Source organism: Psammomys obesus, unplaced genomic scaffold, assembly GCF_907164565.1.
Source record: "Psammomys obesus unplaced genomic scaffold, mPsaObe1.curated_primary_1811, whole genome shotgun sequence".
Classification (NCBI taxonomy): Eukaryota; Metazoa; Chordata; class Mammalia; order Rodentia; family Muridae; genus Psammomys; species Psammomys obesus.
Window position 1 is genome coordinate 2,046,811 of NW_026585690.1, and position 144,179 is coordinate 2,190,989.

The 144,179-nt window shown below is 40.4% G+C and overlaps 4 protein-coding genes and 1 long non-coding RNA gene across 10 annotated transcripts; all 5 read right to left on the reverse strand.

Moving 5' to 3' along the window:
- Positions 1-2,299: 2,299 nt before the first annotated feature.
- Epgn (epithelial mitogen) lies at positions 2,300-8,290 on the reverse strand. 5 transcript variants are annotated; one of them, XM_055596415.1, is made up of 5 exons: positions 8,161-8,290; positions 7,581-7,673; positions 4,799-4,919; positions 3,661-3,813; positions 2,300-2,354 (listed from the first exon to the last, which is right to left on the reverse strand). In XM_055596415.1, exons 1-5 carry the CDS (start codon positions 8,288-8,290, stop codon positions 2,300-2,302), a joined length of 552 nt encoding a protein of 183 aa, XP_055452390.1. The 5 variants fall into 5 exon arrangements, with proteins under 5 accessions (XP_055452390.1, XP_055452408.1, XP_055452398.1 ...); XM_055596433.1 differs by having other exon boundaries at positions 3,787-3,813; positions 7,608-7,673; positions 8,161-8,203; XM_055596423.1 differs by having other exon boundaries at positions 3,787-3,813; positions 8,161-8,203.
- A 4,779-nt stretch (positions 8,291-13,069) lies between these two features.
- Mthfd2l (methylenetetrahydrofolate dehydrogenase (NADP+ dependent) 2 like) lies at positions 13,070-78,148 on the reverse strand. The gene is made up of 7 exons (XM_055595325.1): positions 77,964-78,148; positions 77,273-77,395; positions 69,968-70,120; positions 68,799-68,906; positions 54,525-54,617; positions 33,008-33,133; positions 13,070-13,441 (listed from the first exon to the last, which is right to left on the reverse strand). Exons 1-7 carry the CDS (start codon positions 78,115-78,117, stop codon positions 13,329-13,331), a joined length of 870 nt encoding a protein of 289 aa, XP_055451300.1. The 5' UTR covers positions 78,118-78,148; the 3' UTR covers positions 13,070-13,328.
- Positions 78,149-103,090: 24,942 nt separating this feature from the next.
- LOC129667905 (C-X-C motif chemokine 2-like) lies at positions 103,091-105,129 on the reverse strand. Its single transcript, XM_055595627.1, has 4 exons — positions 104,983-105,129; positions 104,772-104,895; positions 104,571-104,654; positions 103,091-103,818 (listed from the first exon to the last, which is right to left on the reverse strand). The coding sequence occupies exons 1-4, from the start codon at positions 105,065-105,067 to the stop codon at positions 103,803-103,805; spliced, it is 309 nt and encodes a 102-aa protein (XP_055451602.1). The 5' UTR covers positions 105,068-105,129; the 3' UTR covers positions 103,091-103,802.
- Positions 105,130-114,770: 9,641 nt separating this feature from the next.
- On the reverse strand, positions 114,771-116,505 carry LOC129668377 (growth-regulated alpha protein). The gene is made up of 4 exons (XM_055596373.1): positions 116,276-116,505; positions 116,065-116,188; positions 115,872-115,955; positions 114,771-115,372 (listed from the first exon to the last, which is right to left on the reverse strand). The coding sequence occupies exons 1-4, from the start codon at positions 116,355-116,357 to the stop codon at positions 115,357-115,359; spliced, it is 306 nt and encodes a 101-aa protein (XP_055452348.1). The 5' UTR covers positions 116,358-116,505; the 3' UTR covers positions 114,771-115,356.
- A 392-nt stretch (positions 116,506-116,897) lies between these two features.
- Positions 116,898-122,013, reverse strand: LOC129668386 (uncharacterized). 2 transcript variants are annotated; one of them, XR_008718908.1, is made up of 4 exons: positions 120,834-122,013; positions 120,259-120,331; positions 119,592-119,710; positions 116,898-118,738 (listed from the first exon to the last, which is right to left on the reverse strand). It is a non-coding gene; the product is annotated as an uncharacterized LOC129668386 (long non-coding RNA). The 2 variants fall into 2 exon arrangements; XR_008718907.1 differs by having other exon boundaries at positions 120,259-122,013.
- Positions 122,014-144,179: the final 22,166 nt, after the last annotated feature.

Genomic DNA, 144,179 nt, shown 5'->3' on the forward strand with positions numbered 1-144,179 from the left:
TGTGGCTGACCTAAGAATGCACTCTCAAAGAACGGACGGGCAGACACAGAAGAAGCTAAAAGGGAATGAAAGAAGATGAACTTCTTGCACTGTTTGGTTTTGTCATGGACGCCAGAAACATGTCATCATACCTTCCATCTCCATAGCGAAAAATCTAGTTCTGAGGCCAAGTCTTGGCTATTTTGTGCTCAGAATCTTTTTGTATATGTGTTTCAGTTTCCCCATGTGTACAGATGCTGCCAGATGGCTCCTTAGGCAGGCCAGAGAGCCTCTTCTGCCAGAGCAACCCCAGCAGGTGGAAGATCACAAGACCATTTTATACAATAGCCCCTAAACAGGTAGGTTTCATCAACTGTGGTCGAGATTTCTGTGTCGTTCTGCTGGGCGTGTTTTATATTGCTAATGAATAGCACTGTGTGAGTGAAGAAGACTGAACATGCATTACTGGTTTTTCACTTGGTTTTGGTTTGGTTTGGATTAACATTTCGATTTGGCTGTCTGAAAGTCATAGGTCTCTGATGGTCTAATTTTGGGTTGCTGTGTCTGAATCGGGTAAGCAAGTGTGTGTGACCATGTCTGGCATCACTCCCCCAGAGGTTCAGGGGAAGTGAATCTCCTCATGAGGTAGGTTAATTGAAAGTAGACCTCCTGTATTTCTTCCTGGACTCTCCTTGCTCTGTTACAGCTTTTTAAAATGCCCAGGAAGAGGTAGCTTCTTTCTAGGTGTGGTTGCCAGGGTCACTGGGTGGAACCACACTCCCCACCCCTTGGTGTGATGTAACCTTGCACATTTGGAAAGTGCTGACATGCAAAGCAGCCACATTACATACCTTCTGGAAGAAAAACAAAGCCAAGGAAATACCTTCTCTCAAAGGAAAGCAGGATGTACTACACTTAAGGAGTGAATGAAAAGCTATAATACGTCCATAGGGCTTAAGACTAGTTGCTACTGTAATGATAGTCAGGTCTGGTTTTCTTTTACTTAATCTCAAGTTCAAATTGTCCTGCTTATGAAAAAAAGAAATAAGCCCAGAGTTCTAGATTAAATCCATAAAGAAAAGACAGCAGCTGTTATTACTTTGTTATTTCATTTTGTATTTCCTTTCAAAATAAATTATTATGCTACAAACTGAACATTACAATATAAACTAAGGATAATATTCAGAGGTATTTTGCGGTTAGAGACGGGGGTTGATAATGGCAGCATTGAGATAATCTCACCTGTCATACAGGTAGAGGCTTTTTTTTCCTTCTCCTATACTTCAAATTTAGAGCTACAAGGGCCTTGTAGAAAGTGGAACCAAAGCCCAAAGAAAGTTAGAGACTTTCCCAAGATTGAATTATGTAGCAGAAACACAATTCAAGAGAGGGATCATGATTTCTAAATAAGTATTTCTACCATTATTCCATTTTTACATATGTGCATATATATTAATCAATCAATCAATCAATCAAAAATAATAAACATTCCACATGCTGTTGCTCTTATGTATTGTTTTCAGTTTCCATTTGGGGATCAATTTGTAGGCTTTTAGTCACTAGGTGAATTCTAGGACTTGAAATGATGGGCACCAAATGAGCATTCCAGCAAAAGGAAGATGATGAGCAAAAGCAGCAGGGTACAGATGAGCCCAACACAGGTTTTAGAATCCACTCAGAAACAGCTGCTTTGTCTCCTTTGGGCTGGTTGTCCAGGTGACTTTCATTTCTCAGGAATTGACTTGCTGATTCCCAACTCCACAGATAAAATTTGCAAAGTGTTGTCATAAGCAGGATATGATTTATGCTTGCCTTAAATACTCTGCTTTCTCTCAGTGGTTTAGGTTCAATGCATTTTTTGGTTCACTCAAGGAGCCATTCATTGGTTTCATCTAAAAGTTGATACCAAATTCCCTGAAATACCATGAGGACAGAAGGAATTAGGTGCGTTGAAACAGCTGACCCAAAATGTTGAGTGCATGAGGAACCCAGGAGTGGAATTACTTTGACAATGAAGATGAAAACTCACATCTGAGATGGTCAGAAGCATGAGACAAGTTTCCCTACAGTGACAAGAACCACCCGACAACAAACCCAAGGTAGGGTTGTGAACTTGGCTTCTGTTACTGTAGCTCAGTCACGTAGCTTCCATGGCACCCAAAGATGGCCAAAGCTAAGAGCCAGTGTTGAATTATTGCATTGCGATCCAAACCTCCATTATTTTCAAGTTAGCTTCATCACATTTTGAATCAGCTGAAGATCTCCATTGGAGTCGCCATTGCTTTTGACAAATGACTTGACGAATGTGCCCTGTGAGGTCTCACAATGGTCTCCCTGCGGAGCAGATGGTGTAAGGTGATTTCAGACTTAGACACCTAAAACAGAGAGAACAATGAGAGTGATGTCTGTGCTGATCGTTATGGATTACCCGTATGAGTGTGCTGCAGTAGCAGTTGCTTTCAGTGCTCTGCCTAGATGCCAGTTTTCTACTGGTGGATGTCTTTCTCAGTAGCAGGAAGTAACCCATGCACAGGAGCATCCTTCTCTAGAGGATTATCCACAGCCAACAATGTGCCTTGCCAACAGGTTACTAAGATTGTAAGACCCCCGATTCCTACCCTGCTGTGATCATCATGACCCATGGTGGACTGATACAGGATATTAAAGCCCAGATTGACTCCTCTTTGTGATGGGTCTATGATGTTATCCACATTCTCTCTCTTCCTGTGGGATCAGGCCAAGACTTCAGTGGAGCTGTAACCAGCTTTGGACTGTGTTGTTTGCTTTCCTTAGCTTACTACAGGTTTTCTCTTAGATGCCATCACACCACCACCATACTCAGAATCATCTCCATTTCAGACTTTTCTTCTAGAGAACCTGACTTTCCACACCCAGATCTTCTACGGATCTTCCCCACTCCTCCTCCTTCTCATTATTCTTCTTCATCCCTTTGACAAACACAAAGCTAATATAACACATATTTAATTCTTCCATAAGCATTTATTAAGCAAAACAAACTTGTCTAATTTTGGTCACAGAATTGTAGTCATTTTTGTTGAAATGAGAATAGTAAAAGTACCACCAGAGACATATATTTGTTCCTAATGTGCCTCTCATTAAATCTTGACTTTTTTATGTGTGGGTTTAAGGAACAAAAACTAGTGTGGGGAAACTAGAAATAATATGACATATACATAACTAATGTTAAGTTGTCCATAGATTAATTTCTTAATATTGGGATTTTAGCAGTAAAGAGTTTTGCTGGAAAAGAATTCTCTCTGATGTCTAGGGAGAAAGCCCATCCTTGTCACACATTTTTTTTTCATGGAATACTCATTTCTTAACGTTCTTTTTTACTCAACAGTATTTGTGCATCGTTGACACTAAATGTATAATCATCAGTAAAAATAGATTTAATCTCTGCCTCCTAGAGGTTTTCTCCACTTCCCACTTACAACATTGACTTAAAAAAACATAGATAACAAGAAAGGAAACTTTAAATTCACACTGTTCTATTGCAACAGATGTTTTTTTTTTTTTTCAACCACTTGCCTGGGTTTATGAAAAGGCACCAAAAATGTTACAAAGGGTCTTTTCAGACACATATAGCAGTAGCAGGGACTCAGTAAATATTTGTCAAGTGAACACTCGCAACCAATTTAATGCTTGTCTTTCCCATACCTTTTTCTTACGTAGCAATAGAAGACAGCAAGAAAAGCACTCATCAACAATCCGACTCCAATCCCAATCGCAATGTATTTTTCATAAGAATCCACAGCATATGAGGTTAGGGTCAAATGCTCACACCTTTCTCCCGTATAACCAGTGAAGCATCTTTAAAGAGAGAAGAGCATACACACCTGTAAAGCCTACAGTGACAGAAGTACAAACAGATGATGCATTTCAAAGAGTGAGAAAAGAGAGAAATTTGCAGAGGTGCATGGGAGCCAGTCCATTAACAGAACAGCCTGAGGTTGGCCACAGTCACTCCAGTGAGGCTTCACATACTCATTCATTGCTAGGAGGGAAGGCAGAGTGCTGGTCAAGAAGTTGAGCAAGTCAGTGGCCAATGAAATTAAATTAAAAATGCAGTCATGGCAGCTCCGGGACTTCATCTTCCTGAACAGATGTTCTTGGGGCAGTCTGTCTCATCATGGAAACCTGAGAAAGTTCAGGGCCACCTTTGCATCTTGTTAGAGCTGCAGCTACTGATTCAAGAGTTGTAGAACATTAAAGGCAGCATTGCTTACAAGCTCCAGGCTCTGTGCATGCTACGGCCTGGGAACGACAGTTTTGAGTAATATGGATAAGCAGTTTAAGAAGAAGACTTCTTCATATTCAAACACAATGGCCGGTTACATTTAGATCAAGCACTATTTGCCCCCATTCTCTTGGCATTTCATCATCCTATTCTTTTTTAATTATTTTTGAGATTATGACATAATTACATCATTTCTCTCATTCCTCTCCTCCCTCTGCCTTCCCATCTACTGAAGAGGAACTTGGAATTTGCTGTGAGACTAAGCCTCCTAGAAATGGAAGAAGCAGCACCCATGAGGTCTCACCAACATGACCACTTAAACATGACATGAACAAGAACATCAACAGACAAGCTACTGTGGACTAGGGCTGAGGAAGGTGTCAGGATGTCTCAAGCTTACACAAAGAGCTACAGATAACTAAGGAATGCTGAGAGAAGGAGAAGTAGTCTTCACCACGGAAATGCAAATCGAATGGCTAACAAGCACTATTTTTCCTGGACAAGACAGAGCTTTCATCTTCTTCTGTCTCTAAGACTTGCTAAATTCTTTTCAGTTACCTGCAAATGGCTTTCTTCAGCTCATGGTGGAATGCACACACTCCGTTAATGCAGTAACTATTATGGTCTTCCAGACAAGGGTGGGAGAACTTCAAAGCTACAGGTCCTTCTATGTAGTCAGCTAGAAAAAAAGGAGATACATTAATTAACAGTTCAGTGTGTCCTGCTTTCATATTACACGTTCAGCATATCTGTAAAGAGACGTTTTATTTTAAGAATATTTTAGGCACTTTGACCTTTGAAATGTGGATTTGGGGGGTGGAGGTGGAAGGTGTTTTATCCTTCATGTCTCTACATACACTGTTAATTAATTATAGGGTGGAGGTGGATTAATGATGGTCCCATTCTTGAGAAGCTACATAATAAGACATGGCAATGAGTTGGTCAAAAGGTGGCAGCATTGGTTCTAGCTTAGGAGGTAATTTTGAACAATGTTTCCCAGACTTGTACCCAATGCTAATTAGAACAAAAGGCAGCATATCACTTTGCATCTCTCCTGCCCTGACAGGGTGGCACCTGGGGAGACTTGGATGAAACTTTGCTCTATAATGAGACAGCTGTTTATTCCCTCTCTAGAGGAAAGAAAGAGAACTCCTTCTTTCACTCTTCTACAAACTGCCAGGAGCTGCTAATTAAAGCGAGGACATTTCCATTGACTGACCAGAGAGGGACTGCTCTGATGGATAGAAGAAGAGGGAACCAGTGGGGGGCTCAGGTGGGCACAACTAATGGGAACACCAGATCTTCGTGGTTAAATGGTATTGTGGAGAGGTGGCTTTAAAGCTATGAAGGGTTGGGAGAGGAAACATACTTTTCTTTCTTTTGTTCCAACACTGCAAAAATGACTACAGAAACCTCCTCAGGGGACACCCATGTCAGGACTGGGTGCTCTAGAAAATTGTCTGAATTTCAGGATGCTACTGGTTCTGGCATGCCAGACATAACATCTATTGGTACCATCTTTGGTGCTTACGCAATGGGAAAGATTCTTAGGGGAAACCTCATAATTGAATCCTTGTCATTTTTAAACCTTTTAAAAGCAGAATTAGTGGCATATTGTGGTGTATTGCGTGAATAAGGACGCCTCCTCATTATTAGTCATCTCTCATGGTACACTGTATGTACATTCCTACAGAGGCTTAGGGAATCCTACGTAAGTGTCTTTAGAGAAAAAACAGACCTCAAAACATTCCCTTTGATGTGAAAATATATAAATATATATAAATATATAAATCTTTAGATACTAAGGTACCAGCAAGACACCATATCACTTTGATTTGAGAACACACACCAGAACTTAAAAAATGACATTCAATTTGCTAACTGTGATATCTCAAACATAATTTATCCCTTTAGGAATTATTTTGGAGACTGAGAATTTCTCATTCAAGCTGTGTTAAGTTCCTCTTACTTCAAGATTAACCAAGGTCATGTAACCAAATCTAAAGAAGGATTTTCTAGAAAGCATGAGAATTTGAAGGAAACCGTTTGCAAAGAAAAGGCACTCCAGAGAGACTCATTCTTCTCTTTCTATAATGTTATAACTCATTCTATAAGGTTAGTTATAACTTCACTAAAACATTTATAAGATAGAAGATGCATATTTTAGGTTAAAACGCAAAAGGCCAGGTACAGCACAGTGACAGATGCTTAGCATGCAGAGGCCCTGGGGTCCATCCTAGCACTGCAACAAAACCAGAGAAAAATACAAAATTTTTCCATGGAGAAAGCAAAGGAAAAATAGAGCATAGCTGCTCCTTTCTTTTCTCATTTTTTGTTGTTACATCAGTCGAAGATTTCATTTGCAGCTCAGCAATATGAGAGAGAAAAAGGTAAAAAGTGAAGGTGCTAGAAACATGACTATGACATCACTGAGCTGAAACCATGTCTTTAAATTTTCTGCACATTCTGTTTTACAAATTGATGTTCAAAAACCAAAGTACAGCATAGTTGTCAGGTGTTTAAAATTATTGGCAAAATGAATAAAAGTTAGATATTGCTCTCTTTCGTATTTGAAACAAACTACTTGGCTTCATCTGCCTTTATTGGCTAGATCTTGAAATCAAGATAAGGACTTTCTATGTCCTGGTCACAAACTATAGCTTTTACATCAGGGGATGCCTGTGAGAGAGCCATAGTCTTTCAGACACAGATCTTGACAGACAAGGCACTTTCCAAGTTCCTCTCTAGTTCAAATAAATTTGAAAGCTATGCAACAAAACCATGCTAAAGGAGCCAGAAGCCTCTGTGATATGCACAGGCTTCTGTACAGGAAATAAATAGATGACCACCATCATAACAAGGCTGGTGGTAAGAAAATTCAGCATATGCTAAAGAGACAGTAAACAACAAGAAAAGACCTTTCCAAAGATGAGGGAAAGCACTGCTTCTTGTAGCTGTAATTTCTGTGACTGCTAAGCTTACTGTCACGGATCAAAATGCAATGTCTCTCCTGGAGCATGTCAGTCATATGCAATTATGCCGGGTGCAAATGGGTCACTGGGAGTCAAGCAGAACCCCAGCGGAACCCATGGCTTCTCTCATTCATGAGAGTAACCGAAGACACAGAGTTTTTTTCTCACCCTTGTTTCACCTCTTCCTTTTCAAAAAGGCAACCCTTGGCTGGCAAAGCTCCCTGTCACTTCAACTTAGTGTCATCTTTCTGAAATAGCTGATAATCTAATAAACGGTTGAAATCTTTCCAGTTGTTGTCTCTACCACAATGCAGTTTTCTGTCAGAGGTTTCAAAGAAGTCCCTTGAAATAGAGTGGAAGGGAGCTACCTTCCGTGTCGTTAGCTGTCCAGTTGCTCTGCTGTGCTGTGCTTGCGGGGATCGTGGGCACCTCTGCTTCTTCGGTCAGTGCCGCTGTCATTGCTGTGGAAGGGTAAAAACATCTTTCACACGTGAGCCTCCTTCTCCTTTGTGCACAAACAACAGATTCAAAGTGGTTCTTATTCTGAGGCTCCCATTTTCTGTTCTGGCTTGATGAAATCCAGAACCTGACAAGGGCAATTCCAGACTGGTTTTTAGCTGTCCCCAGGACAATATTACAATTACAGGACACTGAAATACATTCATTCTTAGGAGAAAGTTTTCTTACATACTAATCCGATCACCACACACAGCTTACTGTAGGACAGTAGCTGCTATCAAGCACACCTCAGTTGCTAAAAGCAAGCACTCAAGACTTTTTAAAAGAAATTCAAAAGAGAAAAAAGAAGAGCATGTGTTCCATGAAAAGCCAGTTGATCCACACATTGCTCTTTCTGTTCATTGCTGGGAACAACCTCAAATTCAGGGAACTAAATCTTTACACTTTATGGTGGTTCAAAGTTAACAAAACAAAAAGGCAATCACGTACCTTTGAACAGGAGGCAGACTCCAATTGGAAGCTCCAGGGCCATATCTTGTAGCTGGTGAACTTCTTTCTCTGCTCCTCCTAGGCTGCTAGGTGGAGGGTTTTTATTGCACACTCTGAGCCTTTCTTCCATTTATATTTCATGAAGCGTCATTTGGCAGTTCTTACCAATCCAAAAACTATGTGCTCCTGGCAGCAGCATGAAGCCTGCAGGCACTCACACACTTGATTAGAATACCTGCATTATCTAGAGATGTGATCAAGTTTCCTCTCGAAACACTGGTTTCCTGTCACCTGTGGGCACAATCCTGCGTGTAAAAGTTCTTAAAACAACAAGAATTAATGCAAATGCAGAAAAGTCCCGGCTGCTGTGAGCCGAACCACAGTTTTCCTAGCGGGCTGTGCTCTGAAAGATCACTGCCAATATACCTGCAAACAACCAGCAGGCAAGGTAACCTGTTAGGATCTGTAAAAGTCCCCCATTACCTTTCGTTACAGTCTCTGAATGAAGTACTAAGCATGTTTATTAAAAAAAAAATTGGTAATATGGTTATAAAGAAGCATGCAATTTGTGTAAAAAGAATGTATAGTATTCCATTTTTGTTTTTGTTACTTAGCTCTACTTATGATAAAATTTGATAAGTAAAATTGCTTCTAATACTGTAACATTTAACTTTCTGTCATTCTGGCATTTCATGCTTTATGAAGAAATGGGATGGACTGCCAAGTTCTAGGATCAACAGTGTTTAAATCTGGCCTCATGATAAGTGGCAGAGAATCAGTATACTAATAATATTGAAGCTATGTATGGTGGTAATAGTCATCCTAGATTCTTCATTGAGGTAGCCTCTAGTTTGGATATATCTAATGGACAGCTAGTCATAATTTCATACAGCACTCAAGTTTTTTCACTGTTGACCCAATCAGTAATGATTAAAAATAAGATTATAAAAGTCAAAATACATAATTATGCCCATGCCTTTTTTGTATAAACTTCAGGGGTCACTGGCAAATTTTCACCTGCCCCAAATAACTTTGAATATTTATGAATATGGTTTGCTGAAGCGGCTTGCCTTTCTACCTGGAATTTCATTTGCTTATATTTTCTGGACCTTGAAAACTTGTTCAAGCTTAGTTATCATCAAGGGAGCAGGGTACAATCAGGATATAAAGTAAATAAATTATATATATATATACATACATACATATATAAAGCTTGGTTAGTGTGTGAATCATGTCCACCAAGCAAATTATATTTATCAGAAAGGATCCCAATCTGTATTCAAATAAGAATTTGGCTTTAGAAATTGCACAAGCACGAGCTTGTTACCCTCATTACAGCTTGGGCAATCACTTACCGCAAGAGTCATCACTTAGAAGCTAAAAGAATATGTACCACTCGGCTTCCTTGTGTCCACACACTGGCTCTAGTTTTATGATCTTAAAGAACTGTCTGGTACATCAATTTCTGAGCAGTACTTTTCACAAGAAAATAATTGTTCAATTATAAATCAGAGAATTCTCTTAGGGCCCTGTAGAGAATTTAAGAAATAATTAACTAAGGATTAAAATACTATCACAAGTTTTTTGAAGTTTTTGGAAAGAAATGTTAGTATCCTCTATCTACCATTTATCTAGCTATCATCTAATATCATCTACCATCTATCTCTTTCTGTATGTGTCTGTTTCTGTGTGTGAGGGAGAGAGAGAGATTCAAACTTAGAACTTTATCACATATTAAGCATGTTCTCTACTACTGTCAAATACACCTGGCCCAAACATCTTTCTTCTTAAGACTTAGTTATAGATATACAATGATCTTCTCTGTGATAACAATTAACTGGAGGGGATGAAGAAATGTCTCAGTTGGTAAAATGCCTGCCATGAAAATTTGGGCACCTGAGCTTGGATTCCCAGCACCGCTGTACTAGCCAGAAATGGTGGGACACACCTGAAATATCAGTGCAGGGAAGGAGGAAGCAGGAAGATCCTCGGGGTTTGCTGCTTGAACTGGTAAGCTCCAGGTTCATTGAGGTACCAGGTTGGTGTTGGTTGGATGTTTACAACTTGACACGAATGTGGACATATTTGGGAAGAGAAAATCTCAATTGAGAATCACCTCCACCAGATTGTTTCGTGGACATGTCTGTGTTTGTAATAATTCAATCACAAGAAAGAGGAAGAAATAAACATCTGATCTTGTTCTATTTTGGTTTGTGAACTATGTCCAATGGTAGAACACAATTTACCACTTATGTGGTATATGTGGCATTGGGACAATTATGTAAAAAATTCTGCACTCTAGTTTATTCACATTTTAAAAAAAAGAAAATTAAGAGGAAATCTTTAGCTTTTGGTAGCTACACAATTAAGGAGCATCTGTAAGTATTGAATGGGGCAAAAGAATACAAGGTGGACAGTGGCCTCCAAGTCTAGGTACCCAGTTGCCTTATGTGCTGTTGAATCTTGTATTTTCCCCATCAGTCACCAGCATCCATCCCTTTCCAGGATGTGGGTTACTTCATGACTGTTGCTTACGTGTTATGTCATTGCCTCACACTCAACATGTCTTAAATTGAAGTTGTTATCTCTTCTCCCAAGTCACCTCTTTATAACTTCCTTATGCTAACGGCTGATGATGTCCTCTAGCCTTGACTGCAATCCTTTCTATTCACTTGCTAAATATGGTCTTCATTCCTGCTTCGTGCAGTTTTTTCTGACCTCCACTGCTTTCCAACTCACTCTTTTCTGACTGCATTTTTCAAATTGTACTTATGTTTCCTTGTGTTGCAGTACAACTTCCATCATTCTTTAAGGTTCCCTGAAGACAGTGTAGGGGAAAAAAAGTGAATCTTCACATTTCTCCTCCAGGCCATCATATAGACTCCAAAAACAACTCTGAATAGATTCATATCCATTTGTCCGATTTTGTCTTTTATGTATGAGAAAAGATTCCTGCCTTCACTTGGCACTTATTCATACCCATCTGAGCCCTCTTGTTGACAAACCTGTACCTCAATCAAGTGAGCTCAGTTTTAGCAGAGAGTCTTGCTAACTCAGCTCATCCCACACCTTATATATCCATGGTGTGGCCCCTGTCCCCATGCATCAATGACAAAGTCTCTGGTCTGCTGTTACCAAGAAAACTGACAAGTCATGTCAGCAAGTACTCCCTCCTCCTTGATCTCAAAACATTCTAACCCACTGATTTCCCCATCTTGGTGACTCGGTTATAAAGGTTGTAGATCCCATTTGCCTTTGCCTTGTGTGAAGATAGGCTCAATCTATCTTTTAAACTGTTGACTCCTCTGTACTTGTTTTGATGAATCTCCCTTTTCAATTTAAATATCAGATGCTTCCATTTAAAGCATCAGAATTTTTTTTTCCTTAGTCTCTAGGGAGACTGACCCTCAAATAAATACTGTACCGAAATAATCCCTTTCACCTGTTGGGCAGGGAAACACTCATAACTATATCCTCGTATTTTTAATATTCATACATCTTTGGGTATTATTTATTTTTTAGTCCATTATTTATTTTTAGTCCTTTAAAATTTATTTAAATCATGCACTTTCTAAAATGCTTGCATGCAAACTTTGAATTTATAGTTCTGTCAGGACTACTTAACTGTCTGATCTGGATTCACAGTAGAAAGCTTCCTAGTGTCTTTTTTTCTCATGTTTAGGAAACCTGATACATTTTTCCCCAGCATGTAAAGAATGAACAGCTAATAGGGACAGTGAGACAGCTCAAGCATTAGAGCTGCTTGCTGTCGAGCCTGATTTCTCTCTGTGTGTGTCTTTCTCTCTCATAACCGCAACACACACATAAACAAACAGACACATGCAAATTAATAAAAAACAAAACAAAACAAAACAGAAAAAACAGATAACAATATGTGAACCCAAAATTTTAAAGCTATTTTAATAAAATAATGTAGCTATAATTCTTTCTCAAATTGCATTTATTGGAGTTGAAATATCAGTTATAAACAGCTGGTCAAGAGACACACGGATAGAGACATGCATTGAACAAGGATCATTGTTGGCGCATAAACATACTGGGGTTTGGGTATGAAACCATAGTACCAATTATAAGGCTCTAGTCATTAAATAGCCTTCAATTAATAGTCACACAGATTAACCAATTTGAATTGTGTTAGACACACAGCATCTGAGTTAGGAACCAAATGCTATCCTAGAAAAGAGAAGAAATGTGTGCACAAGGTTAGCTTTTAGTTATATCCTGGGATTCAGGTTTCACAAAATGAAAGCATTATAATCCTATCATATTTCTTCTCTCATGAATAATTATACCACTTACAGTTCTTTAATGACAGACACACATTGTATTTGGTTGATACTTGTGGGAGAAACACTTTAGTTTGACTTTGTACATTCAATTGTTTTCAGATTTTGCTATTACCATCAATGAAGTGAAATGAATGGTGTAGAAACCTAACAGGCATCTTTACACTAAACCAATGACATGAATGGTGTGGAAAGCCAACGTGCATGATCTTACACTACACCACGTAATCATTTTTAGTTTTCCAAGAATTATTGCAGCTTTTATTTTCCTTGAATAGTTTTCATTTCTTAACTAAAATGTCAGTTTTATCATAGGATTGACCTGTGGAAGGTTGGGAGATAGCTGAGATTAAGACTTCATTTTCAGTATTCCATCTTCCTCTAAATGGGTGAGCTCCTTTCCAGAGATAACCTACACGATAGACTACAGAGAAAATCATAATAACCTAGAAAATAGACTACATTAAAAATCATGGTGATAACAAAACTTAAGTTACAGTTTCATGGCATCCATTTGGATGACAAAACAGTTTTTGAAAACACACTGTGTGACATTTAGGTTATGTCAAAAATATATTTATTAAGTATGAATTCTCCTTTTTTAACATTATGATCAAATATCCATAAAATAAAGAATTGTTACCAAAGTTGTCATTGGGATTGTTGTTTTTGTTTTTTTAAACTCAAAATCTATTAGCAAGAAATCCAGAAAGTTGTGAAAATAATCAGTTCCACAATGATTCCACTCATGAAAAAATAAATACAATGTAGAAATAAATAACTTTGTAGTAAAATAGAAAGGATTTTGCCTGTTGACAAATAAATAATCAGCAGCATTCGTTTTATGTGCTCCCGTATGATCTAGTAGACAGTGTTCTTCGCAGCCAGAAGTGTGTTCTTCAGAAGCATGGCCACCGTCATGGGCCCCACCCCTCCCGGGACAGGAGTGATAAAGCTGGCTTTCTTCTTCACAGCTGCAGAGACAGAGCATGTCTTCATTTGAAATGTATCTAAAACAACATCTTTTCAACACACAGCTTATTGTATTTCCCCATTATACACATAACTTTACCAAACTCCAGTCATTTAAAAAATGAAGCAAGCTACAGTGAAGAGACACACACACACACACACACACACACACACACACACACTTCATTCTAGGATATCTTAGGTAGACACGAAAGGATATGCTCTATCTCCTTGCAACTCAGTTGCGTTCAGCTTTATATGAACAAGAGCAATAAGCTATGGTTGCTGTGATTACCAGCCATTCTTATTATAACAAGAAGGAAAATGTAGACAGATAGCTTATGAGCCAGGAGTCACGGGGCAGGAAGACCTCAGACATATTTCACGGTTGTCTCGAGTCTAGGCATCAGGGGCTGCTGGGCTTGCTCTCAGCTGAGAGGTGGGCACAGAGAAAGAAAGAGAGGGAGGGAGGGAAGAGAGAGAGACAGAGAAACAGAGAGCTAGTGTGTGAGTGAGGAGGGCAGACTGCAAGTTTAAGTCATAGCATCTTTCTGTAGCTGGCCTCTAGGGAGTGAGCCTGAGAGCCTTCAGGAGGATGTGGCCTCATTTGGGGAGAAGGAGACAGCTAGAGGATCTGTGATCTAACAATTCCACTAAAGATACGGAATTGGTTACAACAGGAAGGCAGGATACAGGCAGTCATCCCTCTCCTCTGACAAAAGCACTCCCAACTAAGTTTGAAATTTTCTGTATTTCCATAATTACACTTTGTCCCTCTATAGTTGCATTTCATGGAAAAGTCCCAAGTGGAGGAAGGGTCAGTAATGAACAGTAGAATGATCTGAAAATAAATGCAGTAGAAACAGCTACAATGTATCCATTTTCCTGCTTTTTTACTCTGAGCAGTCACAGTATAAATTACACATTACACTTAAATCACACAGCTGCTAAGCGGACAGTATCGGTCATTTTCTTCCTTGAGTGTTAGATCCAAAAAACCAGTGGTTTGCCTGGGTCTCGTGATCTTTTTCTTCTTGCAAATTGTTTTTTTTTAACTACATACTCACCCACTACATTTATGCTCAAAAAGTAAGAACTGGACAGAGGGATAGGAATGGGAATTGTCATGAAATGCCTACTTGACAGTTTAGCTCAGAATCTGCATTTTTTTGTACGAGTTGCTAATGGAAAACACACACACATACACCCTGTCCTGCCTGATGTTCTCCATAGCGATCTTCACCTGTCTTGAGTTAGGGCTTCTCTGCATGCTAACAAGTCTTCCTTAGCACCCGTGGGTTTTTCCACATTATTTAGTGGGCAGAAGATTAAGCATTGCTATGAACACAGTTGAGCATCCAAGTACTTTTTCCAATTTTCTTTCTTTCTTTCTTTCTTTCTTTCTTTCTTTCTTTCTTTCTTTCTTTCTTTCTTTCTTTCTTTTAGGTTTGAAATAAAGCATATACACATAGAGATAAGGTCTGCACACAGTAATGAAAGGGGGCAATAATGAATTTTAAACCTACTTAGGTTTAAAAATTAGGTCTCTCTGTCACTTTCTTGTTTCATTTTGTCTGAGAAGAAATCGCTTATATGTCACTGGATAGGGTTAATGTGGTTTATTGTCTATACTTCTCTCAGGACAGGAATCATTAGCAGGTGGGTATTAGTGTCAATGGAAAAGCGGTCACCTGGGAGGACGAGGACACCTATAGTCCCAGGACGCAGGAGGCTGTCAGAGGAGAGTTCCTTGTACTCAGAAGCTTAAAGCCAGCCTGGACAATAAATAATAAATACGTAAGTAAATAATGAATATTCTCTAATATTCATAACCATCTCAAGGCTATCATAAACCATGTGTTTGTGAAGTGCCACAGATGTTTTGAGATGAAATGAGCCATTGAGAAAATACGAGTTCAGTTCATGCCTGCTACTGTGAACTGCACCTTCCCTGAGCAAGTCTAGAAGAAGGGAAGTTAATGAGAACTGAATCAGCACAACAACCTCTTGTTGGCTGTTTCCCTAAGGGCAGGCGGGCTTTGCACCTGCTTACAGGGAGACGCTTTCAACGATGTGTGTGTGTGTGTGTGTGTGTGTGTGTGTGTGTGTGTGTGTGTGTGTTTTCTCTATGCCTCATTGCAGGAAACACAAAAATTATTAAGGGCCAATAATTCCATTCAGAGATGACTTTCTGTGACTCCAGAATTTGGGTAATATGTGTGCATGCATTTAAGACAAATACCAAAGTTTCTGCTGCATGAGAATTAGAGATAGCAGCAATTTTATGATTCTCTAAAGAATATTCAGAAAAAGATCAAGAGTTGGATTCAATTCTATGAAATCATCAACATTTTAGAGTTATTGAAACTGACAATTAAGGCAAATGAAATACCTGCTAAGCTCTGTTGTCTGTGTGGAATGTGCCCTGGGGATGAAGCTTAGACAGAAATGACAATTATGTTTTAAAGCAAATTCTTAAAAATAAGACTATTTTTAGGAAAGGCAATAATTACCACAAAATTTTATTTGAATGACCTCTCTACAGAACTTTAGAGGCTGCAAAGTAGCTTCTAGAGACTTCCTTGAATATGATGCAGACACCCAGAGACTCTATGCCTTGTACACCCTACCTGCTTGGCCTAACACGCCCTGCTCTCGTTTTCATCTATGGAACATTTGTTCTTCCTTCTCAATCTAATGCAAATGTCACTGGAGTTAACTCCCGGGCTGAGTTAACTGTTTACTCATTGGCCCATGGAATTTACAGAACAGTTTTTCAAGGTGAAGTTCTGAGTGTATTAGACTATCTTGTCAAAAGAAGTCAAACTACAGGTTTTCCTCCCCCCACTCTCGAGATTCTACCGTAAGCCCCTTGGTGTCAGAGTCTGAAGTGTATGATGGCTGTCCAGGAGAAAAGCAGCATTTCCCATCTGAACAAGAAAGTGGGAGCTTAAAGCCTGGCTGAGGTTGTGCCTCACTGCTCTGGAGTTACACAGCAGTCTGTTGCTAGGCAAACCCCAGTGGACAGACACTTTTGAAACCTCTGCAGTATCACAGTTGATAATGTCCCATTGGCCAAATCAAGGCTCACCACCACATTTAAGCCCTAGAATATGGGATAACAATAGTAGCGGAGTCACTTTGCGAAAAGGATGAGTACGGAAACAAGCAATACATGACCACTTTTTATAGTCTACGATATAATTGCTCGTTCCCATCTGCCATTTCAGCCACGCTATCAGCAGCCAGATTTATTCTTTCAAACGGATCTGATCACCTCAGCTGTAGACATGTGCGGAATTGCCAGTAAGACTAGAATAAAATAAAAAGAATTCTTCGTGGCGGCGGGATCTATTGTCCTCTGGTCTTATTCCCAAACCTGATTACTACTGTTCCCACATACATTACAAACTGGCCCAGACAGAGTCTCAGAAAATTCCCCTCGTATAAGACATAGTTACTAACCCTTGGAACTCACAGTCTTACTGTAGAGATGCAGGTTTTAAAAATGCAATTACTGAAGCAATAATTGAGTGAGGGCTGTGGTGTGTGCCAGAGTGAAGTGTTTGTGGCATTGGAAGTGTGTTTCGAGGACCCACCTAAGCCTGAGCACTGTGTATAGATATGACACAGGTAGGCTAGGCTTTCCAGGTAAGAAATGTAAAGATCAGGCACTGCTTTTGGTGTGTGTGGGGGGGGGGGGCTTTGTGGGTTTGCATCCAGAGGGGAAAGAGACTTCTGTTGGGTGGAACCTGGCTTGAGTCTGAGAAAATGTCACAGATAGACTGGCATTGCTGATCTGTAAGTAAAAGAAAGCTACAGAGAAGGATTTGGAGAAGAGAGGTGATTTGTAAAGAACTGAATTTATAATATAATATAATATGATATGATATGATATGATATGATATGATATGATATGATATGATATGATACGATACGATACGATATAATATAATATAATAATCAATGATTAAAGTATTCCTGAAAGGAAGCATGAAGACAGGCTTGGCTTCACAATCATTTCCATTATTCTTACTTGAAGAGAACTGTCTTTTAACATCAGGATGAGAACAATAGGTATGGAGCAAAGGTTACTTCATGTTTAAATGGAGGTGATGACAGGGGTGATGAAAGATACTAGGTGTTCAGTCTGTGCATGTGCCTCAAAAAAAAAAGCAAGGGTGACATGTGGTCACGGGGTGTGGAGAGATTACTCATGAGGGATACGTCTGGAGACATCCGGAAGGTTAGAACGCTCTTTAACAACTGCGTTGGAACAAAAGAAAAAGGATGTGATCGTTAACCTCTGGCAGCAGCAGCCATGCTTCACAAGAGGGTGTCTCCAGCTTGTGTCTTCTGTGTCATTACTTCCTCTGGAAACTTTATAGTCCCGGTTCCCAGGGCTGACACTTAAGAATCGAAATTAGGATCAAAAATACGGCTTCTGGAACATTCTCCAGTTCCTTGGCAGGTGGTGTTTAACCTCAGGGCTGCTGTGTAGTCTTCCATGGTCCCTCGAAAAGAGAGTAGATGTAGCTAAACAGAACTGACCCTGCTAATATTTTATGAAAACTACGTTCTGAAAAGAAAGAATATGTTTGTGCTCTAAAAATCTGTTTCTGGGTGGAGCAAAAGAATCTAATGCCATGAGTTTCTCTTGTATTGTTGTTTCTCTTTCTAGTTTGCTTGTTTTGGTATCTTTAAAGAAGCACTCTGTAGCCCATGATAGATTCCTAACACTGCAACAGCAAGCTTTTAGAAGCAACTTGAATTTCAGAGCAGCAACACACACAAAAAAGTCTCACTTCTCTTGCGTGAATTTCAGCCTCCTAGTATACACATATAATTGAGTAAATTAAATGGTTGGAGAAGTTTCCCATGCTTCTAAATGCAAACTACTTAGGCATGGCTTCTCAGACACATCCACTATAATGAAGGGGAGACATGCTTCAGGAAAACGAAGGACAGGAGTCGCAACCAGAAAAACCTGAATGGCATAGCACTGGAGAAATAGTATGACTCAGGAGGTAACATAAAACCACTCCACTTTCTTGTGTGAGTGTTATAAAATGATGCTAAGTGCATGTGAGCCAGAGAGCAAAAGGCTCTTTAGCACGTGGCTCATCACTGAACTTTAGCATGGCAACAGGATCAGGTATAACCAAGGTAATGTACTTTGTATCTGGGTCGAAAATTACATTTTCTTGATTAGTCAATGATTCATGTACTCTTTATGTGTTTCTTCTTCTTCTTCTTCTTTCTTCTTTCTTCTTCTTCTTCTTCTTCTTCTTCTTCTTCTTCTTCTTCTTCTCCCTCTTTCTCTTCTTCTTCTCCCTCTTCCTCTTCTTTTTCTCCCCCCACCTCTCTCTCTGTCTTCCTGCCTTTCCTCCATTCCCTTTTTATAGTAAATCAAACCTTTATATATCTGGCTAGCCATTTCATAGATGTGAATGCCTAAAACAATGCCAGCCAAACCACTCAGAAAACACTAAATGGAGCCATAAAGCAACCTAGTTGCCTGGCTAAACCAAAAGTTACTGTCTGTGAATTTGTTCATCACCAGTGAAGCCTCATTGCATCTTTACTCTGGTAGGCAAGAGTTTAAATACTACTGTGTCGTTTCTATTGACAGCTTGGGAACTAAAAGTATCTTCCTTTCATTGTGTCTTTTTAAAAACTAGCAAGAGTATCTTGTGCCATCTTTTACAATCCTTTCTCACTCCTACTCTAATCCCCTTTTCTTCAGACATTAAACACTTCCATCAATGGTGAGCTGAGAAACTACCAGAATGATGGAGTCTTCCAGATCTCTTGATAGGTCCTTGATCTCAGTAGTTTACCATAAGCAACCTAAAATAGGACATAAACATCTTTCCTATAGGAAATTGTATCTTAGGATGCTGAAAATAACTACAAATAATCTCATTATAGTATAAGACAATGTCATGAAAGCATCAGACATTCCCTTTGTTCCCGTGGATGTGTACCTTTAACTGACACAGAAACTGCTAGTCAAAAGAGGGACACTTTCCTGCATTTCAACCACATGTAAACTGCATGTCACTGCTAAGTCTCACCCCAGTTACCAAGCTCCTTTTCAGTGCAGTGACACCCTGTACCGTGTTTTGTCAGCTTCTTGAAAATTATTCAATGTATTAATAATACTTTCAACTCTAATTTTATGATACTAAAAACAACCCTCCTTCATATGCATTCCTGTAAAGCTAAAAGAAAAATGGTCTTTAGAAAATATAAAAGTTATTTTGGGGAAATTATTGATGGTAATAAAATTAAAGTAAGTTTTATAGGGTTGGTAATTGCTGGCATCTTAATGCTCATTGAAATCATAACTGCTACTATGGCAGGAGTACAAATAGCTGAGTTTACCAATGAGCTAGCTAAAGATGTTTTAAAAATAAGAAAGACACTAAGAAAAATTAGGCATTTTTTTTCATATAGGCTGGAAATTAATGGTTCCATTGATTGGATTGGGCAACAAATACAAGCTATTAACTATTGACTGTTAAATTTACGTATCTGTTTTATCTTATAGGGATAACATAAATATGCATGGGAATTGGTTAAGAAGCATCTATATGGAATATGGTCTCAATACATCATTATTGATCTTGAATAGTTACATCAAGAAATATATTCATTGCAGTATTGCAAAATGTCAGTAGTCTCCAACTAACAGTTTGCAATTAAATTACGGGGTACATTTACATTTCCCATCCTTTGAATATTTTACATGATCAATCTTCTAAAACCTTGCTAAATTTAATACTAATTGCCATTATTCTTTTATTGCTTCTATTAGGCTGCCTCTGCATCCTGAGAATCCAGAGATTATTGATAGCCCAAGAAAAAGCTGATTATGTCACCATGGTGCCACAAAATGAGAAGTGGAGAGGTCTTGGTGTCCAGCTGGTCAGTAATTCCTTTCTCCAGCACAACTCCTGACCCAGATGTAGTAGTATGCCTTTGAAAGACTCTAGGCATAAGGGAAAGCCTAGGAAGACTGTCCTCCAGGACAAAAGAAGGCCCCAAGGGCAAAGAAAACTCAGATAAGGGGTCAAAAACACTGTTTGTCAAGCGCTGCTTACAACTATCTCTACTACTATCTAAACAACATATAAAGAGCAGTGAGAAAAATAAAAGTGGCTCTTGAAGTGAACCTAGAGTCTTGAGTCTTTTTACCACCTCATTCCTATCAGGTCCTTCTGATGCTCAAGTTTGCATTGTTTGAGGCACAAGAACATGAATAGGAAGGCTAAAGCTTGGTATGGGGTAGAAATATGAAGCATACAAGACAGGAAGCTCACACTAGAAAGAAACAGTCTAGTTGTGGCCAGCTAAATAAAATGCATGACAGTGTAAAGGATATTGTCAGCTAAGCATGCTAAGGAAGCCTGACAAAGATAAGAATAATTATGAATGCATTCAAATTGACTCCTTTAACAGTTGAATAAAGAACAGACCAAAACCAAAAAACACCGGAGGGCAGAAAATCAGCAAAGAATGAGATGGTACCTGAAGTGAAAAGACTTCTTTTTTTAATTTATTTTTTTATTTAAATTTTTTTAATTTATTACAATTTATTCACATTGTATCCCAGCTGTAGCCCCCTCTCTCATCTCTTCCCAATCCAGCCCTCCCTTCCTCTTCTCCTCCCATGCCCCTTCTCCAGTCCATTGATAGGGGAGGTCCTCCTCCCCTATCCCTAGCCTATCAGGTCTCATCAGGACTGTCTGTATTGTCTTCCTCTATGGCCTGGTAGGTCTGCTCTGCCCCCACAGAGAGAGGTGATCAAAGATCCACCTACTGAGTTTATGTCAGAGACAGTTCCTGTTCCCATTACTAGGGTACCCCTTGGGCACTGAGTTGCCATGGGCTACATCTGTGCAGTGGTTCTAAGTTATTGCCATGCATGGTCCTTGGTTGGAGTGTCAGTCTCAGAAAAGACCCCTGAGCCCAGATTTTTTGGTTCTTTTGCTCTTCTTGTAGAGCCCCAGTCCCCTCCAGGTCTTTCTATCTCCCCCTTCTTTCATAAGATTTCCTACACTCTGCCCAAAGTTTGGCTATGAGTCTCAGCATCTGTTTTGATGCCCTGTTGGGTAGAGTATTCCAGAGGCCCTCTGTGGTAGGCTCCTGTCCTGTCCACTCTTTTCTCACTCTTCCAATGTCTCTCCTGTTTGCTTTTCTGAGTGAGGACTGATCATCTTACTCACGGCCCTCCTTCTTGCTTAAGCTTCTTTAAGTGTACAGATTTTAGTGTGATTATCCTATACTATATATCTAATATCTACTTATAAGTGAGTATATACTATATGTATCTTTCTGCTTGAAAAAACTTTTTAATTTTTTTAAAATTTCAGTTTATTTATTTTACATCCAAAGGATCCTCCCCTTTTCTCCAAGTTCCCCCTTTTTCTCCTCCTTCCCCCTTTCCCTCTCCCTTTCCTCCTAATAAGGGGAGTCTCCCTCCCCCATATCAACCCTCCCCAGCATATCAAGTCACATCAGGACTGAGCATATCCTCATTCCCTAAGGCCAAGCAAGTCAGCCCTGTTAGGGGAAAGTGATCCCAAAGCAGGAAATAGAGTCCATGTTAGGAACAACACTCCCCCAACTTGTCAAGAGCCCCACATGAAGACCAAGCCACCCATCGGCCACATATGTGCTGGGAGCCTAGGCCCAGACCATGCATGCTCCTTAGTTGATGTCTCAGTCTCTGTAAGGCCCTATGGGACTCCGTTAGTTGTCTCTGTTGGTCTTGTGAGGTTCCTGTCCCCTCTAAGAAGTGCAGGGATAAAGAGGGAACAAAGAGTGAGGGAAAGTCTAACCAATAACTGGCCAAACTTGAGACCCACCCCATGGTAGAAAGACAGCTCCTGACACTATTAATGATGCTCTGCTCTGCTTGCAGACAGGAGCCTAACTTGACTGCCATTTGGGAGGTTTCAACAAGCAGGTGATGGAGACAGATATTGGGACTTGAAGCCAAGCATGGGGCAGAGCTCCTGGGGTCCTATGGAAGTGTTCGGGGAAAGATGGAAGTTACAGACTTCTACATCAGTAGTGCAGTGGAAAGGAAAAGGTGAATAAATCATGTACACAGGTACACTGCCTGCTGCTAGGAGTGTGCTCAGCAATTCACATGCATTAGTTAGCTCATGTATGGTGATTATTTCATTTAATCTTCATGACAGCTTTCTAAGGTAGGTATTATTATCTCCATTTTTCAATGATAAAATCAAGTATCATAGGCAAAATGATTTACCTAAGATCATAATTGTTTTAAGCAATAGAGCCAGGATTCAAACCCAAGTCAGCTTGGCTCCAGAGTGTAGTCATCTATGAAAAGTTAGACACGATATAAAAAGGGTTGGAGTGAAAGGTGACTCTAAAGTTTCAAATGTAGAACATTCTAAAAGACGAGAAACTAGAGGAAGGTTTTGGTGCCACCTCTAGTAGTTTCTGAAGAGAAAAAATAAGTGGCTTTTCTGCCCTGTGTCATCTTAGATTTACATTTTGAGGAATCATTTTCACTGGAGGGAGTTCCAAGATTTGTCCTCTCTTTGTGGGAGTCATTTCCTGTTCAATAAAAATTCTTTTGAAAACTTTAGGTGTAGACTCCAGCAGGGCAAATTTGTAAGTTTTTACATCATACTTCTGTTCTTGAATAAACTGCATTGCATCATTGTTTTATCCCTAAAATAGACTGCATTGGGAATGCTATAGAGTATGAATGCTCTATTCCTCCCCCCACCCCCGCTTTTTTGCTGTCTCTAGTGTTGATTCCATTTGGAAACAAACCTCTCCTTCCCATACCCACTCCCCACACAGCTACACATCCTGGGTCATCTCCCTCCTTCTGTTGCCCACTCTCTATACCAGCTACACACCCTCGGTCAAATTCTCTGGCCTGGTAAAAATTGTTTCAAGAGGATTATGAAGCTGGAATCTCCACTCATGCTCATTCTAAGATCTTTGAAGTCATACACGATTCTTTCTATTTTTTTCATACCTAATCATTTGACCAATCATCCCAACTCTCCTTTTAAATTATATCTACCATCTAACCACCTCATAATACTTAAACCCATTACTACCCTTGTCCACACCCCATCATTTCTTACTTGGATAATTATAATGGCCTCTTAACATGTACCCCTGTTTACACCCTATTCTTTACAGTCCAGAGAATGATCCTGTTGAAAACAAGTCAAATACCATGTCTTTGCTAACCATTCTTTAAAGAATAAAATCCAAATTTCTTTCTGTGGTCTTTAAAGCCCAGTATGATATATAACCCCTATTGCTGCCTCTTTTCAAATTTTCCCATACATCATTTCCTTTATTTATGTGCTAGTTACAAGGGTCCCCTTGTAGCTCATCAAAACTACCAGGCAGAGTGGAACCTGGTGGCACACACCTATAATTCCGATACTAGAGAAGCTAAGGTAGAAGAGTCATGAGTTCAAGGACAACATTGGGAACATAGTGAGTTCAAGGCAAGCCTGAACATAGAGAGACTCAGTCTCAAAGATTACAAAACAAAAACTAAGCCACCAAACATGATCTCCTGAAGATACTCATGATGACTCCTCTAGTTGTCTGGAATTCCTCCTTCATTCCCTCTTGGTGCTTTCTCCCAAGCTGCAGGTTAGCTGGGAGCTTTCTCTGACTACCCCTTCAAAGCAACTCTACCCATCAATTCATAAGTTAGTTATTTTGTTTTTGTTTTGCCTTAAAGCTTGTTTTTTATTTCATGTTGCTGATGTATAAAGCATAGCTCTCACTTTAAAGGGAATAAGACATAGTTTATTCTGGAGCCATTGTGGTGACTATGACATGAAAAATATAGGTTTAGATGACCCCAAATTCCATGTTTCAGTTTAGAACCAGTTTCATAAAATTTTATAATTTCACAAAAAAAAGTCATAAATCAAGGCAAGCTTAAAATATATCAATGGCTACCTCAGAGAGGTGGTTAAAGCTAGATGGGGAAGCTTTTCTATAGCAAGATGCTATCTGAACTTGGTGGAAGCTAATGTGCCGAGTCAATAGATTCTAAAGGCTTTCTATCTATTGGTCACAAGATGTTAGTTCTAAGACAGAGGTGAACAGAGAATGGTTATTCCAGAGGGCTGGAGCCAGCCGTAGATGAGGTAATTAATCTCTGGACCCTCTACATCACAATCACTCTCCACAGTAGTGAAATTCTAATCAGTCAGTGAGTCTCTGCAGACTTACCTTCTTTTCATGAGTTTGTGTTCAATATATATTTGTGTGTATGTCTCTCAGTGTGTGTGTGTGTGTGTGTGTGTGTGTGTGTGTGTGTGCTGTCTGCCTTTAAGTTACAGCTGTACACCATGTGTATAATACCCTCAGAGGCAAGAAAAGGGTGTTGTGTTTCCCAAAGCTGGACCAGCATGTTCATGGCTGTGAACTGCCATGTACATGCTAGTAATTCAATCCAGTTGTCTAGAAGAGCAGCCAGTGCTCTTAACTGCTAAGACAGCTCTCCAGTCCAACTGATTTTGTTTTATTTTGTAACACTAAACACTATTTCATATGCTATAAGATGTGTTTATTTGCTTATTATTGTGGATAAAACTTTGTCTATTTAGGCCACAGTTGTGTCTCATAGGATGGATTCATAGCAAATGCTCAATAAATAATTGAAAACCAAATGAATCTAAAGTGAGGCTCCCAAGAAAGAGTTGGATATTCACATTCTTAGGTATAAGGGGGATTTGTACTTATTCAAAAGGGGCCACACGTGTCCAAATTATAGATTCCACATCCCTTCTACTCCCACATGTATCTATGTCCAGGTAGAGAGGATTATGGTGGAAATGACAAAGAAACTTCCAGATTTGTGTTCTCAAAGGTGAAGAAGCTCTGTTGCCCACTCCTTCCTCACCTTGCCATGAAAGAGCACAAGAATAAGCAAAGACAATATGCCTGCCATGGTGTGATGTGCAAAATTGTGCTCTCCCCATCTCTATGTTCGGATGCTAACCCCAGCAGCTGAGAATGTGGCTGTACTCGGAGATAAGGTCTTTGAATACAATGTGTGCTTCACGAGGTCATTACGCTACAGCCCAATACAATGGGACTGATGCCATCACAAAGCGGTGGGGCTAGTACGTGGACATTTCCAGAAGAAGGGTATTGTGGAGCTAATGAAGAGAAGATGAATGCCTTCATGTTAAGGAGAAAGAATACAGTAGGAACCCTCATGAATCTCCGCTTGGGCACTGGGCCTCCAGAAGTGTAAGTGTACAGAATCCACTGCTGCTATGCAAGGAAACTTTATCTGTTGCTGACGGCTTTAGCAGCTCAAGTAAAGTGCTATAGACATCAGGATGGATGAAAACAGCATCCCTGAGTGAAAAACTGCTTAATGTCCTTGACTGCCTGCTTAACTCCAGACTTCAGTGGGAGAGGGCTATGACTTAAGGTAATGTATTTTGATATACCTTTCTTTCAACAACTTATAATAGTTTATAATTTACATTTGAATAGAATGCTATTCAAGCATAATTCCTTATATGGAAAAAACAAATAAAACAAAACAAGCAAACAAACAAACAAACAAAAGCAGAAGCCAGCACATTGCTGTAGAGGAAAGGAAAAAGCAAACCTTGACATAGTCTTTGAATATGTCTGCACACTTGAGCCTTAATATGAAAAACACTGCTCAGAGTTTACACATGCAAGCCATACTTCCCCAAACTATAATAAAAGCAGACATAAGGCATCTGGAAGGATGTGGATATTCTGTGGACATACAGAATACGAGTACAAAATTTTCAAAGAACAAAGAAAAATTTAAAAATACTGGTAGTTTTGAGGGGTAAAATGTAACCTCTTTATACATCTAAGTTAGTCTCACTGGCAGTTTTTATAGTTATCACTATCGTTTTTATTTACTGTCTGTAACACATTGAGACAACACATTAAGGCAACCCCACTGACACTGAACCCACCTATTTTGTTTATGAGGGGGAAAAAGCCACCATTGCCATTTCTGCTCCTTCTCTCTCCCTCCTCTTACAGGTCCTTCCCTGCAGTGTTTCTCTGTTTAGTGTAAACCTGCAGAGAGGTGTGGTCAGGATTTTAAGAGGAGGAGGAGGAGGGAGGGGCAGGCAATAAGGAACTGACATTCCAGTTCTTTCCATTCCATCTCAGCCCCTGTGATATCATGCTCCATAAAACTGAAACAAAGCCATTAAAGCTTCAGACTTTTGTAGAAACGCCTGTGTGTCGGCATGAGGTGTGGATGGGGCCCGAGAGGTAGCCAACAGGAGCAGGGCTAACTGAGTTAGCAGTTAGCAGTATGGGAAGTCCTTAATGACATGTTCCCCTGACCACATCCATTCGGTGAATTGCGGCCATAAAAGCGGTGTAATTATGAGTGTCTGGGACTGGAGACTGCTTTCCAGCCTGGAACTCAGAAGGTGCTACTCGCCCATACTCTGTAATCTCTGGTTTGTATCTTTGGAATATACACTGCTCTGTCAAGAATGTATGGTGTGGACTTCAAAGCCTCAACAGAAAACAGTTGAAAGAAATTGTAGGAGAAAGTCTGTATGACCCATCATAAAACAACAATCTACAAAAGAAATCTATATTTCTCAAAAACATTATTCAATTGCATGATTATTGATAGTGAAAAAAATTGCTAGACATGAAAACAGTTTTGTCATATAGATGCTTTTAAATACTGCCTTGGGGGTGAGAGAAATGCCTCAACAGTTAAGACCATGCAGTGTTCTTGCAGAAGACCCTAGCTCAATTCCCAGTCCCCACATTGGGTGACTCACAACCAAGTCTGTTTCCGGCTCCAGAGAATCCAACATCTCTGGTCCTCTACGGCACCTGTGCTAGCATGTACATACCTTCACGCAGGCACAAACCTATAATTAAAACTAATAAAAATGGATCTTAAAGAAATTAAGTTGTCTTAAGTTGGATGAATGAGGTATGTTCAGAAAGCTGCAGGAGGCTGGTAACTAGGGGTCAGAGGCTAGAGGCATCCATGAGTCCTATAGTCCAGGATTGGTGCACAGTAAAACACCAGTCCAATGTTACGCTAACTTTAAGACTCTGTTTATTCTTCAAAGCACCTGAGAAGAGGTGAGGCCCACTGGGACTCCATAGGATCTTAACAGGGGTTCTAGGAAAGCAAGGTTTCCAACACTGGGCAGTCTACAAGGACAGTACTGCAGGGAGAAGGATGAGACATTGGAATCAAGCAAACTGAACAACCATGAGAGGTGCTTATGGTACTGAATAGGAATCTGAACTACACAGCCTCTACCGCCACGATGTTGTATTGCATGTTCATGTAGCTACGGCAGCAGAGATCTTGCAGGAGTGTCATGCTCTGATCGTTGAAGCTGGGTAAGCAGTCTCCACAATCAGTTCAAGGAATTACATTTGTTCAGTAGCAGCCTTTTAAGCTTGTTTGTCAAAGTACAGAACAGTATCTTTCTATAATGTGTGAGTGAATGGAGAATTGAAAACAGTAGTAAGGCTCACACTTATTAGAATCTGTTTAAAGCAGAAACATTGAGATTTAATTTTTTTTTTTTTTCCTTTATGGAACTCTATGGAGGAAAATCTGGCCCCTGTTTTCTGGTCCACCATTTCCTACATGGAGAAAGCAACTACCCAGCACCTCATCAGATTTCCCCTCCTTCTGCAGTTTCCACTGGCTTTCAACAGTTTACCCTTTGCCCTTTTGATGTCATGACATCATGGGAGTTCTTTTAGTGCCATAGTTGTCAAACAGCATGACTCCCTTCAGGACGCTGCTACCCTGTCCCTTAGAACTACTGTGTTCATTTACATTGAAAATTCATTCCCACCAGCGCAATCTACTCTCCATGCATGGCCTGAGTTCCTGCATTAATGAGCCAGGCTTCTTTGCAAGACAAATTTTCTCCTACATTTGAATCTACCCACATCTGCTTTGTTCATCTTCGCAGAAGTTGTAATGAAACTTTCACAGATACTCACAAAGCAGTCACGCTTTCCCTGTGGCAAATTGCAGACAAATGCTACCTGTGAGATTGTGGTATGACCCATGGTAAGGTCCCTCCCCCTCAATGGGGGTGGGGGAGGCAGGGAGCCATGCCTCACCTCAGGTTAAGCCCTGAGGAACAACCTGAAGAGCAACATGTCACAGCCTATTGTCTGGGTGGATGAGTCTCCGCCCAACTGAAAAGGCCTTCCTTACAGTCTAGCTCACGCTTAGTGCTCCAGATCAGTGAACCAGCAGAGTGGCAGGGAAAAATGTAAAAAAACCTCATACATGTATTTTAAGACAGAATCAGAGTATTCTGATCTTTGAGCCTTCTTCTAAAAGTTTCTGTGTTTTTACAGGGTCATTTAGCAGTACTCTGCTGAATGTCCAAGACCCTAAATGTAGTTCCCACTGCCCATGGAGGGCTTATTCAAAGGCCTCTAGTGGGTGTTCAGAACTGTGGATAGCACACAAGGCTCGCGCCTTTACATATGTACTTGTGATAAATTGGGCACAGAAAATAAGAGATAAGATAATTAAAACACCATACTATTAATTTCGTGAATATATATCCTCTTTCAAAATATCTTACTGAGCCAAGCATGGTGGGACATGCCTTTAACCCCTCGTGAGGCAGAGGCAGGCAGATCTCTGAGAATTTAAAGGTCCTGCCTGTCTATATAAGGAGTTCCAGGCAAGCCAAGGCTATATAGTAAGATACAACCTCATGAAAGCAAGTGAACAAAAAACCCCAAACCACAGTATTTGTGTTAAGCTCATGCTTTTTGTTTGAAATGAGATAATACCATGGTGTTTTCCTGATTGACCCTGCTACTGAAGCAGACTTCTGGGAAAGGGGGTTGGGTGGGGCGGGAGGGAGGACTGCTGTAATCATTGTGGAACTAAAATACAAAGAGGGTGCAGACTCTTAGGTGATAGCACTAGATTTAAAGCAGCCTCGCCAGTTCTCAGCCCAACGCTCTTGCTTTCCTCTTGCATTTGTATTTAACAATGTCCTTTATGCCATCATCTACTTAAACACACAGACCTACAACTTGATTCTACCATGTCATGTAAAGCATAAACAGGTCCCACAAATGTTAAGTTTTAAAGTTTTCAGACTGTCTCCTTCTCCCTCTCTCTTTAAATATATATATATATGGATATATGGATCCTTGCTGCTTCAATTGCTTTTGCAATGGTTGAGTCAACCTATTTGTTCATCAGCTGATGAACAGATAATTGAATGGTGTATATTTGCTGACGGCCACCCTGATGGAGGTGAGATGGTAGTTCAAAATAGTTTTAAGATGTATTTCCTCGATGGCTAAGGATATTTTAAAAAAGGGTTACTGCCTATTTGTATTTCTTTTTTAGAAACTGTCTATTTAGTTCCCGTGCCTAATTTTTAATTGGCAGTTTTATTCACGTGGTAATTGACTTCCACAATATTTTGTAAATTCTGGATATTAGCACTTTGTCTGAAGTGTAGCTGGCAAAGATTTCTCTCCCATTCTGTGGACTGTTTGTTCACTGTGCTGTCTTCTTCGCTGTACAGAAAATTATTGTCATGTAGCTCTATCTGTTGATACTGGGAGTTAATTCCTAGGCTGCTAGTATTCTGTATGTCTTTTTATAAGCATTTCAGCATGTACACTCAGCACACACATATGCAGACACGCAGGCACATTTATGTAGAGAATCAGTGCTGACATACTAGATTTAAGCTGTTCTGTGGTTCCTAGCAATTAGAGCCATGTGGATGGTGGTATATTCTTTCACAAGCTACATCTCTGCTTGTTCCCATTTAACATTCTGCCCCTAGACCATATTACTGCACACATTTGGCCGTCTGTTTTTCTTTCCCTAAGCATCAGGCTTAAATTGCTTAATCTAGATCTAGTCCCTGATGATCAAGCTCCAAATAAAAGTTTAAAATATATATTTTTAGGAGCTAGACAGCTGGCTCGGTGGTTAAGAGCCTGGGTATTCTTTCAGAAAGTCCGGGTTCAGTTTCTAACATTCATCTAGACAACTGTCTATAACTCTAGTTCCAGGGGATCAGACTCCCTCTCTGGCCTTCCTGGGCTCCAGACATGCATGTAATGCATAGACAAAACATATATGCAGGCAAAACATCCATAAACATAAAAAAATCCAAATCTTAAAGTCACATTGTGTAACTGATAAGTGCTTCAAGAAGTTCTGCTGCATTGATCATAATGACCAGGCATTTATTTTTAGTGTTTTGTTACATTTATTGTTTGTGTGTATTCACACATATATGCATGTGTATACATGCACACACACATGCACACACGAGTAAGCCAGAGGACAATTGTGGGAGTCAGTTCTCTTTCCACTGTACGGATCCTAGAGATTGAACTTTGGCTGGGCCATCGTGGAAGCTTAGAAGATCAGTATCATTCCTAAAATATTTTCAATGTGATAGCACCTCCCCTCGTTAGGGTGTTCATGCATCTAACACGACCACTGATCTGGAGACATCAGTGTAGGAAGGAACAGGACAAAGAGCTGGAAGGGAGTTTGGAGTCAGACTGCTTGAAACGCATGTGTCTAGGGCTCAGCTGTCTCCTGTAGAGCGGAGCTGTGAGGCGGGAGCTTATCACTGCCCCGTGCTGGCTGCCTTAAATCTTTCACTGATGCAAACTTAGCCAGCTTCTCTTCTTCATCCTCTTTCAAACAAGAAGGAAGAACACTAACTTGAATTATCCAGACAATCGCCTAGATCTAAAACTGAGTTCGAGTTGGCAAAGGTACTGTAAGATGACTCTCACTCTAAGAGTGAACTAGGACGCAAGTACTATGCAGAAGAAAGGAAAATGCAAGGGGCTACTCAAGCTGGGGAGAAGGGAGGGAAGGTAATTTAGAGGGAGAGATAAATGACAATAAAGATGTTTGAAAAAGGCCATAGGAAGACATTATTTTATAAGATTCCATGAAATAATATATGTATATAATATATGAATGTGCATATATATTTATAGTGTAAGTGGAATTGCAGCACATATGGTGATAATGTCCCCCCACCCCCCGAAAAAGACAGAGAAATAGCTAACAAAAGCTCCACTACCAGGCATGACAAACCTCCCTTTGAGTTGTTGGTCAGGGAGGCCCAAGAGACTCCAAAAACATAAGAGCTATTTCCATTAGCCTTGGTTGCCTCTAAGAACTAGAAAGTGGGCTCCTGCTGCTTAAGATACCACACTTCAGACACAGGACTTAGAGGAATAGACCTGGAACAGTTGTGGAAGCCTGCTCCCTGAAGATTAACTCTGATAGTATCCAAAGGTGTTATGCAAGGTATCAAGGGAAAGAAAAGAAAATAGTCCTGCCCACCTGTAAAGCTTAGGAACCACAATGATCTGTCCACCATTAACTAACCTCAATAGTGCAATAGCGGCACTCCTATCTTGAGGACAACCAACAGCTGTATGGACTTAGGGTCTATTCACTAGGATGAAGTTCATGTCTGAGACTATACATCTAGTCACCTATATGTAGCTGGAGTGGTCATAGACCCTAGAAGAGAAGCTACTACTGCCATTTTCCTAAAGCAATATACTTTCTAATTGTATTCTAAACACTTACCTTCAGGCCCTCAGAAACACATAATTCTCACCCCTCATTAAAGAAACAGTTTTTGCAGCTGACAGAGGTTACTACAGAGATCTACAAGTGATTGACATATGGAGAATAAGTAACTGTAGGGGTTACAGCCCCGGTTGGAACACCTACAATACAACACCTATACCTAAGGTGCAGGTGACATCTTAGAAAGGGGAGAGGAGTGGAAAGGTCATAAGGGCCAGAGGACCAGGATCCCTGCTGTTTGACAATGTTTTGTCCCCATTAAATCTCAACAACACGATTGCCTGAACAGGATCTACCTATCTACGCCAATCAACATGTCACTTTGGATATGGGAAATTTTATAAGCCTCCACCCAGCAATGAAGAGCTATAGGCCTCCTGTCTCTACATGAATACATGTAATAAAAAAATGATATATAAGTCTACAATCAGCTAGATAAATTGTTTCATTAAAAATATTCAAGAAATTGAATCTTAATAGCAAATATTGCCAAGCCTAGCACAACAGTTCTGCAGTCTCAACTACCTGGCAGGCAGGAGAAAATTCAAGGCCAGCCTGGGAAACCTAGTGAACATCTCCCCCGCTCCCCCCCCCTCTTTAAAAACAGAGCCTAGGGTACAGCTCATTGGTAGAGGGCTTGCCCCTTGCCTGGCATGTTCAAAGCCTTAGGTTCAATCTCAGAAAACAAATATACAGAAAAACGAATGGCACAGCTGGAAGGGTGAGAGCATAAAAGGGAAGAGGATGAGGGAGGGAGGAAGTAGAGAGGGTTATGGAAATGTGGTTGTCTTCCCTCAGAGGGAACGGTGATGAGTAATAATACTGTCCTCTGCACAGGGAAAGTTTCTTTCTCAAAGCACAAAGGTTGGAATTGGGCTTCCCCTTCACTCCTCAAGAGGTTTGCTCTTACCTTCAAAGTCCACATCTCCTACTAGTTTTGTCTTTCCTGTCATAGCATCTTGGATATAGTTGATACCCACATCAATTACTGCTGCGCCTTCTCTAACCATGTCAGCCGTAATCAGCCTGGGGATTCCTGTGAACAAAACAGTTGTAACACACTTAAATCCTTACACTTTTTTCCGTGTTTTTAGAGTATATAAGTATACCCTTTGCAAGTAAGAGACCATCTTCAGTCTGATTATTGATCATCCGGCGGAAGGACAAGACAACTGAGGAAGTACATCGGGCTTTTGAGGAGCAACTGGCCTGGAGCTGTCCTCTCTCCTCAGAGATTGCTTACCTGGAGCACCGGTCTGAGTACCATCCTTGTGTTTACCACAAAGTCACAGAAGTGACATAGGCTCCCACTGTTTCAGAGTCGGAGGAAAGAAACTTGGAAATTGGAAAGAGGGAAATCGAAGGAGCAAGGAAAACGGTGATCACCACACCTCTCCCGTGTGGCAGAAGCAACACTGTGATGCCATGTCACCATCTCCAAACAGAAACATCACCTGGTGTTGTGTTCTTGTTTCCCTTAGTTCCCCCGTCTGCATAGGCTCTGAAACAAGCAAGCTACAGTAGTTGTCCTCACTCTTACTCCATTCTGGTTAAAAAGAAAGATCTGTAGAGATAATAAGCCACTGTCTGTGATCTCAAACTATTTTCAAATTTTGTTGTAGCAGTACTGGCTAACGCTCGAAGACATTATGGGTTTTGTTGTTGTTGTTTTGTTTTGCTTTGCCTTGTGAGCAGTTACTGAGATAGCTCTAAACATTACATTAACATAGCAATCTATTATTATGTCTTACTTTGTGTGTTGACTGAATTCAGCTGGATGCTCCAGACTTAGATGTTTATGTAACCAGAGTCAGGTAAATTCTGACCAGGTCATCTGAAGACATGACAAGTGTGGGTCCAGAGCGGCTCACTCATGGCTGCAGCTGATGCTTGGGGTGAGACTAGGACCTAGGGTGGCTGCCACTGCATCACAGCTAACGTGACGTTCATTTAAGAGTCCGACCTTTGTGTCCAAAGGAAGTCTGACTAGGGATTACGAAGGCATGCCAGAGAGCTTTTAAAACTGCGGTGGGGGGGGGCACTACATGCATAGGCATTCTTATTAACCTCTTTAATCCTCTATCTTGGATTTAGGGTACTCATTTAACCCAAAAGCTGAACAGACAGACTGATTCTTAAACCATCTACCTTTCCTGTTAGATGCCCACTGTGTAGGGATCTTAGAGCCATGGATAGACAGGTTAGCCCATTTCCTTATAGTAACAAACCTAAATTTTATCATTTGCTCCCTGGAGCTATGCAGTCAAAGATCTGCCTTTTGTTATCTTGACAGTAAAAGAATTCCTAATGATCTTCTGCAGATAACAATACGCGATGCTACGCCCAGGAATCTATTAAGGTGTGCTCCCATACATGCTCTACCAGTCAGAAGTCAGTATCTAAAGACTGGAGTTCCCCGGCAATGTCTTTCTTATCATGCTGATGAAGATTCAAAAGAACACCCACTTCAGAAAACAAGAAGCCATCCAAGTATGGTGCAGCAGCTGGATTTCACAGAAACACTTGCGGCTGACAATTCCCACCTTGATATTCTGGAGTTTTCAGAATTCTCTTATTAGTTGTCTACATTTCCAATAAAACAGTTAACTAGGCTTCCAGTGACCAAAATTCTGAGTCATTTATTCAAATGGGAAATTGAGTTGCTATATACCTACAATCTTATCAGAGTGTGTGGGGGGGAGGGGATGTTTCTAATATGGACTCTATTGCCTGCTTTTAGATCACTTCCCCCTGGCAGGGCTGCCTTGTCCTGGCCTTAGGGGATGAAGATATGCTGAAGTGATTTGATGTACTGGGGAAGGCTAATACAGGGGGGAAAGGGAAAGAGTAATGGGAAAGGAGGGAAGAGGTCAGGACTGGGAGGAGAGGAGGAAGGCAGCACCTCTGGGAAGTAAAGTAAATAAACTGAAATTTAAAAAAGAAACAAATAAAGGGGGCTGGAGAGACGGCTCAGCAGTTAAGAGCACTGGCTGCTCTTCCAGAGGCCCTGAGCTCAATTCCCAGCACCAGCATGGTGGCTCACAACCATCTACAGTGAGACCTGGTGTGCTCTTCTGGCCTGCAGGGTGAAAACTGGATACATAATAAATAAATAAATCTTAAAAAATAAAAACGCTCATAGCAGGCTATGGAAGCAATCCATTGTTTATCCCACAAGCTAAAATCCCTCTATGAATTTATTTCTGGCAGAAGAAAAGATTTATTATTACTTTAGAATTTTTAATTTAACTTAGATAATCATATTAAAATGGAATAGTTTCATAATAAAGTATAGGGTTTCCTATTCACATAATATGTTCGGAATGATGACTTCTGATTGACCATTGGTGGATGGTTACACAGAATAATACTAATTTGAGAACGATAGCTGTCTAAGCAGGTGCTATAATTTGCCACTGTATAATTCTTCACATGAAAAATAAAACAATTCACCACAATTGTTTAAGCAAACTGTATTTAATAAGGTAGGGTAACAATATCTAAAGCTGAAGGCATCACTCCACACTTTAGGAGCTAAGTTCCTTAGTATAAAGCATAGACTTTTCCACTGGTTAAGTGCAAATGTGCCTTTGTCTAAAGCATAGATAAAGCATAAAGTTAGATCTTATTAAACACAGTTCTAACTGGGTAGTTTTAGAACCCAATATGACAGGGTCAGAGCTGTGTTCACACACACACACACACACACACACACACACACACACACACACACACTAAACTCCCTTCCATATAGGTCCTCCTATCAGAGCCATCTTCAAACCTTTATGAAACGGCTCAGTCCAGGCACTCTGATAAAAGGAAGCTGTTTACACACTGCTTTAATTAGTAGAGTTCAAAGAGTTCTGCAAACATTACCCAATTACACCTCACAACACGTCAGTGAGGCAGGAGAGCTTTGCCCATTATCCTCTTTCACAGAAGCTAGATTCTGAGGTCCTAAGAAGCTAAATGATTTCTTAGTTTCACAATGTTGAGTCAGAGGTGAGGCTGGGAACAAGACCAGAACTCCAGTTCAGGTATAAAACTAGCACCGTGGAAATGCTTATTCAGGTGGATCACTCCTTCCGCTGGAAGTTATCCTCCTCCTTAAGTAGTAAGAGTAAGTGCAATGGAATTTGTATGAATGCATGGTTCCTTCTGGATCAAGGAAACTTTCTAAAGCATTTCTTTATCTGGAGGCAGCCAGATCATGGATAAAGACAGCCTGCCTAGCTGTCTTAGTTATGTTGGCACATCTGAGACTACAATACCGCAGGAAAAAAAAAGTGTAAAATTAAGGAATTATCCTTTATTTGCAATTTCAGAGGCTTCACTCCTTCGGGGAAGCCAAGGCAGAAAACAGCTGATTCCAGGGTAGGCAGAAAGCAGAGAAAGGGGAAGAAGAGGGAAGTAACAAGTTATCAATAAGGACTGACTTCCTTCAGCTACACTGCATGTCCTAAAGTTTCCAGACCCTCCCAGACTAGAACCATCAGCTTGGGACTCCATGTTCAACACCCAGGCCATGAAGAGTCATTCAGACTGAAACCATAACACTAGCTGAATAGAACCCCCATTATCTGTAAGAGTTTTCACTCACAAGGATCTTCCGATTCTTCCTGGGAAGTCTCAAGAAGTGCTGCCAAATCATGACTTAGAGGACAGCCACACGGCCCATCCTGTTCTTTCTGTTGTTTTTTTCCTCCATGCTCTTTGTTTCCTATTGATACATGCATGGCTATGACGTGTCAGAATAGTCATGTTCGCAATAAACATCTAGGGATCCCAGGATAGTGACAGGTTCGTTACAGAGCTAACTAAGGCTCTTTTTTTTCACTAGATTATCTCAGCTTGTAGCATAGAATTTTGGTGGGGTTTAGAAATTTGTAGGGTAACTATGATGTAATTCCACTAGCTTCTGCCTCAACTAATTTTCCTGCAAAGCTAATGAGTTGCATGCTTCTCTTTTCTTCCTATAAGCGAATCTTCCTCTCTACAAAAGGTACTGCTGTATTTGTGGATCTGGATGTGGCCGTAGCTTGCAGGCTGGTGAGTTAAATATCCAAAGATCTATATTGTCAAATGCCATGTTCTATGTGGGACACAGAAGTCAAATGGGATGGTTTCAAACTTTCCAAGCTCTCCTCAGTGCTTGTGTGTTTGTGTTTCATGTGTGGGTGCACAGAATCATACAAATAGGAGGCAGAGAACAATCTCAGGTCATTCTTCAGTTGCTGACCACAATCAGTTTGTTTATTTGTTTGTTTGCTGAAACAGGGTCTCTTACTGGCCTGGAATTGGCCAAGTGGGATCTGCCCATTTCCACCTTCACAGTGTAGAATTACATGGGTTCTGCAGAAGGTGCCAGAGCCTCAAGGCTCAGGTTCAAGGCAAATATTTTTCTAACTGAGATAATTTCTCATTTTCTGAGGTGATTTCTGATTTTTTTTCTTTAGTTGTTTTGAAAATTTATTTATCTTTATTTTATGTGCATTGGTGTTCTGTCTGAATGTATGTTTGTGCACCCATGCATGCACTGATTGTGGACGCCAGAAGAGGGCATCAGATACCTTGAAATTGGAGTTACAGATGGTTGTGAACCACCATGTGGGTGCTGGTCCAGGGCAAGAGCAGCCAGTGATCTTTATCGTGGAGCCACCTCTCCAGCCCCTGAAAATTTTTATTAAACAAAAAAGTCCTTATTGGGTTAATAATATAAAACAGTTAAAGGAGCAAGATTCGTGAACTGAAAAGAGAAGACTGGGCTAGAATAGGACAACAACTACCCCAAAGCTACTCCCTACCACATATCACAGCCCAACGTGAAGGCTGAGCAGTTGCATCTCTTAATTTTAGAGACATAACCCTGAAAACCAGGAAATCTAATTAATACATTCAGATAAAGTGGATATTTAGGAGCAAAGTAGTTTTATAATTCCAGTCACCTCCTTTATATGCAGCCCTAAACATACCCTTGTTCTTCAATCTTTAAGCATTTAAACAGCAGTTATGAATTTCATGTTCTGTGGCTCATACAAGCAATATAAACAGGAAGGGGGGAGGAGAAGGAAGAAGAAGAAGAAGAAGAAGAAGAAGAAGAAGAAGAAGAAGAAGAAGAAGAAGAAGAAGAAAAAGAAAGGAAACTTATTTCCTAGATGCAGAATTTCAAAAGCCAAGGATCGAAGTACTCAGTTCAAACCAGAAAACATAAAGGGTAAATAGGAAAAAGTTACAAGGGAAGAGGTGAAGTGTCAAACTTCAGAGGCTCCTAGGAAAAGCTCGGTGAAACTGGCATGTCTTGATTATAGCAAAGGCCACAGGTGACTTACAACAGAAAAGCAAGGCAATCAACTCATAAATATATGAATGGATCAATCTGAGATAAACTCAGGCCAGCCAACAGTGTCAATCTCCTGCCAAACTACAGACCCGAGCATTATAATAATATTTATGGCTGTTCTTTTAATATACTGAGGTTTTGCATGGTTAATCCCACAACAATAGTAACAAGAGACTATAAATGTCTTACTATTGGCCATAGCTAAAATACTTGTGAACATTTTGACACATACTCCATAAGTTAAAATGCATTATATATTGCAGTAAATTAGCTTTTCCACTGGTATCCAACATCTCCAGAGGCAGCAATGTGGAAAGTTTGTTATTATCTCTTCAAAGCACTGCAAGTTGTGCAGTGTGCTCCAGACTGTAGCTTTTGGGAGTCATCACTCATGCTGGATGGGCTCTTGGTCATATAGTTGTCTGAGTCATTCCTGTTTCGGTAAGTAACTCTTCCCTATTCTCCTTTAAGTAACCTCAATAACACTCACTGGGATACAAAGTTGGATTTAGTGCATCCTTCTGTGGGTCTGTTGAAAGCTTAGAGGTATACACACATTCATGAAGCCATCAGCAAAATCAATAGTATAAAAATATACTTCATCTACCAAGTTCTTCCTCCCATCTTTTAGATTTCATTTCATATTGTTTATTTTACAAGAACACTTAACATAAAAGCTACCTTCTTAGCAAGATTTTTAACTGTCCAACAGAGTACTGTTAATTACAGACACTGTGATAAACATGTCCTCGGGGTATTTAGATAGCTTTTCACATCTCCCCAGGAACAGAGTTATAAGAAGGAACACTCACACTTTTATCATTAAGTGCAATGTTGCTTGTAAGACTTTTAGAAATACTTTTCATCATGCAGAGAAGTCCCTTTATACTCCCAGTTTGCTGAAAATATTTATCAGGAACTTGTGATATATAGTTTCTAAGATTATGAAGACTTGGTAAAATTTGTATTTTGGTTTTCGTTGCGAACATAGAAAATTACATAAACTGATTTTACATAAATTACATAAATTGTTAGACTGATAATTACATAAACTGTTAGTCATGATGTTTTGTCCTTTAATATATTGCGTTAATTTGGATTAAGTTTTTAAACTACTTTACTGAGGTGGGACTGACATACGGAGACTCTGTATGGTTAATGTAAGCAACTTAGTGGCTTTAAAGGTAAGCATATATTCATGAACCCAGCAGCAGAACCAGTGCTATAAATGTATTGTCATCTACAAAGTTCTGCCTCCCATCTTTTAGATTCAATTTCATGTGGTTTGTTTTACAGGGATAAGAACACTTAACAGAAAACCTACCTTCTTAGCAAGATTTTAACTATGCAACAGAGTCCATTAGCAATGGACACTGTGATAAACATGTCTCTGGGGATTTGTTCAACAGATGTAACTGAAACTTTAAAACACGCAAAAAGACTGTCCCTTTTGCCCTCCTCTCAGCCCTGGAAATATTCATTCTAGAGTCTGTCTCTATGAGTTTGGGTACTTTAGATTTCTCTTATGATCATGCTCTATTTGTCATTCTATGTTTGATTTATTCCACTAACCATACTGTCTTCTAGGATTCTATGGTCACAAACTGTTGGATTTTCTCTGCATGTATGAGAGATTTATAGTTGTGTGTATGTGATTACGTGCACACATGAATACAGAGGACAAAGGGGATGTGGGTTACCTTCCCCGGTCGCTTTCCACCTTAGTTTCAGTGAATTGGGGCCTCTTGAGTTGCCTAGTGTGGCTTCACAGGGAACTAGAGTTGCTCCTGTTTCTGCCCAGATCTGGGGTTACGTATTTGTGCATTGCACTCTTCTTATGTGTGTGTGCTGGGAAGCTGAACTCATGTCACTATGCTTACATAGCAAATACTTTCCCAACTGAGCCATCTCCTCAATATTGATTTTCTTTCTCTTTATGGATGAATATTACTATATTTTTATATCACATTTAATTTATCCTTGAATTCTAAAATTACCTGTCATGACTATTGTGACTGATGCTCAAATGAACAAGTGAACACAATAGTTCAAGGTACTTATACCTGTTCCTTTGGATGCACACCTACCGAGCGTTCTCCATAGTGCCTGTATCAGTTCTCATCCCGGCAGTGCAAGGACGCTTTTGGTTGTACCAGCAAGCATGGTCTTTCTGTCAAAACATCCTTCCTAACAGGTACAATGTGGCAGTGTAGCTTTGATGTGTAGTAAGTGATGGGAGCTTCTCGTGTGTCTGCTGTTGGTCATTTTTTCTTCATTGGAGTAATGATCTGTTCAGTTCCGTTGCCAAGTTTTAAATCACGTTACCTTTCCTTGGCTTGGTTTGTTCCATTTCTCGCTATTAGTTGTTGTTTATATAGTTTGGCCACTGGCACTTTCTCAGATGGATGATTTGCACATCATTCTCCCATTCTGTAAGCTGCTTCCAGGGTATGTTAAGGTTTTCTAGCAGCTAACCATTTGTCTATGTTTTCTTCTGTTGCCTTTGTTTGTTTTGGACAATAAATCATAAAGAAGAAATTTGTTCAAAGATAATTACTTGGTAAGCTTTACTTTACCATTTACAAAATGGAAAATTTTTGATGGGATAGATGTGATTATTTGTTTTTCAATGAAGAATTAAACCCTGGATAAGCCTTTGGTATCTCAGCACTTAGAAAATCTTCAATTTGATTTATAACCATTTGATTTTATAACATTTGATTTTATAACCATCATTTCACATTAACACACACTATAAGATACAGGCCTATGTGCGACACGTGTGGAGACTAGCTGTAATCCACCTGCCCTCTGCACACTCAGAGAACTATGTGTAGCACACTTGACTGCCTTCCACACACAGGCGTAAAGCTTACAATCGGGGTTTCCTGTAGTTCTCAGGCATTGTAATAAAGGTTCTTGTAAGCAGAAGCAACTGTTATAAATCGGAGCAAACACCCTCATTCAAAATGTGAACTGTCTCTTTACTGGCTCTGCAGATAGGTGCTGATTGTCTGCCTGTTTTTTGAAAAAGAACTGTGCACAAAGTTAACGGAAAAGGTGCAGTACATGAACACTTCCTTTTTGTGGCTCTCCTTTTGAACCAAAACCAAACCTAAAGCAGGTAGCCAGGTACACCGTTGGACTCTGCAGCCCACTGCAAACACTGCCTCCATGCCAGCAAGCTCTGGTGTGTAGCATTTCAGTCACTGGTTTGTTGCCTTTCTGGATTTAATTATGTCCGTGAGCTGCTCCTGCAAGGCCATAGTTGAGAAGAACTTACGGCAAACCCAGTGAAACCGTTTGCTCTCTGCCAGTCAGCACATGTCCGGAAGGAACACTCAGCAATGCTACGTACCGCTGGCCCACAGGAATGATGAGCTCACCCGCAGAAGGGCTCACGTTCCTGCCCACACTGGAAAGGAAACTGGTCATGTTTTCTACTGCTTCCACCGAAGACAGTCATCATTCTCTCAGTTGTCTCTCCTCCTTCCCTCGCCTTGAACTCTGCAGGTGCAAGTTCTGAGTCAACTGTGCTGATGTAATCCCATATTCACTCTTCAAACTGCGGGGCATCCCCAAACAAGGAATGTACAAGAACCCAAGGCTAAAATGGTTCCAAAAAGACTATCTTCGTCTACAAAGAGATCCTCATCTCCTAGAAAAGAAGCTTGAACCAAGAAGCCCCTGGCTTCTGAAGCACTCATCTGTGAGTGTTCTACTGCTGAGAGCAAGGTTCTTGATCAGGTTCAAGAAGCACAGTGATGGACAAGGCATTCTCCTGGCGGCTGAGCTCTCAGTACAGCGGAAGTCACCTCAATCAAGTTCTACTGTAATTCTCAGTATTCCCAACTCCTCAAAGGGCTTCTTTATAGTTCTAGTCTCCTCTTTTATTTTGGCTCTCTTTTTTTTTTTTAACCACAGAATGTTTATTAGTTCTTTGATAATTTTATGTGATATGTTTTACTCCTATTCACTCCTTTCTCCAACTATCCTCTTTTCTATAATTTTTCTTCTTTTATTGTTTTGTCGTGTATAAAACACGGACCGATAAAATAGAAGATCCAGAAATTGATCCATACTGCTACAACCATCTGATTTTTGACAAAGAATCCTATCAGAAAAGAGACAACATCTTTTTTAAAGATGGTGCTAGCTGGGGAAAATGTTATCTGCATGTAGCAGAATGAAACTAGATCCTTGTGGCACAGCTTATCAATCCACTCAGGGGTTGGTGAGGTGGCTCAGTGGGTAAAATGCTGGGTGGTCACTGCAAACAAGCCTAATGGCTTGAGTTTGACCCTTGTAGCCTCATACGTTTGAAGAAACCAAGCTCTACAGGTTGCCTATGACATAAAGCACAAAACCTTTGTCTTAGTAACTGTGTTACCCAACCCTCAGCTAAACACTCAGCTTCCTAGTTTTAAAAGTTAATGCTTTTGATACAGTCATAGCATATTGACAGTTCTAAGGGGCTCTATTCTATCTAAAGAATTATGGTTCATACTATCGGGCATGATTAATCATTTAGTTTTCACACTCAGTAGATAACTGTCATTCCTTCTCTGGTACTGCTTTCTCATCCATCTGTCTTTTCTTCTCAATAGACAGATATAATAACTATGGAACAGCATACTTATACACAGTAACAATGCTCACAAAAACTACATCATTCTTCCTGGTTAATGCTTCTCTCTCTGTTAGTGTTTATGACTCTTATCCTTGACTATTTATGTCTTTGTTTTTCTAGTATATGATGTAGAGTTTGATATGCATGTGCCAGCAGTCAAATTGATAAACACTGAATAAGTAATTAGGCCCAGAAAACATAGATAAACTTACACCGTTAAGGTCTGCACTTCCTTTCTCAAGCACAAACCCTAACCTAGATATGTCCTGGTGATTGCAGAAACCTGCAGGCCTGAGTCACCAGCTAGAAGGAATGTCCTCAGAGACAAAGCAAGGGCACAAGGGCAAAGAAGTGTGGAAAGAAGAACTCAGGTATGAGGGTCAAAGATACCCAAGCTCTGCTCACAAAGCTGTATCTAGTTCCTAGCTAAATTAATATAAAGAGCAATGGGAAAACCAAATATCGTTCATTCTTGAGGGGAACACAGAGTCTTCTGTCTCTGCTTACCATTATCCTCCTTTCCAGGTTCCAGTGACACCCACAGCTGTGCTGCCTAAAACAAGGGACACCTAGTGTGAGGCCTGAGTGATGCTCTGTACTCATGAGACAGGGGAGTTTCCATATAGTCAAGGGCTGTGCAGGCTGTGGAGTACATGGAGAATTCCTAAAGTGTTCAGAAACATGGACCCATTATGAATGTTACTTAATCATATGTTGAAGTTGAGAGCAGTTAAAGTTAATAAGGACTATTTAGATAGATATTTAGACGGTATTATTGAGCATAACCCATGGTTTCCAGAAGAGGGAATGTTAAATCCTAAGAATTGGCAGAAAATAGGAAGGACTGCAAAATGAAAACATGAGCAGAGAGAACCAACTCTTGTAAAACTGTTTAGTATCTGGAGTGCTGCTGTTGTTGCTGTTGTTTTTGAGAAGAAGACAAACAGAGAAACCAGCAAACTTCTGGGAAAACTCCTCGTCCTCCTGCAGCATCCTAAATGAAGCCTTAAGTTCAGACTGAAGCAGCCAATGTGAAGAAGTATTGTTCATAGGTCCAGAGAATGGACAACAGAGATCACTCCAAGCAAAGACTTAAACAGACTCACAGTCTTGCCTAGAAATTCCAAGCTACTCGTTTACAACAAGCTTGTAAAGTTTCATCTCTGGACACACCATGCATGCACATTTCCTGTGCGGCACCCTGTTGACTGCCCTATCTTCATCAGACAATTCAGCAGCCCTGCCACCTGCTGCTACAAGCAGCAAGCAGGACTCTGCTAGCTACTCCACCAAGGCCGCCTGCATGCTCCACCCCTATCCAAAAAGTCTGCTTTCACCTTAAAAACATTCTGACTTTGAAATGTCTCCAACTACCAAGGATTTAAGTGTTGCTTGGTGTTGATACAAACTCCTGACAGCCCTAAATTACTTAACAAACCAACAGGTTCAGACGATCTGCCATGAGAACTTAAAGTAAGCAAATAAATAAACATGTGGTCTTAAAATACACTTAGAATCTTCTACTAGTAGCGTAGAGCCTATGAAGACATTTATAGACTTAATATTCTACAACAAGATATAAAAAGACATAACATAAAAATACAAATTCTGACTAGGCCTCTAAGCATGTCAAATCTGAAAATCAGGCCTTGTCCTTTTGTAGATCTAACCGACTCCCTATTGTGACAGGTAGACTCCCAAACAGCTTTCAATGAAAAACAAGTTCAAAATTACCGTGTGGTTGCTAATAACTTAAAAATTGCTTTCTACTACTCCTTTATGTGCCAGTGATGATTAAGAAAATTACTTTTTCAGTAAGTACTTTCAGTAATCAAGCACCTACGACTTATGATATTAAGAAGAAAAATGAAAGGTTCAATGAATATAAAAATGGAAAGACTTTTCTAGTACCATCCTTTTGCCTACAAATTTCACGATTTCCTTGTTTTTAATTGCTGAGTAGTATTCCATTGTGTAAATGTACCACAATTTCTGTATCCATTTCTCAACTGAGGGACATTTGGGTTGCTTCCAGATTCTAGTTATTAAGAATAGAGCTGCTACAAACATGGTTGAGCAAATGTCTTTGTTGTGTACTTGAGCATCTTTAGATATATGCTTAGGAGTGGTGTATAGCTGGATCTTGAGGAAGCACTATTCCTAATTGTCTGAGGAAGTGCCAGATTGATTTCCAAAGTGGTTGTACAAGGTTACATTCCCACCAGCAGTAGAGGAGGGATCCCCTTTCTCCACATCCTCTCCAGCATGTATTGTCACTTGAGTTTTTCTTCTTAGCCATTCTGATGAGTGTGAGGTGAAATCTCAGGGTCGCTTTGATTTGCATTTCCCTGATGACTAAGGAAGTTGAACATTTCTTTAAGTGTTTTTCTGCCATTCTATATTCCTCTGTTGAGAATTCTCTTTTTAGCTCTGTACTCTATTTTTTAAATTGGATTACTTGATTTGTGGCTGTTTAACTTCTTGAGTCCTTTATATATTCTGGATATTAGCCCTCTGTCAGATATAGGGTTGGTGAAAATCCTTTCCCAGTCTGTAGGTTGTCATTTTGTTCTGATGACAGTATCCTTTGCTTTACAGAAGCTTTTCAGTTTCACAAGGTCCCTGAGTGAGGTATCCCAGAAGCAGAAAGACACACATGGTATATGCTCACTTATAAGTGGATATTAGACATTTAATATAGGATAAACATACTAAAATCTGTACACTAAAGAAACTAAGCAAGAAGGAGGACACTGGGTTAAATACGCAATCCCCATTTAGAAAGGCAAACAGGATAGACATTGGAAGAGGGAGAAAACAGGGAACAGGACAGGAGCCTACCACAGAGGGCCTCTGAAAGACTCTATCTAGCAGGGTATTAAAGCAGATACTGAGATTCATAGCCAAACTTTGGTCAGAGTGCAGGAAATCTTATGTAAGAAGTGGTAGAGAGAAAGACCTGGAGGGAGCTCCACAAGGAGAGCAACAGAACCAAAATATCTGGGCCCAGGGTTCTTTTCTGAGACTGATACTCCAATCAAGGACCATGCATGGTGATAACCTAGAACCCCTGTACAGATGTAGCCCATGGCAGCTCAGTCTCCAAGTGGGTTCCTAATAAGGGGAACAAGGGCTGTCTCTGACATGAACTCACTGGCTTGCTCTTTGATCACCTCCCCCTGAAGGGGGAGCAGCCTTGCCAGGCCTCAGAGGAAGACAATGCAACCACTCCTGATGAGACCTGATAGGTTAGGGTTAAATGGAAGGGGAGGAGGACCTCCCCTATCAATGGAATGGGGGAAGGCCATGGGAGGAGAAAAGGAAGGGAGGGGAGGATTGGGAGGGTTGAGGGAGGGGGCTACAGCTGGGATACAAAGTGAATAAACTCAGCATCTGTTTTGATAGTCTGCAGGGTAGAGCCTTTCAGAGGCCCTCTGTGGCAGGTTCCTAGGTTGTTTCCTGTTTTCTTCTTCTTCTGTTGTCCATCCTCTTTGCTTTTCAGGATGGGGATTGAGGATTTTAGTCAGGGTCCTCTCTCTTGCTTAATTTCTTTAGATGTACAGGTTTTAGTAGGTTTATCCTATGTTGTATGTCTATATGAGTGAGTATATACCATGTGTTTCTTTTTGCTCCTGGGACAGCTCACTCAGGATGATCCTTTCCAGGTCCCACCATTTTTCCACTGATAGAGGAGGTCCTCCTCTCCTTCCTTCTGATCTTAGTCTATCACTTCTCATCAGAAGTGGCTGCATTGTCATCATCTGTGGCCTGGTAAGGTTGGTCCCCCCTCAGGGGGAGGTGATCAAAGAGCAGGCCAATCAGATTATGTCAGAGGGAGTCCCTCTTCCAATTACTATGTTACCCACTTGGACACTAAACTGCCATGGGCTATATCTGTGCAGGGGTTCTAGGTTATCTCCATGAATAGTCCTTGGTTGGAGTATGAGTCTCTGGGAAGTTCCCTGTGTTCAAATTTTCTCGTTCTGTTGCTCTCCTTGTGGGGTTCCTGTCCTCTCCAGCTCTTACTATTTCCCACTTCTTACATAAAATTCCAGGCACTCTGCCCAGCAGTTGGTAATGAGGCTCAGCATGAAGAAGGGGGAGGGAGGGTGGGGTTGGGAGGGGAGAAGGGAGGGGCTTATGGGAGGATACAAAATGTATAAAGTGTAATTAATAAAAAAAGAAAAAAAAACAAAGTGAATAAACTGTAATAAAAAATAAATAAACAAAAAGGAAAAAAGAAGACTGGAAAAAATGAAAAGACTTTTAATTACAAAAGCACATATTTCTGTATGGAAAAGAAAATATAGAAGTTTTATGCAAGTTGTAATGAAGATTAGAAGGATTGCATGTTTCCAGATGGAAATGAAAGGTTAAAAGCTTACACAATTATAATAAAGATAAAGCTGAATTCCTCCAAAAAGAAAGGTAAAATAAGTTTATGATGGGTTAAAGACCTAAAAGCCTCAGGTGTACTGAGAAACTGACGGAAAAGCTGATTTTGATCAATAACACCTGTGGAAACCACTGCTCTACTCTACTCAAGATACCAACCTCTTTGGGTATCGACCACTTTAAGACTTCAGAGGCATTGATCTGTAGATGGAATCTTCCACACCAATCCATACCCATTCCCCAAGCCCCCGTATGCACCACACTCAGATAGTCTCTCTTCATGTTTAAAAGTTGCCATTCTTCATTATTCTGATTAAAGCCCATCAACTTGAGGTCAGTTAGTTCTTTCTTTTATTTCCACATTGCTTTGATCCATCCCAAACTGACATGTGGCACCCAAACCTGGGAGAGGTTTTGGGGTACTATACCCCAGCCATACTCTCTAGACAATTTTTCCTGTCTCCCTTTGGCTGTCTCCTTCCCTTTACTGATACCCATCCCATCCAGAGCATGGCAACTCCCTGGAAGCAACTGATGGCCATTCAGCCTTTACCCCAAGCCTTTTTCCAGCTTTTCTCTATATGAGTAGAGCAAGTCTCATTGTGAGGTTGTATTGGTATGCTACATAATCCCAGTTTAAGTTTTTTCCTCTTCTGTTCTTTCTCTGTGTCTCTGTCTATCTCTCTCTGTCTATCTCTCTGTGTGTGTGTCTCTGTCTGTCTCTGTCTATCTGTCTCTGTCTCTGTCTTTCTTTCTCTCCATCTATTTTCTGACCTCCATAGCAAAGGCCTTTTGCCATTTGCTGTTTGCCACACAGGAGCACACCCAACATTCAATTCAAGAGTATCTGTACAGAGAAGGGAGCAACAAGATAAATTTTGCCAGTTATTCATCTGATAGGGGATTAATACTTAAAGTATACATTGACCTCAAAAATCAAGCATCCAAAGAGAAAATCAGCCAACCAATAAATGCACAAATGAGCTCTCAAAGAAGAAGAATAAATGAACATTAAATACACAAAATAGAGTTACATCTTTTCCCATCACTAAAATGCAGATTGCAACTTACACTGAGATTCTTAACAAACAATAAATGCTGATGGGGATGGAACGCAGGGGAAAAGGAGACGCACGAGATGGACATAGTGAGCAGACTACATCCATGCCCTGCCCCCTGGAATTTCAGTGTTCAGCATCCTGAAAATTACTAACCCTATTCCAAGGAGTGAGAAACACACCAGAGACAAAAATCCTTTGAGATTCTAGAATGGTGACTGATGGCCATGTGCCTAGGAGTTGATTTGATGGGCGAGGTGCTGGGAGGAAGTTAGTTGGTCACCTGGCATTATCCAAGTGTATAAATATTCCAAATCGCTGCACTGACCTGCCATTTGTCCTACTTTTTTTTTTTTTTTTTTTTTACGATGGTGTCTGTCATGAAAAGTGTTGCAATGAGATGCTAGAGTCAAGGCTGTGGTGGTTCAATACCTTGCTGGAGAGGATGGCCTAGAGGACAAGGTGCTATTTTCAGCTCTGCAGCTGCTGAACCCAGAAGTGAGCATGCCGGTGACTCAGGGCTCATCTGGAAACCAAAGTCACTCTGAGTTTGCTTGGATGGGTGGAGGGACTTCGGGAAGTTCCATAAAAAAAATTATTGTCCTGTCTAAATGAAAAGTTCTTGAAGAACTTTTATAGACTTAGTATATCCCCCAGTTTGCTTGGAGCATGACAGAGAAGAGCAGCCAAGGACCCCTGCTACCATCTTATAATGTCCTGTATTCTAAGTAGCTGTTTCCTTTTCCACAGCTTCATACAACACTGATTTTGTCTTGCCCTCAGTTGTTCCTTTCCATCCAAGTGCATACTTTAGACAGATATACTGGTCTATTTTGTCTTCAACCTCAAACTTCCTTAATCTTAACATTTGTATTCAAATCGATGCATTCATCACCTAACACTGAGTGATTCTTTATAAACAATGTATTTCATTCACATGACCTTTTTAACTGTAATAAAATGATAACCTAGAAATATTAGCAGTTCCTCGAAACAATGTTATACTATATAAAATTACCCAATAATTAGAATAAATATTTCATATTTAAAAAGTGTAATCCTAAGGCATATCAATTAAATTTAAAGCAATTGGAAGAAGGCATTGTTTTAGATATTACCTCAAGATCAATGCATCACGCTTTAATTTGGCAAATGCTTTGTATCAGATGTTGTGTTGGGGTGTGGCAGAGGGATACACATTTATGTGCCTGAGTAGAGAGAATAGATTTCCTTCAGAGTCATTCCCCAGGTACCATTTACCACTTCCTTTTTGACACAGGGTTTTTATTTTTACTATTATTACTGTTCTAAAACTCACCCCGTAGTCTAACCTGGGTGGACACTGGACAATCTCCTTTGTCAGCAGTGGGATTACAAGCATATTCTATGGTGCCTGGACTTTTTCCACATGGGTTTGGGTTGCGAACTCAGATTTCAATGTTTATAAGGCAAACACTTGACTGACCGAACTCTCTTTCCAGTTCTGCACCTGATACTATTCTAAGTGCACACGTGCCAAGCTTTAAAAGAGAAAGAGAAGAAGAAATAATAATAATCAGGCCTAGTCCTGCCATACGAGAATGAAGATGGCAGACAACTACAAACAAGTATTCGGTGCCCTGGGAACTGATTGTCTCTGTGAGCCCAGAGACTCAAAGCCTCTTCCTTCTAATTGCAGAGTTTAACCGGGCCTGATTTTTAGATTTGAGATTCAACTAATCCCAAATCTCAGTTCTGGGGTGTGAGTTCAAGAGTTAGCTGATGTACAGTTAGATCTATAAAATGAATTCTATGGGAAACTGGAGATTATGAGACTAGCATTAATATAAGCTAATATTACTCATGCCTCGGGATTGTCAGGCAGGATTTCTTCTTTTACTCTTCTTCTGCAAGCCCGTTTCCAGATTTCATCACCAAATTCTTCACTGTCATCTCTGGGAGATTATCACTCTTTCTGACACATCACACTCCTCCCCTCCTCTTTCTGCCTTCTAGATGGGCCTGCTTCCATATATGCTGACATTCCAGTTGTGACACGGGCCCAGCCCTCCCAGTTCCAGCTACCTCTGCCATTAGATCACTCTCTACCTATTTAATACCCACTGCTAATTGTATTTGTTGATTTCCCACACAGGATGCATGGCGTGGTTGTTTTAGTAACACTTTATTGCCAGTGTGAAATTATATAGATCTTTATAGTATATAGATCTTTTTAGTTTTCTGTTATTAGTGTAATTACCAAGTTCTTCTGGTGACTATTAATGAATAAAATGGAGATGTGATAATCTTTATTTGTCTCTCATAAAGTCTCAATATTCTTCCCAGAAAATTTCCCATAACTAAGTATTTCTTTGTTAGGGATGATTGCAGGGCTACGTGAGTGTCCTCCCACCCTCGGCGTGTCTTTGTAACTAGTGAGGGACACAGCAGGTGGGAGACAAGGCAAGGAATGTGGTTTCTTCCTGCTCTCTTCCCTCAAAAGGTTTTCATGCCATCAAAAGGTTTTCTTGCCATGATGGTGGATGGCCAAACTACTGCACATATAAAAGGACTGGAGCCCTCTGGTGGTAAGAGCATCCTCCCCGGGAGAAGGCTGTAAGGGAGGAAGTAATCAACAAGACCCTTGCGCATGCGCCTCTCTATGTCCTGGCCCTTAGTTGTTAACCTTGGATAAGCTCAATTCTTCCCTTCTCTGCCCCTCTTTATTTGCCTTCCCTGACTTTTGTAACACCTTAGGCACGATTTTGAGCTAGGCTTTTAAAAAGGAACCCATGGGAGAAACTCCAGGATGATGACAGGATTGGACATCGTGACTTGTGACATAATTTGAGCCCGTCCCAAGAGGATCTTGCAAGAGGATTTGTCATTTGTCATGATGACAAGACAAAACACGAGCACAAAGAGATGCTGAGAAAATGTTCTCTACCATAGCAAAATATCCATTTAACATTAGAATTGAGAGATGAAAGCTTTGAGGCATGGTTCACTATTTAGAAGTCACTAACACTAAAAACTTTCAAAACATAAATGTGACCCTGCCTAATGCTGAGTGGAAAAGGTGACCACTCAAAACCTCTGCTCACCCAATTCTAAGTCTTGTGTGTGGACCTAAGTGTTTTGAAGATGGTAGCACGCTACTTGTTGCGCAGGAATCCATTGTTGCTGCATCTGTGTTGCATTGACTGTTGGACTGTGGCCTGCAACAGTTAACTGCATCTGCAAATACATCTTACTTCTGTCCATCTTACTCAAAACTTTGTATCCGAATATAACCCCTCAGGCATAATTAAGTGTAGCAGCTTACTAATATCGTCCAAAAAGGGGAATATTTCCAATTTCTTTATATGAGGAACAAATTGTTGCCCCTTGAGTTACCATTTTAAGAAAAATGCCTACATAAGAATGAGAAATTTAACTTTGGGTGAAACTAATTTAAGATGCCTTATTGTTTTCATCAAACTTCATTTCACGCGGAACTTTCATTCTCCCATTATGTTTTATAAGTACCTGTGAAGTTTAGAGCCTGAGAATTACCAGTAACATGTGACTAAACAGGAAAATGACAGAGGCTACCACTCAAGGTTTGGATATGGCAAGGGATGCAGCAATTGACTACAAATAAGAAATAAACACTATAGGCCCAGACAGAAAATAGAAAAAAATTTGAATCCATTAAATGAACTCATAATAGCTTTTCTTTTTGCTTTTGCTCTTGGCTCTACAGAAACAGTTCTTGATGGTCAGATGGGGCTTTAGAGTCTGAGCTTATCTTCTGCTCTCCAAACTTGGCTCATACCAAAGTTCACACCTTTATGATCACATACAAGGTGACCTTGGCTACCTTCCCCACAGTATTTCTTACACTATTGCTCATAGCAAATTAGCATACAGTCAAAGCTAGAAAAGTCTATGCAGTAAATACCCAATGTCTCCAGTTTGGACCTTACTACACACACCCTCTTGTAAGGACTTTCTGGTTCTCTCTGATTGATGTTCTCTCAACTGTTTCCTTGAATTTTCCTTCCACTCTACATGAGCTACAGGATCCGCCTCAGACCGTCACATGGAGAGATGTTATTGAGGAACTTTTACAGAGCTCTGTTTAGGGCTGTTGAGAGCACAGGGTGCTAGAGACTGCAGAAAAACATGTGCATCCCCAGTTCAGAAGGGCAAGTTGGAGGATGGCGTTACTACAGTCCAGTGAGAGCACAAGCTGTGAGAAGAGGACTGCCAACAAAAGCCAAAGACATCGCAGAAAGTAGCAGAAGGGGGGTAGGAGAGAGAAGAAACAACCTGCCCTGAGCTTTCCTTCCTTGCCCTTCAGATTTCCCCAGAAGCCAGGTCAGACTGTCTACAGGTCAGGCTGTTCACAGCCCATATGGTCCTCACTCATCAACCTCCCTGGACCAAAGCAGGACAAGGTAGAGTAGATCCAGAGAACAGATGGATGACCAGGAATGAGGCTCTAATCAATGGCCATTTCTTTAAAATTATTTTTATTGATTGATATCTAAAATGGTTTCATTCTTCTTCTTTTCCTTCACTAAACTTCACTGTAGCACTTATCTTTACCTGATATTATTTTAGATTGATTGGGTTTTATTTATGCTGTTTCCCACAAAAACATAAGCTCATCAATGAGTGGGTGCAGTCATTTTGTGAAGTATTATATTCTTACGACTTGGAGCATCTCCAGCAGTACAGCAGGGGTTCAGCGATTGTTCAGTGGACAAATCCTCGCTTTGCTATCTGAACGTATTCACATTTGCTAAAAATCAGAGACATGCAGCAGACCCTCAATATCTGTAAGTAAATTAGTCACACATATGAACTGCACTCTTGCCTCTTCTAGGATCTAAAATATTGAAATTACCTTATTTACCCTGTTGATTAAACCAGGTAAATTTGAATATGTTATAACAAACATATACATATTCATGGATTTTTACATACCTTTCTTTATTCAAATACAAAATGACCTAATCTAAAAACTGGAGGAGATGCTGGTGTTGAGTGAGCACAGTTCTGCGCACTGCACTGGGTGCACAGACATTCGTTACAATGTCTAAAAGGTGGATGTACGGAGGGAATGTAACACATGCTATGGACAATGTGTTGAAAACACTTCTGCTCCCTTGTGCTTATTCAGCACGACACTTGATTTGTTAAAACATTTTAACAAAGTTAAATAAAATGGATATGAAGTATTTATGTCATTCAAAATACAGAAAGAATTAATTCTTAAGATTAGCAAAGATTCCTCTGCAGTACTTTTTTTTTCACTTTTCTTCCTAATGATTTCAGTGACAGAGGGCTCACCAGCTTTAAGTGGCTTCAAGTAGCTCTGTTTATGATCAAGTTATGGTTGGTTCTTCTTTTTCCATTTTCTTTAATTTGTATATTATTATATTTATTATATTATATTATATTTATTATAATATTATATATGCCTTCTTTCATACAAATCAGAGCGCCTCATATTGTTGCACCATGCTTTGGGGACATGCCACTCTCATGCCAGAAGCTCCCACTGGGACATGCTCTAGTTGACTCCAAAACCTATGCTTCAAGCATGGGTGTGGCCCCAGTCACATGGTGATGATCTCTCTCCCTCACCTAGACATCGTATTTTCACCAATTTTCACAGTTTTAAAGATCACAGTCACTTTCATCCCACCCTCCCTGCACCACGAGGTATTACCACCTGGCGTGGATGCCTTTCTGACATGCTGCTCAGTCATGCCTGTCAGCACAACTGCAAAACTGTGCCCGTGCACCAGCCATCACCGCAAAGCTCATCTTTGTTTCACATATGCTGAGACAGGTGCTAACCGAGGGACGCTAGACCGGCGTGATGAGCACACCGAGCCAAAACTCGGTCCACAGAGGTTCGACACGCATTTACCTAGATGTGCCTCCGATGCGTTCTCCCAGGGCCTCAGAAATGAGGGCGGGAATGACTCTACCGTGTCGTTCCAGCGAATAACAGTCATTACGGACTCACCTGCAGCCACTATGATAATATCCGCCAGCTGAGTGTGGACCTTCAGTTGTTCTCTGGGAGTGTACCTGTGAGCTATTGTCACAGTTGCGTCACCTGCAATGCAGAACAGTCTCCATTAATGGCCATCACGCTTTCCAGAATTTTACACAGGTTCTAAAGCTATGGTAGTTTTGGTTGCTGCTCATGAGTAGGAGAGTTGCTTTGATATGATTAAATCATGTTAAAAAGAAAAACCTCTAGATAAACCAAAATTTAAAAAAAATCTACCTTTTAGTTGGATACATGGAAAATCAAATGAGGCTAAATGAGGGTAAGAGCTGCCAGGCCTTGGACAGTTATTCTATTAAACCTTCTATTGACTGGTTATAAATCAGTATTAGAGTTGTACCCTTGTGTATTAATGACAGGGGAATAAGTACATAAAGCAACAAATAAATGTTCTACAAATGGATAATGTATTACAAAAAATAGGGGAGAGATTAATTCTACCAAAAAGACGATGTCAGGAAAGGGCTTCTAAGGGAGGCAAAGCATCTGTTAATGTTTCCAAGAATGAGTATAACAATTTTGGAAAAGAAGAAAATGACAGTTCAAGCAAAACTGTAAAGGAGGACAAAGCAGATTAGCTTGGGGGCTGTGTTTAGGAAAAGTAAAGAGGATTAGACTAGAGCAGGAAGCTTTTGTATGAAAACTTGAGTGCATTACAGGTTAATGAAGAAGGGTCACAGCTGTGCCATCTCTAGGTATAAACATGGGCCAGGAGAGAAGAATGAGACAAATAAGCTGAGAAGAAGAAGCCTGGGGAGGGACTGCCTGGAAGAGTGACTTTGAGAGATTCAATTTCTCATCTCTCCCTCCTGGAGATACCAAATCCTACACTACAATCTCGGGCTTTAGAAAAATGAAAAGCCACATTTCTCACAGAATTGTGTATGTAAAAGTCACCCACCAAAGCTGTAGCTAGTATATACCACACAAGACACAAGTGCTCAAGTACTGCCCAGCAGCAGTAAACCTTTGCAAATGGCCATCTACACACTTCCTAAAGGTAATGGGCTCAGCTCCAACACAGCACACTCCCCTGTGCTATAGCCGAGAGAGATGCTGGCAGAGGAGCCTGCTGGGACACACTGTGGATGACGGCATGCTAGCACGCAGGATGACACCGAGGAATCATTCCAGCAGGAAACACTGGGGAAACCGTAAGGGGAGTGGAAGGCCAGGCAGCATCTCCACCCTGCCAACCAGCAGAAATGTCGTGCCAATAGCAGGTCTACAAAAATCTGTCCATTTAATGATGATTAATACGTAAGCGAGGACGATCTGGTGAGGCATCAATAAACAGCTCCACAAAGGACAAGTCTGGGGTAATTTGGGGAGGTGACGAAGCTGTCAGGATTCTGGTGATGACTAGTCTGTTTAGTCATAATGGTTTTGTATTTATCCAAATCAATGGAGCTGTGCACTAAAGCAGTAAACTTTTCAGCATGCAAAGCTTTAAAGCCTATCTTTCAAAAGAGGCAGATAAAAAAATAGACAAAAATGAAATCAAAATGTGTTTTAACTAATTTTTATCGGTGTATCAACATTCAACAAAAATTCCTTGTGGAAAGCTGAACACTGTACACAAACATTACAACATTTTTTTTTTCTAGTTAGAACTTACAATAAAAGCCGGGGAGAGGCAGCTTGAATCCAACCACAGTGACCTATAATTGTCAAAACTGACATTAAAAATAGTGATTCTCAATTTTAAAGACAAAGAGAAGAATCCTATAAACAAGCAGGCAAAAATTCAAAATTCTATATTCAATCTCCCCCACATCCCCTCCCCCAAAAGATAGAGATCTCAGAACGACTCGTGTAAAGAAACTGGAACGTAAGAAATTACCAGCCAGTCAAATTAAGATTGAGAATTTCAAATGATTTTGAAAATTCAGGACCTCTGTGAATATTGTTCATAACGAAAGAAACTCGCTATTACGGGTGCTTCGATTTACCAAAACCTATTTGAGACAACGCCCAAAGGACTATTGGAGAGATGTGATGTGTTTTATTACAGAAATAAGCCTTTTGAAACATGTGAAGATTGAACTGACAGACAACCACGGCTGGATTACCCTTTCCTAAATCATGTTGAAACTTAACTTATAAGTGAGTATTAGCCATATAATATAGATAACCATACTACAATCTGCAGACCTAAAGAAGCTAAACAACAAAAAGTACCTTAGGGAGGATGCTTAATTTTCATTCAGAATGGCAAAAAGGATAGATACCAGAAGCAGTGGAAGAGAGGGAAGAGGACAGGAGCCTACCATAGATGTCCTCTGAAAGGCTCCAACCAACAGGGTATGAAAGCAGATGCAGAGATTCACAGGCAAACTTTGGGCAGAGCACAGGAAGTCTTATGGAAAAAGAGAGGAATAGAAGGACCTGGAGGGGACAGGAGCCCCACAAGGAGAATAACAAAGCCAAAGAATCTGGGCCCAGTGAGGCCTGCAGAGACTGATGCACCAACCAAGGACCATGCATAGAGAGGACCTAGACCCCCTACTCAGATGTAGCCCATAGGAAGCTCAATCTCCATGTGGGTTCCCAAGTAAGGGAAGCAGGGGCTGCCTCTGTCATGAACTCAGTTGCCTGCTCTTTGAACACTTCTGCCTGGTGATGCGGCCTTTCCGGGCCACAGAGGAAGAGGATCCAGACAGTCCTGATTAAGACTTGATAGGTAGGGGCAGAAGGCAACAAGCGGGGAAGACTCCCTCTTTCAGTGGACTAGGGAATGGGGATGGGGAAGAGGAAGAGTGAGGAAGGGACCAGGACGAGACAAGGGAGGAAGCTACAACTGGTTATAAAGTGAATAAATTGTAAAAAATTAAAAAATAATAAAATAAAAACCTTAACTGCCATGGCAACAATATTAAGAGGTGGGACCTGAAATGCTTGTTTAACCTATGAGAGCCCTTGTGATTAATGTTGGTGTTGGAGTGAATCCCTTATGAAAGATGATTTCAGCAGCATTGCCTCTCAACACTTGCTGCCCTTCAGAGCTGGTGAAGACGCGACCTCTGCCCTTCAGATTACCCACCTGTGGTATTTTGCTTTAGCAGCAAACAGCTGACTCAGACACTGACAAATGTGAAAGCTACCTGCTTAGATGATGTAGAAAGATTGCACCACACAAAGGTAGAACGAGGAGGGAAGGGAAAGTCCATTGGTTGCTCATACATAATAATGGGAATCAACAAGTTGTTTTAAAAGTTATTAGCCAGTAACACAGGCATATATTTCAAAATATAAATATTCTGGAATAATATGAGTTTTATAAACAAAAACTGAAATCAGAAACAGAGTAGGAACATTTTATTAATTCTTTTATAGCACCAATAGATACTGCATACATATAGAGAATTAAATCTAGTATATGTTATATTATTGAGATAATGAAAATCTTAAATATTAAAATACATAGACAGAAGAGATTAAAAGTACAACAAAGAACAAATAGAATAGGCAGTACATTGATAATTCTGACCACATATTTACCATAAAAATGAAAGAAAACCTTTCAGTCATCTATAAGGGATAATGGAAGGAGAAATTCGATATTAAATACAAAAAGATGAACATATCAGAAAGCGAAGGGTGGCAGAGTGAGGTGGCACAAGCCTTCAAGTCCAATATTTGGGAGGCAGAGGCAGGAGGTTCTTTGAGTTCAAGGTCAGCCTCTCACATATGTTCCAGGACAGGACAGTGAGAGCTACATAAAGAGACCCTGTCTCGAAAAACAGTAAACAATAAACAAACAAACAAAAATAGGTGTGGATAAGGTAGATGGGATTTTTATGGCTGTTAATTCCAGCACTCAGGAGACAAAGGCAGGGAATTTCCAAACTGAGGCCACCCTAGGTTACATAAAGAGTTTGAGGCCAGCTATATAAGGAGGTTAGGGCTAGCTTGAGAGACACATCAAAACCTTCTCTCAAAAATTATTTTAAAAGGGAAGAAAAAAAAGAAGGAAAGAGAAGGAGAAGGAAGGGGACAGAAGCAGCAGCTCAAATGAATGTAACCATGTAAGTTATAAATAAAATAGACATACTGAATTAAATTGCATCTTGTGAACATAAATGTGTTACTAACAAGGGGGAAATGCAGTTATAAAACAGAAGTTACAAATGACAGAAATAAAAACACATTGCAGTTGCTGAATTTAATCCATCTTCTTCAGTTCATAACAGCTCAGGTATAGAAAATACAAAAAACATTATACAATTTTATTAAACTCTAAAAATAAATAATGTATTTTATGTGCCCAAACAACACTTTTAAATGGTTTTATTTGGGGAAACGTTTTTTCCATTAATACCAAAGAAGATAATAATATAATTTACAAATAATTATCCTTGATCACAACTCAGTAAAGGTATTATTATTGACAAGATCAGACATAAAAAGATCCTTTTACTGGAAAGTTTATGGATCAAAAAGGAAACACAAAAAATTACTGTAGAGTTTCTAGAAACCTTTATAATAAAAACAGATAGTATTAAATTTAACAAAATAAACATAAAGCAATTCTTAGGAGATAATAAATAGACCTAAGTTACTATATTAATAAAACCCAAACCAGAAAAATTAATCAAGCATTTATGTAACCTGTTAAAAGTTACATAAAGAAAAAAGTAAAATAATACAAAAGATTAATGAACATAAAGCTTACATGCATTTGATAAATAAATACAATTGGAATACTGTCAAAATATTGAAAGAGTTTATTGAATGAGCCACAAAAATGAATATGCAAAAATAAATACGCTATATATAACCACATATTAGAAATCACATTAGAAGACCTCATTGCACTAACAGATCAAAGGTACTATGAACAAGAGATGTGTAAAGTCTATGTGATATGAAATTCCCTAAAACAGCGCCAAAACACATAAATTAGACAGGGGAACTAGATAGACAACCACAGTCCTGGGCAGAAAGTTTCACAATAATGAGGATTATTCCCCTATGTCTGTTGTGAAAACAGTACAACTCTTATCTGTTTTGTTTTGTTTTGGATGGAAGTATCTAATTGGTTCTAAAACTATTATGGAAAACATGAAATTAGAAACTATTGAAAAATTCTAAAAAGAAAAAAAAAAAACCAAAACAACTAAAAGTATCTAGTCAGCCTGTGGTCTTATTTTAGTAAACGGTGCCACCTTATTCTCAGGTACTTGCCATAAAAGCCCGAGCCCCTCCCCCTTTATTTTCCACTAATAGTTCAACATTCGTGTGTGAGTGTGTGTGTGTGTGTGTGTGTGTGTGCGCGCGCGCGCACGCGTGTTTATCTCCATCCCAAAGAGCTAATTACGAAGCGTTCACTCGCTTCTTAGCTCAGTTTTTATTTCAGAAGGACTACCTTGTACCTAGGCTACCCACCAGCGTTCTCTTATTCCAAAGAAGAGTCTCTCATATTCCTGCAGAAAACTAAAACAGGATAAAAACTAAAGCCCAAATTTCTCGTTCTACTAGTACTGATGATTCAGCAAGGAACTGAGAGATACATAGCACTGCAGTGAGCTACACACACACACACACACACACACACACACGCTTGCTGTGAGCTCCTACGTCCTCATCTCCATTTTTTGAGCACTGGAATTGGGGAAACTATATATATATATATATATATATATATATACACATACATATTTTGGCCCAAACATTTATTTATTTTTTTTTGTATACCTAGATCTACCCCAATCTTCCTTCCCTTTTTTTTTTTTTTAAAGGCATCTTGATGATGCTGAAGTCAGACGGGGTGAAAACACTGGGTGAGAAGTTGAAAGGGGGAATAGCCTAAAATCAGAGTGAGCAGAAATGTATAACAGGCATTAAAAACCATGACCGTAGTGGTAGCGTTGATCTGCACTTAAATGATTACAGAAACAGTCCTATTACCGGCAGGCATTGCCTTAACTTGAAAAGCATGTCTTACATTACCGAATCCATTACATAGTTTTCCATTTATAAGAACCCTCGAGAGAAGTTAAGTGTTCTTGGATTAGGAAAATATTTTACTGTTTTCTAGACTGTGTTTCTTTTTAATCTTACAGATACCTATTTGGGTAACAATTCCTGTTTTCCTGCTAACAAGTTTTAAAGATGAAACTAATGAAATAGCCGTAAGTATTTAGAGTCAATGAAGTAAATGCAGCAAATATACATTCAGCTCCATCAAATAAAAAGTAGTTTGCTTGACAGTGAGAATATATCCATAAAAATTTAATGACATCCTTATTTTTAGTAGAAGTCTTATTTTGGCTCCATTTTTAAAATTCCACCCCTTCTTTTTTTCTTTTACCTCACCATCTCTCATTTCTGTTATGTCTAATATATTGCCATAGTTCTATTCATTATGTAAATAGTAAAAGTGACCTTAGGGGTAAGGAGATGTTCACTCCGTCAGGAAAGTACTGGCCGTGTAGGCATGAGGACATGAGCTTGGATCCCAGAATCCGTGCAAAAGCCAATCATGATGACAAACGGCCGTAATCCTAGAGTTTGGGATGCCAGGGGCAGATGGGCGGATGGCTGCAGCTCATTGGAGCAGCCCGTCCAGCTAATCGGTGAGCTCCAGTTTCAGTGAGAGATGACATCTCAAAAGATAACACTGAGAGAAGACTGCTGATGTTGGCCTCCGGTCTACACACACACACGGACATACATGGACAAATGGACACACACCTACACTAGACACACAGTTTTTTTAAAGTTTCATTGTAAAATTAATTGGAGTAGGTCTCCCAAAAGACACAGTGTTTATGTATAATTATATCTGGAAATCATTCGTTCTGTCCTACGCCAAGCTCTTTCCATAAAGCTGTACTGTTACTTTGAAGCATTTTGCATAGTTATAATTAGAATCATTTGTTTCATGTGGTTTAATGATTCTCTTTCCTACCACTCTGCAGTCTCAGGAGGCCAGAGCCATGTCTGGTTTATTCACTGCTGTATTTTACATAGTTACCAATAAAGAAACCAGCTCCTCTGTAAAAAGACAGAATCATGATGATTCTTTGTAGAAATTTGTCTTCTTTCAATGAATGACATCAGCATCAACTTCCCCTCCTTTACACAGTGGCCTGAGGATTCCTCTTTCCTTCCAGATATTGACATGACCTGTTCCTCCCCTACTGAACACAAGGTGACTCTTGAGGGCAAGGGAGCTTTCGATCATCCTTTTATATAAGGACTTATAATTTTAAGTATGAAAAGTTAATCTGTGGAGGAGGGGGCATCTAGCTACTTCTCTCCTTCTTTCCTCTCTTCTTTCTCTGCAAAAGTTTTCTTTCAACAAATGACAAATTCATATTTTAAATTTCTATCTGTGACCTTATTTTGTACAATGTTGGCCCAGTGTTTGATACATAAAATATCTTATAGACTTATTGGTTGAATGAATTATTCTGTTATTACCTATTGATGATTATGCTAATTTTTACAATACAATGCCTAAAATATTGCCACTAAGAAGCTTATATTTGTGAAGGCACGGTGGCACACACCTGTAATCCCAGTACTCAGGGAGGCAAAGGCAGGTGGATCTCTGTAAGTTGGAGACCAGCCTGGTCTACAAAATGAGTCCAGGACAGCCAAAGCTACACAGAGAAACCCTGTCTTGAAAAACCAAAAGAAGAAGGAGGAGGAGAAGGAGGAATAGGAGGAGGAGGAGGAGGAGAAGAGGGAGAAGTAGTTCACTTTTGGCCGGCCATGGTGGCACATGCCTGTAATCCCAGGACTTGAAAGGCTGACCCAGGCCAATTGTTGCAATGTCAGAAGCCAGCCTAAGTTACATGTAGAGTCCAGCTTAGCCAGGGCTATGTAAAGAGACTTTATTGCAAACTGCCTCAACCTCAAAAAGAAGTTCTTATTTACTTTTTTTTTGTAATGAGGAAGAAGGGGGAGAGAGAGAAATACAGGATAAGGTCTGTGGTGGCAGGGTATACAAAGCAATGGTTGGGAAGAAGGGAAAGGAAAGGCAAGGGTGTGGGAATGAGGACTGCAGGCGAAAGGACCAGGACAATAACTCCCAGTAGCATGAAGAGCAGTGCTTGGGAATGGCGTGCCTTTCTGTGGACTCTCAGCGTGTGGGGAAGAAGTGACAGAGACATGGCTGAGAAGTTCGGGTGAAGCCTTTGCAGTTCCAACATGGACCAGTATAGAGATATTAGGGACAGGGTGCTTTGTGCTGACAGTGGAGCTGATATTTGGTATTCTGGGGTTATGAATAAAAGAGAAAGCAAAAGAGGATAGAGAAAAATTTGAATTTTGCTTTGTAATTTTTTTTTTAAATTTTAACATTTACATTTATTTATTTTGTGTGGGAGGGCAGGCATGGCTTGCACATGCCACAGCATGTGAATGGAGGTCAGAGGTCAGGAATTGTCTTTGATCTTCCATTTTGTGGGTCCTAAGAATCAAATTTGGATTAATGACTTGGCAGCAAGTGACATTACCTGCTAGGCAGACTCAGGAGCCTTCCTTTATAATTTAAATAGGTTTAATGCTGCTTCCCACGGTGTAACTGTAACAATCTCCATTGCTCAATAAGATTGCCTGTTTCAAACTAAGCTGGCTAAAGTCAGAGACATTAATGGTAAAACCTTTTATTATTCGTTATTACCCTATTATTCATTACTCACTTACTATTCATCTGAGAAAGTGAGAGAATAATCACTTTTTCTAATAACTACCCAAACTCAAAATTATAAATTAACAGAGCCAGATCAACAGAGAGAATCACAGAATCTGAGCACTTTTGAGACAATGGGGAAAGAGAAGCAGAAACAAAAATGCCTGCCTTCCTTCTGTCCCAGTTTGGCCATGGTTCCTCCATAGAGGCTATAAACCTCCCATTCCACTCGAGGCCAGCAGGTCTGCGTCTCAGTCTTGATGGTGTGATGCTTTACATGACTCCTGCATTCCTAGGTGTTCCTCTTTGCCTCTTCTGTTTGAAACCTAAGGGAGCTTGGTGCCACCTGCTACTGGGCAGAGCTTAATCAATCACACATGCCACTCCCTGGCATTGCACTGCCTCAAGCATCAAATGCTAGTTACTGCCTCCTGGGTGTGGGAGAGAATTCTTCCAGCCTGGGAGAAATAATGTGTTTTCCAACTGGAGTCAATTCTCACAGTGAAGAGACACCAGGTGTCCTGCCTAGGTTTATTTCAACTTGATACAAGTTAGATTTGTCTGAAAGGAGGAAACTGCCATTGAGAAAATGCATCCGTGAGACGGGGCTGTAGACAACCCTGTAAGGCATTTTCTTAGTTAGTGCTTGATGGGGGATGGACCAGCCCATTGTTGGGGGTGCTATCCCTAGGCTGGTGGTCCTGGCTTCTATACCAAAGTAGGTTGAGCATGATGAACAAGCTAGGAAGCAGCAACCTTCAGCTGTGTCTCCATCAGCTCCTGCCTCCAGTTTCCTCCGGAATTTGACTTCCTGTCCTGGTTTTATTTAATGATAGACTACAATATGGAAGCGTAAGCCAAAAAAAACCCTTGCCTCCCCAACTTGCTTTTGGTCATGGTGTTTCATCACGGCAATAGAAATCCTAACTAAGACAGTGGGTTAACAAAAACCCACTTAAGATAGGACATCTCAAAGGAAGAGAGAATGAAGCACAGTAGCAGGCTAGGCAGACTGAAATGCTGAATACCATGTAACCAGTGCTTGGAGAAAACACCGGTCGAAGGATGACTCTGAAGACAAGAGCAGAGCCTTTGGAGGAGTGAGACCACGTCTTCACTCTTAGTGGTGCTACAACGTTTTAGTAAAAGAAAGATCATGTGACCCGTGCCACCCGTAGCTCATTTTTAGGTGACATGTGCTGCTTAAGAATAAAAGTATGCAGACGAAACGTTCTCTAAACGAATGGGAAATAAAATTTGATTTTAAGTTCTACTACTGATAAGTAATAGCTAGAATGCCTTTGGGGGAGGGGGCTTCTGTCTTCTTGATGAGAAAAAAAATGGTTTTAAAGATATTAGAAAGTTTTCTCCAGGTTTCCCTCCTTATGGAAAAGCTAAAAACAAGAACATTGCGCCATAAAAAGCTAGTGACATTTGGTTGGTTTTTATTCTCAGAGAAAGAGAAACGCCACCTGTTTATACATATAAAAAGTCAAAAGAATACCCTATAATCTCGTGACAGTCACAATGGCCCTTAAATGTCGTAGGAACTGCTAAGTTTCATAAGAAGCGACTTTCTACTATTATCTTCTGATGTCACTTCTTCCAAGCTTGGGGTCTCATAAGTTAGCAGAATGCTTGCTTATCGCTGAACATCTGTACATTCCTGTACTTGGATGCCATGTCCCCTTGCGACACATACTTCTACCAAGACCTTGGGTCAGCTAGGAGAGAGTCTCCCTAGCAGAACTGCTCCCCAAGCTCCCGAAATGCCTGTGCTCAGCAGCAGGGGACCACATGACTGCTTCCTTCCTTTGCTTGCTTGCTTTTCTGTCTATCTCTCCTCCCCTCCCTCTCTTCTTTTCTTTGTCTTTCCTCTCTCTCCCTTGTTTTCTTTCATTCATTCATCTTTTTATTTTTTATTTACTCTGCTCTCATATAATCCATCCTGACTTCGCCCCCTTCCCCCTCCTCCCAGCCCACTGCCCTAACAGTGCCGCCTTTGCACTTACAGATTTAAGTACATCTCACTCTTGTGTATATTTCAAGTCCCAAGTGAACTAAAAGATTTTTCTTTCTTACAAAGTACTGGAGCTTCATGTTCTTAATGTCAAAACTTAAAGTGAACTGGAAACAGACATGTGTTAAACTAAATGAAAGAACAGCTGGCTTTTAAAATGTTTTTAAAGTAATTGGTTTTAATCTCATAATTCTCTCCTCAAAAATCATTACTGTTAGAAACCAGGTCTGCCCCAGCCTGCCCTCAGCGACTCAGCACCAGGAAGCCATGTTATCACTAGACACAAAATGCGATCTGTTTTCACTGTCCTATGAGTTGCATGCCCTTTAAAGAGTCTACACTGTAGTATCCCACTCTCTGTCTCTGCTCTCTTCTCCCTCTCTCTTGTTCCCACTCCAAGGCAGTCTTTACCCCTTCTCCCAAAAAATCTCTAGCATAAGATCAGTTGTGTGGCATTGCTTGGCCCTTGACTCTTCTGCCATAAAACTCTAACAAATACCACCATCAATTGGTTTTACTTTGATATTTTATTACATATGTATGTATCTGTAAATAATCATACATGCCAAAATATGTAAGGTAGTTTTTGTAGCATAGTATTATGTAGTGTAAAATTGAATTAAAAAGAGAGAGATTTTCTAAGATTTCTAAGTTTATAAATAATTAATAATTGGAATATGATAAGAAACTAGCATATCACACACTGAAGCCTATAAGAAAAAGCATCATGTCAAAACTGTATTGGAATATTATGGTAGCACATATCTAACTATGGTTTTGTAAGCTTTCACAAGCTGAGTGTGCCAGGCAGATACACCTCAAATACATTGTAACTAGAGCTTTCTTAAATAAAACTTCTATTTCATTTAATTTTCTGAATAACTAAGTAAGACTTTTTTTTAGATTTTTAAAAATTTACTTATTTTTTTATTAATTACAGTTTATTCACTTTGTATCTCAGCTGTAGCCCCCTCCTTCATCACCTCCCAATCTCACCCTCGTACCCTCTTCTTCTCCTATGCCCCTCTCTCCCATTCCACTGATAGAGGAGGTCCTCCTCCCCTTCCTTCTGACCCTAGTCTATCAGGTCTCATCAGGCCTGGCTGCATTGTCTTCTTCTGTGGCCTGGCAAGGCTACTCCACCCTCAGGGGGAGGTGATTAAAGAGCCAGCCCCTGGGTTCATGTCAGTCCCTGTTCCCATTACTAGGGAACCCTCTTGGACACTGAGTTGCCATGGGCTACATCTGTTCAGGGGTTCCAGGTTATCTCCATGCATGGTCCTTGTTTAGAGTATCATTCTCAGAAGAGACTCCTGTCCCCAGATTTTTGGTTCTGTTACTCTCCTTATGGAGCTCCTGTCCTTTCCAGGTCTTTCTATCTCCCCCTTCATTCATAAGATTCCCTGCACTCTGCCCAAAGTTTGGCTATGAGTCTCAGCATATGTTTTGATACCCTGCTGGGTAGAGTCTTTCAGAGGCCCTCCATGATAGGCACCTGTCCTGTTCCCTATTTTCTCTCTCTTCTGGTGTCTATCCTTTTTTCTTTTTAATTGGGGATTGAGCATCTTACCCAGGGTCCTCCTTCTTGATTAGTTTCTTCAGGTGTACAGATTTTAGTATGATTATCCAATATTATATGTCTAATATCCACTTATAAGTGAGTATATGCCATATGTTTCTTTCTGCTTCTGGGATGCCTCACTCAGCATAATCTTCTCTAGTTCCCACCATTTCATGGTTTCATTGTTTTTAATTGCTGAGTAATATTCCATTGTGTAAATGTACCACAATTTTTGTATCCATTCCTCAACTGAGGGACATCTGGGTTGTTTCCAGCTTCTGGCTATTACAAATAAAGCTGCTATGAACATGGTTGAGCAAATGTCCTTTTATATACTTGAGCATCTTTTAGATATATGCCCAGGAGGGGTAAAGCTGGATCTTGAGGTAGCACTATTTATAATTGTCTGAGAAAGCAGCAGATTGATTTCCAAAGTGGTTGTACAAGTTTACATTCCCATCAGCAATGCTAAAACAATCCTCTACAATAAAAGTTCTTCTGGTGATATCTCCATCCCTGATCTTAAGCAGTACTATAGAGGAAGACTAATAAAAACTTCATGGTCCTCGCATAGAAACCGGCTGATGGATCAATGGAATCGAATAGAAGGCCTAGAAATAAACCACATACTTATGGACACCTGATTTTTGACAAAGATGCCAAAACCATACAATGAAAAAAAAGGCAGCATCTTCAACAAATGGTGCTGGTCTAACTGGATGTCTATATGTAGAAAAATGCAAATAGATACATACTTATCACCCTGTACAAAACTAAAGTCCAAGTGGATCAAAGACCTCAACATAAAACCAGACACATTAAATCGGTTAGAAAAAAAAGTGGGAAATACCCTAGAACTCATTGGCACAGGAGACAACTTCCTGAACAGAACACCAATAGCACAGGCTCTAAGATCAACAATCAATAAATGGAACCTCATGAAACTGAAAAACTTCTGTAGCAAAGGACACTCTCATCAGAACAAAACGACAACCTACAGACTGGGAAAGGATCTTCACCAACTCTATATCTGACAGAGGGCTAATATCCAGAATATATAAAGAACTCAAGAAGTTAAACAGTAACAAATGAAGTAATCCAATTTAAAAAATGTGGTATAGAGCTAAACAGAATTTTCTGTAGAGAAATATAGAATGGCAGAGAAACACTTAAAGAAATGCTCAACATCCTTAGCTATCAGGAAAATACAAATGAAAACGACCCTGAGATTTCACCTTACACCCATCAGAATGGCTAAGATGAAAAACTCAAGTGACAGCACATGCTGGAGAGGACATGGAGAAAGAGAGATATTAACATTATGCATTTCTTACAGACAGGAAAAACAAAAGTCTGCAAAGGGCAATTGGCTGTTGATCGGTCAATTGATTCTGTGGCTTGATCAATGCTCCTGACCACAGCATGTACCCATCTCTAGCTGCCAGTCCCAGGACCTACACCCACTCAAAGTCCACCAAAGCCTTACAAGCTTGTTTCCTTATCGACAGAATAGGAACCATAATCCTATATTCCAGAATTATTGAAATCTGGATGGAGAGTTTATGAATAAAGTGTCCCTCAAAACATGAGGGACACCAAGCTCAGAATGATGCTTGGTGATGGTGAGACAAGAAAAATAAATGCTGAAAACAAAGAAATATTTGCTTATTGTCCTTTGATCAAAGTTTCTATGAAAAATAATACACCCTTTTATAAATGTCTTCTGGTTTTACCTTGTTTAATACAAAACTATTATATGAAGGCCACAGTGAGCCAAACTTATACAGCCATGGGAAGGGTAAACAGAGCAAGCTGGAAGGGAAGGTAAGGCCGGAAATAAGGCCTTGGAATATGGCACTATCAAGCCCTGTCTTCCTATGGTCATGTACATGTATTAGTAAGCTGCAGAAACCTACAAGCGTGAAGGGCCACGCCACCAGGAGTCATGACTTGACGATGTGAGGAGGAAACGCGGCCCTCGCAGACCTGCAGACCACTCACCTCCAGGACGCGCGTGCCCTCCATCCGTGTGCAGCAGCATGGCGATTGGCATGCCCACGTTCTTGGATCTTCCCACCACGACCACATTCTTCCCAAAAGTTTCAATTCCTTAAAAAAAAAACAGTCTGTTTGAATGCGTGTCTAGCAACAAGAAGCAAGTTAAACACATGAAGAGCCAACTGAGGTATTCTTTTAAAACTTCTAATTTGGATTTCATGCCCTGACTGTGGCATGGCCCTCACTGGATTATTTATAAGTGTTTCTTCTAACGCCTCTTGGATTTGCCACGTCCTCTCTAATTATGTCCTCATTTCAAAGCCACAGAAATTCTCAAGTTGCCATTAAAGTCCTTTTCAATACTGAGTTTCACATGAAGTATACAGTCTTAAAATATATGAGCTGCTAATTAGCCTAGGGGTTCATAAAAATATTAAGTACAAACGGCGATCAGACTTCTGGGGAGGCTGGGGAGAGCACAGAGTGGAAGGGTCACACACTCTGACCTCACAGAGAGAAGTGCTATCCTTACTGAGTTAGCTCTGCCTTTTGCAGGCACCGTTTCTTCTCGCGTAAAATGAAAAAATTGGAAATGAGGCTGATCCAAGTACTGACGAGCAAGTGTGCAATTCTAGAATCTGCTTGCTCTTGGAGAGAATTAGAAATTGGCAGATTAGAAGGGAAAAGATGTTTCCAGAAAGGAAGTGACTGGTGGGAGCTGAAAAGCTGTCGATATGCAAAGCAACTGAGCCCCATGAATGTCCCCTCCAGCCTGTGAGAACACGATGTGTCTAGCATCGTCTAAGCCTACATGCTTTTATTAAAAACTATGGTCAATGGGTACAATTGACCATATAATTGACACATTATCTCAGTAAGAAAATGGTCTAATGTGGCCAAAATGCATAATTGAAAAGTAAGAAGACATGGCCACATTCGGAAGGTTCCCTCACTACCAGCTGCAGCTATAGTTGCTTATCAGCGGGTTCGTGTTCCTCGGCTTATTTCATTCTGTTCTGTTCTGTGATACTCATAAATGTGTAATGTTCTTATCGGCTCTAGTTTTATGCTTATCATTTTTGTCACTTGTAGACTAAAGTAGTTCTGTCCAGTCAAGGCCCCAGTGCTCATCTGCCGTTGATACCTGTTTCCCACAGACCCACATTACCAACCTGCTCGTTTTATTATTTCCCAAACAGCACTGGCAGTGGCAGGTATCAGAGAATGCTGATCAAGGCACAGTCTTCCAATATTGATAATATGAAATCCATCCACGTCTTTCTCTGGGGAAATTCCATTGCATATTGTTCTCTCATCCACGTGGTCTGAAAAAGTAAATACAACCGGTCTCCTTTAAAATTTATGTTTATGTGGAAGCCTGGAGAATGAAAAATGGGGACTTATAGCTAGATCATTCATGATTCAGCTCCAAGAGTCATAAAATTATTGTGTTTTTTTTTCTTGCCAACAGAGTAGTAACCCAAAATATACTTGACTAGTAGCTGTGATTGGCTACAGGCTATTAACGGCTCACAATGGCTGCACAGGTGAATTGTATAGAATTGGACAATTCCAAGGAAATGCAGCAACAAGTAGGGAGAAGTCTTTGCCTCAACATGCTTGCAGATTTAAGGGGTTTGGATCCACTTTTTTCCATTACAATAGACTTCTGTTAAAAATGTGAACAGCATAGATTAAGTGGGGTAAGAGAAAAAGCCACGGAAGACACCCAAATGTGGTGAATAAATTCTGTTAAGATCTCTGGCTAACGCGAAACAACAAATTGTTTACAGAGAAAACAAATTCCTAGGAGCTCGTGTGGAAAGGCTGAGAAGACTTTCCAAGAGGAAGCAGGGTTTCGGGTGCAAAGGACTTTCCAAGAGGGGTTACAGACATGGCACATCAAACGAGAAACAAAGCTGACTTGGCAGCCAGGTTCAGGAGTTCTCAGAAACCCTCAGAGAGGACATTTAATAGGGAAATGCTGACCTTTGCCCCTGAAGATCACAAGAGAAAGGTGTCCACTGTCACCATTTCTATTTATCCTTTGGTTAGAATTCCTAGTTTAAGATGATAAGGAGAGGAAAGAGACCCAGAAGTCACAAAGGAAGTAGCAAAACCACCCATAAGGGGCACAGTTGTTTATTCTGGATCTCTAAGGAATGTGTAAAGTAATGAAAAGAATTAACAAGGTCAATTCAGCAAGAACAGCAAGCACAGAGTTAGTACATGAAGACCAGGTGTATTTCTGCCCCACTGCAATCATCAGGAGATTAAATTAATTGTAAACTACTATTTCCAATATCTTACAAACAGCAAAATTCTTAGGAATGAACTTTTCTAAACTCGAGGGAAAGTTCTATAATAAAATCACAAAAGATTGCTGACAGTTGACAAAGGAAACACAAGTTATTCTCTGCCCGTAGGTTGGAAAACTCAGTAATAGGTCAGTTTTTCCAAAACGACTTATAAGGCTTTTGTTAGGTTCTGAAATATATTGGGAGATGTTCTGACATTTTTAAACACCTGGCACTACTATATTCTTTGATAACACTTTAAGATGAACTACTTCTTTCAAGCTTCAAAAAAGCAAAAATTCCAGGCAAAGCTTTATGCTAATGGAATAAAGTTCACATCCTTAGCATGGCCATATTCCTCCGAAGAAGTTGAAGAAAATCATGTTTTCTTAAGTCCTCAGTCTTTGAAGCACTATATATAGTGATTTCTGGCAAACATACAGTACCACCTTTGAAGCATACATTCTAGAAAAAAAAAGACTCAGAAAATTTTATTTTCCAAATAAAATTTCAACCCACAGTAGATAGAAAGAAATGTTGCTATGGGATCTCAGGAACAATAATTTAGACTCATCCTGTTCTTTAACTACCCTCTTCACATGGATTGTCTGGCCAGGCCTTTTTTTTTTTTCTAGATTAAACTAATAATACAGAAGACCAGAGACAAAGCCTATAAATACATATGTTTTAATTTTTTGATTAAATTATTATTTTTTTAATTTCTTGTGGGTTTTTTTTTTATCCACTCCCTCCTCCTCTTCCCTACAGCCTCTCTCCCACCTCCAATCCTGCTCCTCTCGTGTTCATGGCCTTTTTTACTTTAATTATTATTGTTACATACATGTTGAAGTGAGTAAGTATGTAAATGCAACCTGATGAATCCATTTAGTGTTGCACATATATATTTTAAAAACTTTTAAAGAAATATACACCACCCAAATAGCATTACGAGATGAATATGTTCAAAAACAAATGATAAGGAAAAGGCAAAGAGTGCGAAGAAAAGCAGAAAACTACTGGTGTTTTTGAAATTCTTGTACTTGTGGTTTTGAGGTTTTCTGTTTGTTTGTTTGTTTTTGTCTTTGTTTTGGTTTTGAGAAGTCGTCTCAAAACAAATTATGCCCGTGAACTTGGACAGCAAAACACCTTTTAGGATGGCTTGCACCTGGGCATGAATGGGAAGAGACATTCCTGGTTACAGAGACGAGCCGTTTCCTCCAACACATAAATTATCTCAGTGACTGTACTGTCACCATACTATAGTAACATGGTTTTAAAAGGTGCTTGCTGAATGCTGCCATCTAGTGGTACTACACTCCACTTACAAGACAGCTGTCTGCCTTTTTTTTTTTCCATAAAATTTGCCTACAAAGGTTTTAAAGAAGATAAAAAAAAAAAATGTGAGGATGGTATTATAAAAATCACATCAAAGAATTATTCAAAAAAAATCTTCTAGAAATATTGTTTTTTCTTTTAATGAATCTTAAATTGAATGAATAATTCACAGCTTATGACATAACAATTCATTGTTATTGACATTTTTTTAGTGTATTGTGTGTGAACATGTGTGCATGCATGAGTGTTTGTGTGTGTGTGTTTGTTGTTTGTATGTGTTCATGTGTGTGGAAGCCAGAGGTTAACAGAAGGGATCTCACTCCCCTTCTCTTTTGAACTGGAGTCTCCGTGAACAGGAGCATGTGGACAAGATAAGCTATTGAGCAAGCCACAGGGTCCCTCCTGCCTCTGCTCCCAGGGCTGGCGTTACAGGCACGCACCACCCCGCCCAGCTCTGTAGATGCGTGCCAGGGAACCAAGCTCAGGCTGTCACATTTGCACAGCAGATACTTAGCCAGCTGAGTCAGCCCTCTCATGACACAATGCTGATATCAATCCCCAAATACCCAAATCTCAGTGATTTCTTTTTCATAGTAACCTAGATATATCCAAACCTGCCACTGAAAACAAAAGCTATCGCCTTGACAATAACCTATGTTTATTCATATCACAAACTGCCTGCTAACCCATCCCCGCCCCTGCCCCAGTGTGTTTTCAGTTTCACCTGGTTCCTGTATCTGAAAACCCAAGTCTAAAAGATTTAACGGCGACAAACAACATCAGATTGATGTTTCTACGCAGGAAATAAGTCAGAATTTAACATTAATATTCTCTGGCAAGTCCTCCTTTATGCTGATTATTTTATTTAATTCTCAAAAACCTCTACAAAGCAGAGAGCTTCTTCTTTGCTTCAGATGGGGACGCTGAAACAGAGGGTGTTACATATTGGTGAAGGTCAGAGCCAAGGCTCAATCCCAGACACCTTCATTATGAAATCTACCTTCCCGACATCACTGTCTCTGAATAACTTAAAGGTGTAACACGAACACATTCACTTCAAACATTTACAATATCCACTCACTAGCTTATACTGACATCTTAGACCTGTATTAACTATAGCTAGCATATTAGCACGGGAGATCAGTCTGCCTGGATTCAGACTCATTTACGCAGAGGGAAGGAACTGAATCTCTGCGTTCTTGTCACCAAATACAAATAATGATAGTTGCACTCCCACAGGGTTATTGTGAGGACTCAAACTGAGGATTACACAATAAACATAAAATCTTCATACAACAAAGACTTAATTCGGTGGATTAAGTCTTTGTGCACTGGTATTTTGTGTACATATTATTGGCTTTGCATATAGACAAGAACCCTCTCTCAGAACACCCTCACATTTGCTGGGGTCCCCTTACCTGTTTCTTATTCCAGGAACACAGTATCCAAGCAGTTTGTCTGTAGAACAGATAGGTAACCAGTGCCATCTACTGGCCGTTAGTAACAAAGCCATCAAATAAATGTCACAAAGGCAACATGCAGATAGATACATGCTTGATTTTGTTAGGACAGATTAAATACAATGTAGTCAGAAATTCTGACAAAGGAAATAGAGTAGTTTGGAAAATAACTCTAAAACATTTTTAAATTATGAAAAAATATGTGTTTGTGGTATGTAATATGATACTCTGCCACAATGTATACTTTATGTAATGGCTAATGCAATCTAGTCAACACATCATATACTTCTTTTTGTGTGCTAAGAACATGTAAGCCCGCTTTTGTGGCAATACGTTATTCACTGTCTCATTATGTTGTACATTAGGTCTCTAGAAGTTATTTGTCACATCTAGCCAAAGTATTAAATCCTTTGGCCAGTATTTCATACACAAGCCCCTTGTGACCTCCATTCTGCAGTGTGTTTCTGTGGGTTTGAAATGTTTGTTTGTTTGTCTTTATGACACAGTGCCATGTAGTCCTGGCTGGCCTTGATCTCACTGTCTATCTAAGGTGTCCTGACCCTCCTGCCTCCAAATGCCAGGTATACCAGGCTTGGCCTAGTGTCAGACCCTCCATACCAGTGGGTTAGTTCAGTACATGTCTGGGTATGTGGTTTGCTTTACACACAGGTTCTTTACACATGCTCAGGAAGGTTGTTTCCCTGCTGTTCAGTTGTATGAATATGTCTGTGTTTTGAAGATTATCCTATGATCAGATGGACAGTTTACAAACATTCTGTCCAATTCCTCAGTGCTGTCTCTTCACTCTGCTGCTGACTTCTTTAGCGTAAATCAGTTTTTAAATTTGCTATCTTCCCACTATTTTAGCTTTGTTTAGGGTTGTCACATCCAAGAACTATTAACACACCAAATGTTAAGAAACAGTACCTTTGAGTGTTCCTTTCATAGTTTACAGTGTCATTTACATATTTAATATAATTTTAGTTGTTATATTAATTAATTTTGTATTAAAGAGTGACATAAGGGTCTAATTTCATTTTGAATATGTGGATCTGTTTCCTCCAATACCTTTTCTTGATAATAACATCTTTTTCTCCAGGTCTGTTCTTAGAAATTCTGACAGATACACTTGACCTTAAATGGGGTTCATTTGCCTCACTGATGTCATTGCCAGTACCATGTTGTTTTGACAACTGCAGTTCTGTAGTAGTTTCTGAGATCAGGTGGCTTGGCGCTACCACAGTTCTTCCTGTGTTCAGCCTTGCTTTGATTATCTGGGTCTTCTGTGGCTCTATATTAATGTTGGGATTATCTTTTGTTTCTTTGGGAAGTGCCATTGGAATCTGAGAAGGATTTCACTGAAATGGTAGATCTCTGCGGACACTGTGGGACTCTTAGAAGGAACACTGTAAATAGCTCATGAAACTATTTGAATACGGGGGGGGGGCTTTCAAAAGAGGTAAACTGTGAGTTGATGGCTTGTGAATTAAATTACAACCCCCACATTTTTTTTGCATAAGTTAAACAATTGTCAGTAAACTCCTATCATGTTTAAATCTCATTTCCTGTGGCATAAACTAAAAGTAGCCCACATATTCGGTTGTTTCCTAGTTTTGAAGGGAGGAAATGCATCGCTGCGTTAGCTTTGCCAGGATGTGTCTGCAGTGTTCCCTGTCAGAGCAGTTTTTTCATGGGAAACCTTGACAACATCTGAGATCCCTTACAATTTGGTAATGTATTAAGGCAGTGGTTCTCAACCTTCCAAATGCTGTGACTCTTTGATTCAGTTCCTCAAATTGTAGTGAGCCCAGCAGAAAACCATTTTGTTGCTACTTCATAATCAATTATGCTTCTGTTCTGAATCATAATGCAAATATCTAATATGCAGGATATTTGATATGACTTCCTGTGGAGGTCGGGATCCACCGACTGAAAACCACTGTTTTAAAGTGATGCTACCACAGAGAAAAAGTACTGGAAGTTTGAGATTTTAAACAGAATACATCTGCAGTATATATTGGGATGCTATGTCTTTGTATAGCACAATACATTAATGCAATAGATTAATTTAAATACTAACTTGTGTAGGAACATCATGAAGCTTTGCTTTTGTCACATCAGATGAGTTTATCTACTACACAATTTAAAACTGAACAGATGTTATACGCTACACTACACCAATAGTCTTGTAGAGTTTAGACATTCATGGGTTTCAGAACCATAGTTTAGTGAGATAAGATCAGCCCTCCAATAGCGTAGTTCAAATTTCATGTCTTGTGCTAAATCAGCTACGGTTATGTAAAAGCTGCTGGCTCTTAAGCTCACGAATCAGGTACCAGTTGAGTATGTTGATCAGTGGCCAATCCTGTATTACTTTCAAATACCTGGATTGGGCATTGAACGTTTCTTACTCAGTTCAAACACAGACGTAAAGTGTGTTCTCTCTATGTGTCACAGACTTATACCCACATTACATCATACAAATATAGAATAGGCCAAGGGGATTAGCTGATAAATATGAAAGGCGAAGAAACAAGATACGATAAAGCTGTGAATTGATCAGGCAAACAGTAAACAGCTAGGAGAGGCAGGAGAAACCTGCATGAAGCAAAGGTAGAAGTACGTTGTAAAACCCTGACACGCATGGTAGGAAGAAGTCACTTCAGCAGGATTCGACCTGAATATAAATGCAGGCACGCAACCCGACTGGAATAATAACTCTGCGTCCTGTGAGAAGCTATAGCTCTACATTGGGAAACTGAATGAAGGTTGAGGGGTAAGGGGTCAGGATGAAAAGCAAGGCAGAATCCCAAAGGAAGATACACCTGATAAAGCTTCACATTAAGGAGCTTTCGGCCATATCCATGATGTTGAATGTACAAACAAAAGATTAGCTGCTTAGAAAGGAATACGGCAAGCCAATTCATCAGGCCATTGAAAAGATGTTTGCTCCACATCTGTCCTACATCAATCACGTGACCACTATGCAAACCACCTCTAAACAAAACAAACAGAAATCAGATACCGTAAATCTTGTGTCTAATGTTTTAAAAGATAATATCATGAATAAATACTAGTTACACTGCTTCTATTTCACTGTTATCTTCAAATCACAATAAGATAGTATTTAATATCTGAACACTTTTTTAAGAGACTAAAAAAATGTTATTTTTTCCCACTCTTAGGATCGCTGCTGCGGCTGTACCACGCTGTACAGAGATATGTCTTGCCTGTGTCTAAATTTCCTATTCACGGTTTTTCATCTTGTAAGTATAAATCACTAAGAAACTGTTAGTTTTTCTGAAAATGTTTCATAAATTGCCTCCAACACCATGAGGTGTCCTTTCCCCTGCCCAACACGGATATGCAAAAGAGCATCGTGTACCTGGAAGTGGCAGCTGGACTAATATCCCACTGACTCTCGGGTCCATGTTCAGCTGGTCGGTGATATCCAAAAGTTCCTCCTGGGAAACATTCTTGGGCTTTAGAATGAGCTCACTGCAGATACCTGGAAGAGAACCCAACAGCGAAAGTCCTTGAATACCCATGGCTTCGTATTAAGAGTTTTCTCCATGGTATGATGGTCTCCTCTGTTCCCGGCCCACCGGAAGGAAAGCCCTTCTACAAAATCAGTGTCATAATCAAAAGGAAGAGGGATTTCTCTGTCAGTACGGGGATTCTCTCCTGACTCCAATGATCATCTGCCTACTACTCCAGGAGACACTCATTTGTAAAATCCCCTGTTAGTCGACTTGAAGAGGCAAAGTGAGACAGGAAATCAGTGAGGATTTATGATTCAATTAAAGTGAATGTAATAAAAACAGGCTCTTTAAATACAGAGTCCCTCTGTCTCACCCACAAACCAGGAAATCACACTGAAAATAAAAAAGTTCTATAAAAAACCTGAAAACAGTAAGACATTCATATAAGCCTTGTTAATTGGATAATCTTCAATAGTAATAACAATCTCAGTTATTTGAATGGGGCCCATTGGATCATTATGGCTGGTGATTATGTAACTCTATGTGACAACAGAAACATTCGGTAACAGTTAGCGCTGACACACACACACCCACCTACGGCAGAAGCAGCTTTTATCTTGTTCCTGACATAGGTGTGGCTTGCTGGGTTGTCTCCGACTAAAAGGATACTGAGGTGAGGCCTCCTGTTCCCAAGAGCAATCCACGATTCCACACCTTGCTGTATCTCTTTCTGGATTTGTCTGGCCATTTCGGTGCCCGAGATGATAATGGCTTCATGGCTGTGGGAAACAAAACACTAAGTATAATACTAAAAAGCCAGTAAGCAACACTCAGCTGAGTAAATGTATGGCACAGGAGTGTTCAAAACAACCATGGTGGCTGGCAAGATGGCTCAGTGGTTAAGACCGCCTGTTGCTCTTGCAAGAGGAAGGACCAACCAGGTTCGATCCCCAGCACCCACACGGTAGCTCACACTGACTGTAACTCCAGTTCCAGAGGATCACTGGCCTTCTAGCCTGCACATGCAGAGTATAGGGCCAGGCATGCAGGCAAAGACACACAAAAGAAAAGTAAATATTCAAACTGCAATGAGCAACATTTGACTTCTCTTACTACATCCGACACTCATTCTCAGGTTCGTAAATATTGATGATTTTTGTGAAGGATTATCATTCTTTCGTACTTCTATCTTATCACCTGCTTCCTCTAGGCCAAATGTGTTTATACCACCCCAAATTCTAAGCCGCTGTCTTCTGATATTAGAAGGGGGAGCCTCGGAGAGGCGTTTAGTGTGGGGTTCTCTACAAAGACCACAGCCAGCAGAAAACAAAGGAGTTTGGTTCAGCACAACTCAGTAGCCATGTTAATTCAAATTCTGAGAGCCTGACCCTGGGGAGTTTATTTTAGGCATTTGTAAGTACAGTGAAGTTTGGGGGGAAAAATTTGCTGGTGATAATTAACTCAATAATTTACTCAATCTAGAATGTAGAAAAGCTTAAGACATGATTATATTGAAACCCTTTTTAAAGTACATGTAATCTCTTTCATAAACATGAATTCTATAGACTGACTAGATGTGACATATGAAGGGTCTTGGGGAGGATCTGATATCGCCTCAATCACTCAGATAATGTAAGGGTCACTAGGCTATTAACCACCTCCACCCCCATTTGTAAAGTATGTATGCTATCTTCCATAAAGATGGGTCTATTGGTTGAGAAACAATGCTCAAGATAAGGGTCTACAGAGGATGACTGGGATAAACGTAAGAGTTTGGAGAAGCCAGATATACCCAAGCCATAGAGATAGTGCAGAGGTCACCAGGCTACTAACCACACCCACTCCAAGACTTATAGGCAGAAAGCAGGTCATGTCTCGCTCTCTTTTTTTTTAACTTTAAAAAAAAATTATATTTTTATAAATTAAGGTTTATTCACTTTGTATCCCAGCTGTAGCCCCCTCCCTCATCCCCTCCCAATCCTACCCTCCCTCATCTCTTCCCATGCCCCTCCCCAAGTCCACTGATAGGGAAGGTCCTCCTCCCCTTTCCTCTGACCCTATCCTATCAGATCTCATCAGGACTGGCTGCATTGTCTTCCTCTGTGGTCTGTTCCCTCCTGGGGGATCGGGAGGTGATCAAAGAACCAGCCACTGAGTTCATGTCAGAGACAGTCCCTGTTCCCCTTACTAGGGAACTTCCCCCCTTGAATACTGAGCTGCCATGAGCTACTACTTTAAAAGGAACAACCCTGCATGTTTAACATTTCTGTTTTCCCTAGTGCTAGTCTGTGAATTCAAGGACCTCATGTCCTTTATAGATCTGGCCACAGGGTAGACCCTTTATAAATGAGGGTAGTGCCCTTTTAAAACACCCCCAAAGGCTCCCATTCCCCTCATGTTTGCACACAGCAGAAAGAGTGCTTCCTGGCTGACACAATGGAGAGAAAAGACAGCTCATTTGCAGTTTTGGTGTTTATTTTTATATATTCTAGGTATTAGTCTTATATCTGAGGAGTAGTTGGGTTTTTCCCATTCTGTAAGTTGCCTCTTCACTCTTGTTATTGCTTCCTGGCTATGCAGAAGAGTTTCAGTTTCACATAGCACTTATCAGTGTGGCGTATTATTCTCATTGCCCTTGAGGCCTTTCTGAAACATTCTGGCCTGTCTCTATATCTTTTATTTTTAAGTCCGTTTTTTTTATACTTTTTTTTTGAGAATTTCACACATAAGTACTATATTTACATCATTTGCACCCCACTCTCTGCCCACTCTAACTCCTCTCATGCTCCCCCACTCCCTATCAAATTCACAACCTGCTCTTTAATTACTATTGCTACCTTTATATGTGTGTATATATAAATGCAGCCTACTGAGTCTATTCAGTGTGGCATGTTTAGGACTGACCACTTGAGACTGGGTAACCTGTCAGGGGCTCATCCCTGGAGAAGACATTCTGTCCTTCTCTTAGCAGCCTTTATGTAGAGCTGGAGCCTCATGAGATTCCTTGTCCACAATGGCATGTCAACTGTGGTCACCCTGAAAGTCTTATTTACCACATGATGGGTGTTACAACAAAAAACAGAAAATGTGAAAAAGGATCATAGTGAGGGGAGCTGTGAAAAGGCGCACAGTATAGCACGGAATCTACAAAGGGGGAGATGGGAAAAACAGGAGGGCTCTTAGCTGGGGAGCAGAGAGGAAGGCTAAAGAGAGGGAAAGAGAGGGAGGGGATAAAGAGCATTAGGGATGACTGTTTTCTGTTTAATTGAAAATATATACTATATAAGAGCATATACATGCATTATGTAAATAATTTAAATGAAGTTACACTACTTGGGGTGATAATCTCCCCCAATACCTCCAAGCCATACACTGTCTAACAAAAACCCTAGCACCAGTGTGTGAAGCCTCCCTTGGAACTGTTGATCAGGGAAGTTCAAGAGACTCCAAAAACAATACAGGCTATCTCTGTTGCCCAGTGTTGTCTTTTAGAAGTTGAAGGTAAGAGCTTGTTGAAGTTACTCCAAACACAGAGCTTAGAGGAGTTGGGTTTGGACTGATGTGGGAGCCTCCCGCCTCTGCCTCTTAAAGTTTCATGTGCATTTCCCTCCAGCAGTTTCAGCGTTTCTGGTCTCACCCTGAGCTCTTTGATTATTTTCTTAATTAATTTTTGTGCTGGATGAGAAATGTGGACCTGGTTTCATTCTTCTACAAGGAAAAATCTAGTTTTCCAGTACCTATTGTTAAAGAAGCCATCCCGTCACCACTGTTTGCTTTTTATTCTTTTGTCGAAAAATTAGATGGTAGTAATTGCATAAGCTGTGTCTTCTACTTTATTCTCCTGTTTTGTGTATCTGTTTTTGTGCCTGTGCTCCACTGTTCTTGTCACTATGACTCTGTAGTATAATTTGAGATGAGGTATTGTGAGACCACCAGCATTGCCCTTTTGTAATAGAATTGCTTTTGCTGTTTAGGGTCTTGTGCTTTCCTATAGACTTCCTATGACTTTGTAGCTCAATGAAGACTGGCATTAAGATATCGAAGGGTATTTTGATTTTGGCTGATATAACTGTTTTCACAACATTAATTTGGCTAATCCATGAGTCTGGGAAAATTTTCCACCTTCCAATGTCTTCGAATTCTTTCTTCAATGTTTCAACTTTTCATTTGGAGATTGTAAACTTCCTTGGTTCAGTTTATTTTGGAGTTTGTTTTTTATTTTTTAAGTTACTATGAATGTGGTTTTCTGCTTTCTGTTTTTGGCAAGTTTACTACTGTTATGTAGAAAAGCTACTGATTTTTCAATATTTATTTTGTACTCTATTAGTTTGCTACAAGTATTTTCAGTCCTAATAGTTTTGGGTGGAACTTTTAGAGTCTTTTAAGTATAAAATGAAACCTGCAAATAGGGATAATTTGATTTCTTCCTTCCCTACTTATGTCCCTTCTATCTCTTTATAGCATTGCCCTCGCTAAGATTTGGAAGGCTATACTGAGTGAGACTTGAAAGAGTAAACACTTGTCTCATAATGCATTTTAGAAGACTACAGGTTTCTTCCACATTCAGTACATTGCCTATGGTTTTGCATTGTATACTCTTTGCTTCATTAAGATAGGTTCTTTCTATTTCTATTGCATTCATAGCTTTATCATGGATGGAAACTGAAATATATAAAATAGTTTTCCTACATTAATTAAAGCATAAGTTTCCACCTTAAGGATATGAATACAGTCTTACACGTAATATTATACATATTGATTTGCATATAGTGAGCAAACTTGCTTCCCTGGAATAAAACCTGTTTGGGCTTGATGTAATTTTAATGTGTTCTTGAATTCATCTTACCTGAATTTTATTGGGAAAGTTTGTGTCTTTGTGCATAAAGGATGCTGATCTACAGTTTTCTTCTTCATGTTATTGTGTCTTTGTGCAAGTTTGGCTTTGTGGGTGAATTTGGTTGTGTTCTTTCCCTTTTTGTTTTATGTAACAGTTCAGGAAAACATTGGCTTTAGCTCTGCATTTAAAGGTTTGGTAGAACTCTGCAGTGAATTTGCCTGATCCTGCGCTTTTGCTGGGAGACTTTTTATTACTGCTCCAATGTCATTCGTTATTATGGTTCTGCTTAATGTTTGTTTCTCTTTGATTTAATTTTGGTAGGCCATGGACATTTAGGAATCAATAAATTTCTTCTGCATGATCCAGTTGTTTGGAATATAAATTTTGAAAGTATTCTCTAATGATACAACTCTTGAGATATCTTTAAATCTATTGCAGTTTTCCTCTTTCCTCTCCAGTTTTATTAAGTTGGGTCTTCTTTCTTGCTTTGTTAATTTGGCTAAGGGGTTTTCATTCATTCACTGTCCATTTTATTATTGTTTCTTGACAGTTACTGTTTTGGGGGGTTGGATTGCTTTTTTAAGATCTTCAGTCCTTCCTCTGTTGCTCATTTTTGCTGATAATTTCATGAGGAGTTCCTTTGAATGTGATGTCTTTCTTGTTTTCAAATTCTTTTATTTCTTTAAATCTGTCCTGGGTAACTGTCTATGTGTGGGTCTTTGGTCTTCCTGTATTTCTTTCCACATTTGGGAAGGTTCTTGTTATTTTTTTAAGGTTTAATTTCCTGTTCTGAGATTTTTTTTTCACAATTTGTGCATGTATATATTTGTATGTAATTTGTATATATAATTTATATGTATATAACGTATTTGTATATAATTTTCATAATTTTCTTCACTTGGGGATGTCCTGTTAGTCCCATAAGGATTATTTTTCTTTTGTGTCTTTAATGAGGTGACTTCACAGAACCCCTCTTTGAGCTCACTGCTTCCTTTTTCTGCTTGATTACACTACTTCAGATTTCTGTGGATATTTTCTGCATCATTTAGAAAATTTCATAATTTATATATATTTAGTTATTTTAAGTTTTCTTATTGTCAAGTTTCTGATTCCACTTAGTTTTGCTTCCTGTGTGCTTTTATGTAGCTTGCCGAGCTTAGGATATTTTGAATTCTGTTACTGAGATGAAATACAGAGGGTTTATTATTTTGTTACTTAGCTGATGACACATTTTGATGGTTATCTGTGATGCATTGATTATTGTGCATTTTATGCTGTAGGCAGCTATTTCAGTCTTACAGACCAGCTTCAGCAGAGAATCCTTTCACCAGCTGACTCACCAATAGATTCTAAAGAGGCCCACATACTCATCTGGGAGGTAACTAGATCTTGGGGACCAACAGTTAGCATTAGAATACATAGCAGCAGACTAACCCCCAACAATCAAGTGCCTGGACAAAGCAGTCACTAAGTAGTCAGTCTGTTACCTGGGTCTACCAAGACATACCTTAAGTTTGGGACTATGGGGCCAGCCTGGCTCCCATGTCTAATTAGATCACTCTGTTAATTGGCTTTGCTATCAAAGTAACACTGATCTCTCATAATGAACTTTAAAACATTTCTTCCCTTTTTACTTTTTGGAAGCATTCAACAGTGATGATATTCTTAGATTTTTTAAAATAGTGATCATGAGTGAGACAGTTAGGGACTAGGAAGCAGACCTGTGGCATGTTTCTATGGGGGCAGATCTGGAGCCTGAATCCATACCAGATGATCTGAAATCCAAAGCCATCTGGGTAAAGTCTGATACTAGGATAGGCTTTAAACTAGTTCCATGGGTAGACAGCCGGGCATTGGAATGGGATTGGTCTTGAGTCCATGGGGATTGGCTGATGTTGGTGTCCATTGTGGTAAGCCTGGTTTCTAGGGCCTGTATCTGCAGAAATGCACCTATGGTTAAAGCGTAAGAGTACCAACCCGAGGCTAAGACTGTGGAATAAACTGTAGCTGGAGTTGGCAGATGCTGGCCTGATACTGGAGTGCTGCTAGCGCTGAGCCTGTTGATGCTGATCTGGTGTTTGTGGCTGCAAGTGTTATTCCAGCACTGGCAAAGACCTAAGAAGCCTGGAAGAGTGGGGCTCAGCCTGCTGCAGAGGTCGGTCTGTCCTGGTGGACATCTACATCACGGAGCCATGTGGACAGACCAGTAGCCCAGAGAAATCCTGGAGACTGAGTCAATCGCAGTCGGCTTGGAGTGTGGCTACCAGCATTTGCTTCACACCAGCTTTTATTATAAAGGCGTAGCGCTGGGGTCAGCAGCAAGACTGAGTGCAGTCTTCCCCCCCTTCCTCCACGGAAGTGTTCCTCCATATTTCTCCTCTGGAGTTTGAGGGACAGACAATTTATGCATATAAGATATGAAATTGTCTTCCTTACCCTCTTCAATGTACCTTTTCTTACTCTGACAATACACTATGGTGTTCACTCTTTCAGTGGATTCATCAGTATTTATAATGGTATTTTCAGTTATGGAAGGATGTTCAAGTTGATTCTGTGAGGGGAGTATTGGAAGACCTATTCTGCCATCCTGTTGATGTCATCAGTGCTTGTTCATTCAAAACACTAATTTTCCATCAGTGAATCTAAGTAGAAGATATTGCCAGGATGCAGTCTATATCCTCATTACTTAATAGTTGTTTTTGGAGAAATATTCTAAATTTTAAAGTGAAATTCAACTGTCTCTCTCTAGAATTTGCACTTTTCCTTTCTTGCATGGCAAAACACAGTTGTTCATGCAGAGTGGCTAAGGGTTGTTCAGATTTTAAAACCTTCGTGTTTTGTTAAAAATCTATACTTGGCTCTTCAGAGTCACAGTTAAGAACAACTGGTGTGAGTTTCCATTACTCCCCAAACAGGACTCATCCCCTTGTATAAATGAGAGACTGTCTACTTTCTATTTGGAGAAACTTATGACTGAATGTGCTCAAAATTCTTAATTGAATACACAGCTATGCATACCAATATGCAAATAAACTATAATAATCCATCAAGTGAAGTATAAATCCGTAACAAATTTAACAAATACTATAATATAAGCATAATGGTTATAATTAAAATTTAAAATTAGTGATGAATTTCTATCTAATACAAAAATATTTTATCATAGAATAATCACTCTCTTATTTGATGCCTACAACCAAATTCCAGAAATGATAAAAATTATTTTGTAAATCAGTTTATCATACCTACAAAGTGTTATATTTTATTTAAAATCTGATAGAAATTGTTAATTAGTAAAATCATCAAGTGGAATGAAGAGGAGACACATTCAGTCTTCAAGTTTTTAGGCAAATTGCAATCAATGAAAGAAAAGGCTAGAAACAGAAATTTACCCGTCATAAACCAGAGAACTAAACTAATTAAATGATAACTCAATGTGCAAATAATTTCAAAATTATAGTGTGCGTAAATCTGTTCCTTCCAAATGCATATGTTCACTCCTCAATTCTAGGCCCTGTGAATGTGACCGTATTTGGAAATAAGAGCTTTGCTTGTGTGTCTAAAATGTAACAGCTTGTCACAGACAAGACCCCTGTTCCAAAATGACTGTGGTCTCTTCAAAAGACACAAAGGCTGTCATGTAAAACCCTGAGGGAAGAGAGCCAAGTGATGGCAGAGGGGAAGACTGGAGCAGTGCAAACGCAACCTAAAAAAAATATCAAGGACTGCTGGTAAAACCCAGAAACAGAGAGAAAGCATGGTGCTGCTGTAATGTGGTTTCAGACTTCTAGCTTATGTGAGTGTTAAGGATAGATTACTATTGTTTTACTGTGTTTACAGAAACTTTAGTGAATATGTTCACCAGTAAATATGTAGCCCAGCTTCCCACCGGATTCTGAAACCAGAGTCCCAAACACTGTGTATGTAAAACAAGCACAGCCATAGCACAACTTATAACTGACACAGCATCTAAACAAATAATGTGTAGGTCACACAAACAGCATGAGCACTTTTTGAACAAACAAGGGTTTCCATCTAGAATGGGATGACAAAAGATGATGCAATATTGCATCATACCACTTAGAATGGCATGCTATTTAAAACATGCTTATTTCTGGAATTTTTCGTTGAATGTTTTCAGGTAACTGAAGTCATGCAAAGTAAAACTATGGACAAATGGAGACTATTGTAATCCCAATTTAAATGTCCCAGTTTATGAAAGAAAATTGAATGACTGAGCTCAAAATTTATGTGTAGATTATACTTTGAAATATATAAAAATGCAGTTTTAAATGTAGAAAACAATTTTATTACATGTAAATATGATAGTTGTTCTATAATCAAACAATTTATGTGATGACCTTATCTTTTGTTTTCTTTTTCTCTTTTATTAAACATAGATTCTTTTCTCATACGACATAATCTGATTAAAATTTTCCCTACTCCTCCTACTTCCTCCAACTTCCTCTTTCATACTGACTTGTCTCATGTATTGTGCAGAGACACTCCAAAAGAAGACAGACATCACCTGTGAATTTACGTAAACAGAAATATCTTTATATCTCAATGCACAATAAAATGAGGTTGAGACTGTGCCATTCAGGGTTCCCCCAAGCTTAACAGTACTCTAAAACCTGCATATCAAAGAAGTTTAAAACTAAAATTATTACAATTTGGCAAAAGAAAATATTTAAAGTTGAAAATTATAAGAATATTGCATATTTTTTCTTTTAAAATTAAGTCTATGCTTAACTTTTCCCAGAAAAATCTAAGTATCACTATTTTAAAAGGCATGATTAAGAAAGTGATCCAAAGTTGTCATAAAGGCTAAGAGTAATTATTCAGTCTTACTAAAAGTTAATATTCTAAATATTTAGATGAAAATTTTGTTTTAGTGTTATTTTAAAATATTGCTGAAAATATTCTGAAGATACCACTTCATAGGTTTTTATATACAAGTATTCTAAATGTATACTTTTCATCATTTTAAACTCCTTTTTATTTCTCAGAAATCTGTCAGTTTGGTCAAACCTTTTATGGCCGTTGGTTCACACCGAAAGTACGGCTAACCTAACCCTTAGACACGGCTCTCACAGCACGCCTGTCGTTGCTTGTTTGAGTATTATTTCATGGAATGACAGAAATATCGGTCTGCCCCCAAGGAGGGCAGGAAGGCGCCCTCCCCATAGCCTCTCTCCCTGTTTCTGGGCTAGCCACTAAAAGGGACTTTATTAGTAAGCAATAAATCACTGCCAATGGCAACGGGTGTGAGCACAGCCCCTCCCAATAAAAATGACTCAACTGAAAACAGAAGGACTGAGGCTTGTCCACACTGGGAGCCATATGAGGCTACGCAAACTACTCAATCACTTCCAAGGACACAGAATTACCTCCTGTATGTAATGAAGAATGTTCTCTGTTGCCCTTACACTATGGGACTAATTGTTGCCTGGCTAGTTCACAAAAATGGTTCTACTTCATAGTTCTCTTAACTAATGGAGACACATTCGCATACCCTGGAGCTATGAGAAGAGACGGTCATCTACATTTAGCCATGTTTCTATGGGCTCATTTATCTTGCTATTAAAATGCAACTATAGTGTATAATAAGCCAGAACAGAGCAATAAACAAGCAAGATAACTTTTTGTATCTCAAGTCACAGAACTTTGTCAAGGCCTAGGGTATTGGCAAGTCCCAAATCCTCATTTCAAACTCATGTTTAATTATAGTTTTAGAGCATCAGTGAACTGTCTTAGGATCCATAAGGATGAAAATACCTAACATCTCCGTAAACCATTCTAAGATCTCCACGAAGTCAGCCTAACCACTGTGTGGTCTGAGGCACAGCACAGGTGTTTGAAGTTTGTATTAAAAACATCCAAGAGAACCAAGGCAAAGTCAGGTACAGAATAATCTAATAATACTAATGACAATAATTCTGAGCCTTCTGTGGCATATTTTTTTTAAAGTGAACAGTAATGAAAGCTAAGTTTGTGACCTCTTTATGGGCATTTCATTTCCCACCTTAAGTATTCACTAAAATTGCTTCACTTGAAGAAATTTTATGAAAAAATCATATATTTGTAAATAAACAAATAAAACAAAGCACAATCTATCATGTCTGATTCATTCCAATGTCAATTTTATAGCTTGCTAATTTAGAACCCCCAAACCAAAGGATTAGTAATTAACAAAAAATTATGTGCTTCTATATACTAACTTTTCCAAAAAAGAATTTGATACCACGAGAGCCCCTGGTTTACCTGCAGAAGTCCTTGGACAGGTTCTTGGGAGAATGGTTTAAAATGTGAATGAACACAGTTAGAAAGGAAAGCAATTTTATTGAGACAGCCTAGTGGGTAAATTTTAGAGTAAGTACCATAATATAGAAGTGCTGAGTACAGATGATGTTTTGTGTTGTCTTAATCAACCGGGATGTTAAACTCTTTCTGTGTATTAGTGGCCTCCCAAGTGCTGACTGATGGTAACGTGTGTGATCTGTTGCCAACATTTACAAGGAAAATAAATACTGAATGGATCAGTTGTTGGTGGCCTCCCTGTCACCTTACAGATTCCATCCATTCTATTTGTGGGAGCCTACATTAAGATACGCTCTGTTAAGGGGATCTGAGAAAATAGGAATAAACCTGGTTATATTTAAAGTTCAAGAACACATATTTTGGCCAGGCATAGTGGTACGTGCCTTTAATCCGAATACTCAGTAGGCAGAGACAGTCAAATCTCTGTGTGCTTAAGGGCAGACTATAAAGAGAGTTTCAGGCCAGTCAGGTCTACATAGTGAGACCTGTTTCAGAAAAATAAGTAAATTTTATTTTATTTTTTGATAAGCCGAGGGTGTAGCTCTCTAGTTATTGCACTTGCATAGCATTTCCAAGGCCTTTAGGTCAGTCCCCAAAAAAAACAAACAAACATAATTTCAGAAAAAGTACATATACATTCATGCAGACATATATATATATATACACTATAATGTATCAGAAACAACACAAATGGGAGCTAAAGGGGGAGAAGAGACTTTCCTTTACAACTTGGAAATGAGCTAAGAAAGCACAGTACAGCAAGGTCTCTTCAGTGTCCCACAGTTTTGCAGGTTGTGTGGCCTGGTTTCTTCAGGTTGTGGGGATCAGGCCTCTTAAAGTGGCCAATGTTCAAATGGGTAGGCCTATGATCTAACAATTAACCCAAAAATTTGATTTTGAAGATGTTCATTAGTATACTATCTCTGGACAGCTAAGCCACAGCTGAATAGATAAAATTTAAATAGGAGACACCAAGTGGTGAAATATTTAGTTTTAGTTTCCAAAGGTAAAATAATATACTTGCTTAGAAAACAGAACTGTAGCCAGATAACTAAGTCCAACGAGAAACAAAAACCACATGATCATTTTTGTCAACAAAACAGTATGATTTCGAGAAAGGCTGCTTTGGTAGTCTTTATAAATAGCCTTCTCTGGACTAAAATCAATCTATATAAAATCAGCCTTTGTAATAGTCCTAATTGGAGTCTAGGTCCTTTAAGCTTCAGGGAGAATAAAAGGCCTTCCAAGCAAACAATAACTCTGGGCAGAAAAGGCAATCCTGAGAAAGTGCTAGAGGGGAGACGCTGAACACATTAGCAGGGCCACTACTAAACCCTTCTGTTAAAAATTATTAGACTGCCCATTCTAACACACTGAAATAACATAAACTAGTATCTTTTGCTAACTCCAAAAATAGAGGCTTTTTAAAATGCCAGATTATCAGCGAATATGATAAAGCTATTGGCAGTGAAACATAAAGGTGAAGCTGTATGAAAGGCTGCTGTCCAAAATGTTACACGTGCTGAAAGACATTTGCAGGGAGAGCAAAAAGAGACTCTACTAAATCCATGGCTTGAGAAACCTCTGAGCAGCAGGACAAGCATGGAGCATGAGGTCGCACTGAGCTAGGAGAAGGAGTGGGTCACACAGGGTGATCTAAACAAGCCGTGCAGAGCTGCCCGAGTTATGGGTCATCCGCAAATCTGCTCGGAACCTGGCATTACATAACGCGCAAGGTAAACATTCCTGCCTCAAAAGGCTAGGCAGCTGCTAAGCTCCTGGCAGGGAAAAGCACTGGCCCCCAATTCATGAAATGTTATAAACCAATGTTATAAGGCCATTCTGATTTGTAAAGTCCTCACACAGTACCACAAAGGGGGAATAATTTAAGCACCAAGAATGATTTTTAACCTATTGACCATGGAAGTAGTTCATTTCACAACAAAGGCTGTGGAACAATGGAATCGAATAGAAGACCCAGAAATAAACCTCACACTTATGGACACCTGATTTTTTAACGAAGATGCCAAAACCATAAAATGGAAAAAAGATAGCATCTTCAGCAAATGGTGCTGCTCTTACTGAATATCTACATGTAGAAAAATGCAAATACATCCATATTTATCACCCTGCACAAAAACAAAGTCCAAGTGGATCAAAGACCTCAACATAAAACCAGATACACTAAACCTGTGAGAAGAAAAAGCAGGGAAGAGCCTTAAACTCATTGGCACAGGAGACAACTTCCTGAACAGAACACCAACAGCACAGGCTCTGAGAGCAAGAGGCAATAAATGGGACCTTATGTAACTGAAAAGCTTCTGTAAAGCAAAGGATACTGTCATCAGAACAAAAATGACAGCCTACAGATTGGGAAAGAATCTTCACCAACCCCATATCTGACAGAGGGCTAATATCCAGAATTTATAAAGAACTCAAGAAGTTAAAAAAACAACAAATCAAATAATCCAATTAAAAATTGGGGTACAGAGCTAAACAGAATTCTCAACAGAGGAATACTGAATGGCAGAGAAACACTTAAAGAAATACTCAATATCCTTAGCTATCAGGGAAATGCAAGTCAAAACGACCCTGAGATTTCACCTTATACCCATCAGAATGGTAAAGATCAAAAACTCAAGTGACAACACATGCTGGAGAGGATGTGGAGAAAGGCGAACCCTCCTCCATTGCTGGTAGGAATGTAACCTTGTACAACCACTTGGGAATCAATCTTATGCTTTCCCAGACAATTAGGAATAGCACTACCTCCAGATCCAGCTATACCACTCCTAGGCACATATCCAAACGATGCTCAAGTACACAACAGGGACATCTTCTCAATCATGTTTGTAGCAGCTTTATTCGTCATAGCCAGAATCTGGAAACAACCCAGATGTTCCTCAAGTGAGGAATGAATACAGAAATTGTGGTACATTTACACAATGGAATACTACTCACCAATTAAAAACAAGGAAATCATGAATTTTGCCAGCAAATGGTGGGAACTAGGAAAGATCATCCTTAGTGAGCTATCCCAGAAGCAGAAAGACACACCTGGTATATACTCACTTACAAGTGGATATTAGACATATAATATAAGATAAACATACTAACATCTATAGTCCTAAAGAAGCTAATCAAGAAGGAGGACCCTGGGTAAGATGCTCAATCCTCACTCAGAAAGGCAAATGGGATAGACATCGGAAGAAGATAGGAGCCTACCACAGAGGGACTTTGAAGGACTATTCCCAGCAAGGTATCAAAGCAGATGCTGAGACTCATAGCCAAACTTTGGGCAGAGTGCAGGGAATCTTATGAAAGAAGGGGGAGACAGAAAGACCTGGAGGGGATAAGAGCTCCACAAGGAGAGCAACAGAACCAAAAACAAAAAATCTGGGCACAGGGGTCTTTTCTGAGACTGATACTCCTACCAAGGACCAAGCATGGAGATACCCTAGAACCCCTACACAGATGTAACCCATGGCAGCTCAGTCACCAAGTGGGTTTCCTAGTAAGGGGAACAGGGACTGTCTCTGACATGAACTCACTGGCTTGCTCTTTGATCACCTCCCCCTAATGGGGGTGAGCAGCCTTACCAGTGCATAGAGGAAGACAATGCAGTCAGTCCTGATGAGACCTGATAGGCTAGGGTCAGATGGAAGAAGAGGAGGACCTCCCCTATCTGTGGACTGGGGAAGGAGCATAGAAGGAGAAGGAGGAGAGAGAGCAGGGTTGGGAGAGGATGAGGGAGGGGGCTACAGCTAGGATACAAAGTGAATAAATTATAAGAAGTAAAAAATTAAAAAAGAAAAACAAAGACATATGTATTGACATTAATTTTCCTCAGTTATTAAGCTGTAATTTTTCAGCGTAAATATAACTAATGAGGAATTTTAAAGGGGGAAATTATTACAAGATAAATAGTAAATAATATGAGATCGTATAGCATCTAAATTCTATTATTTCTTGAAATTCAACTTACTAAAGCAACCCTCCATGTAAAGAATACTTAGTATGTTCCATTATTATAGGTGTCTACTTAGACAAGAAATATAAAAAAAAAAAAAAAAAAACTACAGTCTTTTTTTCATTTTAGACTATAATGGCTCAAGAGTGTGATGAACTTGTTAATTTAAAATAGTTAATACCATTGGGGAAAGTGTTCATGTAATCAAGGATAATTTCCAATAGAAAAATATTCTATGATTCAAATTTCATGTCAAGAGGAATGATGTTAAGGGTGACAGTCACTATGAGGGACCAGACAAATGAGGTGTCACTAAAAAAGATGACTGCATGGGGAGGCAGACAGTGGCGACCTCTGGAAGGTGGAGTCTCTTCTCTCTGCTGGTCCTAGAAGAGAAAAGAGACACCAATAAACATCAACACACTGTCCAAATTCCTCCCCACCAGAGACACACCAATCTACGGGTGTTTCTCATCCTGACAGCCAGCCTCGCCTTCAGCTGTAGCCTTCAGTGCCAAAAGAAATGGCAAAAAGTACTACCTTATCCTAACTTGATTAGTACTATCTGAAAATTAAAATCATTACAAATAGCATTTTAAAAAAAATGTAATTGTAACCTGCACCAAGAGAATGGAAAGCGGGCAGGCACCAAACAGAATCTTTTATCATCGCACTTTTGAAAAATTGCCTTTTAAAACCCACTGAACTGGCTACTTTTAATTAAGAGGAGGCCGCTAAATGTATTATCTGCGCATGTGCTATCAGACTTCAAACCCAGGGCCTGTCACCAGACCAAATTACAAGTTACGAGTGGATGGATGCCTACGTTTTTATGTGTATGAAGCGTGTGGCTACAACCAAATACTGGGATCCTGAACTGCTCTTTGTGACTCATTCAGTAGGCACTGGGCATGGAGCAAATGGGGAGATGAAGACATGAAACTGAGGAAGGGACATCAATCAACTTGTACCCTAACAGAGTATCCTTACTCTAGAGGGACGCACTAAAAAACTTGAAATTCCAAGAATAATCATTTAAATAGAATGCCTTGAGTAGATAATCCCTTCAGTTCTGTGATGCCAACAGAATCCTACTGAATCTGTTCTTCCATGGGGAGCAGAGCATTCTGGCAATGCCAAACAAATCCCAACACCCCTACAGTGTACCGCAATAGAATCCTGAGCCATCTCCGAAGTTAAGATTACAGGAAATGCTTTAAATTTCGGTGACTCACGACTAAGATCTAAATGTGTATGATGAGGAGTTTATTTAAATTAAATAAACAGCATGTATGGACACTGCCTCATTACTTACTTTCCTTGGGGACACAAAGTGAGCATAAAAGGACAAGTGGGACTCCAGCCACCCCGGAAAGCAGTGAAAGAACCCTGAAAGTTTACAAAGGAGCTTTTCTGAACTCACTGGCTCTGGGCAAGACAATGAATTGTTATTCCATAGGTCGGACTCTACAACAGCCAAGGGAAGAAGAGGTAGGCTGACAGGTTCCAGGGCACCACCTTGTCTTTTCATTGTCCTAGCCAGCAACCAAACCCAAAGGGATCAAAGCAAAGTCAAAGACTGCCAACCTGAGAAAGGCTGAGAGGCCAGCATCTCAGTTTTGTGAAACCATAAAGGCACTTAGGCCTGGGAAAGACTTCAGCAATTTGGTGACAAAGGAAGACAGAAAGCGAAACGCTCCTTGCCTGGCTACACAACGCCTAAGCTTGCTGGCGCAAGAACAACCCGAACAAAGCCGGGGTCCGAGCGAGCGGCCCACGCCCACGGCCTTCTCCCCGAGCCCCTCACGCTGCGGCCGCCACCACGCCGAATCCAGGCCCCGCACGCGCGAGCTTCTCCACGCCCAGGCCCCTCGGGCCTCCGCAGGCCCCGGCGCGCCGCCGCCACGCGCGCTCCGCCCCACGCCCCAGCACCTTCCCGCAGCTCCTACCTCCAGCCGCTGCTCCCGAAGGCCCGCCACGCGCGCCCGGCCACCCCCGGGGCCCGCGGAGGCCCTCGGCCCAGGCGGCCCTGGAGCAGCAAGAAGCCGCGGGCCCGCGTCGCCATGCCTCGCCGCCCTCCTGCGAGGGTCCCCGCGGTCGGCTCTGCGGCTCGCGCCCGGGGCCCTCAGCGGGGTTCCGGGGCGCGGGGCGGGGCGGAGCCCGGAGGACGCGGTGGGAGGGCGCAGCTGGTGGCCGCGGGGTGGCGGGCGGCTCGGCTCTGTCGCCGCGCGGTTGCAGGGGAGGCCTTCGCCTTGCAGTTATGCAGGATGCACCACCCTCCCACCTCCACCTCAGCCCTCATCCCGGCCCCAAGGCCCAACTCCGGTCCCTGGTCTCCATGGTTACCGGGAACCGCGACTTGGAGCAGAAGAGTTGTTTCGGATCTTAGCTTTTCACTCCCTGTGTGACCTCACGACGCTTTGGGAAAGAAACTCAAGGAGAGGGAGAAACAACAAAACAACAAAATGGCCTTGGGATTTCTATGGCTTGTGGTCTTGACCCTTCTAGAAGTTCCGCTGCACTCCTAGAGTTTGTGGTCCCTTGAAGCAGAGTGAGTTTGCAAGAAGAAAGCAAAAATTAAGCCAAGAGAAAGGAGACAATCCAGGTTAAGTCAGCAGCAAAGCTAGCAGGAAATATTCCTCCCGAGGTCAAGCTGTGGCTGTGAGGAGCATGGGCTGTTTGAGAGCTGCCGACTGAGGGAACCTGCTATCCCAGATGTTAGAGAGCTTGCTCTGTAAAAAACCTTGTCAAGAACAATGGTTCATCTTCAGGCTGATAAAAGGTCATTACACACAAAGAAGCACCCGGAAGAAAATCTTGACATTGAGACTTAAGATACAACATGTAACCGTAACGTGTAAAAGATATATAAATTGCTGTTGTGGAAAAAAAAAAAAAAAAAAAAAAAACGTTAAGGGAATGAAAAGCCAAAGAGAAAACTGCTGTGTGCGTGGTGTTTGCCAAATGTTTATTATGAGCTTGCACCGAAAATACACAAAGAACTGAAACAAATCACCATCCCCAGCTTTAAATAGGCCCATGTTTGCACAACAAACACGTGATTATCCACCCTGCCTCCTTTTGGTTTGTACCAGAAGACCTTTGATCCATTTTGAGTTGAGTTTCTTATAGAGCTGAGACACGTGTGTAGGTTTATTCTTCAATATGTGGCTACTCAGTTTTCCAAGCATCACTTGTTGTGGATGCTGTCTTTTCTCCCACACGGTGTTGGCGCTAGTCAAGAATTGAATGACTGACACTGTGCGGGCTTTTTATCTGGACCCTCTGTTCTAGTCTGTTGGTTTATATGTCTGTCTTTGTGCTAGCACAATGCTGATTTTGTTACAGCGACCATCCCGTAAATCCAGATATCCAGATCAATGATTGAATGACCCTTTCACAGGGGTTACCTAAGACCATCAGAAAACACAGGCATTTACGTTACAATTCAAAATCACAGCATTAGGAAAGTTGAGAAGGGCTGGTCCTAGAGACTAACTGAGCTAGACCCATTTTTGCCTTGAACACTGACCTTGAACATAGGAGATTGCACTAGTTTCTCAAAAGCTGCCTTCTGGGGTCTGATGTCTTACTGTGGGATGCAGGGTGTGGAATCATTCCGTTCTTCCCACTTGTAGTTCTTTGGGATTCCGAATACAGGGTGTCTTGTCTGTGGTGGCTGTGGAAGAACCTCTCAGATTTTCCCCTGATGAAATGTGCAGCAGCCTCGCTTCAGCCAGTGGCCCGTGGGAGCAGGCAGCTGGCCTAACCGTGGCGTTTGTAAGTGGCCCTTCCCACCTCTGCATTACTTCTGTTCACTTGCCTGTTGGTTTTCCCTGCCCCTCCCTAATGTTACTTTCAGGCTTTGTCTCAAGAGCTGTGCTTCATCCCTTCTTCACCTACTGATCTGCTGACTGATACTGGCCTTGGAATAACACTAGGTTGTAGATAAGGGATTTCCTCCAAGAGAGAAATATTTTTTAAATTTAGCCTAGTCAATATATTGATATTCAATTTGCATATGATCTACATGTTGATCTGAACGATAACTCATCTATATGCTTAGTGGGGATATATATAACACAGGTCACGCTCAATATTCTTCCACATCACATAAAATGTCTAGCCCTGTATCGTTCAAATCTAGAGCTGAGCTTTTGTTTATTGTCTACCTTAAGAAAAATTCTATCTCCAAGGAATGGAACCATTAAAGAATAGAATTACAATGTACCTAATGGTCTTCATTGGCTTCATTTCAACTCTTAAATTGTCTAAAAATTCACCACATGAAAGAGAACAAAGGAACGCATCATTGTGTAAGTAATTTCGATACAAAACAGTGCTCAGCTACCAATTTCTGTTTTGCATTATTTTTATTTGAACAATATAGTGAGACAATTAAGAAACTCTCTTTGTCTCTCTCCCTCACACCTGGCTGTGAATGGAAGGAGCTACCTCGTTCATGTGCTCCAGTCGTGAGATGAATGAGCCGCCTCATTCATGTGTTCCTATCTAGTTGACTGTCCAGCCACAGGCACCTGCCAATCACACCTCTCACAAGTTCATAGACTAAACCTCAAAACTATGGAGCATACATTTAACTATTCCTCTTTATTAATTGATTTTTCTCAGGTATTTGCTACTGTTTTTGAAAACTGACTCACGTGCTCTAATCATGGTTCCTCTAAAGGTCAGTAAATGGCTCAGCTGCAGCTTGGTAGTTGGAATATTGGATAAATGACTTGATTCACACTTTAAGACTGGTGTATGCAGGAGCTTAACCTCCTCTAATTCTTTAACACTGTATGCTCTGCTTAAATATTCTCCATATTGATTATTTGCCCTACATTCATTAGAGCCTCCAAAAAAAATTTCCATTTCTGTATGTGAACTCTAAAAAGGAAACTGTTTGGGTTTATATTTTAATGTAACTTAAAACACAGTACAGAGGTGTTTTATTTTTAACAGCCACTTATTGCTCAAAATAAATATGCTTCAGGTGGTGCATTAACTGTATTTTTTTTTTGATACAATGTCTTTATAAGCATTACTCTAGCTACCGCTTCTCACCACTACCACTCTTCATTTAGGATAGGAACATTTTTGTAATGAACTGTTCAGCAACCGTGTGTTACTATAACCAAAGTTTTAGGCTAGGTTTGGTAAGTTCCACAGCGTTTCCCAAGCTGCTGTCACAGGATGCTTGCTCCATGTTATTTAGCATTGTTTTTAACAGACCTTTTGCTCTCTTCTTGTTTCAGTTTCGTTTGTTTTTTGTTTGCTTTACACTCTTAATGGGACATCAGTTATTATTGGAGAGTAACTCAGTTCATTGTTCAAATTCATCTCCCTATGTATGAATAGAGAGCTCTGTGTTCCCTTCTACGGTATCTCTTCAAGTAATTCTGAAATTTCAACTCATCTTCACAAAGCATGGAGTTCTGCCTAAACCCTCAGGACTCATGGGGCTCATTAGGTGTACACTTGGCTATCAAAGAACTAGGAGTAGAACTAGTAATAATGATGCTAATGACAATTATGATGATGATTAATAATAATAGTAACAACAATAAATAACAATAAGAATAATGTAATTTGAAAGTAATTCATTCTAACCTCATGAAGGTTGTAAAACACGACTGTGTACTTAGGGGTAAGGTGTTTAAGAGGTTTGTTGAGAATCGAAGAGAAGTGATTGTTGTCACTATCCATTCAAACCCACACTGCACTGGAATGCTGCACCAGTACAGCAAAGCTAGGTAAAGGCACACATGACAGTGAATGAAAACCATGAAGCTGTCATTAGTGACATTCTGCAAGTGTCTAGAGAGAAAATTCAAAGTAGCAAACAGATACATCATTAGAATACTGACGAATAAGAAAATTACACTTCAAACACCAAAAAATGCAGTCTGAAAGATAGTACTTACAAGATCAAAATAAAAGCCACAAAGGTTTCTGGGCACAAATTTGAAAAGAAATATGCAAGAGCAATATCTTTTAAATGTTATTTAAATAATATAATGATCTTAGTTCACAGACTATATGAAGATCATAAAATGATTTACTATTTTAAGGACTCATCAACTATCTCTATCTCTCTTCAAAGTAACCTATAAATTAAATATAATCTAATTCTAAGTTGCTGTATTTAAAATTTCTATCACTATGTGAGATGATATTGACATCCTTATTACAGACTACACTCACAAGGAAAAAGTACATAAAGACCAGTAACTACTATAAATTATGCAAATTATGCAGTCAGGTGGTCAACAGTATAACAGCTGAGTGTGACAATGACCAGCAGGGGGCAGAAGAGGAACGTTCATGAATTGCTTTGGTCCAATCATCACAACCGTTTTGAAAATAGTTTTTGGCATTACTTTCTCGACTTGAACATACATTCATAATTAGTACCTCCTACCGAGTCTACATATATATTCTTGGGTCTCAACATTTGGAAACAAGCTATTAAATTTTGGATATTGCACTATTCATAATAGCAAGTGCATAAGCAACTCACAATTTCTAGCCCGAGGTGCAATCAAGTGAAGTTCTACGAAATGAGACAGTTTGAATGAGGTGCACACGTACGCTGCTGACTGTTACGATGGACTCCTGTCTGTAACTCATCATCGCATTCAACTAAAGATCAAACGTATACCTAGAGAGTTGTTGGAAAGTCCGGTGGTAGGTTAAATCAGAGGCACACGAATTCAAGAGAGAGAATGCTGAGGTGGAGGAGGTGTGACAGACAGGGAAAGAGATGAGATGAGCCTTGGGACAGTACAGAGGTGAATGGGAATCCTGAAAAAGTTCCATATATATATATATATATATATATATATGCATGGAATGTTTTACAGAAGCCTTAGTATTATAAATATAAAAGTAGATTTTCCCATAGTTTGCATCTTACACATTTTTTTTTGCATTCATAATATTATGAAATTACAGAGTTTGTAAATGTGATAGCCAGGTGGCTCATCAGCTAAAGCAGCTTACAGCCAGTCTGATGATCTGATTTGGATCCCTGCGATTCACACAGTGGGAGAAAACTGACTTCTGAAAGCTGTCCTCTGGGCTCTGCATGTGCTCTGTGCCACTCATGTGCCCACACACATAAATGTACACAGAAATACATGAGTATGAGATCGTAAATAAAAAAAATCATATCTGGAAAAATATTCAGTGTCTTTAAAGTGTTCTCTATTCACATGGGTGGAAGAGTTACAAATAGCATGTAAAATTATTAGGCAAAACCCTATTACTTCCTGTATGTGCGTGCTTATATATAATTGTTGATCTTCAATTGACAAGCTCAACTTGACGGAAATGAGAATCACCACGACACGTACCTCCTGGTCTGTCTGACAGTGTTCTACAGAAAGGCCTGACAGCAAAAAGGCTCACGCTCAGCGTGGATAGAAACATTCCATGGGATCAGTACCTGAAAAGGGGGTTGGGGACTATCAGCACCAGTCACTGTCTGATGCCTGACTCTGGATTAGGGGTGAGCAACTTCCTCAAGCTTCAGCTGCCGTGACATGCCCGCCTTGAGCTGCAAGGCAGAATAAACCCCAGGCTGGTTTTGTCTGATGTTTTACCACACCAAGAAGAAGCTAGCTGGTGTGTTATAGATGCCCATTCACCTTCAGATTAACTCTCTGCTTTCTGATTCACCCCTTATGAGTGTTCTCCTACCAGACACTCTCCTCGTTTTAATTTAATGTTCCATATTCCTATTTAGGTAGTCTGTAAATATTTCCATTCAGACATCCAGAAGTCCTTGCTTTAGCTTGGTGTTTCCTATTTTATTTCTTTTCAGCTACAGTAAAAGCTTTCAAGGGTTAACTAGACATTTTCAATAATGGAAGGAAAAAAAAAACCCAGATGCCTCAATAGGCTGACACTGCAGCTCACTGTCAGAAGCATTGGCTGCGCGAGACAGATACAACAAAATCGCATGCAGCGAATGACATCAACTAGTACTAGTGAATATTTATATCAATGGAACAGGCCCCAGGTTTGAATGAAGAACTCAACACTGGGAGAAATAATCATGGAGAATTCAGCCAAGTCTGATTATTTGCTAATATAATAACCACTATGAATTTAGTTAGTAAGAGGCCAACTATAGAATGCTGTTGGTCATAACTGAGGTTTTAATGTCACCAAGACAACAACTTATATAAGTATGAAATGACTACTTCGGGCAAAGGCAGGTAGAATTTTGACACTGTGAGGCCAGCATGGTCTACATAGCAAGCTCCAGCTCAGGCAGGCCAACACAGAGAGACTGTCTCAAACACAGCAAAAGAAAAACTACTTTGACCCAGGGAAACTTTATTGCTATGATAATTAGGCATGAGCTCTCAGTTGAATATAATTCAAATCATTCATTACACAGCCTAGATTAAACTGTAGGAATATGACCACCAGCATTGCTAGCAGGAGCAGAACAGATTATTCGTTCAGAATGAATAGGTAATTAGAGTTTTTCACGTCTACTTGGATTTTTGTGCTCGGCAACCTGCCCTGCTTTTAATTTTAGTATCCCGTAGTTTCTGTTTCACTTAAAGTTGAAAGCTGTTTCTGGGTATAGTAGCTCACACCTGTGATCCCAGCCTTTTGGAGGCTAAAATAGGAGGATCAGGGTTGGGCCTAGCCTGGGTCTCTAAAAAGGCCATGTCTCAAAACAAAGGAAATGGGAGCTCTCTCCAGTGAGGCTTTGTCTTTTACAGGCGTTCCAGGGGACAGAACAAAAGGATAAACTGTGTAAGAGGCAGACAAGAGAGAATGCTACTACCTCTCCCGGGGAAGTTCTGATGGATTCGGGTACCACATTCTCTTGAGCAATTTATTGTCTTGTTCCTCCTTATTGAGAGAGAAAGGAAAAAGTTACTAGACATTAGTCGAGAAGGAAGTAACATTTTCTTTCCTGCCTGTTTTATTTGGGAGAAAAAGGAAGTATGGGATACAATAAAACTCTTAATATAAAAGTCATGACCTTCTCCTCTGTAGGAACTATGGGATTTTATAGGAAGCAATGATATTTGTGATTAATTTAAAGAATGCTGTAATGAGAAAATTGTGTGTGTGAGAGAGAGAGAGAGAGAGAGGCAGAAGTCAACATCATGTCCAGTTTTCATGTGGGTGCAGGGGTCTAGCCTTAGGTAATCTGTGTGGTTCACACTCTACTGACCAAGCCATCTTCCTACTCTTGGATAAAGTTTCTTTTTTCCCCTTTGGGAATAATCCATGTTGGTACAGAGCAAGTCTCAACGTGTTGCAATAGTCTTTCTCTTTATGCCTTTTCCTATAACTGTATTAAGATCTAATAAAATTCACCACCTACATGTAGGCTACCAGGACAATGGACTTCAGAATATATCAATAATTTGTATTTGGTTAGGAACTCTATGTTATTTCAATGTACTTTAAAATGACTTATGAGTTCTCATTCTGCTGTCTTGTTAAATGCCTCAGTTATACCATATTTACACACTTTTTATGCTTAAACCCGACTCTTTAAGTGAAAAATGAATAGAATTGTGTATATCATGTCACTTAGTAGTCTTGAAACTCAAAGTATCTCATTTACCTTCCAAGGAGAAATACCATTCAGTTTTATATAAAGAGATGAATTTAGTGTGGTACAAATGACCTGACAGGAGGAAATAGAAAAAAAAAAGTAGATTTTTCTAGTTGGGGAGGGGGCGAGGGAGACAAATGCAGAAGAATGAGAGGGGAGGGTGAAACAGCAGTAAGGAGGTCTGAAAAGGTCTGTTAGTGAATGCCAGGCCACCAGGGAAGTCCTTTCCACCATGAGCTAGGACTGATGGTCCAGGGACAGGTCCCAGTAGCTGAATCACCTCTCTTTCTCTTTCCGGTTCCCACCACACCTTATCTTCCCGGTCAGGGCCACAGGGTGTTTCCACAGGCTTAGCTTTCCCTGTCTCCTAGTCAGCCTTTTTTTCTGTGCTGGAGGTTCCATGTGCTCCTGCCTGTCTGGGAAGTTTCAGTTAAAACGAACCTGCTGAGAGGTCATTTAGACCTGTCTACCTTGCATTTCAGGAAATTAAGCTCTCTCCCGGGGGGGTTAGGAAAAACCCCTCACAGTGGTCTTTGACACTGATTAAGCACCGAGTCTGTCACGTTTTCTAAGTTTTATCTTCATTGCAAAAACTGAGTTCTGCAGAAGGATCTCCCGGATGACTGTAGTTCAGACTCAAGCTTCTTTGTGGGGAAAAGCAAGGTATGTTTATAAGAAAAGAATAAAGAAAAGTGTAGGGAAATGAGAGCTTTAAAAAAAATGACTTGTTAAATTTTTGAAAACTATTGTGCTAGTGTTGAAACTCAAGTTGATTCTAGTGGGAAAAATAGGTTAAATAGGGATTCTTTCAAACACAAATCCTGCATAGATGTTCAAAGGTGTCAAATGTGCCTTCCTGAGACAAACAAGGGAGGCTCCAGCTAGTAGCTGTCCCCGCGGGAGAGATGGTTTCCTTTGCATTCCTCACATCGTGGGTACAACGGACGAACAAAAGCCTGAGATGTATAAAACGAACGTAAGCGTGGTATTTTTAAACTAAAAGGTTTATTTTTTGTCATTTGTAAAAGTACACAAATAAACAAGTGTCTCTACATCAAGACATGAGAAAATAGCTGCTAACCAAGGCACTGTGCCTTACACAGAAGACGGAAAATGTCCAAGGGGCATTCATGGCATCACTGTTGTTGGAAATTCAACATCAGAAATGTCGTACACGTAGAATAGAAACACTGAGAAATAGACAACAGCTGTTGCCATTCTTCTCAACACGTACAAAAGGGGTGGGTCCATGCACACGCTTGAGAGTGATCTGACCGCATCTGTTTGTCCCACACTTATCCCCAGTCCCCATCATAGTGTGAGTATGATATAGCTTGTGGCAAACTCACCCACCAGAAAGTAATGAATGAACAGATGTAAAATGGATCACTTTCCAACTACATAAGTAAATTCACTTTAACTTAACACATTAAACATTATTAAAATAAACTTTAACATATTAAGATGACCTTTTAAGATATTACAGCGAATTGGCAAACATATCTTTAAATAGCATAATAAATATAACAGTATCTGAGCATTGAAAAATAAATAAATAAATAAAGAAGTCTATAAATAAATAGATAAGCTCTCAGACTATGAGGCTCGTGAGGTGAGGTGCAGTCCAGGCTTCCCGGGTGCTGTCCATTTCTTTTCTCTTGGATTTTTCTCCTTGAGGTACAGCAGCCCACAGCTGTTCTTTCCAGGTCAGTTAGCCTTGCCTCTGTGATGAGAAAACGGTTGCTGTTAGTAGGTATACAACTGACTGCAGAGCCTTCTTCTTTCGACCTCACCCTGGACCTTGCTTTAATTCTCCAAGTGCAATTACACCTAACCTCCATCAGGGAACTGTTACCTAAGCCACGGCTGTGCTATCTACCAATAAACATCCTGGATGCCTGGAAAGGAGAGTAGTAGAACTGGGGTTACAATTATTCTAGCTTCAAACTGTCCAAACGATATTAAGAATGAACGTGCAAAGGCATGACTTCCCTTAAACTGTAAAGAAGATGTACACCTGTTATTGCTTCACTAACTCAGACAGGATAAGAGGTGGGAGCCTACACTTGATTTTCATGTGGTCTCACTGCAAATCCCCGTTCTTCATCAGGGAGCCTCAGAGGCACACGGTGACCAAACCCAGGAGTTCCGCTTTACAGCTCAAAGACACGGAAAGGGCATTGTCAAGTGTTGTATCCTAGTATATAAGAGGTTTCACAACACTAGCCTGTTCTACTTAATTCTTAGGGACACACACAGCGACCAACCAACCATTAAATCCAAATTTTCGAGTGGGCAGATGGTTGTATCCTTCTGATATAAAAGCAAATTGATGATCACAAGGCAAAGTTAACTATGAAAATAACAATCCAGGTGTCTGGCCTGTAGTTAACATGGATTTCCCCTGCTATAAATTTCAGGAATCAGATGCCAGTACTCTGACCAAGATTCCAGGCAAGTGTAACCACAACTCACTTTTTCAGAATCTTTTGGATGATCCTCTGAACCAAGGGGGCTTCAGGGTCGAGACAAACTTCTTGACCATTCTTGAGGGTGGCTCTGGAGAGAGAAGCGGGGACCCCTTTAAGTCACGAGGCTCCACCGGGGTTGGGGTAAACACCAGGAGGGACTTGGCGACTCTGGCAATGGCAGAGGCTACCCGGGGAAGACACTCACATGACTTCTGTCTGGGTACAGTGGGGTCCCGGGGGTGTCACCGTCAAGCTCTGGATGCTCTTGAAATCAATCCTTGGTAGGGTCTTCAGGCACTGACAGCGCAGCTCCGTGGCTACAACCGCCCCTGTGGAAGAAGACACTGGATCAGAGGAGCTGTGGGTGGCTGCGCCTCCCTGAGCCTCCTCCCAGGATGTCAGCCCGCGGGTCCCACCTGTAGCCTGGCGACTGGTGGCCAGCAGCAGCAGCAGCAGCAGCAGCATCGCTGAATGGAGGAGTGAGCGGGTGGCTGGGGCCATGGTGCTGGGCAGCAGTGTGGCTGGAATCTGGAGTGAGGAGGGAGCTGGCTGGAGGCACTGAGGAGCGATCTGGACTCTGGAGCCCCGCGAGTCCCTTTTATGCTTAGTGGCTGGAAAAGCCCAAGTCGCGGGACTGGGGAAATTCCCCCCCCCCCCACCTGGGCCCAGGGCCCCCGCATCAGGAAGGAGAGTGCCCCGCCCCCGAGCTGAGTGGGTCTGAGACACGAGCGCGCGTGACGCCTGCCTCATCCTACCCGCCCTGCCCTTCCACTGTGGGGACCTGGGATGTCCTTCCCCAAACCCTCAAGAGGAAGGAAGTGACCTATGCGCCCCAGTGACCACCTTCTAAAGGACAAGTGACTCCTCGCAGGAGCGATGTCATCAGTGGAGAAGTAACAGTCTGGGGAACGTTAGTCATTAGGACTGGAGGAATTAAGCTGTGTGTGCTCACGGTGGTGGTGGTGGTGGTGGGGCTGGGGAGTGCTTCTCTGTCAGCTACATAGTCATAGATAGTTCGAGGTGAAGATTTATTTACATCTGCATAGGTTCACTGTTGAAACACAGTCACCTCGGGCTGTACACGAGGCTGCTAGCATTTTGTGTCATATCCTTCCACCCGGCTTGGGGGGGGGGGGAAGATGTGTCAAAAGCTTAATTCCTGTTTAACCTAGGACAGAGTGTTGCAACATCGTATAACTTCCTCTGTGAAAGTCTGGAACTTCTGAGGCTTCTAGGTGCCGGTGAGCACTAGCTAGCTAGCGTAAGAGATGCTCCCGAACCGAGGAAGGGGAGACCTCCTGTTCTTAGGAGGCAGCTAGGGACGGCGGTGCTGCAAGGGCTCTCAAGCGGACAGTCAAGTCACCAAAGTGCTGACACCTAGAGGGGGCAGCGCTCCACACCTGATCGACTAACAAAACTAACAAACATAAACTGTGAAATGCCTAAGCGCCGGGTTACAATCTCGGTCCTCTTTCTTTCTTTCTTTCTTTCTTTTTTCCCGCCTTTTCTTTTCTTTTTCCACTTTATATGGGCTTTCTTGTTTCAGTGGTTTGAATTCCCTCGCTTCAGGATCGGATTTTGCTTTCGCTGATCGTGTTAAGCTACTGTAAATGCTCTGTTATAGCCTTTATTTTCTCCCCCTGGGTTTTAATCCTTGGTCAGATAACACGCAAGTTTGAGAAGGTGTGGGTGTGAGTCTGGGTACCGGCCTCGGCATCTGAGGGCCAGTGTTGTCATCTTGCAGAGAGGTGTGTGGAGGGCAGCAAGAGGCAGGCTGATACCCAGAGCTGCCCGGTATGAAACCTTGTGTCACCAGTTCCTGGGACATGGAATCCCAGCTGGAGTGGCTGCTCTAATTTCTTGTCGTCAAAATGCCCCTGAGTGGTGATATCTGTCTGAAAATGTGCAGGTGGATAAACATTAATATTGATAAAAAAACAGCATATATTAATGCTAAAATTTAAAAAATAAAACAAAATTTGTTTTTGTCTCCATATTGCTAAAAACAAAACTCACCTAGGAATAAAATCCCTGTACGAAAAGAAAAATAATTTTTGAAAAACAAAAACAATTTTCTATTAGGGTTTTATTTCTCTTAGGAAATAATTTGGAGCAAGGAATGATGGCACACCCTTTGAATCCCAGCACTTGGGAGACAGAGGCAGGTGGATCTCCCTGAGTTCCAGGTGATCTGGGCTGTATAATGAGACTCTGTCTCAAGAAAAAACAATTTAGGATGACTCTCTTATCTAATTCAGTTAGTTTTAGTAGCCAAAACTACAAAATGTGAATAAAATAAATAGTCATTTCAATTATTAGAAAAATCAGATGTTTCCCAAGATAAGTGATTCATAAAGTTCAGGAGAATTGTTATTTTTAAAATATTTGTATCTCGTGGCTCAGCTGCAACTCTCCTAATGGTTAAAACTGGTGAATTGATGTAAGCTCCCTAGGTTTTATTTTTACTCACAGTAAGACCTTTTTTTTTTTTTTTGGTAGAATAAATAAGGTGTATTTAATTTAGCAAAATATGTATGCTTTGTCTCCCCTCCAAATACATTTACTCAATATACTTTCTTTTCAAAATTACAGTCAATGGAAATTGGAGTTTATTGGCACTTTATTCCTAGGCATTTTGTTTCATTTTTATTTGCATAGCTAAGGCTCACAGATCTCTGTTGACTTAATATGATCACTTTCTTAGGTTTTAATAACTGAAATATTTGCCTTCAGCATTAGCAGGGTAGTGTTCAGTCTGTTAGTCTCTTTATGAGAAACTTTCTCTTTAGTCAGAAAACAGAAAATCTCTGCGGAAGTGATTTCTGGATGCAATCTGATATGTTAGCATAAGCAAACAGGGAGACTAAAGCAACGGGTTCCTACAGTAGTCACCAAAGCACAACATATTAAAAAGGTAATTGCTGAATATTTGCTAGTAACTGCATAGTAAAACAACAGTTGCTTACAAAATGGGGTACTAGCACTTTTTCTTTTTACAGAACATCTGTCTTCATAGTGGATCCCTAACAACCTTTGACTTGCTGTTTTTGAAACTTTACAGAATAAAAAAAAAATTACATTTTACCAAAATAATACAATTCTTTTCTAAAGTGTTAAGTACCATCCCCTTCCAATTACCCTTTCTATGAGAAAAGATGACAAGTTCCATGCCAGACTCTACAGCCATACTACCATCAAGTTGAAGGGAAGAGAATCATCCCCAAACATTGCTTTATGATACTCTAGCGATTTACCACATTTACTATGTCTTTCCATTTTAATGAGTCCAGAGCTGTGCTCATCCTGAGTTTGGACGGAGCTGCAGGGATACTCCAGCGGCCTGTGTTGCTTTTCCCACTTGCTACCAGGAATCAAGATGTTTCAATGGCCAGCCCTCTTTTATTGTAATTAGTGCTTCCTGTGTAACGAATGAATCTGGCAGAGGAAAGAATGATGGAGAATGTAGTTATGTTGCATGAAGTCCCTGGACCCCTCAGGGACTGGGGGATGGCTCAGCATTTCATAGCCCCAGCTGCTCTTAGGGAGGACTCAGGTTTGGGTAGCAGCACTCACTTGGCAGCTGACTTAGTAACACTGGTTCCAGGGAATTCAATGCCCTAGAACTGGCCCCTTTGGGTACCAAGTATGTATAAGGTACCCATATATACATTTAGGCAAGCACTCATCTACATAAAATCAAAATGAATGACTAAGACATCCCTAAACCTCTCAGTTATTCAATCCAAAACATCCATTGAGTACATCTCTAATGTACTTTTATGCCTCAGATAAGCTCCTTCATGAGCTTCGACCTTTGATGAGAAAGCCCTGACTTCCCTCTGGAAATCAGGAATCTGGCTTCCAGTCTCTGCTATCTCTCCTTCTTCCTAGTTCAAGCCAGTACTCTACTCCACAGCTCCAGGAGGAAGCTGACAGCCCCAGAGTGTTTACCATTTCTTTGTGCCCGAGTCTAAACATTCTAGATGCCTTAGTAAGCTCGCCAGTGGGCAAATGACACAATCCTGTCCAAGTCAGAAAAATTCCCTCGAGTCATTTTTGTCAGGAAATTATTTAAAAAAAAAAATAAGTCCTTACTTCCTGCTGGGTTGCAGCTGGCAAGACAAAACCTTGGAGCTTTGCCAGAGCCTGGGAGCGAATGCCTGAAGCTGCGCCAGTAGAGAGTGAGAACAGTCACAGGTGTAGTAAGACTTGAACAGGGAGACTCAGCCTTTCACCCACTCACCGGCCTTTTGGTGTCACGGGAAGGCGAAATGATCCTCTTTTTCTTTCAGTCCATTTCACATGGCATGGACTGTCTCCGATTACACTAATTGATAGATTTTCTATCAAGAGGGACATATCAGTTTGATTTTGGACTTCCTTTCTCCTTCTGTCTCAGCGCCTTCAATACCGTTTCTCCAGATTTAAAAATTTAGAATGAAGCTAGGTGCCTTGGACGCCAGGAGAATGAAAAGACCCTATGACCCTTGACCTCTCACTGCAATAGGGAAGTTACATATGTGAGGCAGAAGACACAAAAACCCAACAAATGCTGTGGTAAGCTACATGACACATGCTCAAGGTACCTTGAGAAAAGCTGCACCTAAGGTGTCTTTCTGAGTGCTGCCAGACATGCTTTCCTGGAGGACATTCTCACTTAGGATAATTTTAAAGACGTTTTCCAGGGAAAGGAAGTAATTCTGAGAGGTGGGAAACCATCTGGAGGGAGAGGACAGAACAGCAAAGGCTTGTTTGAAAGAAGCATAGGAGTAGTAGGGGCGTCAAATGATGATCAGGGTTTGACCCCTTCCCCCGGGTCCTCTGGGAAATGAGACTAAAGAGATCAAGATCCCCAGATGAACAGTGTTCCATATGCATTGTGACTTTTGCCCAGGACTCAGCAAATCAGGGTCCATGGCCTGCCAGTCTCATTGCAGCCTTGAGACTTCCTCTAAAGCCCCTTTTCCTGTCACAAAGCTGGACTTCTTGAGGCATGCCTGTTTGTAAGGCTTTCCAGCCTTCCTCTGTATGTATACTGAGATAAATTCATCTTTTAAAACAAAACTCAATGAATGGTATTTGACCTTGTGAGGTAAATGAGATACTTTGAGTTTCAAGACTACCAAGTGACTTAATATTCATAATTCTGTGCATTTTTTTTTCACTTAAAGAGTTTGATTTCTTGATGCGGAAAAAGTAGATCAAATATGGAATAACCAATAACAGGACAAAGAGCCTAACTGAAACCCATAATTCATTCTAAGTGGTTCAATTTTAATTGTTTAGCATATAGCTCCTTACTGAATACAAATTATTGATATATTCTGAATTCCATTGTCCTTGATGGCCTATACATAGAGGGTGGATTTCATTAGATCTTGACACAGTTATAGGAAAGGGCATAAAAAGAAAGACTATTGCAACATGCTGAGACTTGCTTTGTACCGACATGCATTATTCTTAAAGAATAAAACTTTCTCCAGGAATAGGAAGATGGCTCAGTCAGCAAAGTGTGTGCCATGCAAGCATGAGAGCCTCAGTAAGGACCTGTTTATGCCTTCAACAATCTGTAATCATTTAAATTCTTTTCAAATTAATACCAAGCAATAACTAATACTAGTCTAGTATATTAGATAGGGAAGGTGTTCCAAGACTCTTTTACAAATTAGCTCTTAGTACAAAACTTGCTGGTTACATTTTCTTAAAATAATTATAACTGGGCGTAGTGGCCCAAGCCTTTAATCCCAGCACTCTGGGAGGCAAAGGCAGGCAGATCACTGTGACTTTGAGGCCAGCCTGATCTACAAAGCAAGTCCAGGACAGCCAAGGTTACACAGAAAAATGCTGTCTTAAAAAAAAAAAAAAGCATTTTGTGAAGTCATACCATGCAATTAAATTGCATTATATTCACGTAATGCAACCTAAGAAATAGGGAAACTCCAAAATTTACAAAACTATGTCTGAAATAAACATATGGAATGAGGACATATTTCCATGGTAATATTTTTTTTATCATGCTAGATGTTTATGTGGAATATGAAAATGCAAGATGACTCTGGCATTGTGAAAGCAAATTTAGGAAGCTGAGGGATGACTTATTACCCGCAGCAAACACGCACAGTGTATGGTCATATCTATTTCAACTAGAAAGCAAGATCATCAGAAATAGTGGTGATCAGGGTGTGTTCTCCGTAGCATTTCAACATTTTCCATGTTTGATCCATTCTTCACGGCTAATAGGCAACGTCTTGTAGGGGAAGTTTCCTGTGCACTGTAAAAGCAGAACCAAAAACAAAACAAAAGAACCCCCCCAAAAAACCCAACTAGGATTTGTGCAATTGCAGTCAAGCTATCTAGAGAGATCAGTCAAGCAGACACAGTTATGTTTTTGAGATCCTCCATGCGACTAGGCATATTTCACTACCTACCTTATTAAGCAGGGAATGAAGATATAGTGAGAATCTTTATCTGTGGGTGTCAGCAGGGTGGCAACTCCTGTAATCCAGTTCTCAGAATTTGAGGCTGAGGTGGGTGGACTCCATAGTCAGGACCAACATGAACCATACAGAGACACCTTAGCTCCAATCCTTTTTTATTTATTTTATTTTTTTAAGGCTACAAGATTTCATGTGGCCTGTGGTGGCTCCTGAGTCACCATGCAGCCAAGACAAGTCTTTCGCTGACCCTTAAGCACAAGGATTGTAGGTGCGTGCCACCATCACACCAGGCATGAAGAATCTTTCACTGCATCTTCTGATTTCTCTACTGCTTTTTGTTCACCTCTCCAGCTTGTTTTTATGTATTTTAATGCTATTTGTGAAATTTAAACATTACTTTGTCTCTTCTATAATAGTCCCATTTACATTGGAATCAGACTTTATTCTCTTATGACTACTTGTTCCTTTATATGCATTCACTAATAGATCAGCTGTTCGTGAATGTATCATTAATACATTAGTAATTGATGTTGGGTTCCTTTCAGATCAACTTTGTGTTGAGACACATTAATTTCAAGCTATCTGAGTCAAATATTTAAGATATATCTTTATTTTGTATTTTTATTTTTATTAATTACAGTTTATTCAGTTTGGTTCTCCCCTGTAGCTCCCTCACTCCTCCCCTCCCAACCCCACCCTCTTTCCCCCTTTTCCACCCACGCCCCTCCCCAAGTCCACTGATAGGGGAGTCCTCCTCTCCTTCCTTCTGATCCTAGTCTATCAAGTCTTATCAGGAGTGGCTGCACTGTCTTCCTCTGTGGCTTCATAAGGCTGCTCCCCCCTCCCCGCCAGGGGGAAGTGACAAAGAGCAGGCCAATCAGTTCATGTCAGAGACAGTCTCTGTTCCCATTACTATGGAACCCACTTGGACACTGAACTGCCATGGGCTACTTCTGTGCAGGGGGTTGGAGTATCAGTCTCAGGAAAGACCCCTCTGCCCAGATTTTTTGGTTCTGTTGCTCTCCTTGTGGAGCTCCTGTCCAATTAAAAAAAAAAATTCGGTACAGAGCAAAACAGAGAATTCTCAATAGAGGAATATTTCAAATGGAAGAGAAACACTTAAAGAAATGTCCTTAGTCATCAGAGAGATGCAAAACAAAATGACCTGAGATTTCACCTTATACTCATCAGAATGGCTACAATCAAAAACTCAAGTGACAACACATGCTGGAGAGGTTGTGGAGCATCCCACTGCTGGTGGGAATATAACCTTGTACAACCACTTTGGAAATCAATCTGGTGCTTTCTCAGACAATTAGGAATAGTGCTACCTCAAGATCCAGCTATACCACTTCTAGGCATATATCCAAAATATGTTCAGGTACACAACAAGGCTCAACCATGTTTGTAGCAGCTTTATTTGTAATAGCCAGAAGCTGGAAACAACCCAGATGTCCCTCAGATGAGGAATGGATACAGAAATTGTGGTACATTTACACAATGGGATATTACTCAGCAATAAAAAACAAGGAAATAATGAAATTTGCAGGGAAATGGTCGGAACTGGAAAAGATCATCCTTAGTGAGGTATTCCAGAAGCAGAAAGACACACAGGGTATATACTCATTCATAAGTGGATATAAGACATATAATAAAGGATAAACATACTAAAATCTGTACACCTAAATGAACTAATTAAGAAGGAGGACTATGACTAAGATGCTCAATCTCCATTCAGAAAGGCAAAGAGGATGGGCATCAGAAGAGGGAGAAAACAGGGAACAAGACAGGAGTCTACCACAGAGGGCCTCAGAAAGACTCTACCCTGCAGGCTATCAAAGCAGATGCTTAGACTTATAGCCAAACTTTGGGCAGAGTGCAGGGAATCTGCACTTATGAAAGAAGGGGGAGATAGTAAGACCTGGAGAAGATATATCTTTCAACAGCATAAATTATCTTATTTTCATAGCCAAATCTTTGACTTTTACTGACAACATCAGTTCCATTTAAATTTATTGCAATTTTATTATTCTTGTCTTAAAGTCTATTACCTAATTGTTTCATTTATTGTACATTTTCCAAAATTATGATGAAAATTTTGAAATTAAACTTAGAATACTTTTCGAATTAGAAAATACTTATGCAGAGAGAAGTTCCTTTATTTGGCATTTTGTTCTGTGTCTCCTATTTCTGACATACTGCATAGTTACAGGGTATTTGTCAAAACCAATGTGATCCCAGCACATTGCTCTTCACTAAACTCAATATTTATCCAAATTTCACCAGTATTCCATTCCATTCATCCATTTTTTCCCTAGGTTCCAATCTGTCACACACATTTGGCTCTCATTTTGAGCTGTGTAAGTTTTTGATAATGTCTTGTTTTCCCTTATCTGGACAATTTTGGGGAGTGCTTGTTAGATATTTTGAGGAATGTCCCTCATATTCAAATTCGTATGCTGTTCTCTTTGCATACACTGGGATTCTGGATCTTGTAGAAGAGATTAATTGTAACTGATTCACCCTTCCCTTTCCTGCCACTTTCTATCAATGGCTGCACCACAGTCATCCCCAGGCCTGGGCTGGTGGTGGCAGTGTTGGTCATCTATTAGGGTTTGGGGCTTGTAAACTTTCTCCAGTACACTGCTTTTCTCACATCTTCTCACTCCTCAAAACTGACCACATGAGGGGAAACAAGACAGTACCAAAAACTTATACAGATCAAAAGAGAAATGAGAGCCAAATACAATGTGTGTGATAGAGTGGAGTCTGTAGTTTAAAAAAAAGACATGAATGGAATACTGGTGAAACCAGACAATTGAAAATTTCTCATTTGCTTCTTTGGAAGCCAACCAGCTGTTCCAGCTGAGAGTCTCATGGGCTGAGAAAATAAGCCTGACCTTTAGGAATTTTTCTGTCGGGCTCCTCAGACACTTCTATGTTATTTCTTTAGGTTTTGCATACAGGGCTGAGGTCATTTCTTTTATTCTACCTTTTCTACCTTCCATATCTTTTAAGTTCTAAATTTTCCATGTTCTTTTTCAGGATTGCTTAGATATGCTAATGTAAATTCTTGATTCATTACAATTTTTCCTTAATATTTTAACCATTGATAAAATGTGGTATACTTTAAAACCATATATCTCACTCATTCTGTCTTATTAAACCATGTATTTTACCTCACAGTGTGCATTATTTGTCTAAGCCGATACTTTTATTAGCACAGGGCTTTAAGTTCCTTAGAAAGAAGCCACTTTTCACCTCAAGCCATCAACCTCATTAAAAGGGAAAAATAATTACACAGTTTGGAAGGCATCCATATCAAAAGAATTGAAGATGAACCATTGTTAAGTGTTTATAAGACTTCAGGAGTTTGTTAAGAATTTCTCCAGAGCCAGGTGCGGCCTCTCTGCATGCCTGTATCCTAGCCAGCAGGGAGCCTGCAGCAAGAAGACATGAGGGGAAGTTCGAAGCCAGCCCTAGGCAACACAGCATGATCCCTCTCTCAAAATTAAAGTCAACAACAACAAAAATGTTTTGAAAAGGTACTACTTTTGAATAAAAAATTGGTCAGTGTAGAAAATAGCAATGTTTTATATAAAGCTACAATTATCAAGAAGACTGGGGTAGGATAGAATGTGTTTTTTCAGAAGTACCAATTCTCCCTCCTTGAGTAAGCAAGAGTCATAAGAAATGCCCGTCAGCACATGTACAGGATTAACTATAAACAACGGCTCTCAAGAAGAATAAAACAAAAAGCACCCATGTTATTTTTTGATAAAACTTTTATTTTTTTAATTCCATTTGTAACAGTCCTTCGAACTTCTCGGTCTCAAGACAAGAAGAAACATTGGTTAAAGACTATAAAAGGGCATTATGCCCTACAAACTAGACATAAAAATGTCCAAGGGATGCTTCAACATGTCAATGTTGGTCATATAATGTGAAAGATGACTTTCAATAAATAACTGACATTCTTTTCAAAACATGAAAACGTGGACTCCCACACACTTCCTCGCTCTAACACAAAACCTGATCACACTCTCTCATCTCCCCACCTCACGCCCTGCTATCACAGTGGTCGATATCTAACGGCTCTCCTCATAAATATTAGTTTAATCAGACACTCTAAACTTGTGTTTAAACTGAACAATCAGAACTGAACTACCGCTGATAAAACACATCCACATCCTTAAATATTATTGCAAAATAAAAAAGCACATGCTTTGTGAAATAAATAAATACATAAATAAATAGGACTCTCACAAGAAACTGTAAAATGTGTTAAGCTAGTGTTATCAGAAGCCAGCGTTCTCCCGACAGGCGCCATCAGAAGTCTTCCTTCTTTTTCGGTCACTTGGAGATGCCCCTGCAGTGGGAAAAGAATCACCATTATAGGTAGTCACCAAAGCCATTCTTCTCTTACCCCAGTCCCTGAGGCTCTAGATGGCATTTCTACAAGGCTACCCCTGCACCCACAGTTCTGTACAGCTTGGGTTCTGACAGCTTGGGATCCTGTGAAGTCAATCACTTGGAGAAAACAAACAAACAAACAAAAAACCAAAAAACCAACCAAACAAACAAAAGATACATCACCCTGGGTTAATTCACAAGAGTGCCTTTACTCCTTTCTCACGCCTGCAACCCTGTCCTATAGCTGCCATTATCTCCTCCACTTGGCCTAAGTTCAAGAATTTATGTAACATTCACAGAGAAAAGCCTTCAACTGGGGAAATCTCTTTGCCTTTTAAAAGCACCCTTCTTCTTTAAGAAGGCTCAGGGGTAGCTTTGCCAAGGATCCTGCTTTCAAGCCCCTTAAAGGGATTTTATAGGCTCCAGCCTCAAGTACAAACACAAGCACAACTCACTTCTTTAGTATCTTTTGGATAAGCTTCTGAACCATGGGGGCTTCAGGGTTTAGGCAAGCTTCACGACCATTCTTGAGAGTGGCTCTGCAGAGAGAAGGAAGGAGGCACGTCAGGAAGTCCCACTCGGATGAGCGTCAGCGGGAGGGTTTGCAGGACTGTGGAAGTGGCAGTAGCTGCACGGGGAGATACTTACATGACTTCGGTTTGGGTGCAGTGGGGTCCTGGAGGCGTCACCTTCAAGCTCTCAATGCTCTTGGGGTGAATCCCTGCAACGGTCTGCAGGCACTGACAGCGCAGCTCATTGGCGACGGGCGCCCCTGTGGGAGGAGACACTGGGTCAACGGGACTGTGGGTCGTTGCGCCCACCAGAGGTTACCCCTCAGGACAGCAGTGTCGAGTCCTACCTGTGGCCTGGCGGCTGGTGGCCAGAAACAGCAGCAGCAGCAGCAGCGCTGCACGAAGAAGGGAGCGGGAGGCTGAGGCCATGGTGCTGTGTTGGAGTGTGGCTGAAGTCTGGAGTGCTGGAGCTGGTTGGAAGCTCTGAGGGATCTGGAGCTCTAAGGCTCTGTCCAGCCCCTTTTATACTAAAAAGCCAGAGCTCCGGGCCAGGGAAATTCCCGGAGCTCAGGGTGTTTCCCCACAACCGGAAAGGTCATAGCTCCTCCTCCTTGCACCACTCCCAAGGATTAGACTCTGGGATTTTTGCTTTATGTCCCCAAGTCCCAAAGGGGAGGGAGTGACGTGCTTTGCGAGAGAAGTGACAGGTCACGGGGAATTGTGAGTCTCCAGGGATCTCAGTGCACAAGGCAAGGCTTGTCATACCCGTTATGTGCACATGGGCTCTGCCCCACTTAGGACCTTGCTTGGATCTACAGTGGTTTGGAAGGTTAGGGGAAATGGCAGCTTCTCTTGTCTTTTGAGTTCTGCATATTCTATTCATGTCTCAGATGAATGCATTCTTTAAAAATACCTCTGTTGTCTCTTATCCCTTGTGAGGATGTTTGCCTTTTCCTGCTGTTTTTTTTTTTTTTTTTTTTTTTTTTTGTAGTATTAAGTAAATAGCATTTGGCCAGTGGTGGTTTTTGTCATGGGAGGGGGGTGAGGAGAAAGATCCTTGCCAAGATTAGGTCAGTGTTTATTTTAGAACACTGTAGCAATCTCCTCTTTGTCTTTTGAGCTCGGGAACTTCCCAAATTCTAGTGTTTGCTGAAATATCACTACCCTGCTGATGGCAGATTAAATTTTGTCTTAACTAAGGAAAGTCCACAGGAAAGCTGTGAGGAGCTGTGCTGGGCTAAGGTGGGGGAGGAGGGTCCCTGGATAGAAAAGGCCACGGTGCCACCAGTTTAAGTGCTAAGGACTATGGGTGTATATGACTATTAGCTTGCTGATACAACTCTGTTTTCGTGTTGTATGAATCTATCTGTACTGTAAGACTGAGTCTTTGAAATTATTATCATTATTATTACAACTACTGTAGCCACAGGCTGACCTAGGACTAGCTACTGAACTTCAAACCTCCTCCTTCCACCTTTCAAATGCTTCTTAGGCTTAGGAGCCACTACAACAGACTTGATAGATAATTATTGACATGTTTGTAGCTCTCTGTTTAAACCTTTAAAACATTTCAGAGTCTGTCTAAATAGTCTCCAGTTTTGCATTCCTTTTGTTGTCATGGTTGGTTTTTAACTCTGGATCCTGCTGGAACACCATTGATTCTGTGCTTCTGTGAGGGAAGCAAAGTGGAAGAAGCCCTTTGCCTGGGATGCTCACCACAGAGACACACTGTTTTTTAGGGCTAAAAGTTCAGCTGCAACACAGACCCACAAAATGCTCCCTGGCAATTTATCTAACCCCTCTTAGCTTATGTTTCTCTCACGTGTAACAGAGAAGCAATAGTAGCATTTGTGCTATCCAAGATCGTCTAAGATGACATGAGTGAGCATCTGTGTAGATCGTTGGTACTGTTTAAGCACCCTGCAAATAGCTACTGAATAAATGAAGCAGAAGTAGCGCTCTCCAGCTTTATTAACAATGGACTGAATGATGGTTTCCCCTCCGCTGTGGCAATCTACTGTGATTGCATCAGGGGCTGAAACTTCAGAAGATAATCAGATATAGATGGGGTCATAAAGGTCATCTCTTTCTGATAGGGTCAGAATAAGATTATAGCCCCTATAGGAGTTCAGAGATTTGCCTATCCGGAGTCCTAGTGTCTACCCCTCCTTCCCCGAGGACACTGCAAGGAAATGGTGGCCATCTGCAAAAAAAAAAAAAAAAAAAAAAAAAGGTCCTTCACCACATCTAGGAGTAGCTGCTTTGAGCCTAGGACACCATGAATGAAGGCAGAGGCTCAAATCTACCCTTCCTCACCCTGATGACTTTGTAGCTAAAACACCCTCCCTTGTCTTCCATCCACAGCTTACTGTGTAACTGCTTTATTTTGTGGTGGGGATAAAACAAAGACGTTGAATGTATCAATAGAGAGATCGCTGTTTAAGGGAACTCAGTCAGCTATTAGTGTTAACCTTCACTTACAGTCTGTAATTTCTTCCAACTCCAGTTTGCACCTTCTTGCACCAATCTTTTCCCTTCTTCTAAATTCAGAGCTCAGTTTCCCAGAAGAGGACTCTCCCCTCTGCCACGATCAGCCCATGTAGTTGGTATATGGCTTTAACCCTGGACACCACAGGGAAGCTTATGGTATCAAGGCAGTGTTGGTTGGTCTGTTTCCTCACCTAGGCTTGTGTTCAGACTAGAGCAGATGATGATCTTGGATAGAGCAGAGTCAGGGCCAGCCATGCCAGAGAAGGCAGCTAGGGCATGCTTGCTGCTTGTTGGGACTGCCAAGCCGGCCGGCTGCAAACCTGCGGTTTCAACATGGATTTCAAGATACTTCCCGAGAATGGGGCTAACACTGAGGAAACCCTTGAGACCCACAAACACAGGAATACTCGGGTTATTGCTGAACGTTCTATTCCAAACGCGTCTGGAACTAAGGTACCTCCCACTAATGGTTTCAATTCCTCAGTGACATCAGAACTCTAATGATTTAATTACACCTCAAAGACCCTAGTTCTTAGTATCATTGTAATGATAGTCAAATTTCTATATAGGTCTGCAGGAAGACCTACTGAATTGTGGGTAAAGATGGAGCCTAACAAGAAGCTACCTATTCAAGTAGAGACCACCCAGAATGCCCAATGGACTAGAAGCTAGAACAACTGAGAGGAACTGTAGCTACATCTTGGTAGCTGTGATACGAGTCAGCTCCTTTTGGGGTAAAACTACAGTATGGTCATGCAGTAGTGAGAACAAAGGGACCACAGTATAGTAGCCAGCAATACCTGCAAGGCTGACAGTGACAACCCAGGGAAGGACACGGAGCTCATTGTTAGTCAAAATATGGCAGCTAACAAGACAGAACTCAAAAATGGACTAAAAGGGTTTTGGGCAACATATAGATATCACACTGCTTGAGACAAAGAGCATGAGTATGGGCCCTCCATTGACTGTGCTCATGATAGCCCAGAGAACTAACCAATTTAACCAGAAACTATCTCAGTCTTTGTCCATGTCTGCCACAGGTCCTAAATGGCCAGCCCAATGGGGTGGCCAGGCAAGGATAGTCCTTACTCTCGGGGATCTGCTTTCTGACACAAACTTAACCCTTTCTTCTTACCTTTCCTTTCTATAGTAATAACACTTCTTAAAACTCACCCCTTGTCCGTGAAATCTGTTCTTGGAGTTTTTGTGACAAGGACCCAGAAGCACCGAGCCCTGGATTATGCACCCTAGAGGAGAGCCTTCCTTGTACTCACAGATGTCATCAGCTTTTCCTTCAACAAGATAAATAGTGGTATTAGCACAGATTTGCAGGCGCTGGGTTGTGGGACTTCAAATTACAAAAAAGAAGAGGGCTAGCCAGTCGGGTAACGGGTGAGCCCACCTTGGTAGCACTGAATCTGCTTACACTCAGCAGCAAGTTTGCCTCCAAGTTTTGTTGTAGTCACCAACTCAAAACTCAACAGGGCTACACCCAATCTTTTTTGTCTGTCTGACCCAGTGAAGACATAAATAAGAATGGTTATGTCGTGTGATCATCTTTTTCTCTAAAGAGTGAAGGAAGGTTCTCAACTCAGAAAAATCACAAAGGTAGTGTTTCACAATCTGTGGGCTTTTTTTTTTCCATTTGATTTTGTATGAAATGAATTTCTAGTCACTGTGCCAATTTTTTCTTTGCTGGTTGTAGCACCAACCTTATGGGCTGAAGAAAAGTTTTGCTTGCCTGGGTTCCTTAGGGGTCTCTTGTTGCCACAGGGATTGTGGTCACTATTGATTTAAATAAAGCACCCAATGGGAAGGAAAGCAAGGAATAGTTCCTTACCAGATAGCAATTCTTGATCAAGACAGTGCCTGAGATTTCCCTAATGACCTCTTTGATCCTTTGGACCGGCTCACTGTACAGAGAAGGAAACTGTATCAGGGATGAAGTTGCATGTTTATACTGGGGAGTTACATTCAGATTCAAGATTGACTCAGTCTTTCACTAGACAGGGAAATCAGTGGCCAGAGGGAAAAGCCATATTGAGAATCTTTATCAAGTCTTCTAGGTGTTTAATATTTCTTCTTGAAATATGTTTATTTACTTTAACTTTATTTATATATTTATTTATTAAAATTTATTCACTTTGTATTCCCACTGCAGCCCCCATCACCTCCCAGTCCCACTCACTCTCTCTTTTCTCCCCCTACACCCTTCCCCTAGTCCTCTGATAGGGGGGTCCTTCTCCCCTTCCATCTGACCCTAGCCTATCAGGTCTCATCAGGACTGGTGCATCATCTTCTTCTGTGGCCTGGCAAGGCTGCACTCCCCCCCCCCCCGCAGGGGGAGGTGATCAAAGAACCAGCCACTGAGTTCACATCAGAGACAGCCCCTGTACCCCTTACTAGAGAACCCACCTGGAAACTGAGCAGCTAATGGTCTTCATTTGAACAGAGGGTCTAGGTCCTGTTCATGAAAGGTCCTTGGTTGGAGTATTGGTCTCTAGAGGTCCCCCTGGGTCCAGGTATTTTGGGTCTGTTGTTCTCCTTGTGGAGTTTCTGTCCCCTCCAGGTCTTTCTATCTCCCTCTTCTTCCTTAAGGATTCCTGCACTCTGTCCAACGTTTGGCTGTAAGTCTCAGTATTTCCTTTGATACCCTGGTAGGTAGAGTCTTTCAGAGGTTCTCTGTGGAAAGCTCCTGTCCTGTTCCTTCTCTTCTTCTACTTTCGATGTCTATCCTGTTTACCCTTCTGAATGAGAATTAAGCATCTTCCATAGGGTACTCCTTGTTGTTTAGCTTCCTTAGGACTATAGATTTTATTATGTTTATCCTATATTATACGGCTAATATCCACTTATAAGTAAGTATATATCATATTTGTCTTTCTGCTTCTGGGTTACCTCACTCAGGATGATCTTTTCTAGTTGCCACCATTTGCCTGCAAATTTCATGATGTCCTTGCTTTTAATTGCCGAGTAGTATTCCATTGTGTAAATGTACCACAATTTCTGTATCCATTCCTCAACTGAGGGACGTCTGGGTTGTTTCCAGCTTCTGGCTATTACAGAAGCCAGGTCACAGTCCACATTAGCGTTTCCTGAAATAACTTCCATGGGTTATTCCAACATTTAAATGTAATGGAACAACACATAGTAGGCCGGGATTGCTCCTGAAAGGGTTGTGTTGCAGGGTATTGTGTGCTCTTCACGGAAGTGTTATTCTGTGGCTCTCCTGTGCTTTATCCATGTGAGCAAATGTGTAACACAAATCACTCGAATCAGAAGGTGAAAAAGAAAAATAAACTGAAACACACACACACACACACACACACTCCCAATGTGTGAGTTTACATTGCTGAATATTTCCAGTCAGGAAGAAAAAACAGAAGTAACACACTATCCAGATTTCATCACTCCTTAAAAGTTTACACAGCAGAGAGCTTCAGTAAACTGCTGCACAGCCTGGCCTTTTCCTGGCAGCAGTGTCTGCTCCCGGTGCTCTTGATAATGGCGGCAGTGTGACATCATTTGCAGCAGAGATACAAGGTTAACATAGCACCAGCACTGACTGACTTAGTACATTTTCTTTTTTTTTAATTTATTTTAATTTATATATTCAGGTTACATCCTGATTGTAGCCCCCCTCCCTCCTTTCTTCATGGTCCCACCCTCACATCCCCTTCTCCTTATTCACCTCAAAAAAAAGGGAAGCTATGCTCCCTACCGCTTGCAACCTACCCCAGCACCTCAAGTAGCATCAGGACTGAGCTCATCCTCATCCACTGAGGCCAGGCAAAGCAGCCCCGTTAGGAGGAAGTGATCAAAAGCAGGCAATAGAGTCCGTGTCATAGACAGCAACCGTTCAACTTACTAGGGAACCCACATGAAGATTAAGCTGCCTATCGGTTACAGATGTGTAGGGGCCTAGGTCCAGTCCATGCCTGGTCTTTGGTTGGTGCTTCCATTCCTCTAAGCCCCCATGGGCCTAGGCTATTTGACTCTGTTGGCCTTCTTATGGTGATCTTGTCCCCTCCAGGCCCTTCTATTCTTCCCCCACTCTTCCACAGAACTCCTCCAGCTCTGCCTAATGTTTGGCTGTGAATCTCAGCATCTGATTAGATCAGCTTCTGGGTGAGTTCTCTCAGAAGACAGTTATGACTTAGCAACTTTTCTCTGAATCTTTTGGTCAGTTGAGTCATGGCCATGTCTTATATTATCTAACTAAGGATGTTCTTCTAGCAGGCACAAAAGAGAGATAAAGAAAAAAGTAAAAAATATCACACAGTACCACCACACCCCACTTCCCACTATGTTAAAGTTAAAATTTAATCAGTTGTGAGCCTAGAGGCATGACTTAAGTGGTTATGAGCACTTGCTGCTCTTTCAGAGGATCAGAGTCTGGTTTTCTACATCCACAAAGGGTGCTTTATAACTGGCTGTCACTCCAGTTCAAGAGGATCTCACACCTTTTTGTGGCCTCCATATGTACCCCCCCACACACACACAGAAGAAGGAGGGAAGAACATACAGAGAGACAGACAAAGATAGACAGAGAGACAGACAAAAAGAGATACAGATAGAGGGTTGTTTTAAAAAGATGAAAATCCTAACCATTCTGTTTGACCAATAAAGACTCAGGAGCCACATGCTTGGGTGAAAACTTGCTAGCTCAGAGAGCAGAGAAAGCACCCAGATGACCAACCTTCTCAGCTCAGGTCCAAATGAAAAAAAAAAAAAAAAGAAAGAAACCCAAAAGACTCACTACTTCAACTAACAGCCCAGGAGGAAAAGCACACCTCAAAAACCCAAAGCTTGCTAGCTCAAAGCCTAAAAAGCCAGGGAGCTGAGAAGCTGAAGCCTAAGCTAAAGCCAGAGCTTAAGCTAAAAAATGCTTTCTACTTCTCCGTGCTGTCTTAAATACCCCTCAACTTAAAGTCCCTCTACTCTTTAGCCTCTGTCAGCTGGTTTCTTGCTCGGCCTAGAAACCAGGGTTAACTTTATTAAATCCTGTACACAGAAAGCTCTTGGATTAAAGGTGTGTGCTAGGGCTGTGTGAACCACACAATAATCACCTGTTTACAATAAACAGAAAGTTCTTGGATTAAAGGTGTGTGATAGGGCTCAACCACATCAAACAAGAAACAGGGTTTTGGAATTCACAATTTTAGGGTTCACAATGGGAGCAAATATCCTGTGACAACCGAGACATAGAATAAATTAATCAATGAAAATCCTTGCATGTCAACTCAACATGCTTTGCTGATTTTGATCTTCATTAAATACAACAAGCCACATGAATGATAATTAAACATGAAAATACAAGTGCCGTCAGAGCATCATTTAGTAAAAAATACATCCTTTTTTTGTATGTTTTTATATCCACAACAGGGATATAAGTTGTGTGTGACCTTTTCTTATAGTAACATTTCAGTTTAGTACAGAGACTCAGCATACACCCATTGACAGGATTGGAGAGCAACAACACTTTTAAGAGCTCTCGGCCTTACCCTGTGGACAGCATAATCAAACTTTGAATGTCTGCACAGAGGTGAGTTTTGATAGATATTTGCTAGGTATAATGTATCAAATTTTTATTTAAACAGAATACTTCTTGTGGCATAAAAAAGAAAGGGAAAGCTCATAAGAGAAATTAAACTCTTTGTTATATGACTGTCACATTTCATACATGTAGCTCGTGTATACAGAATGATGAGTTATTCTCTAATAGTGCATGGCAGTTCAGGCTTCTGTGTAGTTTCTCCTCCTGCTGCAGTTCTGACTACTCCCTGACCTTCAGGCAAATCCCTATTCTCTTAGACTAAGTTCTGTTGTTGGTAGGTCAGACAAGCAATGTCTCTTTACATGTCATTTGCCTGTATGAGTAGCATAAAACATTAAGAGGTTGGGTATCAACTAGATTTTCTCTGTTGTGTGAACTTGAGCTTTCTCAATTATAAATTGAGAGAATTATCACCCGTTTTGAAATGGGGTATATATAAGACATTTCAATACTTAAGATTCTGGATGAGAAAGCCATACACAGAGCTAAAAGAAAACTGCTATTGCTCTATCTATCTATCTATCTATCTATCTATCTATCTATCTATCTATCTACCTATCATCTATTTATCTATATTTCTACCTATAATCTATTTATTTATGTAGCACAAGAACTTAATGTACTCTTCTCATTTGTTTTCTATGACAGATAATTTTGTTTGGTGTCAATCTAGTCTCTTTCATAAAGATAGCTTTAATGGTTTATATCTTAAGAGATGGAAATTTTAACAACAGGAAATTCATTTCCCAACTAGCTGTTATCAATCCTGTAAGAGATGGCCCACTGTTCATGGATTAACAGTCACCAACTGTTGTCATTTCCTGGGAGGGCACTTTCACAGAGCAGGAGAAAGTTGAAATTTGGGCGTTACTGATCATGAGTCTTGGCAGTGGTTTCGAAGATTTGATCATTGCGTTGGATTCATGGGGGCCTAAGTTGAATGGAGTAGAGAGGAAATGTTCATAATGAGGCTGTGGCCTCGGGTGGAAGTACAGAGAGGACCATGCCAAACAAAGCCACGTGCTTCCCTCCTACATGCTCTGCCTCAGGAAACGCAGTCTCATGGGTTGTAGCTACTTGTCCGCCTTATGACTCAACAAACTGAAATATCGCCAAATTAGATTTTGTTTCAAAAGTCAGACTGCTCAGTCATGGTACATACGTGGCTGGAAGGGATTAATTACCTTCAGGTCAGCTCTGCTGTGGTTAGGGGACTAGAAGGAACAGATAAAGCAGAAGGAGAAGCAGCCAGACCTGGAATGCAGGGGTCAACAGGATGCCTACAAACAGGTTCCTCATTTGTAAATTTAGGCCTGTGATCATTTTATGTAAACGCAAGATGAAAAAAAAATTCTGGAAGGCTACCATTTTAATGGCAAATATTTGTGTGTGTGTGTGTGTGTGTGTGTGTGTGTGTGTGTGTAGCTCTAACATTTGAATGATGTTGGCTTATTTTAGAGTGTAACTTTTAGCATCCTTTTAGAAGATACATCACAGAAAGACCAGAGTCTGAGATGTAACAAGGGTTCACTGAAGAAAAAATCTTTACCCTGTGCCCTGTGAACAGAGGTGCCTGTCACTTTGAGGCATCACCTACTTCACTCGATTCAAGCTCTCGCTGGGAAAACCGTTCTTGAATAATAGGATGTAAATACAAACTCCTTAAAGTAAAACATAGTATTGGTATCTTTAAAAAGACAGAGCTAGAAAAAGCATGTATTAATTACCAAGGAAGGAGTCATAATCCCAGGGGTCCCATGTGGGTTCTTCATTGGCTGGCAAGCACTTCTGGGCATTTGCTGCTGCTGTTGCTCTGCTCAGCCAACTCACTTGTTCTTAGAGCTGATTGCTAAACTTTGGAAAAAATTTCAACCCTTGTCAGCTATTGGTAACAAAGGTTTAGTCATAGTAGAAATATTTATAGCATAAAATATGGAGATTTTTGGCCATATACAGTCTACATTTGGGCTGTTATTTAATTTTAAATTATTTTCTGAGAGCTGGTCTACCAATGTGATCTTGCTCCTATTTCCTCATAACTTCATCTCTGTCTTCTACCCCACTGTTCTCTACTGAGACTCTTTAGCTATTGTCTTTTCTTTACATTCACTGATTTTTTTTTTCTTTCTTCACCATGGAGGCAACTGTCTGGCACACACCAAAGATGCTTAAGAGTTTATTCCCATAAAACAGACCCTGGAAAACCATTTTTTCTCATCTATTTAAACCACGGGGCTAATATCTAAGAGAAAATGCTGAAAGACAAAGGATTTCTTCTGGGGTTCGTTAACAGCATGGGCATCTCTTGCTACATATCTTGGGACTGGAGAGTCATGATGCTCATTTCTATATAATGAGTAATGGACACCGACTGAGGATTCTCAATGACCAGTTCTCTGAGTCATCTCCAACCCCAGAACATACTGTCTTTTGAGCATCAGATGAAGGTGGTATGCCCCTGCAGCACAGTCTGTGTAGACAGACAGTTGAAAAGATACCAAGAAAAGAGGGTTGTGTGATTTCAAACTTTGTGGAAGGAGAAAGTGGTTAATCTGACTAACACTCTGTACCTGCTGTACCTGCAGGGTAATGCAGTGATGTGCATAAATCTAGTCCCAGTCTTTAGATCACTATGCCATGCAGACAGCATGCACGGCACTGTTCGGGGCATGAAACCCATAGACAAACCCCCTACTTCTCGGAGTCCTCTTCTGAGACTTAAATTGTCTTTGTCAGCGTGACAACATTTTGTTGTCTTACAAAAACAAACACAAACAAAACCCCACAACTGTCCCTCATTGAAGACATATACTGCTGGACTTGGGAAATTCTCATATATGGGTTTATTGGCACCATCAGGCAGACAGGCTTGAAGCCTTTTCAGCCCAGCTCCTTGACATCCACCAAGGCACCAACACCCTGTCCAAGTCTTCTCATCAAGTAAATCTAATAGGATTAGCTTTTCTTCCTTAGAGATTTCTTTTGTGTTGTGATAATTTCGAAGACGACACATTTCACTGAATAATAGGATGGAAAAATGAAGACGATAACACATTATAAGTACTTTTTTGGTATAACTACAACCTTGACTTTTCATACATTTGCTCTGAAAGTTTGTAAAATCATAGTGTTGTAGTTTGGGCATAAGATGAATGATTCTCTCCCATACTCATGCTGGAAGTTTTATACCCCACCCTGGTGCTACTGTGGAAAGTGATAAGATCTTTTTCCAAGATGGGGACTGGTAGGAAGGCTTTAGGTCATTGTGGATTTGCCTTCAGAGAGGGTTAAGATAATTCTCACTGGCCCTGTTTTCCGGCTTCCTGTCTCACCCTATAAACTCTCTCTTAAATACCTGTCTGCCTTGGTGTCATCATCCATTAGGCAATGAGGCTCGGAGCACCCTCAAGCAGTACACTGAAGTTTGTGCTTCTCCAAACTGTAGGTGATACACAACTCTTCACAGCCTTGGCTGTTTCATTCAAACCACAGAAAACGGGGTAATGTACTTAGCGAACTCATAACCAGTTTTCTGTGACATTGTGATTTTGGAATATTTCGCTCTCTAGTGGCTTCCTCACTTTGGGTCTAACGTTTTCCCTCACTCTAGATAGGCAAGGTGCCCCGAAGGTCGGCAGGTGAGTCACAGCGCTGATTGTAGACCTGTTTTCAGAAGAAGGAATCTTGGCAGAAAAGCAGAGCCACTTCCTCTTGTCGTATTAAATGTTGCCCTAAGCTCTTCTGTTGAAATGTTCTAGGCTCAAATAATAATCCACGGACCTGGCACACTACGTCTTTCTAAAATGAATGGCTCATTGGCCGGCTGTACCACTGTGCAAGTGACCATAGGGGTGAGAATGGAGAACGGGCACCTCGCCAATCATCTGGACCTCAGGTTGGCTGTGACATCTGCTTTTCCAGAAACTGTAAAAATGTCTATTTTGATTATGATGTTATGAAAGCCTGATCTTCTTTGCAATGTGGAAGACCATTAACATTCACATTATATGGGTGTTCAGGTTGCAGAAGAGGTCATGATAAAGAAGAATTATTTGGCAAAATTGCAAAGAGGGCAAGAATTTATATGGATATGGAGTGTCTGCTCTGGGCATCAAGGATCCTGGATTTTCCCATGTGCAAATTCATTTGATTCTCATACCAACCTCACAAGGAAGGGTTTTAGTACTGTAAAGATGAGGCAACTGAACTAAATCATAGGCAACAGATGGAGGAGCTAGTGTCCTCAGCAGGCCACTTGCTCACTGAATGTTCTTGTTGAGTGATGTTCCCCTGAAGCAATTGAAGGCACCGGGAGTACAGAGAGGTGGCCACAGATGACTTTTTCAGATCATTCTTCAGATCTCACCTTTTGTAAAACTACTTTTAAATTACCCTTTCTTTTTTTTTTTTTTTTTTTTTAAATCTAAGCTAGACCACAATATAAATCCCGTTAATGGTTTAAGAACAGTACTTCAAGTAGATCTAAAGCTAGAAAAATTGTGGCTTTTTAAATGTGAAAATATGACTAAATATTTGTGGCATTTTAATTATAACTATATTATATTTAATTATAATTATATTATATAAATTATATTATAATTTAATTATATTTAATAAATTATAATTATAACTATATTAACATGTAGTTTAACCAACTACATGTTGGTTAAACACTGAGTTAACTGGCTCCAATTAGCCCTTATTCTTGGTTTTTGTTTTCTGAATTTCTTCTCTTGTCTTGTTTTCGATCATCAGGGCATGAAAACACAGAAAAGGGATTCAGTTCCAGGAAGGACCAGGCCACCTTTCACATCCAGGCTGAACTGCCCTTCAGTTCCCCGTGAGGAGCAAAGAACACTTATGGTACATAAAGAAGTATACAGTGGATTGACGTGTGCATGAAACCTGTAAGAAGTTTAAAACTAAAAATGTTCTAAAAGTCTGACAGATTAAAGTTTCATAAAACCTAAAGGGCATAATGGGGTGGGGCTTCCCTGAAAGAAGAAATGTGAACTCCAGTGTAAAATTGAGAACAGAAAGAAACATATATCTTAAACAGTAAAAATAAAGATTATAAAAGTATAAAGCTGAAAAAATAGAGAAACGAAATCTATAAAAATGGGTCATCATTTTAGCCCCTGTTTTTTTTGTTGTTGTTTTGTTTTGTTTTGATCCTGTCAAGGGTGAAAGATGTTTAAGTAAAGGAGTCGGCATAATAAATGGATTTTGGGGATCTGTTATACTCTATGTCTGACAGGAGAGGCAGGAGAAGCCGCTGGCATGGCAGATGAGGCCCAAGGAATACTTGTCAGACATGCACATGTTTCCCTAGCTTCCTACCTTGCAAGGACAATTTAAGAATGCAAAGTTATTACTTTATATGGGTTTATCGAACCCACTCTTCCAGATACACCTAATCACTGAAAAATTTTATAATTCCATTTGGCACTCTCACCAAAGTAAGACATAGAATCTTGGTCACATTCAGGATTCTATACTCATTTGTCAGTGAGACAGAAATGCAAATCTACAAAATTCAAGGCGGTCTTACTATGATTCGATACCAAGGGCTTATCTTTATCAATATCCTAGCGTTCACATAAAAAAAAAAACCTGAGGACTTTGGTGGTTTAATTAATATCCAAATCCAGAAATGTACTTGACCTATCTCTGAAGTTAGCTTTTAGAGTGTTCGGTGGCAGAGCACCCAGTAGTGAATGCCTATTCCCACGAGCACCTGAGTTTCTGAGCACTTAATTTGAGCTCCTCTCTAGTTCCATCACTGGACCTGTCAGTATAGTCTGTGTGGCAAGGTACTAAGCAATGCTAGTAATTAATTCAAGTGAAACCTTCCATAATTCTAAAATATATAATAATATGATAATTAGGCATATATGCTAATTAGCTAATTATATGCTGAATTATAAAAAAGTAATTCACATTGTTACAATTAGAAAACTTTTTTTTTCTGGGAAGACATGAGTGTCTCCAGATAAATAGAAAGTAATATTTACAAAAATTAACAGGATTTTAAAAATATGATACATTACTATACAGTTAGAAAAAAGTTATTTTCTAAAATGTTCCCTTCTATCAAGTGACTTATTTATTGTACGCAAGAGTTAACTCATTTCTACAAGTCTTATTTTTGTTTATGTTCTATACTGGGAATCACTAAAATCTAAATATCTGTTGCACAATTTTAAAAAAATGCAAAATTAGAGGTAGGACTCTGCGGTCTTCTGCTTTTTGCTTTAAGCTAAGACTTCCAAAAGAGATATTTGAAGATTAAGAAAAATGTTTCCATAAAAGATGTAGTTGATTTTCAGTCTTGAATAAATGAGTAAGTTAAATTTTGTCTCTTATGATGCAAATAAACTATGATAGCACAATAAACATGATGTTCACAACTATAGAATGACCAGATGCCACAAAATTGAATTAACTTTGAAGAATTTTCTTTGTGTAGAGAGTGTATAGCTCTATAAACACACTGTTTACAAGCCTCTAGTTGTCTAAATTTGGATTTTCTTGCACCACTTGACCTAAAATAAGAAAGCAAGACTAGACTGTGAGCAAGAACATCACCGATTCTGTTTATGAATATTCTACCTTGGAACTAATGATGGCCAGGAGATAATATCTCTAAAATGACCCCACTAGTGTATATTTACACTAGAAATTATTTAATATATCCTACATCCGCATTAGAAAATTGATATTCATTCTTAAAAATAACTGTATAGATTTGATTACATATTCTTGATTTCTTCCTCATATAAAAGTATGTTAAGGCAATTTCCTATTCAAATAATAGAAAGACCAACTTTAACCTCTGGTGCATAAGAAATTCTTACATGAAAAAAATTGCAAGAACTTCTTGCAAATTTAAATCACTAGGTTTTATTTTAGCAGTGAAACACTAGCTAGTATTAGGAGTTGGATGCAAAAAGCTTGCAATTTGTCCTTGTCAGCTTTAACTGTCAACTTGATGTAGCCTAAGAAAGCCAATTGAGAAGGGAATATGAACTAAGGGATTGCTCAGATCAGATTGGCCAATGGGAATGTCTGTGGAGGACTGTCTTTATGGTTGGTTGACATAGAAGGGCCCAGCTCACTGTAAACAGCACTATTCCTGGGCAAGTAGTCCTAGGCTACGTATAAAAAGCTGGCAAAGCATGTGTCTATGAGTGAGCTGTCACGCAGAGTTCTTCCATGGCTTCTCCTTCAATGTTCTGCCTCAGTTTCTGCCCTGACTGGTCTCAATGATGAGCTATATCACCCGTAAGCCCAAATAAACCCTTTTCTCCCCTGAGTTGCTTTCTGCCAGTGTTTTATCTCAGTAACAAAGATGACCCTAGAACACAACTTCATAGAGAGAGCTTTCTGTTTTGCAGGTGCAAGCTCTCCTAACACTGACATTTTGGCAATACGTTCAAATTCCAATCAAGCATGATCGTCCCGATCAAATACAGAAATTAACAATTGAACACACCGATCATATTGAATACACTGTGAGATGATTTGTTTAGGGCTGAAGGAGGCTTGCCTCTCTTCATGTAACTCTTCCTCCTGCTACCTGGAAAAACCTCCCCTAGACTAGTCTTCTGGCTTTATACACTTTGCCTTCCTTTCTCCAAGGCTGTGCCAAGCTGGGAGGGATGAATCAGATGCGTTCTGACTTCCGCATCAGGAAGCTGAGAAAATATATGTAGGTGTGGATAAAAGGTGTTCTCACTAGGATGGTCATTGACACCACAGCCATCCAGAATGGGACTTCAAACCAATAAATATCACTGAGCATAGGCTGATGTTGACTACACGCCTATACACAACTTCCCCTTAGCCAGAGTTCAAAAGTGCCTACAGTTACACCAGCCTCACGCAACACCAGAAGAGTCAAGACAGGAAGGGGGTGGCGTGGGGGATGACAAAGCAGTTCTAACCAACTTTGTTCAAATGTAGGATTTCAACATGTTTTATTAAAAAGTATGACAAAAAATTTCAGGTCCCCTATCTAAGGCTCCCCTACCAAAGGCTTGCTCTACCAAGGGGTTGAGTGACCGCTTTGTGGTACCTGCACCTATTGCTGCCTTGAAGTTCGGATCTGCGGGATCGAGCATCGTTGCTTACATTTTATGAAAGTGTTCATCCTCATTAAGACCTGGCCCTTGTGACTAGTAACAGTGATGAGCGCCAAAGTAGTGAATCAGAACTTTGTCACCACGGTGACTCTAAGCAACGCTTCCAGTGGCTTATGCTTGAAGAGATAGCTTTATTTCCTTGGCACCAATCTGGGATTTTGATCCAGTCATGGAGATTTCCATCTGTCCTTTTAATCCTTGCCTACACCAGTCTAATGCATGCTCCATTAAAATTGGCATGTTCAGTTTGAATTCATCAAGTTTGGGAGCTGAGCATCTTCTCTGCCTTCTTTTGTAGCTCCTTGAGGCAGGTGTTTCTGGGGGGAAAATACACTTTCTCTTCAGAGTAGCAGGACCCTGTTATCTCTGTTATTTTGTTTCCATGGGGTGGAAATGCTTGGGGAAAGGTATTTTAAAGGGAGATTTTAAAATCCCCGGGAAATCCCATGTGTGGACAGAGCTTCCTAGCTGTGTCAATTGTTACTTTGTTCAGGAATTTGTGAGTCATGGGCTAGGCACGCTGAGGTTAGAGCCGGGCCAAGGAAGGAACGCTTGGCTGCTGAGCCAGAATGGCTCTGAAAGACATTCAATGTAGTTTTCTTGGATGTGCTCTACAGTTTCAGAGGAGTGGGATCATACTCAGCTCATGCTGGTAAAGAGAAGAACTCTAACTACTCATGGAAGAGTAGTCTAAGAAGGGCCTCTTAGGCTGAGGAGGGCAGAACTTGCTCTCTTTACGTATATGGGAAAAGACAGTGGAAATGGAGAGAAACAGGACGTTTTAGAAAGCATTCAGGCAGAGAAGCCACCTAGACTGGATTCTAACAGATGCATGGCTCCTATCACACCCCAAGGGTGAAAAGGCTATCCCAGGAGTTCTTAACCTGTGGGTTGCAACCCTTTCATTGGATCAAACAACCCTTTCCCAGGCATCAGCTACAAACATTGGAAAATACATATTTACATTACTATGTATAACAGTAGCAAAATCACAGTCATGAAGTCGCAGTGGAAATCATTCTATGCTGAGGGATGAGCACAACATGAGCTGGAATAAAGGGACACGGCGTTAGGAAGGTCGAGATATGGTCTATACCGTCCAGTGGGAATGGTGGGAACAAAGCCTCACAAACAGGAAATTGCAAGGCTAAAGCAGAAGAAAGCAGGATGGGAACACAGATGTAGAAAGATAGGGGAAAAGAATTTTTGTGAGGTTCGGGAGCATCAGCTGAATCCTGAAGGGAATGAGATATGATCATGCACTGAAAATTAAAGTTAGGGGAAAGCATGGCTGGCCTTGCATTTAGAAATGTTCTTTTCTAGGGATGAGGATGGATGGTGGCGGAGCCAGGTGGGAGTTAAATACGTTAGAAGATTTCTAACCCTAAAAGTGGGGTTGGAGGCTTGACTTAGCTCAGTGGGACAAGAAGGAAAAATGTTTCACTTAAAGGTAATGCAAAACATAAAGACTACGTAATGTAATTCGAATACTTACCAAATTCAAGCACAGTTAGAATTAGTGAAGTAAGAGTCACGAAGCAGAACTACTGACTGACATTAAGAAGGTGAGATAAATGGGCTATAAAGCCATACCAACAGTAGAATTCTAATTGTATAGCATAAATATAACAGCAGAAATGAAAAGAATATATGCACACCTTAATAGCCATAACTTCCAGATGCCAAGATGGTAAATAATTATTGTTTTTTTCTATAAATTGATAAGGCCTATAATGAACAAAAATCGATGTTGAGAAGAAGAGATGGGTGGAGGCAAGGGAAGAAAGAAAAATTGTATAAAGGAAGGATAGAAAGGGAAAAAAAGGGAGAGGTTTGGAAGGTGTGCAGAACTTATACTCAATGGTACACAGGAGCAGGCAAAGTTCCTACAGAGCCCTCCTGGACACCATGGAACTAGGCTTGTCATTTAACAGAGTAAGGAAAGGAGACACGACTTATGGGCTGATATGTGAGTAAGTAGCCCCTTCTTCAGACCACCCTTCAGCTTAGCGGCTGCTATGACCAGCAGGAGAATGTACATGGTACAGGATTCCTGTCAGTTTTCTTGATCAGAGGTCAGGCCTGTGACTGCTACCAGGCCGTATTCGGTGCCTCTCTCTCTCTCTCTTGTTTCTGCTTCCATGACTCAGCATGTGCTGATATGGTTGTATCCTAGTTTTCTTTCTATAGTTGTGGTAAACACCATAGCCAAAAGCAACTTAGGAAAGACTGTCCACCGTGGAGGAAATTCAGGGCAGGAACTCAAGCTGGAGCCTGAGAACAAAAACTGAAGCAGAGAAGATAGAGAAAGGCTGCTTACTGGCTCACTTTCCATGGCTCCCTCAGCCTACTTTCTTAGACAACCCATGTCTACCAGTCTAGGGATGGCATTGCCCACAGTGGGCTGGACATTTCCATATCAATTATTTTTTAAAAGATTCATTTGTTTGTGTATACAAGTGCTTCATTTCCATGCACACCAGAAGAGGGAATCAGAGTCTGGTGCAGATGTCTGTGAGCCACCATGTGGTTGCTGGGAATTGAACTCAGGACCTCTGGAAAAGTAGCCAGTGCTCTTAACCTCTGACCCATCTTTTCAGCCCCCGCATCAATTATCAACCAAGAAAACACCACACTTAACTTGCCTACAGGCCGAAATGATGGAGAAATTTTCTCAGTTGTGGTTCCCTCTTTCAGGATGACTCTAGCTTGTGTGGAGTTGATAAAAATTAGCCAATACAGGGTGGGCTGTCTATGTCAAGAATTTAAATGAGTAAAAGTGAGTATCCAGTCATTCAATGCCTTCATTTTTTTTTCCTGAGGTTTTAGGAAACAAACCACAATACCAATAATTATGTCAAGAATAATAATGACAACGATGATAGAAACTGAGCCATACCACAAATGCTAGTTAGTTTTTGTCAATTAGCACAAGCCTAGACATACCTGGAAAGAAAATGAAATCTTACTTGAGAAATTACTTCTATCAGATGGGACCGTGGTCATGTCTGTGAGATATTTTCTTGATTGATGCATGATGTGACGTGGGCAGCCCACTGTATATGGGCCATCCCAGACCACATGATAGCATGTGCTATCCGTGGGCTCTAGGTCCTGGGATGTAAAGGAAAGATAGCTGAGAAAGCAAAGGAGAGCAAACAACGAGTAACATTCTTCCGTGGTCTCAGCTTTAGATTCTGCTTCAACTTCCTGCCTTCAGCTTCTGTCCTGGCTTATATCAATAACAGACTGTGTCCTACTTACTGTTCTATTGCTGTGGAGAGACACTATGACCAAGGCAACTTATAAAAGAATGTAATTGGGGGGGGGCTTGCTTGCAGTTTCAGTGTGTTAGTTCATTTTCATCATGGAGGGAAGCATGGCATCAGGCAGGCAGACATAGTGCTGGAGTTTCTCTCATCCACTGTAGACAGAAAGAGAGGAAGTGGGGGAAAGGGAGGGGAAGATAAAGAAGGGGGGAGGCAATGGGAGAGGAAGAGGGAGAGGGAAAGGGGGAGAGACTGGTGTGAACTTTGGAAAACTAGAAGCTCAACCTCAGTGGCACATCTCCAATAAGGTCATAACTCCTAATCCTTCCTAAACAATCCCCCAGTTGGGAACCAAACATTTAAATATACGAGTGGGGGGTGGGGTGGGCATTCTTATTCAAACCACCACAGATACTCCAAATTACCTCCCTAATTTTGTTATTTTGGTCAATGTTTTATCACACCAACCAAGAAGCAAATTAGAATACTAAATATCAGCCAAAGGAATTAGATATCACATGGACAATTCCAGTGACTCACCAAGTCAAATATTTGGGGTCATCTTTTAACCAAACAGAGTGTTCATTTGGGCTAGTTCTAATTAATCAGACTGCTGCCCATCTATGAGGAAGAGACTTGAGGAATTGGTGCACAGAGAAAAAGGACTGCTGAGGACAGGGGCAGAAGACAGCTAGCTACCTGTAGACCAAGAGGAGCAATTTCAGGTGGAACTGACCCCTGCCTCTCTGCCTCCCTCCCCATCTAATTCATGGTCTCCAGAACTATGAGAAAATAAGTTCTGATGGTTAAGCCAACAAGCCTATGTTATTTTGTATGGCACGGCCAGCAAACTAACAGACTCACCAATTCTTTTTCTCCATGTCAAAGTTACTTCTATGTTCTATTTGTTGAGGGGGAAAATCTTTTAAATATTTTATTGTTGTAAAAAAAAAAACAAGGATAATAAGGAGGGATGTGTGGGATGTTTGGAGGGAGAAAAGGGAAAGGGAAATGATGTAGTTATATTATAGTCTCAAAGATTAAATAACTGTATTTCCTGGAAATAGGTAGATATCCAGACACTGTATAACGAGAACACCATACCACTATGAATCTTCACCACTAAAACCAAGTTCAATCACAGAGAAACACCAGACAATTCAGAGTAATAAACTTTCAGAATAAAGAAAACTGACCAGACATGTCAGTTAAACATAATACACAATGCTCTGACCTGGATCTGAGACAGTCATCTGTCTGTCTGTCTGTCTATCCATCTATCTACCTCTCATCTATCATCTATCAATCAATGTATCTGTGTGTATGTATGCATGTATATATCTATGTATCTATCATCTATCAATCAATGTATATGTATATGCATGTATATATCTATGTATCTATCTATCCATCCATCATCTATCCATCCATCACCTGTCTATCATCTGTCTAGTATTTATCTATGTATGTATATATGCATGTATGCATGCCTCCATCTATCACCTATCTATCAATCCACTCTCATCTATCTATCTATCTATCTATCTATCTATCTATCTATCTATCTATCATATATGTATCTATTTATTATCTATGTATAGAATGTATCATCTAAATGTATATATCCATCAATCCTTCTATGTAAATAGTATTTTGGGATAATTGTCATGGTTTTAATAAAATATATAGATCCAGTAATATTTTTATGCCATCATTAACTTTTTAGATTTTTTTCTTAGTGTGATGGCTTTTATAATTCAAATGTCAATGTCTCTATAAAATCCATATTTTAAAATATTTTTTAATTTTAATTTTTATATTAATTACAGTTTATTTACTTTTTATCCCAGCTGTAGCCCTCTGCCTCATTCCCTCCCAATCCCACCCTCCTTCCCTCATCTCTTCCCATGCCCCTTTCCAAGTCCACTGATAAGGGAAGTCCTCCTCCCCTTCCAGCTGACCCTAGCCTATCATGTCTCATCAGGATTGGCTGCATTGTCTTTCTCTGTGGCCTGGTAAGGCTGCTTCCCCATCAGGGGGAGGTGATCAAAGAGCCAGCTGCTGAGTTCATGTTAGAGACAGTCCCTGTTCCCCTTACTAGGGAAGCCACTTGGAGACTGAGCTGTCATGTACTACATCTATGCAGAGTTTCTAGGTTATCTCTATGCATGGTCCTTGGTTGGAGTATCAGTCCCAGGAAAGAGCCCTGTGCCCAGATTTTTTGGTCCTGTTGTTCTCCTTGTTGAGCTCCTGTCCCCTCTAAGTCTGTTTCCCCCTTCTTTCATAAGCTTTCCTGTACTCTGACCAAAGTTTGGTTATGAGCCTCAGGATCTGCTTTGATATTCCTGCTGGGTAGAGTCTTTCAGAGGCCCTCTGTGGTAGTCTCCTGTCCTGTTTCCTGTTTTCTCCTTCTTCTCATGTCCATCCCATTTACCAAGTTTTTAGTTTTCATTGTAGACATTTATTGTTCTTAGGAAATACTGGGAAATCTATGTGGGGTGTAATCTGGAATCCCTTATTCTTAAACATTTTCTGTGCATTTAGAAAAATTTCAAAATATACGCATCATTAAAATTAGGCATATGAGCCAGCACTCGGGAGGGAGAAGCAGAGGCAGGGGCAGACAGATCTCTGTGAGTTCAACGCCAGCCTGGTCTACAAAGCGAGTTCTAGAACAGCTAAGGCTATTCAGAGAAACCCTGTTTAAAAAAAATAGACACATGAATAAAAACAATCAAATTGAGGGGTGTGTGCATTGCAAAACACCAAGTTAAAATTTAAACACAGTAAAGGTTACTTAGGAGACCAGGGGGCGTTTTCTGTTCAGGTTCACGGTGCAGGGTGTGTATTGGTTTAATTTCCAGTAACTCCATGCAAGGCTGAAGCACGCTGCGAGCTGTGTGGCAATGACATGAAAGGGCTCGGCAGCACTCCAGCTCAGGGCTCTATCCATGTAACTAAGCAGGGTAGAGGATTAAACTCAAATTCCCTACACTGCTGCTCCATGGCACTCTTGGCCATTTTACTCTGTCTATCACTGTGTGAAGGTAGGCGCATCTTTCTGATCAGTACGGCTTTCTTTTGCCTGTGATTCCCAGATGGAAGGGCATCTAAACTGCTTTGGTAGAGAATATGCTCTCTATTTGTGTTAAATCAATGCTGGCATAAATGCCAAATGACTTCTGTGGGCTTTAGATATTTTGTGAGATCATACACAACAATCAGTATTTGAGCTTTATCCGACATTAAATAGCTCAGCATTTATTCTGCTTTAGAAAAAGATTTTGTCGACCCTAAAAGTTTCAAATGTTTTGGTTAAGAAAATATAACACTTTATTTGAGTCAAAATCTCCATTTAATCCTTCTGATTTTAAAAGAAGTTAAAACGTTTTCATGGTTCTCTAACATTAACCCTAGGTCTATAGCTACTGTACCGGGTTAAATTCATAGGTAGGGTTTGACTCGCCTTGAAATTTTAAATTATGTAGGTTCTATCTAAATAAAATGTCATGACTGAATTGATGTAGACATTCAGTAATTCTCACAAATGTATGTTCTATAAAGCATGTATTTCATATTTTAGTTGAATTTATAAGCCTATATGTTACAACATATATGAAGTTGTACAAGTGTTATTGGGGACTAGGCTTATGTATTAACATTGGACCAGGAGCCTGTTTCTATGCAGTGCTCTGTTGATAAAGACCTAGCCTATGATCATTTCCTGTGCATTGTGAAGATCTTGGTCTGTCACAGTATGTGCTTAGCATGAGTTGATTTTTTTGTTTTGTTTTTTTAATTTAACCTGCTTTTTTCATTTATCAGAATCACCCACTTTAAAAATAAAAGATGTCAATGTTTCTGCTGATGCTGTCTGAATGCAACTTTTAGGCTTGGGATATAGCTCAGGGGTAGAGAGTTTGCCTAGCATGCAATGGCTTATACCGCAAGAAAACAACCCCCGCCCCCAAAATTCATCTTCTTACCTAAGGGTAATTTCTCTGTTGGTAGACTTAGCATTTACTTCTGAAGTAGCATTACCACAGAGGATACGATAAAATCAAACAACCATGTGGAAATTAAATATTAATTTAATTTCAAATTCTATTCAAAACAGTAAATGGGGCTATTTTGTTTGTTTGTTTTAGATGACTACCCTGTGATGCCCAGGTTAGTCTAGAACTTTCAGGCTTTTACCTCATTCTTTAGAATAGGTAGGATTACAGAGATGGACCATCATGACTAGCTGTTATTTTTAAAGAGAGAATAATTCAAAATGGTCAGTGAGAAAGGTGGTTAATGTCAAGGTTTGATTTAAAAGTTGACCTTCTATTTGAAACCAAGCATTTCTTAAAATTAAGACATTTCCCATGGTCTTCAAAATCACTAGATTTAGCTTATGGGATATCTATGAGGATGGTGTTCTTTGATTAAAATCAGTCTCGAATATACTGTGTTCAGGTCTCTCATCGTGGCAAATATCACCCAGTGTCAGCTCGCAATGACACATTGTACACTTTTCCATCTCAATCCCATTAAGACCTAAGAATGTCTTAGAGTGAAGATCACTGTAAATCTTGGTTTTGGGGTTTTATTTTGTTTTGTTTGTTAAGATCACATAAATACTTTCGAAGTGTTTAATGACTTTGCCTCTACAAATGTGGACTGCCTTGATACCACTCATAGTGTGGTGGACAAAACAGCAAGACATAATGCTGAGCAATAGTATGTAACATGGTCTTGACATCTGTTTATTCTTGGCTGCAGTGACTCCAGGCCCTGCTGTGTCTGAATTCCAGACTTGTGTCTGTACTTATTTGACAAGGGCTGCCTCTGAAGCACACGCTAGGGAGCCGGGCGGTCTGACACTCCAGGGATTACCGCTAGCAGAGAGACAGGCTTTTCTGAACCAAGAAGCTACTCTGCCTGCATGCTGGCTAGCCCTTTCCATCTGGTGCAGGTACTCAGGGAACTCATGTCCTTATATCTGTACCTGAAGGTTCTTAGCAATGTAAGAAGAGCATTCAGGGCTCCATAACTGTGAGGGAACCCTCTTGAGATCAATTGACAGGTGCCTTAGAAGACCATGATTTCTATGACGAAGTGCTATTTGAAACAAACAAACAAAAAAGTAGTTTATTTTATAATCTTGTTCTCTTTGTTGTATGAAGCAACAGATAGCTGTGTAGTCCATGGACAACAATAATGACCAGCCTGGCAGGGTACATGCAAGGGTGGAAAAATTGTACTTATAGTTTGGGGATCCTCAGCCACTGTTTAATCAAACTAAAAGCCCATTCGGTGGGAGGGAAGTAATGCTGGTACTCTCAACCTAACCAAGTACCCGCAGCTGATACAATTATATACCCTAGCTGAGAACCCAATGTTTCCACTTTCCTAAACCAGTATAATCCCTAATTCATTCTACAAAACCTATCCTTAAATCCACAGCTTAATTAAAGAAGCATCTTTTTGCAGTAGTTAAGAGACCTCCACCATTGGTGGTCCACAAATTATCAATGCATAGAAAACAACTGACCATGGTGTGCTCAACCCTAACCAATCTGTAACGACCTCTATATCCAAGGCTCAAGAAACATTATGGAAGATGGAGCAGAAATATTGTAAGAGGCTGAGGACCAGGAAGTCTGTTGTGAGACTGTCTTCTCTATATGAGAGGGAAGCTACAGGAGCCCCACAAGGAGACCAACAAAGCTAAAAGATCTGAGCCCAGGGGATCCTGCAGAGACAGATGCACCAACCAAGTACCATGCATGGAGAGGATCTAGACCCCCTGCTCAGATGTGGCTGATTGGCAGCTCAGTCTCCATGTGGATTCCTGAGTAAGGGTAACAGGGACTGCCTGTATCGTGAACTCAGTTGACTGTTCTTTGATCACTCGCCCCTGGTGAGAGAGCCCCAGGCCCCAGAAGAAGAGGATCCAGGCAGTCCTAATGAGACTTAACAATCTATGGTAGAGGCTATGGTAGAGGCTATGGTGGAGGACTCCCCCATTCAGTAGGGGAAGGGGCTGGGGGGGGAAGAGGGGAGAGGGTGAGACTAGGGGGAGTTTAAGAGAAGGGGCTTCAATCTGGTTGTATATTAAATAAATTGTGAAGAAAAAAATTTTAAATTAAAATTAAAAAATATGTTCACCTAAACAAGATCTACAAGATGACAAGACCAGTTGATATGATAATATGAATGTGTTAAATCTCATAAGGACCCCCCCCCATACACACTCTCTTTAGCTGACATTTATTATCTCTTTTCAAGAAGGCTGTGAAACAGGTCATATTCCCATTACCTAATGATTTGAAGCTCAAAGCATATTAGTAACTTACTAAATGTATATGAGTACTAACTACTAAAGTCACGAAGAAGCTCAAAAGATAGGTCGAGACTGATTCTAATCAATTACTAAATGATACCATGATACCACCATCAAGTATCCCAGACTAAAGTATGTTTAATCATTTGAAGGATGACATAGATGCCACAAGGACTGGCCAGCATGTAAATTGTGTTAAAAATGTTGATGACCTTGGGTCCAGACCTTGGAAAGCTTGCTGTCTCCACTGCTATTTAACAGATTACAGTTATGGTTAACTATGGTTTTAAAATTTGACCATGTGGAAATTTGACCAATTTCTACTGGCAAATGGACTTATCAAAGAACTTATCTATCTAGATTTGTACCCCTTTTCATTGTGGTTACACACTCCAACTAAAGCCCATGTAGGGCAGATACCTGGCCTTGAGACATAGTCTTACTATTATCTTTTTCTCCCAATAGTGTACAACCTGGGTGAATTGGAGATAAAGAGGACTGAATTACTAACCATATCCAATATCCCAAGTAACGTTCATCTTCATGAATGCTTTTTTGTTGCCTCCCTCCTTGCCCTTGCAGTAGTTGAGGCTGGATCCAGGGTTTCACCATGCAAGACGAAAGCCCCATCACTCCGGCTGAAAGGGCAGAAGTCCTTCTCTAACAAATTATGATGCGCAATTACATGCTTCCGATTTGAGATCTATAGACTTCTATCTCCATCAACTGGCACAAGCTTGACTCCTGAAAATAGCTTCCATGACATTTATTTTATAATCGTGTTCTCTTTGTTCTATGAAGCAACAGATAGCTGTGTAGAAAATAGCTTTGATGACATTTAAAACCATTTCTGACTCAACCATCAGACTTTTAAAAGCAGACAAGTTTTAGTTCTGAGCAAATGAAAATTCAAGTAGAAAACTATAATGACTGAAAGCAAGTAACCAGCAAATAGGTAAAATGTTTAGCATCAGTTTTTGCCCACCTGGGAAAGGGAGAAGAAAAGGATGTCTAGGGACAGCCTAATAAAGAGAGTCTGATATTTCTGTTTGCACCAATAAAAGTGAAAACACAGGAGATTCTTCTAGTATCTGTGACGCAACAGTTTCAATCACTGCAAGCAAAATTTCATGCTTTGAACATAAATACATGATAGACAAAGACAAATTTTATCTGAGACATCTTATTCACATTAGACACCACATAATCTTGTAGCTGGAGTTCATAGGCTCTGTGACTCAAGTAAACAGTAAAAACCCTTCAACCATGTGATGCAGCCTCTGTCTTGGGAGAAATACAATTCTGTTCCGCATAAATTTCCTTTCATTATAAATTTATAAATATTATAAGTGCCATAGTAATGCAAGTCTAAGATGATAGAGGTATGTGAGAAAAATGTCACAAATCTGTGCCATTATTTCTACACTATTGAGTTTATTCATAATGGAGTAATTTTTAAATTTTTCTTTCAAATTTTTCATGGTTTTCTGTTATTTACTGATTTCATAAAAGAAAAAAAAACACCTTAAAGCCAGAATCTGCTAACAAAATGAAATCTAAAGCTTTAAATGTTACCAAGTGGCAGACATGTTTATGGACATATTAATGTTGACATGCAATTTGTGCACGTTCATACACAGATTAACTCATTCACATCTTCATCTGGAATAGTCTAAGCCTTCTTCAGAGCCCACTGTCTGCCTGTGTGGACACAGGAATATGCCTCATGCCACCTTAACTTTGGATGCTTCCTCTGTACGGCGAACATCTGATGTAGTTTATGCCACAAACTCTCCCTGAGTGTAAAATGACACAGCTTATGTACGTAATAGGTGGATACCTCGTTGTCATGATTGGAAACAGAAATTAGTCAATGTGAAATTTTGTAAACTTCCAGTAAATACGGTAATTCTTTTTCAGTTGCACTTCATTTTTACCACTGGATATCCTTTCACAAAAGTAATGGGCTCTATGAAAGAAAACCAAAGTTCAGATCCTAGGATCCAGTGCAAGGAATTTTCTAGTCTGACACAAGGTGGCCCCAAATCCATATTATTCATGACTCTGCAAGAAGAAGGGCTAGCAACAAAGCACCATGGTAATAATTGAGCATGTAAGGGTCCCATTTAATTGTACACTTGGCCAGAAGATAGAAAAACAACACTTCTGTGTTTAAAATGAGCAAGAAAGCACTTACATGCATCTAGACACAATCTGTTTAAGGCTCTTCTCAGGAGAGGACCAACATTCAATGCTTCAGTTATGGCACAACTTAGTATCATGCTGGTTGGCTGCAGAAAATCTGTTGTTTTTACTTTCTTCCCCTGTTTCTGGTAAGGATAGTTGAGTTTTCCACTTCACCCAAAAACTTACACACACACACACACACACACACACAAAAATATTGAAGACCCTGTCTTCCTTATTCTCTTATACCTGAAATATAAGGTAAAACTGCAG

Coding starts and splice junctions, on each gene's coding strand:
- Epgn (XM_055596415.1), bottom strand. CDS start 8,290: ATGGAAGAAAGGCTCAGAGTGTGCAATAAAAACCCTCCACCTAGCAGC. Junction 7,674..8,160: donor AGTCTGCCTCCTGTTCAAAG/GTACGTGATTGC, acceptor ACCCTTCCACAG/CAATGACAGCGGCACTGACC. Junction 4,920..7,580: donor GACAGCTAACGACACGGAAG/GTAGCTCCCTTC, acceptor CTTTTTTTCTAG/CTGACTACATAGAAGGACCT.
- Mthfd2l (XM_055595325.1), bottom strand. CDS start 78,117: ATGGCCAGACAAATCCAGAAAGAGATACAGCAAGGTGTGGAATCGTGG. Junction 33,134..54,524: donor TATTATCATAGTGGCTGCAG/GTGAGTCCGTAA, acceptor TTTTGTTCACAG/GAATCCCCAGGCTGATTACG. Junction 13,442..33,007: donor AGGAGATGTGGACTTTGAAG/GTAAGAGCAAAC, acceptor CTGTCTCTGCAG/CTGTGAAGAAGAAAGCCAGC.
- LOC129667905 (XM_055595627.1), bottom strand. CDS start 105,067: ATGGCCCCAGCCACCCGCTCACTCCTCCATTCAGCGATGCTGCTGCTG. Junction 104,896..104,982: donor CACCAGTCGCCAGGCTACAG/GTGGGACCCGCG, acceptor CTTCTTCCACAG/GGGCGGTTGTAGCCACGGAG. Junction 104,655..104,771: donor TGTACCCAGACAGAAGTCAT/GTGAGTGTCTTC, acceptor TTCTCTCTCCAG/AGCCACCCTCAAGAATGGTC.
- LOC129668377 (XM_055596373.1), bottom strand. CDS start 116,357: ATGGCCTCAGCCTCCCGCTCCCTTCTTCGTGCAGCGCTGCTGCTGCTG. Junction 116,189..116,275: donor CACCAGCCGCCAGGCCACAG/GTAGGACTCGAC, acceptor CTCCTCCCACAG/GGGCGCCCGTCGCCAATGAG. Junction 115,956..116,064: donor TGCACCCAAACCGAAGTCAT/GTAAGTATCTCC, acceptor TTCTCTCTGCAG/AGCCACTCTCAAGAATGGTC.